This window comes from Homarus americanus, unplaced genomic scaffold (assembly GCF_018991925.1).
Source record: "Homarus americanus isolate GMGI-L3 unplaced genomic scaffold, GMGI_Hamer_2.0 scaffold16477, whole genome shotgun sequence".
Taxonomy (NCBI): Eukaryota; Metazoa; Arthropoda; class Malacostraca; order Decapoda; family Nephropidae; genus Homarus; species Homarus americanus.
Genome location: NW_024712325.1, coordinates 93511 through 237689, shown reverse-complemented (window position 1 = coordinate 237689; position 144179 = coordinate 93511).

Here is a 144179-nt window from a genome sequence, read left to right as displayed (position 1 = left end):
AAACACAATGGGAGAGGGGACGCAGTGGGAAGGAGAGAAGGGGGAAAGGGGTGAATGAGGGAGAGGGGAACAGCTTGAGAGTGGGGAATGGTGAGAGTTAGCTTGGAGAGCAACGGAGGAGTGGTGAAGAGGGAGAGTGTGGGGTGAGTGGGGGAGAGATGGTAGAAGACTAGTGGTATAGTAAGGGAAGTATGTGAGAGAGAGAGAGAGAGAGAGAGAGAGAGAGAGAGAGAGAGAGAGAGAGAGAGAGAGAGAAAACTAACTTTCAAAGTAAATTCTTGATCAAACAGACTCCAACATCCGCTCTCTCCTATTCCTCTATCCTTCCTTCCTACTATCCCCCTACTTCCTTCCGTCCATCCTTCCTACTTCCTTCCCCGATAAGGACGCTACTGGTAACTGGAGTGGACGAGGAGAGGAAAGGATAGGAGAATGAGGGACATAAGGACAAAGAGGAACAGAGAAATACGTGGAGAGAACTTTTGTATAGGGAGAAAGACTGACTGAGAGAACAAGGAGGACTGGAAGGTCTAGAGAGAAGAACAAGAGATAAAGATTGGGAGTAAGAATCAATCAGTCAATCAGTAAATCAATCAGTCAGTCGGTCGGTCGGTCGGTCGGTCGGTCGGTTCGGTCGGGAGAGAGCCAGACTAGGTCGGGTCAACAGAGAGCGGCTCATCAACAATCACCTCCTCCGCCTCTTCCCCAAAATAGGAAATTGAGTTCAATTATCCCAGAGTGTGGACCTAACATAGGTGGAGGAGGGGTGGAAGGGGAAGGATGGAAGGGGGAGGGATGGAGGAGGAGGATGAGAAAGGAGGGAAGGAGGCTGGGAAGGTGCAACGACCAGCAAAGATAGTGTTGTACAGGGAGGGAGGGGAAGGAAGAGAGGAAGGAGGAAAAAGAGTAGAAAGGGGCACGAAGGGTGGGAGGAAAAGGAAGAAGATACATGCATGGAAGAGGAGGAAGAACACAAGACCCAGTAGGAAATAAGGTAAAGGAGGTTTGGTGGTGGTGGTGGTAGTAGTGGTGGTGGCGGTGGCGGTGGTGGTGGTGGTGGTGGTGGTGGTGGTGGTAGCAGTGGTGGTGGTGGTAGAGGTGGGATGTTGGGAATAAAGGCTGAGAATAACGCACATGGTAGTAGCAGACAGTGAGATGAAGAAAGAGAGGTAGAGTGAGATGAAAAAGGGAGAGAGAGAGGGGAGAAGACCTGGGAGAGGGGAGACAAGCCGGGAGACGTGCTCTTTCAATCCTAAATCACCGATGTGACGCTCCGGCCATCCTGACGAGGCGAGAACTGCCAGGGGGAGGGAGGGAGAGGAGGGAGACAAGGGGAAAGGAGAGGGCGAGAAAAAGGAAGAGAGGAGAGGAGAAGAGGACAGAAGATGAGGAGAGGTGGAAGGGGGAGAAGGAGATTAGAGGGAGAAAAGAGAGGGAGGCGAGGAGTGAGGGAGGAGTGGGAGGGGAAGGATTACAAGGTGAGGAGGAGGGAGAGAGAAAAGGTAATAATGGCAACAAAACGAAAAAGGGAAGAAAGGGGGCGAGAAGGACAGGCATTGCTATATGGGGGGGGGAGGGGAGGGAGAGGGGGGAGAGGGAGGGAGGGAGGAGAGAGAGAGAGAGAGAGAGAGAGAGAGAGAGAGAGAGAGAGAGAGAGAGAGAGAGAGAGAGAGAGAGAGAGAGAGAGAGAGAGAGAGAGAGACCATTAAGGAGTACTACCCCCACCCCCACAGAGAAGCCTCACAACCCGCCCCTACCTGGCCACTTCACCCCTCACCTGCCACTGACGGTGAGGCGTGTGGCGGCGGCAGGTCTTCATGGGTAATGGAGTTATAAACTTACCTCAATAGCTCATTCCTCAGGTACAAACACACAAGTCAACTCACCTGAAAGAAAAGAAAATTGGAATTAGTTTAAGTCAATAACATTTGTATCAGAACAGTGAATGACGCACAAGACACAACACAATATGGCAACTCGAATATTAAACACACACAAAAACAAAATCATCTAAAAACTTGCTTCTCCCTCCCTGCCTCCATAACACGACCTCACGAGCAATATAAAGTTCCCCCCGAAAAACGTTTGATACGGCAAAAGCACGACCAGCAGGAATCTTGCAGCGCAGTCCCACTTTGATGTCGTAATCACAGCCCCCCCCTACTTATAATCACAGCCCCCCCTACAGACCCCACTACTCATAATCACCCCCTCAATGTCGCACACTTCAAGCCGCACGCGACCACTTTGGTGCGGCAAGTTACGGCTGATCGACTTTAGCGCCGCAACTCCAGAGGGCCTTTCATCTTCAAACTCAAGAGGCGGATATCTGACGCGCTTATAATCGAACTTGGTCTAAACTTAAGTACTAGTCAATTACGAGCCTGATGTGTGTGGGGTGGGGGAGGGGGGTAGGAAGACGCCCATAGGGAGGAGCTCACCTATGTCGAGGAGGAAGAGGAGGCAAAGATGAAGAGGTTGATGAAGATGATGAGAGAGGAAGCAAAGAAGACGATGAAAAGGAGGAAGTGATTAGGCAGAAATGGTTGGAAGTGACGGTGGAAGATGAGGAGGAAGAAGAGGAGGGGGAGGAGTGAGCCCCCCCCCCCCGACAGCTGCTGTACCTCACACACCAGACAAACCTTCAATCATAAAGCAGCTGCAGCAACACCAAATTTCCTGTACCTTACCTTAATAAAACGCCTCGTACACCTGCTGGCTTAACACACACACACACACACTTCCTAAACAATACTTTCCTACCTGAACTATCCTACACAAAACAGTAAATTTCGCACACCTAATTAGCCCACAACACACCTGAGCACACAACCTCACCTGAACAGAAACTACACCTGATGAGTCCGCCACACACCTGAACAGACACAAATAATAAACCCAGGCACATACTGTACACTGAGGCAGGAGGGGAAAAGCGAAATTCACCTGAGCCAAGACTGCATAATGAAGGCCAGGTAACATGTAGATTCTGGGAAGTGTAATTTCTGTTCCAGGATATACAAGGTTAATCAAGAAAGAGACTCAGGGCGCTAGTGATGACCTGTGCGCCGTCCTGGGAGAAAAATAAGGTATGTAATGTTTTCTTTGTGATTTACAGGATGTAAATATTAAACGGTGTATAATACAATTTAATCTATACAGCTACGGGAGACCAATACCAGGAGGGAGAGTTGTAGCCAGAGACTGAGGAAGGCTGGTGGGCCCGAGAGGTCCTCCTCCGTCAAGAGAATGAGTACAACGGTGGTCGGGACTGGTCGGGATAGGTCGGAAGAGATCCCAAGGGAAGGTGTTCAAGATGGATAGATAACCAACCTAACCAAACCTAACCTAACCATGAAGTAGAAACTCGCCCCACCAAGAATGCCCCCAACATTCCCCCACCGAAGAGCAAAGTATTATAGTCTCAGGATCAAACGTTGGCATCATAAATATTGTTCAGGATCCATCAAACGTTGCATAAAACGCTCAAACGTTGTTCTAGACGATCAAAGGCTCACGGGAAGGTTTTTTGGTTGGGTGGGGGGTGATGGGGGATAGGGCGGTGGTGGAAGGAGAGGGGCGGTGGTAGGGGAAGAGAGAAGCGGTAGTTAGGGGGAGAGGGAAGAGGGGGAGGGGGGGCTTCTTACGGAAACACCACTACGGATATCCCCCCCCCCCTCTCACATCATCCCTTCCAAGTCTGTACACATACTCTCTTGCACACACACATACTTTCCTGTAACACACACACACACACACACACACACACACACACACACACACAAACGAGGCAGACAAATAAACACCCAAATAAATCATCGTGAGAGTGTGAGGTGAAGTTAGACTCACGAGAAGAATAACACACTCAATATTCTCTCCCTCAGCCAAGTGTATTGTCACCCTCCCGCTGAGTCCATCACATAATACCACTATATATTATAAGTATTTTTATGTAGTTTATAACTGCTGCAGGATTATTTTTTTGTATATACACGATCCGCTCCGTTGAACCAGAGTGCCCGAGATATCATCGAGGAAAATAACTATCCTTTGTCTAATCGTCCTGATACCCTGGAGTTCCAGCCTAGGAGACTCTGGTGCTGGTTGGGCAGGAGACCATGGTGGAGACACTAAAAGGGGGAGAAGGGGGGGAGAGGAGATAGGACTGATACGGTATTAAATTTCTCGAGGGGCAAAATGAGAGAAAGATGACGCCGATATATTCGTATTGAGGGGAGGGGAGGAGGGGAGGTGGGGAGGAGGGGAGGGGGAGGGGGGAGGGGGGAGGGGAGGAAGGAGGGGAGGGAGGGGAGGAAGGAGGGAGGGAGGGGAGGAAGGAGGGAGGGAGGAAGGAGGGGAGGGGAGGAAGGAAAGGGAGGGGAGCGTAGGGGAAGGGACACTGGAGAACTAGATGACGCCAACAGTTGGTGAGCGAGTCTTATCCGATAAAAACTACCACCACTACAACCACCCTCAGCAGAAGGTGTACCTGAAGGTGCAGCACGACAATTAACTCCTCATGACCATTTGCTGTTAATGACGCCTAATGACTCACAAACCTTCAAGTGACTTTCATAACGACACCCTCCAAGGCAAACCATTTATATAGTGTTGGTCTCTCTCTCTCTCTCTCTCTCTCTCCCATTATCACTCGGGGCTTTGATCATTCAATATTGACGAACTTTCCCCTCGAGGCCAAGCGCAACGAGAGAGGAGTAAGAGAGACAGAGAGATAAATGGGACCACAAGACAAGAGCAACGAATGAGAGAGAGAGAGAGAGAGAGAGAGAGAGAGAGAGAGACCTAACTCACATGAACTCAGTGATCCAAAAACGTAAAAGAAAATAACAAGAAAAAAAACAAGTTGAGTAAACACACCACCAACTGCCCAGACTTTCAGAACTGAATTTATTTGTTAAAACTTGATAAGAATTCCAGGAAGAATCAGTGACTGACTCGTGGTATAAAAGAGCACAGGACATCAACTCTCTTTCCAGGATCTAACTCGGGGGTGATTTCCGGCGGTAAAATGATTCAGAATTTGGCTTGGCTGACACACACACACACACACGGTAACTTCTAGACATGAATCTCTCCGTGTGTGTGTGTGTGTGAATATTCTTATGGGTGGATGATTCACTCCTTCCTGGTGGGTTATTGAACGACCTGGGAAACTCTAGCGGAGTTATTTTTCCCTCTTCTTCTTCTTCTTCTTCTTCCTCTGTATTGAGCTAAAAAATTCCTCGCTCTGGCGGCATTTTTTTTATTATTCGTAAGTTAACGAACCTCATGATAAAGTCTAGTGAAATTGAGCTTCGTTACAGGGAGATATTGGGGTGTGAGCCCCCCCCCCCCTTCTCTCTGGCTCCCTTCCTCCCTCCTTCTCTGTCTGTCTGTCTGTCTCGGATTTACAGCCACTGAGAAGAATGGTTGAGGTTAAGACAGTTATCTTGCACCAGTGGATTTAGACCACCTCCACCACCCCACCTCCTCCATTCCACCAACACCACCATCTCCTCAACCACCACGACCACCTCGATATTCACCTTCACCCCCCTCCCAAGAGTGATCACTCCTCCATCTATTCCCCAGAGAAAACCCCAACTACCCCCACAGATCTCTTAGACACCATCCCCAGAAACCATCTTACTCATTCTAACTATCCCCGACCTACCATCCCAACAATCCTCCTCCTGCCAATCCCCCCGACTTATCCTCCCCCACCACTCCCCCCAGGAACCATCCCAACTCCCCTCAACAACTCCAGAACCAAACTCTCCTGAAAGCATCCCGACTAACCTGACTCAGCGGAGCGAGAGATTTACAGCAAGTGTTACGGCCACTGACAGTACATTATGCATTACCGACGGTACACTACAGCTTCACCCAGGATGTGTACCGTACGTTTAACCCTCGGCAGAAGGTACGAGAATATGATGGCTCCACCCCAGACTCCAGACACTTCCTTCCCGGACCCCGAGCAATCAAAAGGTTCCTAAGTATATATATTATCCCCTGCTTATGGAGTTACAAGACGACATTATAACAAGTTTACTTGGTTACCGATACAAAGATGGATTCTCAAGGGTTCGTTTTCCTGCTTTGTCTCTCTAATGGGCACGAAGATGGATTCACAAAGGTTATCACGTTAATTTTATCCGCTAACGCAATTAATTGGTTCATTTGGGCCACGATATAAAGAGGAGTTGTAAAAAGATTCGTTCGTTATGTCTTCTCGTTATTATCTGAGGCGCGTAGTGACGTCTTCTAACTGGTAGGACTTTATGCTGTACACACGAAACATAATATTCAAAGCTGTCATCAAATCCTACCGGAGACTCTTACAGTGATCTAGGAAATACGATAGAGACTCACAGCACAACAGTCACAGCAAAAGAGTCTCACAGCACAACAACAGAGAGTCTCACAGCACAACAGTCTCTCACAGCACAACAGAGAGTTTCAATAGCACAACAGAGAGTCTCACAGCACAACAGAGAGTCTCACAGCACAACAGAGTCTCACAGCACAAACAGAGTCTCACAGCACAACAGAGAGCCCTGCACAGCACAACAGAGAGTCTCACAGCTAACAACAGAGTCTCACAGCACAAACAGAGAGCTCCCACAGCACAACAGGCAGAGCTTCTCACACAGCACAACAGAGAGTCTCACAGCAAAAGAGTCTCACAGCACAACAGTCTCTCACAGCACAACAGAGAGTCTCACAGCACAACAGAGAGTCTCACAGTACAACAGAGAGTCTCACAGCACAACAGAGAGTCTCACAGCACAACAGAGAGTCTCACAGCACAACAGAGAGTCTCACAGCACAACAGAGAGTCTCACAGCAACAAGATAAAGGGACCCAGTGCGCTGCTGATACCCTTGAGGCAGCTGTCTCTGTGTCATAGCTTTACACGAGACAGGTAAACGGGTTCCCACATCGTCTGTTACGAGGGAAATTCAACGTACGATCCCTTAAGAGAGAATGTAGGAGGGAGGTAGAGGGAGGAGAGGGAGGGAGGAGAGGGAGAGAGGAGAGGGAGAAAGGGAGAGAAAGGAGAGAGATACAACAGGAGGCGGCGTCATGTAACTCACCCCCACACCCGGAAATAAACCGGAAAAGGCGAATTACGTCCCCAAGAAGAGAGAGTTGTTGGCCATTTTATCCTTCCTGAGCTAGATCGCTCTTCGCCCTCCTCCCTGGAATGTCTCTCTACTCCCTGGATGGTCCCCCTGCCCTATACACCCCACAACGCCCTGTATCGTCTCCCCCTTTCCTCTCCTCCGTGTCACCCTTCCTCCCTCACCTCCCCAGGATCGTAGTTCCCGCGGCGATAAGTTATAAATCCCTACTGAATGTTTCATACATTTGGCTCTTAGATCCCGTGAAAAAACATGTAATCCCTCTTAAGCCTTTCTGGAGTGTGTGTGGGGAGTGGGAGGGGAGGATGGGGAGTGGGGAGTGGGGGGATGGGGAGTGGGAGATGGGGAAAAGTGGGTGGGGTGATGGGGAGTGGGGAGAGGATGGGGAGTAGGAAGACACCATCAGAGGCGAGGTTATATCCCCCCCTTCGCCGTCACCACCTCCTCCAGTAAGACCTCGAGAGAGAGAGAGAGAGAGAGAGAGAGAGAGAGAGAGAGAGAGAGAGAGATGACTTTACATACATGACTATTACCCGTACAACCATAGTGGTGGCCCCTGATCAAGAGGTGAACCAAGGTATCTACTACTCAAATCTCATCTCCCCAGTCCACACACACACACACACACACACACACACACACACACACACACACACACACACATCATCAGAGCCCGCACTGATAGATATAAGAACAGCAACTATCCCATCTATTGTTAAAATAATAAACAACTCCTGATTTATGTACTGCAGCCTCTGTAAATGTATTCAATGCATATTATATCATTATTATGTCTAAATCAAAATGTAGTTTGTATATTTTCAACCACCGGCTGCAACCTATTAATAAAACCGTTTATTATTATTACTATTATTATTATTATTATTATTATTATTATTATCATTATTACACACACTCTTGTCAATAACCCTCGTATGTTTGTTTATACTGTACACAAATGAAGGGCCACGCGACGATACACCAGCTTATTTCACCTAAAGATTAACCCCCTGACGCAAACCTAACCTAATGCTAACTTAACTTATCCTAACCTAACTACACCTAACCAAAACCTATCATAGCTAAACCTAATCTAACCAAAACCTATCCTATCCTAACCTAACCTAACCTAACCCTACCTGTGTATATAATCTATAATGATTATATCTGACCATGAAACTGAACACCTCGATACACCTGTTGACACTGACTAACGACACTTACCTACAGTTGTTAATAGTACAGACACTTACTCACAGCTGTTCAATTGTACATCACACTTGTTGAAATATTACCCTTGACCTGATTACATCTGTTGACTCTGATATACACATGTACACATCAGTTAACTGAGCTGACACGCATATTCACACCGCTTACAGGAGTTAACTATGGCATATATCTCTTGACAATACACACGCTAACGGGCTAAACTACGACCGACACACACACACACACACACACACACACACACACACACAAAATCAATTAAAACCCTGATAAAAGAAAAGGAGGAAGGAAAGAATAGATAAGGACAAGGCTTAAAGAAAGAATGAAGAAGTGAAGAGATAAACAGGAGAGAGTGAACAAGGGCGGAAAATGAAAACAAAGGAGATAATTTGAACAGATAGTAAAGTTGGAATAGAGAGAGAGAGAGAGAGAGGGGATTCGGATGTTTAGCAAAAAGGGAGTGGTAGGGAACGACTGAAGGTGGAAGAGGAGAGAGGAAGAGGGAGAGAGAGAGATATACTCAATTACCCCGGTCAAGAGGGTCTACCAGGCACACCTTGAAGACTATGAGGCGACGGCTTAATTAGATTTACCTAGACCACTGTCCATCTGACTGAGTGACCGTCTGTCATCCCGGGAGAGGGCAGGACGGAGAGGGGAGAGGGGGGAGGAGGTGAGGAGGGCAGGGGATTAGTGGAGGGGAGGAAAGAGGGAAGAAAAAAAGAGGTGAGGGAAGAGGGGAGGGAGGGGAAGAGGGGGGTAGGGAGGGGAAAAAAAGAGGTGGAGGGGAAGAGGGAGGGAAGAGGGGAGGAGGGAGGAAGGGAAGTGGGGGGGGAGGGTAGGGAGGAGAGAGAAGAAAAAGAGGTGGAGGGGAAGAGGGGGGTAGGGAGGGGAAGAGGGGGGTAGGGAGGGGAAGAGGGGGTAGGAGGGGAAGAGGGGGGTAGGAGGGGAAGAAAGGGGTAGGAGGGGAAGAGGGGGGTAGGAGGGGAAGAAAGGGGTAGGAGGGGAAGAGGGGGGGTAGGAGGGGAAGAGGTTCATTTTCTCCCTTCCCACCTTTCCCCCTGAACCACGAGGTCGACCTGGGGATGAAACGGACTTGGGGATTGGCGGATTTTCCTCCTCCTCGACCTGGGGATAAGCGGAGGGGCTCGTTTTCCCTACAACTTCAACAGAAAAGCGTGGTTGATCAGAGAAGGACTCGGGTTTTTCTCCCTGAAACAAAACCGTGAATTTTCCCTGTCCCTTCCATCCAACCCTCCCATCCCACACACTATATCTCCTATTCTTTACTCTCCTTCCTTTCCTTATTTTCGTATTTTGTTTGCAGCTTCTTATTCCAGCTACATTTTTGAGGGAGGGAGGGAGAAGGGAGAGAGGGAAGAAGGGAGGGAAGGAAGGAAGGACGATTCACTTGATATATTATGCTGCCTCCTCCTCCTCTCTTCTTCCCCTTCCTCCTCTCTTCTTCCCCCTCCTCTTCCTCCCAACATTACCCCTCATCAGGTCTCTCGTCTCGGACACTAATAAGGACTAAAGTTTGGCTGGGTAGAGGTCGTGGTGACGCCTATGGCCGAAGATGAGGACGTTTAGAGTACCATAAATATTGTAGAGGAGCAATTTACCCGCGATGAAGGAGCCGATCAGACCTGGCATCTGGGAGGTTCACTTCCCGCGGGAATACTCTTATAAAACTTCTTAAAAATTGGCTGTTGAAGGAAGAAAAAAGGGAGAGTTGAGTTGGAAGGGAGAGACAAAGGGAGGAATGACTGAGAGAACCCCCCCTTACCCCAACGACGGGTTTCAACTTAAGCATCGGCTACGTCTTCTCTTTCCAGTCAGGACCCCAGAGACAATCTTAACCCCCAGACAAGTCCTCCCCCACCACCACCAAATAACAACCTTTTATTGCCCCCAGATATAACCCATAGCTACAGGTCTCAACTACGGTACCGAATAGCCCCTTCCCTTCTCCCCCCAGAGACAAATATGTCCCCCCAGAAACACCTGCAGGGATATCCAGGGACTCCCCCACACCTATACCCTCCCCGACCCGACACACACCCATCTCCAGACATCCACCCCTGCCCCCCACCTACCCACGCCTCCACACCCACCCCTCCCCACACACCCACCCCGTCCCCACCCCCCCCTAAGCAGCTTCTGTCAATCCTCCAGCGACAGCACCAGCCCAGCTTCCCTTCCCAGCAACAAGACAGAGACTCAGACACAGAGAGGCGTTCCACTCCTTGACAGCAGTCCCAGCAGGCCAATAGTGCCCAGCAGGGAGACACCTCCACACACACACACACAGGTAAGTGGATCCAAGGACAAAAAAATAATTCATGAACTCAAATAATCCCTAAACTCTAAAGCAACTGTGATGAAGTGTATGAGAGAGAGAGAGAATATATGCATATTCCAAGACCAGCCAGTCTCCTACAGCGCCGCCGCCGTCGTCACGACCAGCAGGCAGGTATTGGGAAGCCGTCGTGGGGTGTCTACAAGTGCCAGTCAGTGCCAGTGCCGCTGTCTCCAGGACACACTTGATACAGAGGTCAGGTGGGCTCAACGTACCTACTGGCGGGAGGCAGGTGGGTGGGTGTGGGAAGTAGGTGGGTAGGTAGATAGGTGGGGGAGGATAGATTGGTGGGTGGACGGGGGAGCAGGTGGGTGGACGGGGGGGGGGCAGGTAGGTGGAGGGCGCCTGGATGGACAGATAAGGTGTGGGCAGGTGTACGTGGCCAGAATTCTAGGAAGGACAGGTATGTGGTTATAGCAGCTAACAAGTGTCGAGACAGGCGGTGGACGGGTGGGGAGTAAGTGGGTGGGTGAGTGGGTGTTAAAGGGGTGGAGAGTTGTGTAAGTGGGTGGGAGGTTTATATTTGGGTGGGTGGATGAGTGTAACAAACTCACAAAAACAAACTCATAAACAAAATACCTAAGACCAGAGACCCAAAATAACATCGGAAAATCCCCCACAAAAAACCACAATTCTTCTCCCTTAAAAATTAACCCAAAGGAATTCCACACAAAGAATAAGACCATCTGAACGAAGACAGACCCATCAAAGGTAGTGTGTGTGTGTGTGTGTGTGTGTGTGTGTGTGTGTGCGCGTGTGTGTGTAAGAAGGTACGATAGGGTTGGTGATCAGGCCAGCAGCCAACTCGGGGATCTCTCTCTCTCTCTCTCTCTCTCCATCTTTATCACCATCACCACCATATGATCCATCTTCGTCATCTGACTCTAATCCACATCAGGTTGACGACTCCAGCCATCTTATCGTCAGTCTACCGAGCCAACTGAGCGCCTCTAAAACAACTTTATTTTTATATATTAACATAACACTTGGGGCCTTTATTTTGTGCCATTAAGTGCACACACACACACACACTGCCCACGAATCAATACTCAATAAGAGGACCAATCAGTGCCCAGTATACCCTTACACATAACCAATCCTGACAGCGACCGCTCAACCAACCAACCAACCAACCAATCATACGCCTTGTCTAACCAATGACAGGCGTGTGCGGCTCACAAAAGCAGCCACTCACACCCCTCGTTTGGTCAGTCATTACCCAGAGTGTAAAACTTGGCGAGGTGGTCAGTCGTTAGGTGGGTGTTGATGGCCCCGTTAGCTGCCGCCATTACCACAACCTCAGTATTGGCAGCAGGTTGTCCTCTCCCCGCCGCCCCATCAAGGTAAATATAATGACAACAAACAGTGCTGGTCTGCCGCCATTACCACGACCTCAGTATTGGCTGCCTGCCCCCCCCCCCCTCCTCCCCGCTGGTCGCTCAAAATAAACGCCATTAATGTCATCAAGAACTTAAAAACCGCCATTAACGTACAGCGACGGACGGGAAATAAATTACTACCTTAATAATACAGTAAATTACAGGTGTATTCGCATATTAATACAAGTTACACAACTACAGTAAAATTCCTCAAATATAAATAATGACATAATAAAGACAAGTTATTCTTCCCTTTACAACAATAATTTAGTTTTGTAATATAAAGTTTTACAGATGACGTCACACTCGGGTCAGCCTGTTGTTACTACTGAAGAGCCTCCCAGGACCTGTCTCTCTCTATGGGCTCCTGCGGCTGTCTCCTGTAGGACTGACGCAGGACATCTAGAGCGGCCTGTATTACTTGTAAGGTCAACGGCAGGGGGCGGATCCCTCGACAGGTCTAGTCACCAGCGGCGCCTATCACCTGAGGGAGGGGGGGGGAGGGAGGACCCAGGGACTTCATCACCTGAGGGAGAGGATCCAGGGAGTTCATCACCTAAGGGAGAGGAAGGAGAGGACCCAGGGAGTTTATCACCGGGGCAGAAGGGGTGTCCAGGGAGCCTGACGCCCAAATCTCAGTATCGATTTTGGGTTGACAATACTGGTGGTGTGGTATCAGCGGCACAATAGATGGTGGGTGGCACGCCGCCCTCACAGCGACGCCGCCGCCGCCACCAGGCACGACCCCCCCGCCGCTCCTGATGGCAATTCCTTGTAGGATCTGGGAAGGCGAAGGACTGCCTGCTGCCGAGGCTCTCAGGGTGACGAGGGAGGGGAGGGAGATAACGTAGTTCCTCAATGACGAAGATGAAGACGATGATATTAAAAGTTTAACTTGTTAAATTTAGGGAGTAAGTTTTATCATCATCATCATCATCATCATCATCATCATTATTATTATTATTATTATCTTCAACTGTTGACGATGATGATGAGGCGTGGGAAGGGAGAGAGAGGGAGAAAGTGAGGGGGAAGTAAAATGACGGAGAACGAGGGAGGAGGAGAGAAGAAGAGGGGAAAGGGGAGGAAGAGGAGGGTGGTGTAGAAAAAAATAAGAGAAAGGGGGAGGAGAAGCAGGAAAAAGAAGATGGAGAGGGAGGAGAATGAAGAGGAGGGAGAAGAAGAGGAGGGGAGGGAGGAAAGGGGGGAGGAGGAGGAGGAGAAAGAAAGGATAACGATGTCACTCCTCATTGGAATTCGAAGATGTGAAGAGGCAACTGATGTGTCTCATTGGAATCCGAAGATAGGAATGGGCTTTTGATGGTCATGGGAATGGTGGTGGGAATGGTGATGGGAATAACATGAGGGATGAGGGGAGGGGAGAGAGTGATGATGGTGGAGGTATGGTAAGGGGAGGGGAGGGGAGGGGAGGGGTAGTGGTGAAAATGGAAATGATGCAGGGAGGACACACACACACACACACACACACACACACACACACACACTCACTCTGACCCCCCACTGCCTGACATGACCTCTCAAGTGCCAAGATTGTGTGATGACCGTCGGTGCCTCTTGAGACCGTTACCAAAACAATCTATTCTTGCCTCTGTCTTCTGGAGTCCGCCAGTGACCATTTGTCGAGCTTTAAGAAGACGTCGACATTATCTCACGACACTTCGACCGACATTACGAAGACAAAATCAGTAATTCCCTGTAAACAGCGATAAATATATAGAGTTTCTTACATCAATAGTTTAATAGATGATGACGAAGAGACCCCCGTACCAGTGTTCATCAACGTTATCTGGCCGTCAACACCCGGTTCCGGCCTTGTCCCAGCCGCCAGCTTCTACGGTTCAATTTTCGTGACGTCTAGGACTCTCGCCCCTCCTTCTGTGAGGAGGACGCCGTCAAGGTTAGGTTACGTTAGGTTAGGTCGGGTAGGGTTAGGTTAGGTCGGGTAGGGTTAGGTTAGGTCGGGTAGGGTTAGGTTAGGCCGGTAGGGTTAGGTTAGGTCGGGCAGGGTTAGGTTAGGCGGGTAGGGTTAGGTTAGGTCGGAGTAGGGGTTACGTTAGGTCGGGTAGGGTTAGGTTAGGGTCGGGTGGGTTCGTTAGGTCGGATGGGTTAGGTTAGGGTCGGGTAGGGTTAGGTTAGGTCGGGTAGGGTTAGGTTAGGTCGGGTAGGGTTACGTTAGGAAACACTGACAATAAAAGGACAAAAATATATTACACAACAGAATAACGAAAGAGGAAATTAACTGTGAGTGATAATAAAGATAAATAATTATCAGGAAAGGAGGAAGAGGAGGAGGAGGAAATTACTGCATGATGACCAAACAGCGTAGGAGGGAGAGAGGGAGGAGGACGACGGTGGGGGGAGAGAAGGTAGATGATGATAACAGAGGAACGGAAGAGGAAATTATGCATGACGGAAATAACAAGTAAAGGAGGATAATGATGATAGTGGAAATACCGAAAGAAGGAAGAGGAGGAAGGGAATGGGGAGGAAGAGGAGGGGATTGGAAAGGGGAAGAAGAGGAGTCGGACGAGGAGGGAAGGAGGAGGAAGGAAAGATGATGAAAGTGACAGAAGAAGATAGATGATGGGAATAGAGGAAATAAGAGAAAATAAGCTTGTAATATCGACACTCAAGATGGATGAGAGAGAGAGAGAGAGAGAGAGAGAGAGAGAGCCCATCACACCCTCGCCTCACCTCTCCCTTCCAACCCTCCCTTACCCCTTTCCAACCACCCTCACCCCCTCTCTCACTTTCTCTTCCCCAATAACCTAACCTAACCCTTTCCATACCATCCCGTCGTGCATATTAACGAGGTCAGACAGACGCGACGACCTACAAAAAAAAGGCAAAAAAAAAGATTCGACGAGGTATTTCAGGTCAGAGAGAGAGAGAGAGAGAGAGAGAGAGAGAGATAATGAAAGGCAGGAGGTAGGGAATCAAAGGCTGGAGGTCGGGAGTCAAAGGCTGGAGGTCGGGAATCAAAGGCAGGAGGTCGGGAATCAAAGGCTGGAGGCCGGGAATCAAAGGCTGGAGGTCGGTATCTACAGACGAAGGACTCCATTACCCCACAGGTCTCCTCCCTCAGGCCCGAGTCTCACAGTGGCTGACAGGGAAAGCATTTCCTCCCCTGTCCACAGACCTCACCAACCTGTGACGGCGAGCCGAGCATTCTTATCTGTCCCTCCACTTCCTACAGCAGCCCAGGTGAATTACGTTGTGGTTGTTGTTGTTGTTGTGGTGGTGGTGGTGGTGGTGGTGGTTGTGGTTGTGGCGGTGGTGGTGGTGGTGGTTGTGGCGGTGGTGGTTACTGTTGTTGTTGTTGTTGTTGTTGTGGTTTGTTGTAGGAGTTATAGTTGTATTTGCTGCTGTTATGGTTTTCCTGTTATGATAATTGTTGTTGTTCTGTTCACTGCTGTTGTTGGTGTTGTGGTTATGATAACTATTACTGTAATCACTGTAGTTGTTGTTGTATTTGTGGTTATTGTAGCTGTAGTTGTTTTAGTTATTGTTTTTGTTGGTGGTGTAATAACACTCTCCTGTCATCCACCAACCAAAGAACACCCACGGCAACCAAGTTGAACACTCACACCAACCAAGGAACACACACACCAACCAAGGAACACTCACACCAACCAAGGAACACACACCCCCGCCCACCAGCTGGCAGACTCTCCCCCACCCGCCAGCATGAACACACCCATTGAGACCCACACGGCGGTGATTGCCTTAATGATATTGCAATCCTGCCGACTATCTTGACTTTGCAACGCTATTAAATACCTTGATGACGCCGATAATTACCTGCGCGATATTGCAATGCCGTTGATTAACTTGGGGGTAGGGGGGAGGGGGGGATATCGCAATACTCCGGTGCGTCCCGTTTAAGAATCTCAAACCGCCCTAGTGGTTTGATTATGTTGATTCAAGACGATTATTGGCTTGGGTACAGTTCAAGGTGTCTGTCTGTCTGTCTGTCTGTTGGTAATATTGGTCTTTGGTGTTAATAATAAGCTGACGTATTGCAGTGCATAACAATAGTATCACCTGAAGATTAACCCCCAGCTTATTTCACCTAATGATACATCCTAACGTTAGCCTAACCTACCGCTAACCTAACTTAACCTAATCTATTGCTAACGCAACTTAACCTAACTTAACCTAACCTATTGCTTATCTAACCTAACCTACCGTGGTGTTGTTGTGTCACTATCAAGAGCCAGCCCCATTTTTTAAACCTTTCCGTCACCATTAACACTATCTTCTCACATTACACCATCATCATTAGCACCATTCTCATAACCTCTGTCACCATTATTACTTCTTCGTCACCATCAGATAACCGTTCTCTTTAACTAGTCACCATTATCAAAATCATCTCATCAGTGACAATATCAATAACCATCACTTAACCTTTCTTACACTATTATCAGCACTATACATAAATAGACCTGACCTGACCTGACCTGACCCGACCCGACCCTCTTCCTATCCTCCCCACGATAGCTTCCCATTGTCATCTATCCCAATGACCCCAAAAGTCTTCTCCCAGATACATTCCGCCCCGTCCTCATCTTCCCTCACCCCATCCAGCCTGGTTCTCCTCTCCTTCACCCCATCCAGCCCCGTTCTCCTCTCCTTCACCCCATCCAGCCCCGTCCTCGCTCTCCCTCACCCCATCAACTCCATCCTCGTCCTCACTCTCTTCACCCATCCAGCCCCGTCCTCGCTCTCCCTCACCCCATCCAGCTCCATCCTCGTCCTCCTCCTCCCTCACCCCATCCAGCCTGGTTCTCCTCTCCCTTCACCCCCATCCAGCCCCGTCCTCGCACCCCCCACCTCCGTCAGCGGGCATCAGCAGCAGGGAACGTGCCGAGGGAGGGAGGAACCTCGTCTCCTTATCACACACACACACTTCTTCTACAAGTATCAATAGTTGAAGAAATCCAATGTTCCTTATCTCTTTAAGGGTCCAAGCCTCGTCCTCAATCACAGCCCAGCCAGCCTTTATCTTCTGCTGACGTCACTCAAAAACCTGGTGACGTCAGAATTTTATTCTGTGGTGCTGGACCTGCTATATCACTCTGTGCTGGACCTGGGCACCTATACCCTCCCTGCCGCTGGACCTGGTGACACTATACCCTCCCTGGTGCTGGACCTGGTGACACTATACCCTCCCTGGTGCTGGACCTGGTGACACTATACCCTCCCTCCTGCTGGACCTGGTGACACTATACCCTCCCTCCTGCTGGACCTGGTGACACTATACCCTCCCTGCTGTTGGACCTGGTGACATTTAATCAGACTTTAAACCAGAATAAAACTGGTGATTTCACAGCCTAACTTAACCTAATTATCTAGCTAATAATAATATCTTCAGGTATCAATACAACTACCCATAAACTGACCTCTTTCTTCCTTATTCCCATTCAGCACACGTCAATTTTCCCGACACAAAGAGGGAGAGAGGGAGTGAGGGAGGAAAGGAGAGCGAGAGAGGGAGGGAGGAAAGGAGAGAGAGAGAGGGGAGAGGAGGTAGGTAGGGAAGGAGAGAGGTAGGGAGGTAGGTAAGGAAGGAGAGAGGTATATAGGGAGGTAGATAGGGAAGGGAGGGAGAGTGCGGGTAGGGAGGTAGGGAGAGAGGATCGAGCTTCGGTACAAAAACAAAAGGGAACTCGAAGCAAGACCCATTCCAGCCAGCTATTGTTCCTGGTGATAAGTCTTTTGTTTACAAACTGCCCGCCTGACACCCCTGGCCTCTGGAAACCTATCTTCTTTTTTGCCTCTTTTTCCCGGCACCATCTGCTACCGGAGACTGGAAAGAGACCTCTTAGTACCGGGAATCTGGAAGACCTGGTATTGAAGTCCTGTAGGACCTCTTGCTACCGGGAACCTGAAGACCTGGTATTGGAGACCTATAAGACCTCTTGCTACCGGGAACCTGGAGACCTCTTGGTATCGAAGACCTGTAAGACCTTTTACTACCGGGGACCTGGAAACCTGATATTTGAGACCTGAAAGACCTCCTACTAGAAACTTGTAGACCTTCTAGTATCAGAGACCTGGAGGCCCTCTGGTGCTAGGACTCCAACAAGAGACTCAGGAGGAAAGGACTCTGCCTCCTACAAAGAGAAGTGACCTGAAACTCGTATTTACCTGCAGCAGGGACACACATACACGTTGGATGAGGAGGAGGAGGAAGAAGAGGAGGAGGATAAGGAAGAGGAAGAAGAGAAGGAAGAGGAAGAAGAGAAGGAAGAGGAGGAGGAAAATGAAGAGGAGAAGAAGAAAGAAGAAATGGAGGAGAAGGAAGAAGAAAAGGAGAAGAGGAGGGGGAGGAAGAGGAGGAGGAACAGGAAGAGAGTGGTAGGTAGTGTAGAGGAGGGGGAGGAGAAGGAAAGAAGAGGAGAAGAAGGAGGAGGAGAGTGGTAGGTACTGTAGCAGGGGGGAAGATGAAAGCCAGAACCCCAACAGTAGTTAATTGAAACGGAAGAAAGAAAGATGAGAAAGGCAGAGAGAATGGTAACAGAAGAGAGAGAGAGAGAGAGAGAGAGAGAGAGAGATATTCCGGCTTTCAAGTACTATCGTAAACTGGCAATAATAAATCAATAATACAGAAATGAAGAGAAAGTGAGATAAAGAGAGAAAGAAAATAATGAGAAAACTAAAAACAAAAACAAACAAAAAACAAACACCCTATACCAAAAAAAAAACAATAAAAACAAGGTAACCATAAAAAAAATATAAAAAAAAGAATAAAAAATCTCTCCCCAAAGTCAACATTGCCAGGTGGGAGATAAGGAACCTGAGAGACACTTAAGACGCCTCACATTTTTTCCCCCGACAAGAGATTATAAACGTTTATGAACCATGAATATTATTTTCCTGCAGTTTGTCCTACAGTGACTCCCATAAGAATAATAAAATGAAGAAAAAAAAACACATCTCAAAAGAGTCCAAAAGGCGTATCCCCATCTGGCTTGGTACTGTCCCCTATCCTCTTACCTCCTGTCCTCTCTATCCTCTTCCCTTATCTCCCATCACCTCCCCTCCTAGTCTCTTCCCTTAACTCCCCTCTAGCCTCTCCCTTCCCACCCCTGTAGTCTCTCCCCTCACCTCCTACCAGTCCCCTCTACCATATCTCACCAGTTCCCTCTCCCCCTCCCACCAGATTCCTCTTTTCCCCTCTTTCTGTACCCCTCTCCTCTCTCCCTCTGTCATCTCTCACTCTCTCTCTCTCTCTCTCTACCCTTCTCCTCTCTTCTCTATGCAGTGCTCTCTCTCACTGTCCCTCCTCGCTCCTCTCTCTGTCCCTCTCAAACGTCCCCTCTCTCTTTCTACCCTTCCCATCCTTACCCTCTCTTTCTCTTTTTCTGTATAATAACTCACTGACTCATTCACTCACCTCACCACCCCACTCACCCCACTCACTCACTCACGCACCCCACTCACTAATCTTACTCACCCCACTCACCCACTCTTCGTCAGGGTGGTAAAACTTTACTATTTTGAAAGGGGCTTTGAATGTTTCAGTTTTTAATCCCAGATATGCAATGCAAACGCAGATGATCCATACAGCTGCCAGCCACTCTTAATGTATGTATGTATGTATGTATGTATTCATGTATGTATTATTGTATGTATGTATATATGTATGTCCCGATTTGTATTCATGTATTGCGTGATTTTTTCTTTGCAAATCTTTTTTTTTATTCCATCTATTCCAGTTCCAACCACTGTCACTCAACACACACACACACACACACTCTTTCTCTCTCTCTCTTAGACCGTTCTCTCTGTCCCCCCCCACCCCCTTCCGTCCATCACACAACACCGACCACCAATAGAATCGTTTCACCTGCCTTCACCTGTCCAAAGTAAGTGTACACAGGTAGACATGTCCGAGGGAGGGGGTGAGGGGAGGGGGGGGAGGATGTCCGTAATCTTCCACTCCACGACCCCAGATAATCCGGCCACCAAGACAAAAATAAAAGACACTGGCAACATGGTGGCTTGATGATGAGAGAGAGAGAGAGAGAGAGAGAGAGAGAGAGAGAGAGAGAGAGAAAGAGAGAGAGAGAGAGATTGTGTGTGTGATAAATAACAATATGTACAGCACCATCCTATATCAACACTTACAACCATGTACTGTAAATAATGATAATGATGATGATAATAATAACAAAAATATGAGGCGGAGTTGTATGGCCCTCGAGATAAAACCGTGTGAGTATAATACCATCACCACCACAACTACTAGCATCACCACCACAACTACTAGCATCACCACCACAACTACTAGCATCACCACCACAACTACTAGCATCACCACCACAACTACTAGCATCACCACCACAACTACTAGCATCACCACCCCAACTACTAGCATCACCACCACAACTACTACTACCACCACCACCACCACCAACCACAATCAATACCACAACCAACAACCACCACAATCAACCACTAGCAGCAACAACCACCACAATCAACCACAATCACCACCGACACAATAACTTCCAGGAGACAAAAGCGGCTCTTCTTCACACCGCTGCGGGGAATAATAACAACAACAATAATAATAATAATGGTAAAAGAGTTTGATAAAAGTGCAACATAGGAAAACAGGGGTTGGAGAGAGAAAGGAGGGAGAGAAAGAGAGGAGGAGAGGGGGAAGAGGGGAGAGAGGGAGAGGGAGAGGAGGGCGAGGGGTGGGAGGGGGGGACAGAGGGGAGGTAGGGGAGAGTGAGAGGTTAGGGATAAGGAGGTGAAAGTAAAGGAGGGGAGGGTGAAGGATAATTTAGGGAGGAGGGATTATCTGGGGAAGATATAATTAGGGGGGATTATTCTAGGAAGGTTTATCTGGGGGAGGGGGGAGAGTGAGTAGAGAAGAAAAAGGAGGAGTTAGAGAAAGAAGAAGAGGAGGAGGAGAGGAAGAGATAGAGGAAGAAAGCAAGGGAAGAGAAGAAGGACGAAGATGATAAAGAGGCAAGAGAGAAGACCCATCCCCAAACCGGACCCACCCCTTGCTACACCAACCTGCCCCTACACCAACCTGCCCCCCACACCAACCTGCCCTACACCACAACCCACCCCTACACCAACCCCCCACCCCCTGGTTCAACCCACCCCTACACCAACCTGCCCCTACACCAACTCCACCCCTTTACACCAACCCACCCCTACACCAACCTACCCTCTCACACTGACCTGCCCTTACACCAACCTGCCTCACACTAACCTGCCCCTACACCAACCCCACCCCTACACCAACCTGCCCCTACACCAACCTACCCCTTTACACCGACCTGCCTCACACCAACTCCACCTCACACTGACCTGCCTTACACCAACCCACCCTACACTGACCCACCCCTACACCAACCTGCCCCTACACCAACCCGCCCCCTACACCAACCCACCCCTACACCGACCCACCCTACACCAACCCACCCCTACACCGACCCACCCCTACACCAACCCACCCCTACACCAACCTAACACTCACACCAACCCAAACACCTACACCAACCCACCACCTACACCAACTCCACCCCTACACCGACCTGCCCCTACACCAACTCACCCCTGAAAGACCAACCCACCCCTACACCAACCCACCCCAACCCACTTTTTTTACCCAGCATGACACACACTTCAAAACACTAAACAAACAAAGAATTTTTTTTATAAACCTTCCTAAAATTAACGATCTCTTCCTTCACTCTGGGAGACTTGGACAAACAAACAAACAAACAAAACAAACAAACATATAAAAACAAACAAACTAACACATACATACAAACAAACAACTCAAATATAAAACTAAATTGGGGAGAAAATATTAGTAGCAATAAGTTGATGTATGGTGGTGATGTATGGTGGCGGTGTATGGTGGTGATGGTGATGTATGGTGGTGATGTATGGTGGTGGTGGTGATGTATGGTGGTGATGGTGATGTATGGTGGTGATGTATGGTGGTGATGGTGATGTATGGTGGCGGTGTATGGTGGTGATGGTGATGTATGGTGGCGGTGTATGGTGGTGATGGTGATGTATGGTGATGTATGGTGGTGATGGTGATGTATGGTGGTGATGTATGGTGGCGGTGTATGGTGGTGATGGTGATGTATGGTGATGTATGGTGGTGATGGTGATGTATGGTGGCGGTGTATGGTGGTGATGGTGATGTACGGTTCTTCTGAGTAATAGTGAGGATGATGGTGTGTGATAATGAGGATGATACTGTGTGGGTGATGGTGTGATAGGATGATAGTGAGTGATGGTGAGGGTGATGATGAGTGAGGGTGAGTGATAGTGAGGGTGATGGTGAGTGATGGTGAATGGTAGTGAAGTAGAGATTTAGATTTCCCTGGAGGGGGCCATTTATTGGTCACCCCTTTACATCCTGTGCAAGGTGAAGCGCAGAACCGTTTACAGCGCCATCTGGGGTACGTGGCCATAAAGGCTGGCCTATGACATCAAAGGTCATCTTTATAGCCAAGTTTAATACCCACTGTGGCAACCCTTAGGTAATACTACTACTTCCTTCCTTCCTTCTTTCTTTCTTTCCTTCCTTCCTTCCTTCCATTTCCTTTCTCCTTCCCTCCTCCTTCCTTACTTCTTTCTCATTCCCTCTTTCCCTTCATTCCGTCCGTCCTTGCTCCCCTCTTACTCCTATCCTTCTAAGACCTTATTTCTCTTCCCACTTTTTTTTCACCTCCCCCTCCTTCCTCCACATCATCTACCCCCCACCCCGTTCCACAACACACATATAAATTATATATATATTCCACAACGCACAATGGCCTCATTAGTGGCTTAAACATTCACCCTAAACACAATAATGCGTTCAATATAAGCGAAAACATAATTATCCCTCCCCCCTCACTCAACCTAAAAAATGCACCAGTGAATTTTTATTTTATTTTTCATTCGTGTTTTTTCGGGTTTTATTTATTTATATATGTTATCTTTATATAGGTATAAGAGGTATCGTATGTTAATAGTATCACCAATCATCGTTAACCTAACCTAACCTAACCAAACCTAACGTAACCTTAACCACATAACCAAGAACACCCTAATATTGACCAGCGCACAATAACGTCTAAATGAATATACAAACAGACAGACAGACAGTTGCAAGGGGCAATGCACTTTACATTCCCCCTCCGGCAAACCTTGAGAGAGAGAGAGAGAGAGAGAGAAAAGAGGACAAAATAATTAAATCCCGGGTAGGTGACACAGGAGGGACAAGCAGCAGTCGTGGCGGTGAGCACTGCTATTAATATTACGGCCGCCCTCGACGACAACTCCGCCGCCAACAATGGGAGAGGGAGCGGAAAAGGCAAATAATAAGACAATGGGGAAGGATAAAGTGGGGAGAAGACAAGGGGAGAATGGGGGAGACGAAGCGTGAACTAACTATACTGTACTACCACCCGCACCCGCCTCACAGCTTGGAGGGAGGGAGGGAGAGAGAGAGAGAGAGAGAGAGAGAGAGAGAGAGAGAGAGAGAGAGAGAGAGAGAGATATCCAAGCCTTTCCACAGATGGCACTGGTGGGGAGGAAAGGAAGAAGAGGAAAAGAGGACAAGAGGATAACGAAAGGAGAAGAAAAAGAAAGTATTAGGACAAGGAGGAGGAGGAGGAAGAGGAGGAGGAAGACGAAAAAAGAGGCGTGCAGGGGAGGAAGGGAAGAACTTGACCGGCGTGGACACAAAGGGCAACAAAAAATTACTGTCGCCTAATGTTCTTTGTAAAGAAGACGAAATGACCGACTTCCTGGCCTTCTATGGGGGCCAGGTTACGACAGTGCCAGAGCCATCTGTCAATGTGTAAGCCTCGACAGTGCCACGAATCATTTGTCTGTGTGTAGGCTCTAGAGTGCCAGGAACGTACGACGCTCGAGAGTGCCAGGAAGAAAACCAATTGGCCCACGTCTAGGTCCCAGTGCCACGACCCATGAGGCAGCAATTCCAGTGTTATTCTGGGTCATGTGGTCGAGGTTTATGGTTCATCAGAGACCCCCAAGTGCCATAACCTTCTCTCAGGGTCACGGGGAGATGGAGACAGAAAAGAATACCAGACGAGAGACACTAAAAATATGATAAAGACGATGACACAGGTGGAAGGGAATAAAAAAGGAAGGTAAAGGGTTAATAAGGAGAGAAAAGGGTAATAAGGAGAAACGAAGATAGGGCCAGTGGAAAAGGATAACTGCAAAGACGAGAGTAAGGAGAAAGGGATAAACTAGTAACAATAGAAAAGGGAAAAAACAAAGAAGAGGCAAGGGAACGAAAGGGATGAAGTAAAGACGGAGGGGAATGTCCACAGCTTCACTAAAGATCAAAGAGAGAGAGAGAGAGAGAGAGAGAGAGAGAACGTAGGTGGTGGAATTAAGCTACACAAGAGAGCCTTTGAAGCAACTTGTTCTTCTCTCACAACAGACGAATGCGACCTATAAACCTTCACTCTGAGCAAACCTTCAGATGTTAAACCAGTAGGTGGATTACGCATAAGCCGCATAGGTGGGGTGGATAAGGGGGGAAGAAAGGGAGGTGGGGTGGATAAGGGGGAAAGAAAGGGACGTGGAGGGAGGGGGGACATGGGGAGTGGTGGGGGAAAGGTGGGGAGGGAGCATGAAGGGGTGAAGGAAGGAGGTGGGAGAGTGGTGGGGGGAAAGTGGGGAGGGGAAAATGAAGGGGATGGGGAGAGATGGACGAGCCTTGGGTAGGTAAAGATCCGTGGCAGCCATAACCAGAAGCCATGGTGATGTAGTAAACTTCGCTGATGAAGAATCATGAATGGAAATGTCCCTATGAAAGTCAAAGAGACGTGTGAGAGGAGGAGGAGGAGGAGAATAGAGAGAGACAGAGATAAAAGAGAGAGATGAGAGAGGTAATCTTGCATGAATGAGGAACGTCGCAAAAATATGGGAGAGATAATATAAAGGAACACGTAGTATGGAATAGGTGATGATAAAGGGATGGAACATTGGAAGAGAACGAGAAAGAAAAAAGGAATTTGGTCTCTCTCTCTCTCTCTCTCTCTCTCTCTCTCTCACAGTAAAAAAAAAAGACGACGTGAAGACAGAGAGAGAGAGAGACAGAGGTTGACGTCACTTCCTCGCCGTCAGTTTTACAGGTCGAGCACCAGGTATCTCACTAAAGGTTAATTGCTACAATCACAACATCTATCTTATCAACATGCATGAGTCGAGCAGCGTTTTACGGCGCTATCCACTGACATGACTGGAAGCTATTTTAGCAAGAGAGGGACACGTCTTAACCCTTTGAGGACGATAATTTAACCCTTTGATGACGATGATTTAACCCTTTGAGGACGATAATTTAACCCTTTGATGACGATAATTTAACCCTTTGAGGATGATAATTTAACCCTTTGAGGACTATAATTTAACCCTTTGAGGACTATAATTTAACAGTTTGAGGACGATGATTTAACCCTTTGAGGACGATAATTTAACCCTTTGAGGACGATAATTTAACCCTTTGAGGACGATAATTTAACCCTTTGAAGACGACAATTTAACCCTTTGAGGATAATAATTGAACCCTTTAAGGACACTAATTTAATTAAAATTAAAAATCACCACGAACCACTTCATAATTACCCATAAATCACCAAATTTTTTAAATTAAATTAAAACGCACAATAACACGTAACATTATAGAACCACAAACTTAAATAAAAAAAATAATAAACAAAATATTACCCAACTGTTACTTATTCATCAGCTGACAAGGATCAACTCCACAGCACAGAGGGAGATTAGCGTTATTTATTTCCTTACCTGAAAAAAAAGAGAAAAAATGGTATTAGTTTTCATGCAGTGCGCCGACACCTTTATGAGACACCCTGTACAATATATACAGGTGTAATATACTGCCTAAATTAACCCTTTCAATTTAATTTCTATACCACACCTGTCTCTCCCCCTCACCTGTCCCTCCTTTCATTTGCTTCTCCCTTCATCTAACTCTCCTCACATCTGACTCTCCCCTCATTTACCTCCCCTCATCTAACTCTCCCCTCTCACCTGTCACCCGTAATCTTTTCAGTGCCCTCAATTACCACTCTCACCTGTACCTCACCTCCCCTCATATTGCTGTATTATTTACCGAGGCCACAATAGCTTCTCCCTGCAGCTGGTCTTAAAAGTCCCCTCAGTTGACATAACCAGTTTGTGAGCACTGTATATGGTAGTAATTGAGGTGGTGTGATGAGAGAAGGAGAGAGAGAGAGAGTGAAGGAGGGAGAGGATGAGGAGAGGGGGATTGGGGAGAGAGGAAGAGGGATGAGAGAGAGGGGTGTTGGGAAGAGGAGAGGGAGAGAATGGGAGGAATAGAGGAAGAATGGAAATCGAAGAAGAGGGATGGGAAAAGAAGGTAAGAAGGGTGGGGAAAGATGAAAGGGAGAGGATGGGAAGAGGAGTGTGGTAGAGCTGTGGTAGGAGTGAGTGAGAGTGTGTGTGTGTGGCTGTTGTTAGGTGAGGAAATGTGGGTAATTGTGATGGTGAAGGACGTAGAGGGTGAGAGGTGTCAGAGCTGGTGGGAATGTTGGTGGAGGTGTTGGTGATGGAGGGTGTGGGTGTGAGGGTGGGTGGGGGTGTGTTGGTGCTAGTGGGAGGGTGATGGGATAGAGAGTGGGGGAGAAGAATGGTGAAGTGTGGGTGGAGGCGTGGTGCGGTGTTGGTGAGGATAGTGGTGGAGGTGAGGGTGGGAATGGTCTAACGAGAATAAATAACATAAATAACGGGTCCATGGGAGGGAGGGAGGATATACAATGGGGGGGGGGGGTGTCATGGGCGGTGGAGGTGATGATGGCAGGTGTGGGGATGTGTTCTGATTCCCGACACCCCAGAGTCAAGTATGGATCACAAACCAATCAAAAACCAATATATATTCCAATCGAACGTATCATTGGCCCCTTGCCTCCGGGTACTTGAGGTCCCTAGAGAGAGAGAGAGAGAGAGAGAGAGAGAGAGAGAGAGATATCAGGTAAGTCGCACGTTACCAATCCACGCGACCTCAAGGTAGTGGGCGAGTGTGTGGGTGACGGCGGCCGAGTGCGGTGCTTATAACAGCATCTCGTGGGAACCTTTAACGGAGTCTCACACACACACACACACACACACATATTCAGTCATAACCAAGGAGGGAGAGGATACTATGACCTAGGAGGCTCAGTGTGGCTCCTCTTCCACCTCCTCCTCCGGCAGTGTTTTCCTTCGTCCCTTTGTCTGGCGGAACATTAATCAGGTAGACCTTCCTTAGCGCCCCTCAACGACCTTAGTAATGACTCCCTCTCTCTCTCTCTCTCGAACTACCTTAGATACGACCTCTCTCTCTCTCTTTCTCTTACACCATCCTTCATGGAGAGAGAGAGAGATGTAAGTGCTAATAACGATGATCCAATATTAACTATGTAAAAAGAGATGAACGGGAATAGGGGGAACTGACGATAAGAATAAAAAAATAAAATCACACAATAACCAGATAATGGAGGGATAGAATAACGGTGATAAAAACGTGCGAATGAGAGACAGAGAGAGAGGGAGAAGCTTAAAGATGATAATAAACTGATGGCATTTGACAAACACAAAGAATAAGAGAGAGAGAGAGAGAGAGAGAGAGAGAGAGAGAGAGAGCTAGCTTTAATAAGGATAACCCAGTAAGGTTGTATACACAGTTGGCAATAGTGAGCGGCGAGATAATGAAGCCTTAACGCATCAGCTCCCAGCTCTGGCTACACTGACACCTTCAAAACACACCCTCCTCCTCCAGGTTCCGTGGGGAGGGGCGGGGCGGGGCGGGGTCCCGTTTTGGCGCAGGAAGAAACACTGAGATGATAAACTGGAGAAGGAGGAATAGGAGGAGAAGGAGGAGGAGAGGGGAGATGGGAAGAAGGAAGTTGATGATATGTGGAGAAGGAGGGAGGAAGATAAAAAGTAGGAAGAGAAGAATAAAACAAAGACGAAAAAAGGAATAAACAGAGGGAGAGGAGGAGATGGAGGAGATAAAGAAACAAGGAGGGAGGGAGGGAGAGAGAGAGAGATAAACACATTAAGAAGAAGAGGAATGAGACAGAAAGAAGACAAGAGTTATGAAGACAGACTAAGATACATTACAAGTATAACACGGGACTGAGGTAGTCTTTCTCCACACCATTACACTCAGTCACTCAATGGCTCCTCAGTCCCTCAATGGCTCCTCAGTCCCTCAATGGCTTCTCAGTCCCTCAATGGCTCCTCAGTCCCTCAATGGCTCCTCAGTCCCTCAATGGCTCATCAGTCCCTCAATGGCTCCTCAGTCCCCCAATGGCTCCTCAGTCCCTCAATGGCTCCTCAGTCCCCCAATGGCTCATCAGTCCCTCAATGGCTCCTTAGTCACTCATTTTTACCCTAACCGGAAATGTGCGCCGCATCTAACTGCCTCACTTAAGCTACGACACAAAAAGATGAATTCTCAAATAATCTTACGGTAAAATTCTTCACTTACTCAGGAATACATGTGAAGGTAACCAACTCCTTTAAGCTAAGACACCAAATATTTCTCTTCTAAAGGACTTTGATCCACCGTAAACAATCGTCAGCTAAAACAGAAGCTAAAACAGGTCTTGGAAACTGTACTTACGAGTTCATTATCATAGTGTAAGTAGAGTGCGTTCTCTTACCTTCAGCCTCAAGACAAAAAAAAGTGTTTGTTACGAGTGTTTGAGTGTTAAGTGTCTTGATTGATGTTAAGCCTCAGGTGTGTAGGTGTGTTTTCAGGTGTGTAGGTGTGTTCTCAGGTGTGTTCTCAGGTGTGTGGGTGTGTCTAGGTCATTGACGCCGTGGACTTTGAGGAACATCTCCAGACAAAAGATCATGGAGGGTGCAGAGTCTTCCATGACAGGTGAATATTACTCCTGCATCATCACCACCACTACCACCACTACCACTACCACCACCACCACCATTACCAGTATTCATCTCTACAACCACTACCATCACCACAACTACTGTCATCACTACCATTACCTCCACCATCATCACCCCCCCCTCTCCACCACCACTCATCCCTTCCCCTACCACCCCCATCTCCCCCTCCCCAGCTGGTCTACGGGCCCGGGAAACTATGGGTGGGCGTCAACATCATTTAAAACTTAATGAAAATGGATAGGAGTCTTTCATGAGGCGACTCCTGTTAGGCAAACGACCTGTCATGTTCCCCTTCATCATCACTACTCGCCACCACTCGCTGCTCTGTCACTCGCTACTCTTACTCGCCGTCACTTGCCACACTGTCACTTGCCACTGTCACTCGCAGCTACTTGCCACTCGCCACTTTTTCACGGCAATGAGCGAATTTGTTTATTCAGTCACAGGAATAACTAGACTATTATTAGGTACAAATTATCGGTAAGAAAATCTTATTAAAACCATAAGTATAAAACCAAAACCACCGGACTTAGGACCCACCACCATCAAGACGTGAGCTCCGGGGTAGTTTATCTGCGTCAGGAGGAAGTTATCCCAAGGGCGTCATCACCAAGGGAGAGCCACAAAGACGTACATAACCTGAGGTCATCACCACGCCGCATTAACCCTGACCTTACATGAGCTTACACGAAGGAGATGATCCTGGAAGACAGCCTCCCCCCCTACCTACCCCCTCCCCTCCTTTTGGTGTGTGGGGGAATTTACACTTCCCCCCCCGCCCTGTCCGTCAACCCCCGCCCCGTCAACCCCCGCCCTGTCCGTTAACCCCCCGCCCTGTCCGTTAACCTAACCTAACCTCTTACAACCTGAAAGTACGGACTCATGGCCAGACAGATGCACAAACGGAAAGACGGACGAACATAGACACAGACATTCACCCCCTCTCTCTCCTGCTTCAAAGCGAGTGATAAAAAAGTGTAATTATATATTCTAGTCTACCATCAACACTAAGGCGAAGAAAACGGACACCACTCCCCCCCCCCCCTACTGGATCGAGCAACCAATCAGAAAAGTCAACGTGGTGGCAAGTTGCATCCAGCGGTGTGCAACATGACCCCTGATGACCCGTGACTGCTGATGCTGCTGCTGTTGGTGTGGTGATGGGTGGTGGTGGTGATGGGTGGTGGTGGTGATGGGTGGTGGTGATGGGTGGTGGTGATAGGTGGTGGTGATAGGCGGTGGTGAATGCTACTTAGCCCCGGCTCTTACACCGGAGACAAGGAAATATATTTCGTCGACTTGGTAATGTTGGTGGCCATGGCTACCAACAGCAACAGTAACTGAAAAGGTAACAGTAACCACCAACAGTAGCCACCAACAGTAGCCACCAACAGCCTCAACATCATCAGACCTGTTGGTTGGTATTCTTGTGGCGTCCCTCGGGAAGTGTCGTTTGTTCTTGGAGACCAACACCAAATTGGCTATCTTGTGCTGCTACTGCTGCTCATACAACCTTATCCTCCTCCTCTTACTACTACTACTACTACTACTACTACTACTACTTTTTTTTTTTTTTTTTCCGCCTTCCTCTTCCTCCTACCCCTTTTCCTCCCATCCCTACCTCGTCCTCCTTTTCCTCTATCTCCTCCTCATTACAAAGTATTACCTGTCAAGATCTTAACACCATGCACTCCTTCCTTTTCCTCCTCCTACCACCCCTTACTCTCCTCCTCCTACCACCCCTCACTCTCCTCCTCCTACTGCCCCTCACTCCCCTCCTCCCCATTACCAAATACCTGCTCCCACCCTCCCACTACCATACTCCTATTAGTAGCTCCTTACCCCCTTCCCTCCTCCATTGCCCTTACCCCCCCTTCCTCCCCCTTCCCCTCCTCCATTACCCCCCCTTCCCTTACCCCCCCTTCCTCCTGCTGCTACCAATACAACTCGCATGAAACACAAGCCTCTACAATTAACCCGGAGTTAAGTGCTTGTGTTCCGGGTCATGATATACTGGCAGATGGATATTAAATTAAGGGAATATGGACCACACTGACATTAATGGTAAGGGGAGGTTAAGGGGTTTTGGTTTAAGGGGAGTTAAGGGGTTTTGGTTTAAGGGGGAGTTAAGGGGTTTTGGTTTAAGGGGGAGTTAAAGGGTTTTGGTTTAAGTGGTAAGGAGAAGGAGAAATGAAAAGGGGTTAAGGGGCGGATTTAATTGCAAGGGGTTAAGGGGAGAGTTTAAAGGGGGGGTAATGAAGACGAATGTATACAGTAGGTTCATCGTCTCTTTGTCTGCTGCAGGTTTATGTTTACACTGACCTGAGAATTAAGTTGAAAGTTGCGTCACTCACCCAAAGCTGCGTCACTCACCCAAAGCTGCGTCACTCACCCAAAGTAAACAGATGTGTTACTCGTGGATCTTCTCGCCCGCCCTGTGACCTCTCTCTCTCTCTCTCTCTCTCTCTCTCTCTCTCAAACACACACTTACACCGTTAGGAGCAGTGGCCTTACCTTAACAACCTCAATAATTACCAACACACTATGGTATGACCTCTCCTCACCCATACCCACGATCTCCCTATCCCCCCCCCCACTGCCCTAACAGGTCTTCTGAATCCCTTCGTCCACTAAGTACCCCCCCCCCACCCCCTCACAGCCTCAAGCCTCCGGGGTCCAGCTGGAACAAGGCTGAACACGACATAAAGGTGGAAGTGGGTGTGGTGGAGGGGGTGTGGTTGTGTTGGTGTGGTAGTGGTGGTGAGGGGGTGTGGTAGTGTTGGTGGTGCTAGTGTGGTAGTGGTGGTGAGGGGGTGTGGTAGTGTTGGTGGTGCTGTTGTGGTAGTGGTGGTGAGGGGGTGTGGTAGTGTTGGTGGTACTGGTGGTGGTGAGGGGGGTGCGGTGATGATGGTGATAATGAGGAGGAGGAGGAGCCATCTACCTTGCCATGACTGCTGTTAACCTGTAGCCATGTCCCGTTACGGTGATCCAGACACGTCCTCACGTCACCCCCTGATAGGAGAACTCCCTCCCTCCCTCTCCCTTTCTCTACCCCCGTCTTCATCGCCACCACTACTGCTACTACTTCTGCTACCAATACTACTACTACTACTATTACTTCTATTACTACTACTACTTCTACTACTACCACCACTACTACTACTACTATTATTATGATCCCCCGTCACCATTCTTTCTCTACAACCATAAGTGTGGGCAGGCTCCGGGAGAAGAGGCCCCACGAAGCCTGTAAGGAAGCTGTGGGAGACTGAGAACAGGTTGCGTAGGCTGTGGGCTGGCTGTGGGTAGACTGTGGCCAGGTCAGGTAAATCGAGCGGTGGTGGCGGACTGAGGCTTCATCACGTAGCCAATTATAGCCAAAGCGGAGAACTCCTTGATCTTGCCTAATTGCTAAACTGCCATGGCCCTCAGCAAAATGCACTAGTCCTCCTCCCCTCCCCCTCCTCCCTTTTCCATCTCCCGGGAAGACTGGGGAAGGGAGGGGAGTCATGTGAAGGGGACCTGGGATAGAGATCTCTGCTAGGGAGTGATGGGAACTCGTGAAGTTGAGGATTTGTTCAACTTTCAGAAGATCTCTTAAGAACACACTGGCCACTACTTGGGGAGGATCTCGGGATTTCTCTAATGGGGAGTAAACGGAGGGGAGGGGGAGAGAGGAAGGTAAATGGACGGGAAGGGGAGAATGGGAGGTAAATGGAGGGGAAGGGGAGAGAGGGAGGTAAATGGAGGGGAAGGGGAGAGGAGGAGGGAGAGTTAAAGGAAAAAAAACATACTTAAAATATCCCCCCAAAATTACATCAACCTCCCCATCCTCCCTCCATCTACTCTTCCTTTCCACCAACAGCGTCTCCACCAGTCTTTCTCCACCAACTCTTCCCTATACCAGCACCGCCTCCAGCAACCCCTCTCACCTCCCACTCCAAGTGGAGAGTGAGAGGGCCAGGCGCATCATCTGCTCTGGTTGAAGCCCCATCATGGCTCTCCTCGCTTTTACCTGCGTCGCCCTCCCACCCGCAATCTCACCTGAGCAAACTACTTAAACCCGGGAATTACCTGCTTTTTAACCCCCCACCCCCCTCACCCTCGCCCCTGGAAAAGACCCACAAAACTCCTGGCTTCCGCATTACGCCAGATCACACATTCTCTGAAGGGCGTGGAGGACTCGGTGGCGAAGTCCTCACCTACAAGTGTCCCTGAAAGAGATGACTGCACGACGCCATCAGGTGAGATCTCTGTTGCTTGAGGTCATTTTTTTTACACCGACGGACCACAAGATGGATACAAGACAAAGAGACAAAAACCCTCAAACTTTCAGTATTTTGTGAGAATTATACACAATCTGAGGTTACCAACGCGATTCTTCCCTCCTTCTTCTTCCTCTTCCTCCTCTCCTTTTTCTTCTCTTCATTTTCCTCCTCCCCCTTCTACTCATCTCCCTTCTTCTTCTCCTCATCCTCCCCTTCCTACCTCAAAATAAAGAAATAAAACAGAAAAAAAATAAATACGTGTAAAAAAAAATATGTTTTCAAGGGTATAAGACAAGATGGTGATGGTAGGGGAAAGATGCAGGGAGGGAGGTCATGGGGAGTTGTGTGTCTAGATGTGGGTGAGGGAGGGAGGGAGAGATGACAATGCTGGATGAACAAGGGATGAGGGTTAGGTACTGTGAGGAGGAGGAGGAGGAGGAGGAGGAGGAAGAAAAGGAAGAAAAAGAGCAGGAGAAGAAGGAAGAAAAGCAAGAGAAGACAGAGGAGGAGGAGGAGGCAAGCATTAATAAGACCAGTAGCAAGTGAAGGCGTCGTCAGCGTGGAGAGACAGACTGTATAGCGGGTTAACAGTAACTGGTTCAGAGACGGAGTGTTCCCACGGCCCCAGAGTGTACACCAGCAGGGAGCACCATCGGCTATGTGGTGGCCCCTGGCGGTACAGTAGGTGGGCGTGACGGCTATGCGGTGGCCCCTGGCGGTATAGTAGGTGGGCGTGACGGCTATGTGGTGGCCCCTGGCGGTACAGTAGGTGGGCGTGACGGCTATGTGGTGGCCCCCTGGCGGTACAGTAGGTGGGCGTGACGGCTATGTGGTGCCCCCTGGCGGCACAGTAGGTGGGCGTGACGGCTATGTGGTGCCCCCTGGCGGTACAGTAGGTGGGCGTGACGGCTATGTGGTGGCCCTGGCGGTACAGTAGGTGGGCTATGTGGTGGTCCAACCTAATATAACCTAACCACCGATCAAAGCCATCTTGCCTCATGGATTTTTTCCCCTTAAAAATAAAACTCCTTCAGGCGTCATTTTAGGTAGACATATATGGCTACACAATCATCATTAATGTCTCAAACAGTCATCTCAACTCGGTAGGAACACTGAGGGAGGAACACTGAGGGAGGAACACCGAGGGAGGAACACTGAGGTAAGAGTTCCTTCACCAGTTTTATCATCGCACAGTCTGTCTCACCACACCTGTATCACCTTTAGTATCTCCTAATGAGTTCTGAGGCGGAGTTTTATCAGGTGAGAACAATAACTATCGCTCAGATGCTTCAATATTGTCTGCAGGAGGACCAAAATGTGTGTGTGTGTGTGTGTGTGTGTGTGTGTGTGTGTGTGTCCTGTACATCATCCACCACCTCAAACCATCCCCATCACCACTACCACCATCAATCACCACCAATCACTACCACCACTACCACCACCCAAGACGATGCTGGTTCCTATACTCTGGGTCATTGACGAGTGACTGGAATCCGTGTTCAAGAATCCAATCACCTGTAGGAAGCATTTCAATCCTCATTAGCCAATCCTCGTCTCTAGGAATCACCTCACACCTTAAGGAGCTAAAATATGCTTCGAACGCATCTAGTTAAGGCCAGTGAACGCATCTAGTTAAGGTCAGTGAACGCATCTAGTTAAGGTCAGTGAACGCATCTAGTTAAGTGAACGTATCTAGTTAAGGCCAGTGAATGCATCTAGTTAAGGTCGAGTCTCAATGTAATTCTAAAGACATCTTGAGGGGCTGGGTTTAATAATATTCCCATCATTCAGCTCTGAGTCAAACCCTTTCAGCACCTCCCTCAACAACTTTCAGCTTACAGGTCAAGGCAAGAGGCGGTATAATGACTAAAGTCTTTTAATATAGTTCTCTCTACCTCGGATAAAAACCCCAACAGCTTTATACCACATTTTAAAACGTACAATACCACCACTATCACCATTTACTGCCACCATTACCACCACCACCACCAATTACCACCACAAGCCCAACCACCATCACCAAGCGGAAGGGAAGGGGAAAGAGGGGAGGGGATGGAAGGGAAGGAGGAAGAGGGGGAATGGATGGGGGGGCAAAGGAGATGCGAAGAGAAGGGGGGAAGAGGAGAGAGGCGAAGAGGGAAAGAAGGAAGAGGGAAGGGAGAAAGAAGGGGTAAGGAGGGAGAAGAGAAGGGAAAGGAGGAGGAAGGGGGTAATAATGCACTAGGTAGGAGAAAATAGCTGACAGTGAAGCCACCAGGGACGCACAGGAACAAGTGAGAATCGACAGCCCGTGATGACTAAACATTCTCACTCATGGCTCGTCAGTTCTCTTGTGAAGCTTCGGGTAAAGTGTGTGAGGCTCCTTCTCCTACCTGTTCCTCACCTGTAAGTAAGAGCCTCGGTCGCTATCCGCCAAACACACGAATAATGTAAACACCTGAACAAGCTTCCCGCCGACCGAAGACGCAGTAATAAACCATGAGGAAAACCCAAGACAAAGAAAACTGTACAACGGACGGGGACGAGGGAATCTGCAACGGACAAGTACGTACAGTAAAGGGAACAGGGACATATGTGACACTGGGGGGGGGGCAGAGAGAGAGAGAGAGAGAGAGAGAGAGAGAGAGAGAGAGAGAGAGAGAGAGAGGATGGGAAGCAATTAAAACTTGTGGCGACCTGCAGCTTGTTCTTAGGGAATTATAAAGCTAAAACTTGTTCCATTTTTCAACTCCCTATGAGAGAGGTTAAAAATTCCGCCCCTCACCCTCTCACCCCTTGCAAAATCCTAACCTGCCTCTCGCAATTCCCGGATTGTCAGAGTGAATAATTCTCACCTCGTGTTAAGTCCCTTCCTCTTTTTTGGTGTGTGTGTGTGTTGAGGTGGCACTAACTCCTCTTCCTATTCCTGCTGATTCCTATTCCTCCTACTCCGGGTTCCTCCGACTCCTCCTCCTCAGGTCATCACTATCGACCCTCATCCCTCACCTCATTTCGTCCATCCCATCACCAATCCTACTTTACATAACCTTCCATTCAAGTCACACAAGCTCAAGCTCTCTCTCTCTCTAACATATTCATCTACTCTGCTTAAATAATCTACAATTTTAATCAAACTATCCAAGTCTACCATACCCACCCACCTACAGACCTAACCTAACCTAACCTAACCTAACCTGACCCAAAAACATCACCTCAAGACCAATGACGCGTCGACTCTTAATCATCTCCCCTTATCTCACAGCCTTCAGTACGGTGCGTCAGGACTACGTGATGGTTGACGGGGGCCCCGGGTTAACAGTTGATGGTTGGTTGGGTTATGTGAGTGGGCAGTTGGCCAGCTTGTTCCTCGTGTAGGGTCAGGCAAACAAACAAAAAACAAGCACACATTAAATAAATAAAATCCTTGGCACGGTTTGAACGAGGACTCCCCCCCAGAGCTCAGGGGGGACACAGTGACAGTGATCGTCCATTGTTTCCCCGCACCTAACCACCTCACCTGGTGACCCACACAGGTAACCAGACGCCTCAAACAACGACTTGGGGTCCAGACTTGATCTATGGTAAGTTCTCATTCTTCACTGACTTACACCTGGATGTCGCTATTTTCTACCGAGGGTCGACTTTTTTTTTGTCCGTTTACAGCTGTCCTTCCTTCTCTCCATTTTTATTATCATCATCTCCTCCTGCTCCCCATTCTCATTTTTCACCACCACAACCTCTTCTTCCCTTACGTCTTCTACCTCCTCTTCCATCGTCCCCATCTCTTCCTCTTCCATCACCACAATCTCTTCTTCCATCCTTCCCTCCTGTGTCTCCTCTTCTCATACCTAACCTAACCTCTTCCATCTGTTCCTCCTCCTCATCACCCTTCACAACCTCTTCTTCCCTTCCACTTCCTCTTCGTATACCTAACCCCACATCTTTCATCCTCCCCCCCACACACACACTTGCCAACGAGGACCTCACACACTCACACACACTCTCTCTCTCCCCCGACAAAAACACGCCGTAATTTTCGCCATAACAAACCCTCGCGAGTTGGAATTCCATTATATCCGTTCCTTCTGCACCAAATCCAATCAGTTCCTCCGCCGCCGCCGCCACCTCAGCCGCCCAACGTACCCTTCGTCAACATCCACTCTACAACTCTTGGTCTTACGCTAAAGTTTGGTTGTCTTTCTCCTTCTTACGAGACTAGATTTAATAATTTCACTTCCAAATTATCAACATCACTATCAAAGACCCTCCTCCTCCTCCTCCTCCTCCTCATCATCATCATTCAAGCTCTTAACATCACTATCAAAGACCCTCTTACCACCCCCATCCACCCTCAACATCAAGGTCGACCTCAACATCAAAGAGGTACTCAGTCTCATTAACCCAAGGTGAAGGAGGAACACTAGTGGTTACCTGTCGGTGCTACAGGTGATATTAAAAGGATAATTTACCTGGTGTGAGTATTACCTTTCATACTCACCTGTACCACCTTCTTACTGTATATATGAGAGAGAGAGAGAGAGAGAGAGAGAGAGATACAAGAGAGAGAGAGAGAGAGAGAGAGAGAGAGATGAGAGAGAGAGAGATAGAGAGAGAGAGAGAGAGATACGAGAGAGAGAGAGAGAGAGAGAGAGAGAGATACGAGAGAGAGAGAGAGAGAGAGAGAGAGTGAGAGAATATATAGAAAATGAATAAATTACTCACCAGGTAAATAACAACAACAACACAGGGACAGCGAGGGGCCAAGTCGTAAAGGTCGTCGACTTTTAAATCATGGGTAGTTACGTACGGCTTTACTGGTCGTTAAAGTCGTCAATACAGTAGGTCGTTAAGGTCGATGATGGTCGTTACGTTAGGAGGAGTACCAAAAGTCGTACGTCGTAAAAGGTTTTGGGGTCGTTCTTGACTTACACTTTTGGCACAACGTCTTCAGGGTGTAAAATGCCTGTTGTAGAGAGCCCCCTGACCTGCCCCTGGAACCCCCTGACCTATACTTGGAAGCCCCTGACCTATCCCTGAAACCCCCTGACCTATCCCTGGAACCCCCTGATCTATCCCTGGAACCCTCTGACCTATCCCCGGAACCCCCTGACCTATCTCTGGAACCCTTAACCTACCCTGGAAACCCCTGACCTATCCCTGGAACCCCCTGACCTACCTTAGGACGTCCTGACCTATCCTGGAACAACTTGAACCACTCTTGGAATTCTCTGACCTATCCTGGAATGCCCTGACCAATCCTGGAACCTCAAACCCACCCACCCACAAACCTCTTCACGCAAAGGACCTACACCATACTCTCGATTCTTCACGCCATTCCTCCTCCCGCTGGCTAAGACAACTTGGTGTGAAACTAAGGTCTTTGGTCTTAAAAAATAAGATCTAACACTCTTACAACAACAACAACAAGAGCGCAAGAAAGTTCCAGTAAGAGAAGTTAAATTGGATTCATTGTAATCTCTCTCTCTCTCTCTCTCTCTCTCTCTCTCTCTCTCTCTCTCTCTCTCTCTCTCTTTTCCATTCTTCCTTCTCGAATCTTTCCCCCATTCCACCTTTTCTCCACTTTCCTCTTTTCCTTCCTATGAATAATTCTCCTTTTCTTATCCACCATATTCCCTTTACCTACAATTTCCCTCAGTTTTCCCCTCTTTCTCTTATTCCCCCTTCGTAATCTTCCTTTCCCCTTCACCGCATTTTATCTTCGTTTCTTATTCCTCTCCAGTTTTTTCTATCTATATTTCAACCACTTTCTCTCCTATTTTCCTCCTCTTTCTTCTTCTCCTCCTCTTCCTTCTTTATTCTTTCGTCTCCTAATCTATCTACTTCCTCCCCTCTTCCATCTCCTCATACCGTCTCCTAATTGATTATCTCTTCATTTTCTTGTCTCTTGCCTCTTCCCTTCTTTCGTTTTCAATTTGTGAGTTTTCTTTCTCCTTCAATCTCTTCTTCCTCCTCTTCCTCTTCTTATATTTTTCCACCCTTTCCATCATCAAGTTCCTCCTTTTGTCCATCTTTATCGGCCCCCACATCTTCCCCCCTCTCTTAAATCTCCTCCTTCCTAAATCTCCCTTTATTTCTTCCTCCTCCTCCTGACCAAATTCTTCTTCTCTCTCATTTATCTCCTCCCTCCCTCCCTCCCTTCTTCAGCTAACCATATCTCCCTCCTTTCCTTCCCTCTCTCCCTGGCCAAGTATCTCGCCCTTATCACGGTCAGTTGTCTCCCTGGTAACGATTACACCCCAGAGGAAAAGCCTAGATACTCCTCCCTATCTCCCTCACCACGCTTCTCTCTCTCTCTCTCTCTCTCTCTCTCAGCTACAAGACCAAGCCAAAACCTGACTCACCCCGACATTTTAAGCTGGACTCTCTTGGGACTCTTGAGAATTTCACTAGACTCTTTAAGACTCTCGAATACTACTCAACCAAAGACTCCAGGACTCTGCAGAAACACAGACCAGTAAAATAAAACCCGCCGCCACAAGAACCACAAACTTGGCCACTCGTAAACACCACAGCGGTTATATACAACAGTTCACCCCTTTAACTCGTGTTGTTAGGTTAGGTTAGGTTAGGTGATGAGTTTTACTTGACACAAACCTTCACATGTGTAAAGCTAGGAAAAACTCACTCCGTATATACCGACATTTCATTAAGCGGTATATAGTATAAACGGTTACTGTACTTCCTGGGTATACATCACACGGTACCTACAGTATATTGTCTTATAAAAATCTAAATCAATTAATTTTTATAAGTTATACTGTATATTGTATGAGAGGATCTATTTTATACAACCACGCATGTAAAACACTACCTACTGCTGTCATCATGTCAGCCTCACTGCTACAGGTATCAGACACGATACCTGCCGTGATTACAGGTGAGCAGTGTGGTCAGGTATATGTAAAAAAAAAATGTTCAACACAAATCAGATATAAATGGCATTATTTAATTAAAACGTCACGAGATTTCAGAGCTGTGAGTTCACCAAATATTATACCGCTGTCATAAGCTGTATAAATTTATATAGAATACATTATTATATATATTTTTTTAAGACACCCTGTACTATTTTGGGGTGAGTCATTGAGTCTTAGGGTTGTGAGGTGAGGTGAGGTAGATTAGATTTTCTCTCACGCCCGAAGGAGGATGAGATGCTATTGTTGTCTTTACCCTGACTCACACACACAGTATATATGCACACACACATGTCTTTGTCATTGCCAATCTGTGTGTGTGTGTGTGTTCACTACAACAAACCTGAAAAAGTGCCAAATCGACCCCCTCACCTGGGAGACGATTACTCCACACCGTAACGCTTGGAGGAGCACCACACAAGAAGGTGTCAATACTTTCGAGTTAGCCCGACTGCATACCGAGGCAGACAAGCGCCAACGGCGGATAAGACGCTGCCGCCGCCCCTCCCGCACTAGATGTAGCCCTCCACCCGTGCAACATCTGTGATCGACCCTGCCGGTCCCGTATCGGCCTCTCTTAGTCACCTCAGAGCTCACCAACGAAGGTGACATCCTTCATAACTCAATCATTTTATTACAGCTGGATGATCGTCATACTCGATTCCGAGAGACAGCTAAGTAGTGGTAGTGTGCGTGTGTCCTATCCTTTAACCATTCACCCACCAATCATTGTCCTAACTTCCCCCGGGTCAACTTGGGGTCGGTCCGAGGGAGAGACTGATCGAATACCCGGCCACCCGCGTGCACAAAACTTTCATTTATTTCCAAACGAGACAAACAATTTCAATCCCAACTTTCACACACACACACACACGAAGCGGATTTAACCTTTGTAAACACCATTGCTTTTACATTAATGTCCTTTTATGTATTCAAGAGACGATATAATTTCTCTTGGTCATTCGAGTATGATAATAGGATGATAAAGATAAGTGTTAATTATCATAATGGCAATGATAAATAACAGCAGCAATAATAACAATAATAATAATAATAATAATAATAATAATAATAATAACAATAATAATAATAAAATAATAATAATAATAATAATAATAATAATAATAATAATAATAACAATAATAAAGACGCCATCCACGGTAGGAATCAAAACGTAACGATATACAACCATTAAATCAATCACAACAGCACTAACACCTGACGTCCTATCTCACCTTAAGAAAATAGGGTTTGTGGTGGAGACGGTGTAGTGATGGTGGTGACAGTGTGGTGTAGGTGGTGTGGTGGTGTAGATGGTGTGGTGGTGACAGTGTGGTGTGGTGGTGTAGATGGTGTGGTGGTGGAGACGGTGTGTGTGTGTGTATGTGTGTGTGTGTGTGTGTGTGTATTTAAACAGCGGAAGTTGCGTAAATAAAAGCCCCAGGTAATTATCTCACAGGTAATGGCGTATTTCCATAATTATCGTCATTGTGGGGATGGGGCGGGGGTGAGGAGGTGGGGGGGGGTTGGGGCAGGGGGGGTTGGGGCGGGGTGGGGGTTGGGGGGGGGTGGGGTTGGGGCGGGGGGTGGGGTTGGGGTGAGGGGTTGGGGGTGAGGGGTTGGGGCGGGGTGAGGGGGTTGGGGCGGGTGAGGGGCGGGGTGGGGCAGGGGAGGGGTGGGGGGGGTAAGGGGTTGTGGGTGAGGGGGGAATTGGGGCAGGGGAGGGGGTTCTTTGGAGTCTCCTTTACAATAGGCATCTCTAGATCTAAGGTTAGAATTAGTAATAGGGGAGAATATATATTATAAACAGACACACAGCCATTATTTGTTGAGCTCTTCCTGGGCACGTGAGACTTCTCCTCTTCTCCTCCTCCTCCTCCTCTTATTCTTCTGCCGTCTCCTTCTTCCCCTAATCATCATCTTCCTGCTACTACTCTCCCTCCTACTCCTTACACCTTCTCCCACCTCTATATCATCACTACAATACCTCCCCAACTCCCCTCACCCCTCTCTAACCCTCCTATCCATAACCCCTTCTCCCCCTAACCTCCCCCTCCTCCTTGACGACCCTAGAGGCCAGTTCTGGAGGTCACGAGGTCTTGTTAGACACCTCCTCCCCCCCCCCACAACACTTCCAACATGGCGGCCACAATTATCTTCTCAGGGATGTTTATTTTTTAAGACTTTTGTTTGTGTTTTTTGTATTAACAGTAAACATTAAATTAACTGTTTAAGTATTGGCCGTGATAACAACAACATAAATAATTAAAACAATAACTAACAACAACAACAACAATACTACTACTAATAATAATAAAAATAATAGCAACAACAACAAAAATATTTAAAACAATAACAAACAATAATAACAACAACAAAGTGTATTTAAATTCAGTCATTTTTTTTCCCAGGAACGTCACCCATTAAATCAAATGCTAAAAATACAGGTCTAGATAATACTAGTAATAAAATACCTGTATAAACACCAGATGATAAGAAGATATTTTTATTAAGAACAAAAATAAAACTCAAGAGCTAAAAAAACACAAACGGGATCTATTGACCTTTTCCAGTAGAGCTACATAACCTTGTCAGGCTGAACTGTAACGACCACCACCACGACCACGACCACCACTATCACCACCACGGCCACCACCACAACGACCACCACCACGACCACCACCACGACGACCACGACCACCACCACGACGACCACTATCACCACCACGACCACTATCACCACCACTATCACCACCACGACCACTATCACCACCATCACCACCACCACCACCACTATCACCACCACCACCACCTCCACATCACCACCACGAGCCACCATCACCACCACCATCACCACCACCCCACTACCACTCACCATCACCACCACTCATCACCACACCACCACCCACATCACCACCCCACGAGCCTCACCATCACCACCACGACCACCATCACCACCACGACCACCATCACCAGCCTCACGATCCACCATCACCACCACGACCACACCATCACCTCACCACGACCACCACATCACCACCACGGCTCACTCATCACCACCACTGACCACCACCACCACCACGACCACCATCACCACCACGACCACCATCACCACCACGACCACCTCACATCACCACCTCACCACCACTGCATCACCACCACCACCCTCATCACCACCACCACCACTATCACCACCACGAGCCACTCATCACCAATTAATGAGCCACCATCACCACCACGACCACTATCACCACCACGACCACTCATCACCACCACGACCACCATCACCCCACCACCCCACCACTGTCACCACCACCACCACACTACTCCACCACCACCACCACTCATCACCTCACCCCACGAGCCACCATCACCACCACGACCACCATCACCACCACGACCACCATCACCACCACGACCACTATCACCACCACGACCACTATCACCACCACTATCACCACCACGACCACTATCACCACCATCACCACGACCACTATCACCACCACCATTATCACCATTACAGTACTATGATATAACTAACACAAACGTCGTCACATCACGTTAGGAATAATATTAACAAAAATAACAATAACAGTACTAATAACAACCACAATAATAACAATAACAACAACCACAATAACAATAATAACAATAACAACCACAATAACAATAATAACAACAACCACAGTAATAACAATAACAACCACAATAACAACAATAACAACAACCACAATAATAACAATAACAACAACCACAATAACAACAACAACAACAACAATAATAATGATAACAAAAAACAACAATAACTATAACAAAAACAACAACCACCACCACAACAGGTGCTCACACTCTTAAACACACACTTTCATTCTTTTAAATTCTCGGTGTGTTTATTCTCAACTTATTCCTTTCTAAACTTTTACCGACTTTCTTCTCTTCACTTTCACCTTTACTAGTATTTAACTCTCTCTAACCAATCTTAATTCTCCTTCTTTTCTCTTAGTGGTCATTACCATATCATTATCTCTCTCCCCCTCCTTCCCTGTCCCTTTATCACCTTCTTAATCCCCTTTTCTTTCCACTTTCTCAACCCTTCCTTCGTTATCCCTCACTCAATTCCCAATCCTTCACCCTCCCTCTTCCCACCCTCCATTTATCCATCCTCTACCCCTCTCTATCTCCTTCTCCCCCTCTCTATCTCCTTCTCCCCCTCTCCTTCCCCCTCCTCTCTCCCCTTTCCTACCTTAAAAAAGATATTATCCCCCCAACTGTCCCGACCAAAGGCCTTTAGTTTACTCAACCAAAACTTTACACAATTACCATATCGGTTCTTCCCTAATCTTCCGTAAGGAGGGGGAAAAGTGGGAGAGGAGGAGGGGAGGGGGGGGAGGGGAAGGGGGAACCTATTTATTCCTCTGAAGAGTTTAGGATTTAAGTCCCCCTGCCAAGTTCGCTCTCTCCTTTCCTCCTCTCCCTTTCACCCTTCCTCTCCCTGCATATTTTAAACTAATTTAGTATCGGGATTCTTCTATCACACCCCTCTCTCTCTCTCTCCACCATTCTTCTTCTCCTCCTCCTTGTTCCACCTACCCTTATTCTTTATCTTCTTCACATTACCCCTTTTTCTAACCCTGCTCCTCTCCTCCATCAATACACCTCTTCTCCATTACTCCTCCCCACCACCCCTCCTCCTCCTCCTCACTACCACCCCTTCTCCGCCACCCATTTCTCCTACTCATCCGCATCACCCCTCCTTCAACTCCACTTACCCTCCACCTACATCACCTTCTCCACACCCCCTCCTACCCCACAAACTGGCGCATTATGGTAATCAGTCTGCACCTGTATTAATTGACCTGAAATCAGAAGGTAATCAGGATTCCATTACCACTTCCTGCAGAGGCCGGCAGTGTCATCATGTGTCGGGGAGGGGGGGCAGTGTCATGTCGGGGGATGGGGGAGTGTCATCACGTGTCCGGGATGGGGCAGTGTCATGTCCGGGGGAGGCCATCATGTGTCCGGGGGATGGGGGCAGTGTCATGTGTCCGGGGATTCGGTGCCGTCTTGGGTCGTCTAGAGTGCCAGCCTGAGTGCCCCAGTGCCTGGAAGGATCATGGCACACACACACACACGAAGGTATTTAATCATCTCATTCAAGTGGTGCAACATAAAAGAGAAAACAAAATGGCGTCGAAACTACACCGAGACTACTTAAAACTGTACACGCTTGTCATGCCAAGTTGGGGAGGGAGAGGGAGTTTTTTATGGCCGAATCATGAATCATCGTCATGAAGAATCAGGCACCTGTGACTGACTCTTGTTCACCTCGCATGACTGTTCCATATACGGAATTTCAAACTTTCTAAACTCATCATCATCATCATCATCACCGTTCATCATCATCGTGGTCTTCATTGTCATCACCATCATCACCATTACTACCACCACCATCATCATACAGTGACCTCCTTTCTAAATTTCTTTCTCAAGTCTTTGATGATAAACCGACCATCAAGGAAGTGTCGTTTTATTACTCTCTTCCTCTTCCTTGTTCTCCCCTTTCCTTCTTTCTACTTTCTCCTTGTCTTTCCTCCTTCCCTCCCTCTCTTGTTGTCTTGTTTCACTTTCCTCCCTTCCCCCCGGCTCTTTCACTCTTGTAATTGTTTCCTCTTCCTGTTTTATCGTGTATTATTTTTTACATTCTTTCCTTTCCTGTCTGCTTTACTCTCTCTCTCTCTTGCTCTTATTTCGCTATTCTTTTCTACGTCGCCGTCTTCTTCCTCTAAAAGTCAAGGCGTCACCTCCTTCAGTATCCTATTAAAGGTCATTCTCCTACCTTCAGGATATCACGGTACTCCTGCAGTGACCTTCCTCTCTACTACTCCTGCCAGTAAGGATGGCTGGGTTCTCCTAAAGGGGTTCTCTATACATCATCTGGTTGTAGCTTATTATTTCTTTCCACCAGAAGGTCCTCCTGTTGCACCAAGACTGAAGCCACTGGTAAGAAACGGCTCCCTCCTGAAGTAAACTATCCTACGTCCCACAAGCCTCCTTAATCCTCCTCCTGCTCCAGCTAATAAGGATGACTCCCTCCTGAAGATGATCCAGGCAGCGGCAGGGCCACCACCACACTGTATACACTAGGTCCCCTAAATCCTCCGCCTGCTAGTGGCCAACTATTTTTAAGAAAGCCATAATCCTACCTGCCAAGAGTCCCCCCTCCTACCCCTGACTCCTCCCTCCCCTCCTACCCCTCTCCTCACCCCTCCTTCCCCGCTGACCCTACCAGGAACCTCGTAAACTCCTAACCTCCCTCCTGTCACCTGCAGGAGTTTCCTTCACCCAGCAGCAGCCCTCACCTCCTCCTTGACCCCCACACCCCCTCCCCCTCCTCCCAGCGTATAAGTCGTGATCCAGAAGGCATGACGTCACGATCCTTGACCCTTCATCCTTCTCTCATTCCTTCGTTCATTCTCCCTTCCTTCATTCTTCCGTCCCTCCATCCTTCCCGCCTTCATCCTCCTCTCCCTCTTCCTTCCCTCCTTCATTCCTTCATCCTGATTTCGAAATACGTGAAAGAGGAGGTACTATCTACATAACCTTATTTTATTTGTTATCGTCTACCTTCTATTGTTCATGTCTATCACCCTACTCCTCTTCTTCCCCTTCCTCCTCCTCCTCCTCTTCTTCCCCTTCCTCCTCCTCCCCTTCCTCCTCTTCATAATCATCATTTTCGCTGTTATCTTCTGAAAATTTACCATCACCGTTACTATCACCATACCTCCGTCTCCTCCTATACTCACCATCATCCCCTTAATTCTATTTCCACCATCCGCATCAACACTATCATCATCATCATCACCACCACCACTACTACCAACTGCAACTATCGCTATACCATCACCACCATTACCTTCACCCCATTTCCTACCTTACAGTAAGCTCTTAAACCTTCAAATACATTTCCTAATGATGAAATAGGAAAAGCTCGTGCCCTTGGTCCGTAGAAGCGCCAATCACCATATTCCACTCGTTATCATAACCCGTATTTACAACACGTCTAATACCCACCGCAACACGTATTTAACACCCGCCTATGGTAGGTATTTGTACGTGACGGCAGGTGTACGTGCATGGCTGAGAAAGTGTCAATAAGTAGGTGGGAAAAGTGTACATGATGGAAAGTGTACACATGAGTGGGAGTGTGTACACATGAGTGTGTACATGGATGAGAAAGTACAGGATTGGAAATAACAAGTCTGAAGAGTTGAATATTAACTTGAGACTAAGATAGGGGGAGGAGGAGGAGGAGGAGGAGGAGGAGGAGGAGGAGGAGGAGGAGGAGGAGGAGGACCATTTAAGAGAACACTATGGGCACACAGGGGCCATTAAACTTAACACAAGAGCCATGAAAGACCACAACCTCGAGGTGCAGGACCCACTTAAGCTAAACAGCCTTGGAACAACAGGACAGGCACTCGGTAAAGCCAGCTCAGGCACTCGGTAAAGCCAGCTCGAGCACTCAGTAAAGACAGCGCGGGTACTCAGCAAACCTAACACTTTCTCGCTGGTGAAAAATAGGATCCGACGTGCCTGCCTCCTGCCTCCTTCTGCTTCCTAGTGAGTCCTTCAGGAGGCCCGAGGCAGTCACTGAAGCCTCGTCGAAGCTTCCCTAGAGCGCCCCGTGGCCTGAAGAAGCCCCGTCGTGCTCCGTGGCCTGAAGAAGCCCCGTCGTGCTCCGTGGCCTGAAGAAGCCCCGTCGTGCCCCGTGGCCTGAAGAAGCCCCGTCGTGCCCCGTGGCCTGAAGAAGCCCCGTGGGGAGATAAGAGAAGATTGAATGAGGAGGTGAACACGTCCCCCGGGAGTGTCCACACCACCACTACCCTCAGCTGGGAGGAGGGAAGGAAGGAGCACAGACAGGGAGGGAAGAAGGAAGGCAGGATGGAAGGAAGGACAGGAAAAATACATACAGGTAGGAAAGATGGATGGAAAAAGAACAGATGGGGAGGGAGGACAGGAAAAGGACAGACAGGTAGGAATGAAGGACAAGAAAGAGGACAGACAGGTAGACAGGAAGGACAAGAAAAAAGACAGACAAGTAGAAAGGAATGGACGGGAAAAAGAACAAACAGGTAGGAAAGAAGGATAGAAATAAAGGACAGGTTATGAAGGAGGGATATAAAGAATGAAGACTTAACACCCTCTCCTCCTACAAGAGTCTAAATACACGAGACTCACAATAACAAAACCCCTTCATGAGTTTCTGGCTCACAAACTCTGCATTCTGGAGCCCACACGTTAAATTAATTTGAATAGTTTTAGTTGTTGTGAGGAATGGTGGGGTGAAGGGGGGGGGGAGTACGTCATATTATTCTTCCTATCTTCCTTCCTTCCTTCCTTCCTTCCTCCCTCCTAGCAACCTGTTCCTTTAGTTATGTGTGTCTAGTTATCAATATCTTCCTCTTCCTCTTTCTCCCGTTCGTCTTTCGTCTTTTTCCCACTTCCTTCTGCCTCATTATCCTCGATCCTCTCCCTGTCCTCTTCCTCTCCTCCTCCCCATCTTTTCTATCCTCCTAACTTCCATAAAACCCCCACCTCATATTCCTCCCCATCAATCTTCTCCCTCTTCTCATTCTCCCACACTTCATTAATCTCTACACATTCTCCTCATTCTTACGCGTGACCTGATGCCTCACCTCTTCCACATTCTTTCATTCCTCTTTATGTCTCATCACCTCCTCTTCCCTTATTCCTCGACGTTCCTCTTAATCTTCACCACCACTACCACTACCACCATCCCCTATCACCACCACTATCATCACCACTACCACCACAGAGCTGCGCCAGTGACCGAACCAGGAATGTCAAGGAGAGAAACCTACACACACACCCCCTTGATCCTTCCTCCCCCTCCCCCCGCCCGATGACCTTCTCATTCCTCATAATTCTCAACAATTTCTCATAATTCCTAATAATTCCGGATAATTCGTTCATAATTCCCATCATCTGCCTGGAATTCCCTGGAACACTGTAAAGAGTTAATGATGATGCAACTTCTTTTCTTCTCTCAACCCTCCCAGCAAGGCCAGTAGCCCTCGTGTGTGTGTGTGTGTGTGTGTATATGTACCGGATACTGAGGTTCATAACAAAACAAATAAACAAACACACACACATACACCCAATAACAACTACCTCAATAACATAAACCTAACATTAACACACAAACAAACACCTAGCTACGTAATAACTCCTTCCAACACAAACAAACAAACAAAAAAAACACCCAATATCAAACTTTCTCCAATAAAACAAACACACGCAACCAATATCAACTTCCACCAACACAAACAAAGAAACAAAGAAACAAACAGATCAACGTCCAATATCAAACTTTCTCTAAATAATAACAAGCAAGAAGCCGACGACGAACACACACACACACACACACACTTTTTTCAACTTCTTCTTCTTCTTCAGGCTCCTCCTCGACCTCCTCCTCAAGCGACAGGTCATATCCCTCTTCCTCACCGTAATATCTCCTCGACGATAACTCTCAGTGAGGTGTTAATATCTGGAGCAATAAGTCCTTCCCTCCCTCCCTCCCTCCTTCCTTCCCCTGGCCAGCACATGCCTCGTCGATATTTCACCCCCCATGTGCCACCCCAGACCCTGTGCAGGGGAGGGTGAGGGGTAGGGAGGGTAAGGGGGTAGGGAGGGTGAGGGGGAAGGGAGGGTGAGGGGGTAGGGAGGTGAGGGGGTAGAGGGGTGAGGGAGTAGGAGGGTGAGGGGGTAGGAGGGTGAAGGGGGAAGGAAGATGAGGGGGAAAGAGGAGGGTCAGGGGGGGGAAGAGGGTGAAAAGGGAGGTAGAGAAGCGAGGTGGTAGAGCTGGGAAGAAGGTGGAGGTAGAAAGGAGGAGGAAAGAAGGAGGAGGAGGTGGGTGAAGGAGGTTCTTGGCAGGAAATTGACTCCTCCTGCCTGTGGGATAACTATTACTGTCAATAAAGCTTCGAACCAGTCAACTGAATCACCTCAAATATGAACTAGTCATCCGAGACACTTAGCTCTACGAACCATCTGCCTCACACCACCACCTTTACTGTAAATGAACCTCACAACTGAAACGAATCCCTCCGAACAACCACCTACAAACCACTACCATCCCGAATGAACCACCAGCCTGACACACCATAGACGAACCACTACCATCCCGAATGAACCACCAGCCTGACACACCATAGACGAACCACTACCATCCTAAATGAACCACCTGACTGAAACCAATACGAACCCCTCACCTGACAGACTACCGACGAACCACTTACCTCACGACACCACCTCAGTGAACTCCCTTACCTGGAAACACCTCACCTGCACCTCCACTACGTCACCAAATCACTCACCTGTGGGAAAAGAGGAAAAAATATATATTAAAAGGCAACTCAAGGTGATATTAGTTAAAATTATTTACACAAACACCTTTATTAATGAAGCATCAACTCACCTCACCTGTAATTAAAGGTCATTAGAAAAAGGTAATTATTTCCTTAATTTTCCTTAATGTTTTGTTTTGACAATTGAGTTTTAAATTATTACCCGAGCTGAAAGTGGAAATTCTCAAAACGGCGAGAGAAATATAATGTAGTTCTGAAGATTATTCCCACTTTGGCCTGTAGTTCTAAAGAATATTCCCACTTTGGCCTGTAGATCTAAAGATTATTCCCACTTTGGCCTGTAGATCTAAAGATTATTCCCACTTTGGCCTGTACCTCAACAGCAGACACCCACTTTGGTCGAAAATATTTACGTATAAGTCAACATCTTTACCACTGATCTGAGCTTTTGTGAAATTCCCTAATCCAGCCGAGGCCCAAAAACGCGTCAGATTCGCACGAACGCAAACAGTGAATCCGGGTCAATCCAGCACCGAATGTAAGCTAATACCATTTAAGAGCGAGGGATTAACTAGACACGTAGCTTAGTTTGTGTGATAAACGTTTTAAACCAAATCTAACACACCTGTAACCGAACCTAATCAAAGCTTACCTGACTTAACCTGACCTGACCTGACCTGACCCAAATCTCAAGAATAGGGTGTTTGATCTTCAGGTGACGTTCCCCTCTGAATACCTGAATTATTCCAAACACTACCATTTTATTTTTCTTAAATGGGTTGACTTATAAATATTCAGCAGTGAGGAGGAGGAGGAGGAGGAGTTGGAGGGAGAGGTTGGGGAGGAAGATTTGGAGGGAGAGGGATTTGGAGTGAGGGCGTTAGTGGTGATCCTCCCTACCTCGCTGGCTTCTCCCAGTACAAACACCCGTGAAATATATTATGTACTGAACCTCTGAAATTTATGAAATATATCGGAATAATATGTTATTTACTTTAGCAGTCGTGTTGGATTGTAACCTTATTGTAACGGAAGCTAATTTAATCTAACACTAATCTAACTAAGGAAGGAAGGAAGAAGAGTAGAAAAGGAACAAAGAAGAGGAAGAAGAGTAGGAACGGAAGAAAGGAGAGAGGAGGATTAACTTAAGAAGAAAAAGGAAGACGAAAGGATGAGGGAAATGGCAGCGAGGTGATACCCGGGGGTGGAGGGGTAAGAAAAGAAAGGGTGGATGAAAGGGGTAGGAAGACAAGTGAAGGAAGAAGAGGCATAGTAAGTAAGGCCCAGTGTGGAGTAAAGAGAAAGGAGGCTGAAGGGGGGAGAGGAAGGGAGGGAGAGAGGGAAGGGAGGGGAGTAGAGGAAGGGGGGGAGTAGGAGGGGAGGGGGAGTAGAGGAAGGGAGGGGAGAGAGAAAGGAGGGGGGAGTAGAGGAAGGAGGGGAGTAGAGGAAGGAGAGGGGGGAGTAGAGGAAGGGAGGGGGGGAGTAGAGGAAGGGAGGGGAGTAGAGGAAGGGAGGGGGAGTAGAGGAAGGGAGGGGGAGTAGAGGAAGGGAGAAAGAGTGGAGAGAGGGAGAAAGAGTGGAGAGAGGGAGGGTGGCGAGTCCGTCTTTCTACAGCAGCGGTCACTGACATCGCCTGTACCCTCCCTCCCTCCCTCCAGTTCCACCCTGACTCTATACCTTTCTCCCTCTCTCATCCTCTCCCTCTCTCATCCTCTCTCCTCACTCTCCCTCAACCTCTCTTCCTCACTCTCCCTCAACCTCTCTCCCTACACCCCATTTAATTATACAGTAAAACACGCGACTTATTGCTTCTCTCCCCACACAACATTCTTCCTTCTATCATCTTAACACTTACTTCCCCTTTAGAGCTCTATTATATTCCCCTATTACCCTCTACAGTGCTATTTTATTCCCCCTCTAGTGCTATTTTATTTCCATATAGTTGCTATTTTATTTCCATATAGTTGCTATTTTATTTCCCTCATTGTGTTATTTTATTCCCCTTATGGATGCTATATTACTATGCCTTTATGCCCCGATAACGCCATACAATGTCCCTCTATATTACATGTGCCATATTGCAAGGGTCGTTTTCCCTCCCTCTCTCCCTGCCTCACGCTTTTCCTCCCTACCTCCCTTACTGTTCCTCCCTCCTCTCCCTCCCTGCTTCACCCTTCCTCCCTCCCTGCTTCACCCTACCTAGCTACAGCTAATAACATAATATTCCAAGCTCATGTTGCAGAGGTCAAATATAATACTGGATTCCTACGCGTCGCGCCTCTCACGCTGTCAAAATTCACTTTAGCTAAATTGAGTCTAGACCTGTACCCGTAAGTCTACCTGTACCGAGACCATTATCGTGTACGAGTCTAGATTCCGTACTGAGTCTAGATCTACCGAGACTAGACCTGTACTGAGACTAGACCTGTGTACCGAAGCCCGGCACCTGTACCGAGTCTAGACCTGTACCGAGTCTAGACAAGGCCTTTACTGGTAACTGGAGAGACGGGCCGAGACCTCGTTAGACTGGATTTCTCCCGTTATTCCTCTATTCGGGGTTACTGTTACTGTTGCTATTGCTCCGGGCTACTGTTGTGGTGCTGTTGCTACTGTTCCTTGCTACCACTGACGGCCTTCTGTTGTGCTCATGTTCCATGTTTCTCCTACTCTAAGCTATCATGTTACTGCTACTTCTGTTCTATACTGTTGCTGCTACTTTCCCGTACTTCTGGCTACTCTGGGCTATTTATCATACTACTGCTGCCCCGGGCTACCCTCTGCTCTCTCAAGCTCCCGCAAAGTGTAACTTAAATTACACAGTACAACGAGTCATAAATAATGATGGGGGGAGGGGAGAGGGGGGAGGGGAGAGGGGTTGGAGGGGTAGGTGTAGAGGGGAGGAAGGAGTGTGGGGGGGAAGGCAGGGTGGAGAGTGAGGGGGGAGGGCAGGGTGGAGAGTGAGAGGGGGGGAACCCGGAAGAAAGATTACAAGTGGAGGAAATCCCCTATAAGACAACGATACAAGCCCCCCATAAATAGTTAAGGAATCCACCCATAACCACAACCGATAAGGAAGGAAGCGTCCGGTACGAATTCCCATAAAACAGCTTAAGAATCCCCATAAACTCAGAAGATTTCCCCATATTCCATCAGACAGAGAAAGGCACCCCCCATAAATCATGAATAATTGAAGGAAAACCACTTCACACAAACCCCAAGAAACATCCAAGGACACCCACCTTACACAACCCCATGGAACAGCGAAGGACACCCACCCTCCACAACCCCAGGGAACAGCGAAGGACACCCACCTTGCGGAACCCCAATGAAACCGCGAAGGACACCCACCTTGCGGAACCCCAATGAAACAGCGAAGGTGGGAACATACAGTAGCTAGGATCTCACATTTCCAGGGGACATAAGACAAGTTGTGGAGGCCGTCAAGGGAGCTTCACAGTCAGTAGAGCAGCAGCCACCACATGACACACTTATACGGGGAGGTTCCAGCAAAACACACCCCACCGCTCCCACTCACCTCCCCTCCCACTCACCCAGTAAGCTGTACCGTAAACCAACCAACCCGACCAGGCCACCACCAACACCGCAACCACAGCCGACGGGAGAGCCTGCTTGGAACGGTGAAGTTATGAGGGAGGGAGAGGATAGGAAGGAGATAGGGAGAGAGAGAAGAGGATGGAGGGAGGAAGGGAAGGAGACAGTGGATAGGAAGGGGAGAGGGGGATGAGTGAGAGGGGAGAGAATATGGAAAGGTGGGTGGGTGTAAGGGAGGGGACGAAAGTATAGAAGGAGAGAGAAAGGGGTGGGAGGGAAAGAAAAACGGAGAGGATGGAAAAGGATTAAACATGATAGGAGGGCGGAAGGGAGAGAAGAGAAATAAAGGAAGGATGAAGTGGATGCGTGGGACAGGAGGAAAGAGCATAGTAGTGAGAAAGGGGAGGAAAGAATGTAGAGAGAGAGAGAGAGAGAGAGAGAGAGAGAGATGATGACAACGAGGGAGAGAAACAACAAATCAGGAAGGAAGGGATTAAGGGAACGAGGGAGTGAGACAGAAAGCTAATCAGAGAGAGAGGGTGACTAAGAATAGGGACGTAAAGAGCATGGGAGACAGAGAGAGAAGGAGGATGAGAAGGAGAGAGAGGGAAGGAGGGAGGAAAGTAGGAAGGGTGAGAATGAAGGAAGGGAGGAGGAAACTAGAAAGGGTTGGAATGAAGGACAGATGGAGGGAGAATATCAGGAAGGAATGACTGAAGGGAAAGAAGGAAGGAAAAGGGAAGGAAGGAAGGAAGAAGTCACCGGGCTCCACACCTGCAGGTAACACTCGACACCTCAAGGGTAAACAAAGCCTCGCCACTGGACACCTCCGGAGCCAGTCAGCCAACTCGCTCACACACCAACCCACTCACTCACTCACACACCAACTCACTCACTCACTCACTCACTCAACTCACACACCAACTCACTCACTCACTCACACACCAACTCACTCACTCACTCAACTCACACACCAACTCACTCGCTCACTCAGTTCACCCAGTTTTGCGGCTAACGGGTCGAGTCGGCCACAATGCTCAATAAAAGCAAGCGGTCAGGGCAGTGGGACGTGCACAAAAACAACAGCAAAAAGACAGGAGCAGCAGCAACAGGAACAGCAACAGTAGGCAATATGAACGAAATAGTTGAGAACAGCAAATGGTTCGGACCTCCACTAACAGCTGAACAGTTAAGAACAGAATGAACAACAGAATATAACAACAGTTACCAAAAACACTAGAAACAATAGAAGCAACAGAAAACTCCCAGTAACAGTAGCAACAGAAAAACTCTCAGTAACAGTAGCAACAGAAGAACTCTCAGTAACAGTAGCAACAGAAGAACTCTCAGTAACAGTAGCAACAGAAAAACTCTCAGTAACAGTAGCAACAGAAAAACTCTCAGTAACAGTAGCAACAGAAGAATCTCAGTAACAGTAGCAACAGTACTAATAACGGTAGTGGAGCGTGACAGGAGTAAACCTCGGCATCATTAGTATCCACCAGGCTCCCAGAACAAAGCAGTAACGGTACACACCATCACACGGCAACAACAACACGAGTCTCTTGGTACAGCATATGAGGCATCATCACTACCACCATCATCATCACCACCACCATCACCACTCAACCAACTACATCAAAATACATCAGAATCACAAGAAGGTGATAAATCATGACCAGCTGCAGTTGTCGTCACCAATATCACCAAAAACAAGGAGCCACCTGCAGCAGTCATCACCAGGTTCACCAAAAAGGAAAAGAATGGAGCTCTCTCTCTCTCTCTCTCTCTCTCTCTCTCTCTCTCTCTCTCACACACACACGACGGAGGAGGAGCAGATTTTGGTGTGGTTGACCCGAAGGTGTTGACGCCTGGGATGAAGGGACGGGTGTGTGTGTGTGTGTATCGTTGAAGACCCAAGTGACAGCCCCTCCCAAGGGTCTACACCACCTCCCTCACCGAGAAGGAAAGGAGAAGGAGTAAAGGTGAGAGGATGAGGAGAAGGAGTAAAGGTGAGAGGATGAGGAGAAGGAGTAAAGGTGAGAGGATGAGGAGAAGGAGAAGAGAGAGATGAAGAATGAGAAAGAAATTGAAGAAAAAGAAAGAATCGAACAAGAAAATATAAAAATCAGACATAGAACATGAAGACAAAGAAGACAAGCCAGAACCTAAACAAGATGCAGGAGAGAGAGAGAGAGAGAGAGAGAGATTAAAATAGAAAAAAAAGTGAATTTTCTCCTCAATTCAATTATACGACTTTTCAAGCCTAGTGAATGGCCAAGGTCTGAGAGTGAGAATTAAGTCAGAGAAATTCATGATTAGTTCACGTGGGACAGGAGGGAATATGGTGTGGAGGTGGGGAGAGGGAAGAAGGAGGAGGGGAAGGCAGGGGAACAGGGGAGAGGGGCATGCAGGAGGGAGGAAGGGAGGGGGAGGAAGAAGGGAGTGAAGGGAAGGAGGGAGGAAGGGGAAGCAGGAGGAGGGGAGGAAGGGGGAAGCAGGGAAGAAGGGAAGAGCGAGGAGGGAGTCGGGAGGGAGGGATGAAGGAATGAGTTTAGAGGGAGGGAGGGAGGAGTGGGAGGGAGGGAGGGTGTTTTAAGTGGGAGAGAGTAAAACACTTTCTTCAACTTCCCTTTATTCTTCCTTCTCCTCCTTCTCCTCCTTCGCTCGTCTAGTAAACAATTAACAGTTTTTGGTCAATCAATTCCCAAACCTTCAGACTTGTGTCTTTTTGGGGGTTTTATGGAGTCAAAGGCATAACGTGAACAACACACTCGACGACACGAATGGAACGAAACTGGAAAGGAACTAGAGAATTAAATACAGATGATTATTGAGAGAGAGAGAGAGAGAGAGAGAGAGAGAGAGAGAGAGAGAGAGAGAGACTTCACATAGGCTTAAAAAACAAACAAAAAACCTCACATAAGGTATCTTAGTCACAACACAACAATTCTACACTTGCTAAAAAAAATAAATAAACCCTCCCCTAAGAGGTTCGTTCTGTGATCCCCTTGAGAAGAGATATTCCCTTCAGTGATTCGAAAAGATTCGTTCGGATGGCCTGAGAACTTTCGACTCTCTCCTTCCCTCTGGCACCCCATCGTCTTCGTTCAGCGGTGCGAAAGTTTAACTAAGTGATAGGAGAGGATCTGGCCACTGGATCAAGACATTTGTTAAGAGATTCAAGCGGTTCGTTTCCTGAGTCGGGAGTTTTGTTGGTGATCCGAAGACGTTCCGAGCAGCATCCTTAACTTGAGACCCCCGGCTATAGGACCCCTTGTTGTGGTGTGTGATGGTGATGTGGGGTAGGAGGGAGGGAGGAGGATAGAGCAGGCGGCAGGACGACTGCTAGTGTGACTAAATGAGTTACTGTCAACTTGTCGCTGGAGGTACCGTGTTGTCTGTCGTATCATCACCACCACAGACACAGGTAATGACCATCTGATTGGCCACCTCCGCCACTCAATGGGCTGCATAATTCATTCAGTCATTAAGATATAATCACCAAGGTTTCATATCTACTCAGATTATTTAACATACTGGGTTATAATTACCAGGTCATTAACGATCATGTCATTAGGGTCAAGGATGATATTTTGGTGACCTTTTTCCTTCCTCCACCACTTATCTTCCCTCCACCATTAACCTTCCCTCCACCACTAACCTTCCCTCCACCACTAACCTTCCCTCCACCACTAACCTTCCCTCCACCACTAACCTTCCCTCCACCATTAACCTTCCCTCCACCACTAACCTTCCCTCTCTCTCCACTGCCAACCTTCCCTCTCCAACACCACTAACCTTCCTCTCCACTCACTAACCTTCCTCTCCACCACTCAACCTTCCTCCTCCACTAATAACCTTCCTCTCAATACTAACTTTCTCCATATAATTGATTAACCTTCTCTCCACGATTCAACATTCCTCCAATTATTAAAGACATTCCCTCCAATTACTGTCACTAACTGTCTGTCTATCAACCATTCATTCCTTTAACCTAACCTAACTCATCAACACAATTAAGTACTTCAACAATTACCCGTCATTAACGCTTCATCCCTGTATATTTTTTCAGTCAACAAAACAAAACCCAATTAACGAAATCACATTAATGCGTGACGTCATACCTATAACTATTATTTTTTTTTACAGGGGAGTGAAAATTATTTGTAAATCACCTCAATAATTGACTCTATAATTATCAATACCTGTTTACACTAAGTCCCTTAATTAACCTAGAAAGCTGTAGATTATATTGGGTGTATCACCAATTAGGCCTTAATTACTACAGGTAAAATCAACACAATTGTAATGGCCTGTTGACCCCTCTCTCTCTCTCTCTCTCTCTCTCACACACACACACACACACACTAACGGACCCGGATTAAATACTGCAAAACTATCAACACTTATTAATTTCTCTCTTGCGTTTCCGGTTCGAGCGATATCTTCACTACAGCACAGGTAGAGACAACATTACCTGTGGTCGAGTTGTGAGGTGAGTGGTGAGGTAACAGTGGACGGTGGCCCCTCACGACTCACTAGACAGGTATTCGGTGAGGCAATCCCAAACTCTCTCAACGAGGAATGGAGGGAAAAATATATATAACTTCGTACTGAAACTATTTGGAGAAGCACAAACGCTATCTAAAAACTTTCCCAACCCTAAAAATAACAACCATTTTTTGTCCTCTCTTACACACACACACACACAAACACACACACACACACACACACATTGTACTTCAGAAAAAACAAACAAAATCCTGAACATTTTTGTGCCATGATATTTTTTTAATACAAAATCCACCTGATATGTAATTCAGTATAATGTATTTAAATCCGCTTTCCATTACGCTTCGTTATAGAGGAAATCTTGATGAAATGCCTACCTAAGCCTTTTAATATATTCACGGGGATCAGGGAGGGAGGAGGGGTGAGGTGGGGAGGGGTGAGGTGGAGGAGGGTGGTGAGGTGGGAGGGATGGGGTGAGGTGGGAGGGAGGGAGGGGTGGGGGTGGTGAGGTGGGAGGGAGGGAGGGGTGGGGGTGAGGGGAGGGGGAGGAGGGATGGGGGGAGGGAGGAGGAGGGTGGATGGGGGTGAGGAATAGGAGATGGGCTGGACGGGACGAATGGATGATGGAGGAAAGGGAGGGAGGAGGGAGAATAGAGGCATGTGCCAAACCATTCCTATCATTCTCAACAAAAATGCCGACACACACACACAAAGATACACACAGATACACACACACACACACACACACACACACACACACAGAACATAAAGGTCAAATAATAATAAAATGACACACAAACACAGGTCAGGGTCATACAGTAGTGTTTATAGAGTCCAGCTTAAATGTATTTTCGAAAAGACAATTTTAGAAACACTGTGAAGGCCGCTGGTGTAGAGGCGTCTAATGTACTGTCTGAAGATGTGCTGTGATAGTGTTTTAGTGGGTAAGTAGGGAGGTTAGGTTAGGGAGGGAGGGATGGTAGGTAGGCAGGGAGGGTAAGTAGACAAGGGAGAAAAGGGAGTGGTTCTCTTGTTCTATAGGGAGAGAGCGTTGCGTTCTACCTCTGCAGTGTTGATGAATGTGAGACCTGTAGCACCTTGCCCCTAGTTTACCTCTCTCTCTCTCTCTCTCTCCGTTATTTCTGTACTCTCACACTCACATTTTCACTCACTGGATAAACTTCAATGTACAAGAGTTCTCACAGATACAGGAAAAAGAGAGTTCACGCACTCAATGCCACGCAATCGTTTCCCGCGTCTTCACTTTAGACTGACTCATGAGCTTACACAAGTTTAATTCTCTCTAGCCAAAGATTCACTCGATGCACACTGGAGAGAGAGAGAGAGAGGAGGGTAATCAAGCAAGTGTACACCAGCAGGCATTAGCCAGGAGTCATCGACCACGGGAGCCATCGCCGCCTCAGCTGACGCAACCCACTGAGGAGGAGGAGGAGGAGAAAGGAGGAGAGAGGAAGGGAAGAGCATGGGGGAGAGGAAGAGGAGGAGGGATGAATGGAAGAGCTTACGGAAAAGGAGAAGAGGAAAAGCCTGACCGACTCTCCTTTTAACACCCCCCTCCCCCACCCCATAAGCCAGGTGTCGGGGTTCCAAGAATTCGACTCCACACACCTGGTGGCTCAAGGGACCAGTTTACGGGTTTATATCCAATACTTTTGTTTGTTATTTTTAAGCTTTTGTGAGTAAAGAGGATTAATACTTTGTCTATAGGTACAACAATGGGGAGTTTAGGAGTCACTTTATAGGTTTGAACTGATGCATTTGTTTAGTGTTGTATTTTTAGCCCCAAGAACACCATCAATGTAACCTTTATATATCAAGGCTTGAAAGATCCCATGATGACATCTCTTAACCCTTGAACTGATCCCTTCAAGTATCTTCGTCTTATCTGGAGAAAGGTCATGTCATCTCCAGTATAACCCAGGTCACGAGGTCATCATTAAAGCCCTTCAACCAGAAAGATATTGATCACCTATCCATCTCTCTCTCTCTCTCTCTCTCTCTCTCTCTCTCTCCCTTCCCTCTATCTATCACCCACCGTCCTCTCTTCTCCCACACTATCCCTACCTCCCCCCCTATCCCCCTCCCTTACCAACCTTCAACTCCCAAATCGGATTTCAGTCCAATCAATGAGAGTTTAAAGATTTTCTTTATTGGATATTAACGAACTGCGGACGATCACTCCAGAGTCGCCCCCACACACAGCTCCCAGACCATGTATACTGAACTGAGGCCAACTTGCCCCGTCTTTATAAACGATATAGAGTCAATTACTGAAGTCTGGTCACCTCTGTCCCTGAACCACGATCCTCTGTTGTGTGTGAGGTTAGATATTCACGATCATTAACCCTTTACAGACACACTCTCTCTCTTATACAACTAAGGCCTATTCAACACAATACACAAGTTTATGAGAGCCAAACGAGTCACCATCACCACCACCGTCGTCACCATTATCACCATCACCCCCACCGTCATCACCACCCTCATAAGTACAAGGTAAACACCAGACAACGTAATATAATGAGAAGCAAATATAGCGTCGAGTAATGATGAGGAACAGAAGACCTTCAGGAAATCTTAAGACTCCAGCTGGCTTTCAGAGGCTGGAGGAGGACCTTGACCTACTCCTCGAGCGGCTCCCGGGGACACTTGCCGCTGTTCTTCCTCTTAAAATGATTGCTATTTTTTTGTATTTTCTAAATTATTATTAAAGTGAAATGATTAGCGTTATTATCACGATGTTTAATAATAATAATACTAATTTCATCTTAGTTATTATTATTATTATTATTATTATTATTATTATTATTATTATTATTATCATCATCACCTGGTCTAGTTATCTTTGTTATTACCTTAAAAGTATTATCAGTCATCACTATTACTTCAATATTACTATTATGATCCTCGACCAGGCCAGAGTGTATGAGCCAGGAGGACCACCTTAACTACCTGACAACTCTGCTACAGGTAGTTCCTAATTCACTCTCAGTAACTTCCACCACAAGTCTGGCCATCAGTCTCCTGGCCACACCGGAGGACCCTACACCATCCAGTAAACCCCTGTGACTAACTAAGAAGGATCCTGGATATCTTACGGGTGTCCTACAAGAATTCAGACACTTCTTCAATAACTAGATGAGCAAAAATTCATAAAATCCATGAGTCTATTTTTTCTTCATTGAGATCAAGAGAAAGTCTATATCATACCATCTCTCAATTACAGTGTCGAGGTAGTTCAGTGTGTCGCAGCTTAACGAGGTCGTAACCCACCTCCCCATATCTATAGGGAGGCAATTAACGCAAGAGTCTGAGAATCTGGACCTCTCTCTCTCTCTCTCTCTCTCTCTCTCTCTCTCTCTCTCTCTCTCTCTCTCTATGTTCTTACTCTATTAATTTCTACAATGACCTTTCAGCATCATTCACACGTTCTTAGTTTATCACTAACCATAAACTATGACTTATGACCATTAGTGTGTGTGTGTGTGTGTGCGTGTGTGTGTGAGTGTGCTTGGCTTACATCCGTCCACCACCAGGGCTGAAGGCGTCCCACGGAAACCTCCACCAAAAAACCGTATTGGAGGAGCAAGTAACCGAATCAACTTTAGTTTAGTCACCCCAACTTATAAGAGGGGTTAGGTTGCGTTCAGGTTAGGTTGGGTTAAGTTAAGTTAGGTTAGGTTGAGGGTGTTTGAATCCTCACGTGTGTTTTAAGAAGCTGGAGTGCCTAATCTTCATGTGGTCCTGAACAAAACACACACGTCATGGTAACTACCCACTACGGCGGCGGTGGAGTGAAGAATAAAATATCTCCCACCAAAGAAAAGAACTGACAGTCACTCACCTCCTTAAGAGATCAACTGACGCGTCTTTTGTGAGAGCTTCGACATTCTGAGGAACTTCATGTCTCACCCTATCCCGCCAGCCCCCGTCACTCACTCACCCTAGCTCGTACTCCCGTCATTGTCACCCTAGCCAGCCCACCCCTGTCACCCTCGTCTCACCCAAGCCTCACTCCACCACTCAGAAAGCGTCGATCAAGACCCAGTCATTAGTGCGCCTCGGTGTATTACGAGTGACAGCCTGCAGGAGGTAGTGCCGAAGGGGAGGGAGGGAGAGAGAGAGAGAGAGAGAGAGAGAGAGAGGTAAGTAGGAAGGTACAGAAGGTAGGTAGGTGGCGCAGCAGGGGTAGGGGGGTTGGCAGGTGCAGGCAGCAGCAGGGCAGGGGGGCTGGCAGGTAGGCAGGTGGCGCAGCAGGGCAGGGGGCTGGCATACAGGGTAGGGGGGTTGGCAGGTTACCCCCACAACGTCAAGTTCATTGTCAAGGGTAAAAGGCCGTAAACCTGCTGGCGCTAGTTCCCTGTACCTCCCACGTCCTCCCTACTACTACTACTACTACTACTACTACTACTACTACTACTACTACTACTACTGGTCGTCATCACAGCAGAAGTCGTTTCAGGGTCACGACCACCGACTCGTAATTACATAACGGATTCAGCGTTATATCATGATAGCTAAATTACATAATAATTCCGGACTGCATAACAGATTAGAGATCAGGTTATGGATTATGCGTATTAGCCACCAGATTATTATAGATAATACGGATACAAATCTCTTTCAAGGAACACACACACAGACACACACACACACGATAAACATCCACACTGTTAATGACTGTTGTTCTACTTTCTTCTGTTCTTGTACTAAATAAAGTAATAATAATAACAACAACAACAACAACAACAATAATAATAATAATAATAATAAACTCAACACAAGTGGGGAGTCGACTGTAGATTATGTTACATGATGACACATTTTACAAGATCTTCATCATCGTGTGTTGTGTTCTGAGCTCACAACACAGAGGAGAATGTCATATATTCCTCACCAGACGACAAGAAGCACCCCTAGTCGTCCTGGAGTATGTCTTAAGCTCTACACATTACCACAACTTTCGCAACAAACTCCCGGACCAACATGATGGAGTGTGGTATATTATGGTGTCCGCATTCTCCACTCACTCACTCACTCCGCTAGTCTGTCTGTCTGTCTGTCTGTCTGGAGGCGTTTTCTGCGGAAATTTCCTCAATATATAAGAGTTTTTCCATCTCATATGCACCAAGAGCTAGAGTATCTATATAACACAAGGTGATGGACGACTCTACCAACTAAGGTGGCGTAGCACTGTTCCCCCCGCCTCTCCTTCCTCCTCCACCGACCATCACTTTTTTAAAATGCTTTTTGTTCTAAAACTGCTTCGCCGGCGTCTTAAAAAGTGTAGCTAACAATGCGGCATGAAGTAGGTATTGAAGTAATATCTCAGGGGAAGGGTGGAAGAGGAAGGGGAGAGAGAGGAGGAAAGGAGAGGGAGAGGAAAGGGGGAGGGGTAGAGAAGGAAGATAGGATAGGTTGTGTGGTTGAGTTGAGTGGTTGAAATAAAGTGACGGGAGACTAAGGGGGGAGAGAGAGAGAGAGAGAGAGAGAGAGAGAGAGAGAGAGAGAGAGAGAGAGAGAGAAAGAGAGAGAGAGAGAGAGAGATTACAACCAACTCCCAGAAGATCTAAGAAGTCATTAAGAAAAACAAATGAATGACGCTCTCAACATTACAACAAACACAAAAAATCTAAACCAAGGGAACAACAACAACAACAATAATAATAATAATAATAAATAAATACCTTGTAAATACTGAAAACAAAATCGCAGCGGCCGCCATAACACACATCACCCCAAACACCCCGCATGAACCGGCAAAATATTCCCATTAACACCAAATAATACCCACAATATACGTACATAAACACCGGCCGAGTAATTATCCCCACGGACCCGGCTAAATATTTATACTTATGGTAAACAGAAATATATATCCGGGCTGACCGAGAAAACTGGCCTCGATAACTCTTAAATATATAGGTCAGTAGTGCTCGTTGACCTGAATTAATCTTATATAACGAACGAGTAAGGAAGGTATCAACGTATCATTATCAGAAGCTTAATTACAACGTTATATATCAGTTTTAATATAATAAATGTCAGTGTAACTTTTTTTCCTCCGCCGAAGCCGAAAACGTGACTTACCAAACCTCTTTCCCTCCCTCACCTCACGTCCCCTCCCCGCCCCGCCCCGCCCCTACCCTCCCCCGTCTCCTCCAACATGTTAAATAAGAATAGCGTCGGCATAAATGCTTCTTCCTTCCCCAAACTCATTAGAATACATCTTCACCATATGAGAATCTCATTAACCGTGGCGTCTTTAATTAACAAACTCAATTACACATTTTCCACAGGGCCAATTCTGTGGACGTCAATTCAAATGAAATGTCACGCCTCCCACCAGCCCCGGAGTCGAAATTTCCACCGTCGGAGCTGAAGGTTTCCGCTCTAATAACTCATTCACCCATTCATATTTTACAAACACTAATCGACTTATAAATTCCTTTAAATTCGCCGAATTTTCTTGCTAATCCAAACAAAATCTCGGTAATTACGTAATATTTTTACGGAGGGAATTTTATTTAAAAGACTGTCATCACGCACGAAGGGTTGTAAATATTAGCCAACATGGCCGCCGCCGGGAACAAAATAAACACTATTGCCTCTGACTCAATCTGCGGCGGTAATGAGCATCGCGGTGACCCGGAACAGGGTGATCTGTTCGTCGTCTGTTATGACAACCACCCACACTCCCTGGCGTTTAATTAGCCCTCGTTAATCCCAGGTGACGGGCGGCCCTGATCACCCTAGTTCATTATCGACCACCGTAATCACTCATTTATGGTCGTTCTTGCTGTAACTACCATGATGAAGGGGGAGGATGTCGTTATACTGCCTCCAACCCATACAAGGGACCCACCACACACCCCGAGGCTCGTACTGTATATTAAAACCTTTCAGAGAGAATCTTTCTTCTCCCAGGACGACACGAACCAACCAGACCTAATTAAGACTAAACAAAGTTAACTTGGGTACTTTAGGTTTGATTTCCTGAAGGTAAGTTTAGATTGGTCAGGCTGGCTGGATGGTCTAGTGTCGCCTGGGGGAAAAAAAGCGGTCGGGTACGTGGTACTTCTCCAACATCACCACCACTACCATGTTCTTCACCACCACTACCATGTTCTTCACCACCACTACCACACTGTCCACCATCCTCCACCACTACCCTGTCCACCACCACCGTCAATTACAAGTCACGAGGCAAGATTGACGGCAATTGGACATCGCTGGAATAATTCATCAAGCTTGTCGGAATCCTAATTTCTGTGCCTGGGAGTAATTAGTCGGGATTACCACCAATCTGATTTCAATATTCGAGTGGAATTTAATAACGTCTCTCTCTCTCTCTCTCTCTCTCTCTCTCTCTCTCTAAAATATAGATTTAATAAAAGTGATCCACACACGTCGGGAGAGCTGGTCGAACAGGGTCACCAAACACACCGACCTCCTTCCACTGTACTAATACTTATTGATGTCATATTTTTTCTTTGTACCACCACCACACACCATGATAGAGCACTACCACAGAACATGATACAGGAACCACCACAGCATGATACAGCACCACACAGCATGAGACAGGAACCAGTACAGCACCACAGCAGCGGACAATAACTCGCTAGAGAGAACAGGATAAGGAGGCAAAAGTCTGGGAATTATGGAGGATATAAAGTGTTCCTCGGAGGCCTATAAAAACGACCCCCCTCCCTTTCCTCTCTCTCTCCCTCCCTACCCAGCCCCTCTCTCCCTCCCTACCCAGCCCCTCTCTCCCTCCCTACCCAGCCCCTCTCTCCCTTACCCAGCTCTTCCCTTCTTCTCACCTAGCCCCTCCCTCCCTCCTCAGCCTCTAGACAATGGATAAAAACAGAGCTATACGGCATCTCTACCGAGGGAGGTGGGGGGGGCGGGAGGAGGCGAGGAGGAACGTAGAGAAGTGAGAGGGAAGTGAGGAAAGGAAGACTGGGGAGGAAAGACGGATGAGGGGAAACACGGGAAGGGGAATAGGGGAGGGAAGAAGGGAAGAGGCAAGGAGGAAAGAACAAGGGGAGTGAGAAGAGTTGTAGAAGGAGGTAAGAAAAAGGGTGGAGGGGGGAGGGGGTGGGGGAGGAAAGGGGTGGAGGAGGAAAGGGGACGGAGGGCCGAGACGAACCATCACTACAAATCTTCACGAGGACACTCAAGAGACCAGCCACCTAGATTTAAAAAAACAAACACTTACGAACTTAACGACTTTTAACCGCCGCCGGTAACGGAAAATGACCAAATAAAATGTATCACAACAACAACAGATAGAACGACGAAAAATAAAGAGGGAAATATCCTAAACAAATAAATAAACAAGAGGAAACAAAGAGGGAAATTATCTTGAGGAACAAATACGAAAGAAGAAAAAAACAAAAACAGTTCGAAGTAAACGACACGAACGACTTTTATCTCCACGACGACAACAATTGGGTGTGCATACCTGAGCAGCTCTATCAGGGACCCTTCCTTCCCCGGGCTTCAGTTACAGGGTCAAATGGGCCCTAGTCCTAATGGGCCCCTCTAGTCTAATGGGCCCCTGACCATTTAGAGTGAAGTTCCTTAGAGGTGGACCCCAATCTTAATAGTTGGGGATCTATTAGGACCGGGGTCTATGAGGATCTCTCTCTCTCTCTCTCTCTCTCTCTCTCTCTCACCGTATTCATTGTAATGCTTGTATTTCAGTGTTATAAAGAAGAGACATTGAACATTTAACACCCTGTATCTCCGGGTTATAACGAGGTTAGGTTACGTTAAGGTTAGAATAGGTTAAGTTAAGGTTAGGTTACGTTAAGGTTAGGTTAGGTTAGGTTAGGTACACCGTCTGGCTGGACACTGACTCCCTCTCACTAAAAGGTCTCGCCCGTGGGACACCTTCTCTTACTTAATTATTTAAACACCAGGCAGGTAAACGGCGTAGTATATTCTCCCTCCCTTCCTTGTCTAATTTCTCACAGACCATCGCCTGTGTGTGTGTGTTACAATCTGTCATTCTAACCAGGTTCTACAAATTGGTGATAATCATTCACTTAGGCCATGTTTGCATCGTCATTCTATACCCAATCACCTTCCTTTATCTGGTATGAATGATGTTTTGAATCCTGCGTCATTCTATAGATCTCCTCCGTCATTCTCTCCCTCACCACTTCTGTGTCATTCTATCTCTATACAACTTAGTCCACCATCCTTCATTCTACCCATCTTTCATCACATTCTACGTCATTCTAACGCATCTAATCCTTCTCTGACGTCCACTAATCTCTATTTCTGCGTCATTCTACCCACCCTCTCCCCTGCGTCATTCACCACCATTCCTACCTTACTAAACATTACTCATCATTAACCATTTCAGAGTCAAGTAACGTCATGGTCAGGTCATTCACGGTCATTTCACGTCTCTGGCCACAATTTCAGGTCAAGTAATTCACCGCCGCGTCCGAGCCATGCAACAGTATCATTCCGTCATTCACTAACAGCATCATTCACCTCTTACGACCCTTACCATGCAATTTCAAGGAGAATTTTACACAACACATCACCACATTCACTCGGTTCACGACCACCACGACCACCTCATTCACGACCCCCCTCCCTCTGCCTTACGAGACAATTTCTATGTAAATTCACGACCGTTTTGCTAAAATTACACCACAGCGTTTGGGCGAATATCCATATTTTTCACAAATTCTTAAACAACTTAACAAAGATTTATGACGTTTTTTATTCTCACTTAATGACCGGTGATTTTTTTTGTTTTTAATTATTATTTTTTTTAATTCATGACAAGTTTTATACATGTCTAATTAAATATAAAATTCTTGTCAGTATTTCGCACTCATGACCATATTTCAGTTCAGTTTTAATGAGGATTTTAACCCCCATTAGACGCAAACTCATGAAGGATTTCAACTAATTTCATTTCAAATTTATTTAGTACAGATTCATGACGAGATTCAATTCAACTCATGACTGGTTTATTCACTTTAATTTTCACTATTGACGCAAGCTCATGAGAACTACCATGACGCAAAACCCTCAACAACCAATTGAGAATAACCATGACGCAACTCCACAACCACTGAGAACTACCATGACGCAACTCAACAACCAGCTGAGAACTACCATGACGCAACTCAACAACCAGCTGCGAACTACCATGACGCAACTCAACAACCAGCTGAGAACTACCATGACGCAACAACTAACTGTACGCAAAATTTCCATGAGAATCCCAGTCTCAATTTTCCCATAGATTAGTACGAGTCATGAATCAATTATGTCTCTTTTGAAATATCCTTTGTATTCTTGTTGTCTGCCCTATAAACCAATATGTAACGGCCCTTTTGGTATTGCTGTTAGACACTTTGCAATATGTCTCCATGTATGAATATAACCACAATGTACCACACGTATTATCCTACTCCTCTTCATCACTATCCTCATCACCATCAACCACAATTACAACCATCACTTCAATATCACTATACTTTTCCCTCAAAATCTACCACAATCACAACTACCACTATCACCAGTTAACTCTACAACCATCACCACTACCACTACCACCACAGTTACCTCTACAACCACCACAGTCACCATCCCATTCATCACCATCTGCACTACTACCACCACTACCACCACCGCGCTACCAAAGCTCACTGGCTGAAGCACTAATGAGTCGGAATGAGGTGCTGCCTGGGTTATTTAGGTAGGAAGTGAGGGCTGGCTTCCGGCATCTCCACCCACCCGCCCACACACCCACCCATTCATCCATCCACCCAACCACTCATTCATCCATCCACCAAAAACAGGTATATGCCGTATCCATTCATCCACCAGGACAAACCAGCCATCCATCTTCACTAGCATATCTATACCTATCATCCTCTCTCACCCACCTACACCCATTACCACTCTTCCTACCACCTACACCTCTTACCCACCCTCTTCCACCCACCACCCCTCACCCACCCCACCCAGGACAGTGATACAACCAAAATAACACACAAATTTAACTCCCTCACAACTAGGGTTTCCGGTGTTCAGTGTGTGGTGTACCCCGCCCTCACACCTGGGCTCTATCACAGGTAAATGACGACGTATTATGACCTCGTTCAATGACGGCACTGTATACATCACCTACTGTTGTGACTCGCTCAATGACGTGTGTGTGTGTGAAGCAGCTACTGTCTTTCTCTCTCTCTCTTTCTTTCTTTCCTTATCTAACTCCCTCTCACTTCCCTCCCTCTCCTTCCGTCTCTCTTCTTCCTCCGCCTCTTCACCGTCCGGGGCCGTGCTAGTGGTGTACAACTCCTTCATAAACAACAAAGATACATCTACCGTCGCGTCCTGGTCATATCCTCCTCCTAACACACTTATTTATGCCTCGTAATAAATTTTCATAAACATAAGCGCTGGGCCAACTTGCACCGGGGTGGGGGGGGGAAGAAACATTGGGGAGAGACAGTAAGAGGAGAGAGACAGTAAGAGGAGAGAGACAGTAAGAGGAGAGAGACCGTAACATGCAGGGAAGAGATGTGTGTGTTGCAACCTTTCCTGCACCTAACTGTATTCTTTGTCATCAAGCAACATTCTCCTTGCAATTTCTCCTGCAACTTTAGGTCACCGAGGAAACGACGAGTGCAGTTAGTGGCCACAAATTGATGGAATATAAACATGCTCTGGGTAAGTGACTTTTCTCAAGGGACTCTGTAACAACAAACATCAAGGGCCTTCTGTAAACATCCATTATTTACATGTCAGCGACCAACCACTCCTCAACTATCCTAGAGTGGCCTTGAGACTCGTTCAGGAGGGTTATATTCAATGGGATCAAGACCCACACAACGATGACAACACCTTAGTAGTTCTCTCTCGCCTGACGCTTCGACTACACCCCGTTATGGTTCATGGTCAGTCATTGTTCTTGTGTTCACATGTGATTATTGTTATTCTTTATGTACATTAAAAAATGTTTGTCCTTGTGTATGTCGTCACGAACTAAAGTCAGTCCCTTTGTATACACCTACGAGACCCCGAACTGCTGCAACGAGACCCCGAACTGCTGCAACGAGACCCCGAACTGCTGCAACGAGACCCCGAACTGCTCCGCTACCCATAGATGGCGCTGTAATATCCCATGTAAATTCGGGATACAGTTTCGAACGGGACTGTACTAGTCATGACAGTTTCCATTAAGCCATCCATAAGCATCCCCATGGCAACCAGCACGAGGACAATCTTTCACAACACACACACACACACTTCCCCCCTTCATCCTCCCCAACGAGCTAATTTCCCTACATTCTGACCAGGAGAAGAGAAAGAGGAGGAGCCCCCTTCCCAACCGTGCGGCTTCCTGAGACCAACCCCCCTTACTCCTCCTCCCCCTACTGCTCCTCCTCCTCCCCTCCATGGCTGAAGGCAGATGAGGAAGGAGCAGGCATCCTTCCCGTCACCGCCGAAGATTTATCTCAATATTAGTTTTTCTTCACAAGTTTAATGAATATGGCGGCCATTTGGGGGAGGGAAGGAGACAAATTCCTCAGCCTGTAAAATTACCTACGGGTGAGAGGGAATAGAATACTACCCCAGATGTTGGTGTCTAGAGCTTGAGAGAGAGAGAGACTGAGCACAAATTCTCTCTCTCTCCTAGACAGCAACATGAGTGTAGGTCTCCTCCTCTCTTCCTCTCTCCTCCTCCTCCTCCTCCCTCTCTTCATCCTTCTCCCCTCCTCCTCCCGATCTACACACACACACACACACACACACACACACACACACGGGGATAATAACCATGTAAGTACCAAGGCAGTAAGTGGCCAGAAGAGACGCCGCGCCATAACAGCGACCCTAAGACCTTGTGCCATAACTGTATATTATAAAACCGGTGCCTCGGTGCCTGGGGGGCAGGCACGCGCACTGTCTAAATTATTGGGACACGCCAGGGAAGGGAAGTTACTAGGGGCATGTTAAAGCGGCATTACAGGGGATTGGCGAAAGGAGGAGGAATTACAGAGTGTGTGTGTGTGTGTCCACCCATCCATCCTAACCTAACCTATGTCTCATTCCCCACCAACCCGTCACCACACACCACGAAGGTCACCTGCCACCCAAAACACCTGAAGGAAGATAACAATCCCCAGGTAAACAGACCAAAATAACTACGAAAAATAACACCTGTGACTTAAAAATAACACTAATTACAGGTAAAAAGAAAACACTTGTGAACTAAACAAAATAACAGGTTCAATTTCAAGTTCACTCATGGCGGACCCTCAGCAAACATGACTACAGAGCCGTGGGTCAGGTGTGAAAAAGAGAAATGGTAATTATTATCTGACCTCTTGGACGAACGCCCCGGGCCCTTGGTGTTCAGTGACCGAGACCAACACACCCCTTGGTCTTCCCTAGGTCGAGGTCACACACAAACACACTCTTGTCGTCGGGGTGGGTGGGGTGGGTGGGTGGGTGGTGGGTGGGTGGGTGGGTGGTGGGTGGGTAGGTGGGTGGGTAAAATTTGTCGATGGGTAACTGGAAATCGTGAGCACAGAAAATTGGTCTTTCCCCTAGGTCACGGAGGAGGAGGGAGGGGGAGATCTTCCTAGGTCACGGAGGAGGAGGGAGGGAGATCTTCCTAGGTCACGGAGGAGGAGGAGGGGAGGGAGATCTTCCTAGGTCACGGAGGAGGTGGTCATCTGGGAGAGGGTGTTCCTTGCTCATGAACATCAAAGTTACCATAAAATGAGGTTTTTCCTGAGACGTGGAGGTGAGGGGGAGGGGGGATGGGAGAAGAGGGAGGTGGATGGAGAAGAGGGAGGGGAAGGAGAAGAGGGAGGGAAGGAGAAGAAGAGAGAGAGGAGAAAAAGGGAGGGGAAGGAGGAAGGAGGTAGGCGAAGGGGAGAGGAAATGGAGAGAAGGAAAAGGAAAGGAGGAGGAGAGGACGGAAGAAAAGAGAAGGAGGGGGGATGAGAGATGAGGAGGAACGAGGAGAAGGGGAAATGTGGGATGAGGGAGAAAGGGGAGATGGGGGTGTTAGGAGAGGGAGGGAGGGGAGTGAAGGGGACTTAAGCCACCACATAGGTTTCTTTCTAGATAAATGGAGAGGAAGGTCAAGGCCACACATAAGACGACAGTAGCACCCCCCCAGACTACAGTTAAGGTGCTGTATCCCCTGGGCTGGGCTGGGCTGGGCTGGGCTGGGCTGGGCTGGGCTAGGGGCCCCCCACAGTCAAAATAGTTCCAGCCACACACTGTTATTTACACTCTGCGTTCCAGAGTGATTTATTGACTTTTTTGGCGGGGCGGGGGAGACCTCGGCTGATTCATCCCCGCCTCGCATAAATTGTGTGGATCTCCTCCCCTTTGTTGGGTCGAGATGAGGCTTTATAACCCCTCCCAAGACCTCCAAGATCCTCTCAGCTGGTTTGGGTCAGAAGTCGTCGGATCTCTATGATAAAAAAAAAAAAAATTATCTCTGGCATCACACAGCCGCCACGAAATACAGTTCCAGCATCGCATCAGGCTCCAAGATCACTCTGAATGTGTGGCTGACGCAGATCAAGCATGGCAGCAGCGCCCCAAACCTTCTCTGATCTTATTTCAAGTCTATGAATTGAAAATTTATTGCAGTGAGCAGATCTAAGGCCGTCGACTCTGGAGGTTCTCACAATTCTGTACAGGAAATAGCTTTTACCACAACTTACACTCGATAAAACTTTTATTTCAGAAGTTATTGTGTTAAGTTTGTTTTAGTTTTTCTCTCTGGTCGTCTCGTATATAAGAGTTAATTCTTAAAACATAACGAACTAACTTCACTATTGATCTTTTACTACGTCTTGTAACTAAATCATCCTTCTCACTTTTTTCTTCCATCACAACCATCTTCCTTCCTTGCCACCTTTCTCTACACCTGTCCATCAGTATCTTCCCTCACTACGACATGTACGCTCTTACCTCCCTAAATCTTCCCGGGTTTAGCTCCCTCACTGTCCCTCCATCTCCCTTCGGCCAAGGCCTCCACGACCTCTTGCCATGATTTTTTACGTAAATAAGGTCAAGAAGAAGCGAGTTGCCTAAATCTGCAAGACAGCGGACGTGGCCGGCATCCCAGAAGGGGTCGCTGGTCCTCCCCGTCCAAACTGTCCCCCTGATGCGCTGACTCAACCTTACCTCACGCCAAGTCTTCCACCATCCGTTCACTACATACTGAAGCGTCACTTAGCCTTCTGGAGGATCACCACACCTCATCCTCCCTACCTACTCCCTCACACTCCTCCACACCTCATCTCCAGCAGCACCCACAGCACCTCACCAGCCCGTGCCATCAATCGGCGGCCGGAGGATAAAAAAAATATCCGTGTATGACATAGTGGCGAGGGAGGCGGGCTGGTGCAGGAGCGGCCTCCGCGCCTCACGGGGAGACCATCTCGCTCATGATACATCGACGTATATATTCCCGAGTTAGTGAGGCGGAAGGCAGTAAATATAGGAGGAAGGAGGAACACCCGGACGATCACCCTACCGGAGGAGGCGGCGGTGGAGCGGTAGATGGGTAGGTTGATAAAGTGAGTCCTGTGGTTGTTACATGATCAACACTCCTCCTGGGTAAGAAATATCGCGTGCTGTATAGAAAAATAAAGTCCAGCAAGAATCCTAGACTAATCCAGGACGTCCTTGTAAAACGACGAGTGAAAAACGAGGCCATCAAGCAGACCTCAACCTGACGCCAAGACTACACTGAAGAGAGACATTCCCCCATACATATACAGTGCCAGTCAAATCTCCCTCTCTCACGATATCTTTTACCTTCCCAGAGAATTTGTCCTACTCACACCTCCCATTCGCCCCTTCCCGTCCAACCATTTATCAAACTGGCACTCTACCCTGACCTGTTAGACCCAGAAGGCAAAAATCACGAACCTCTCTTGATTTACGGCCAACGAGTTTCTCCACCTCTGGGTTATAGCTCCCGGCTCTCTACACTAACACTACATCCCTCAATATGGTCCCTACTTCTGTATGTTTTCCCGTCCAACTAGGGAGAATTTACCTCAGTTTACCCCCTAAGTTTGCCGGGAATGTTGCTGGCGGGGAGACAAAAATCCTGCAATATAGCGCCGCCATCACGACCACGACAAAAACACGGGGTCCTGCCTGCCTGCGTCAAGCTGTGTTGACAAATGGTGCAGGACGCTTGGGGGGGGGGAGAGAGGGGGTGGAGTCTCATCACTATGTTCCCTCTCATCCCCTCCTTTTATCACCTTTTCCCTCCTCTCCTCGCGCACCCCAACTCTCCCCTTCCCTCCCCTCTTTTTTTTCTAATCTCCCCTCTTCCCATCTTCCCTCCTCTTCCCTACCAAAGTCCCTTTCCATATACGACAACCTTCCTCCTCCCTCCTTTCCCTTCCATCCCTTACACGGTATTTAATTTATCCTTCCCATCTCCCTAATTCCCACCCCATCCCCCATACACCCCAGCTCCTCCCCCTCCCCATACACCCCTGAAAAACAACAACCACCACCTCGAGACCCTCATAAAAACGAAGTGACTCTCACACTATAGTCATCCATATCCCATCTCCCAATACTGTCATAGATTAAGGTCAATTTTAACCTCCCTCTCCCCACTCCCCCCCTCTCCCCACTCCCTCCCTCTCCCCACTCCTCCCTCTCCCCCTCCCCCTCCTCCTCCAAACCAATAATCCATAAATAAGGATGACGTAGGAGAGAGGCGAGTCAGTGGAGGAACAACTCTAGAAATTCTCTCATTAAAGGAGGAATGGTTCACGGTACATTACTTCTGGGGGGATCCGCCGCTATAACTCACCTCTGCAAGTATTTCAACGAGTTCTGCCTTAGTTGAGGTCACTCCTGCTGGTGGTGGTGGTGGGGCTGTTGGTGTTGCTGTTGGGTCACATCTGATGGTGGTAGTGCTGAAATCAATGGTGTTAATGATAGTGGTGGTGTTGAAGTCACCATCACCACCGTCCACATCACTACCATCTCCAACATTCACTTTACCAGCATCACCACAACCACCACCATAACCACTACCACACAAGGTCCTCACTGACGGCGGAAGCTGGCCCTTGACACTCAATCACCACAGCCGCCACGCTAATTGTTCACCAGGGCTCTGTGCCACCCCGCCGCCCCTACCACCATGAGAGTGCCACCCCGCCGCCCCTACCACCATGAGAGCCACCTGCCGCCCCTACCACCATGAGTGCCACCCTGCCGCCCCTACCACCATGAGAGTGCCACCGCTGCCCCTACTCACCATGAGAGTGCCACCCCTGCCGCCCCTACCACCATGAGAGTGCCACCCCGCCGTCCCTACCACCATGAGAGTGCCACCGCCGCCCCTGCGCCCACCACATGAGAGTGCCACCCCGCCGCCCCATCACCAAGGGAGGCACCTGCCGCCCCTATCACCATGAGAGTGCCACCCCGCCGCCCCTACCACCATGAGAGTGCCACCCCTGCCGCCCCTACCACAGAGAGTGCCACCGCCGCCCCTACCACCATGAGGAGAGTGCCACCCCGCCGCCCCTACCACCATGAGAGTGCGCCACCCCGCCGCCCCTACCACCATGAGAGTGCCACCTGCCGCCCCTACCACCATGAGAGCACCTGCCCACCACCATGAGAGAGTGCCACCCCGCCGCCCCTACCACCATGAGAGTGTTACCCGCCACCCTACCACCATGAGAGTGCCACCCCGCCGCCCCTACCACCATGAGTGCCACCCCGCCGCCCCTATCACCATGAGAGTGACACCCCACCCCCCTATCACCATGACTATGCCACCCGACCATAATTACTGCCACCCACTATCACTACACCACAACCACCATCATTACCACCACCATTAACATCACCACCACCACATCACCACCACTTTTCAACTGAATCTCTCCATTATTTCTGGTGACCTCTGAGGTGGTTTGTCCCAACAACTTCCTCTAACAAATTTTAAAAGGCATCAATTCTTGCTTCGCCTCTTTTAATACTTTGATCACGTACTCAATATTCACTCGGGAGAAGAGTTAAGTAAACACAAGAGCATTAGGCCAGGTGTGGGGACGTCAGGACAGGTGTGGGGACGTCAGGACAGGTGTGGGGACGTCAGGACAGGTGTGAGGGACGTCAGGACAGGTGTGAGGGACGTCAGGACAGGTGTGAGGGCGTCAAGACAGGTGTGAGGGACGTCAGGACAGGTGTGAGGGCGTCAGACAGGTGTGCTGCACAGGTGGGGATGCCTGTGCGGGACGTCAGGACAGGTGTGAGGGACGTCAGGACAAGACAGGTGTGAGGGCTACTGCTACTATTACTTCTACTACTATTGCTACCACCACTGCACACCCTCAACTCCTCTTACTCCCTCCTACGCGTGGAGTTACTACATGTAAAATATACGTTTACGAGGCGGTCTCCTGAATCACCAACTTAAATACTTAAAAGCACTTAAGTATATCCTGCAGGGGGCCATAACCTCGGGAGGAAATGAGTGTCATCCTTCTGGTGCTTTTACCGAGGCACTTTACCACCCAGGGCCTCTCGGAAGTCCCTCTTAAGGCCCTCCTCCTCCAGCAGCATGATGGAGGGCGAGTCTTAATGGTCCTCCTCGGCCTCTCACACACACCTTCCGGGCCGCCTCCTCATCTCTCCCTCCCTCCCTCCCTCCATAACCTGCTACCCCTCCCCCATCCCTTTCTCCCTCTCCTCCACCTCTTACCCTGCCTATCCTCACTTTACCCCACCTATCCTTTGTTCTGTGGCCCAACCTACCATCACTATCCTTCTACCCAAGCACCCCTTGACAACTCCTCATCCAGACACCCCTTCTCTACCCCTCACCCACCCCCACCCACCCCCCTCACCTCAGCCTAGGGTGGTGGGTCACGCGTCAGTGGTGGCATGTGAGGTAACGCCCCGCTGGTCTCCATACGTGCAACTCACACACCTGTCTGCTCTGGTGGGTCCTGTTCACCTGCCACACACACACACACACACACACACACACACAGGGTCGCGGGGTTGTAATCAGCGTACCACAACTATCCACAAAAATAACATTAAGTTCCCCCTCTGGCCTAATGAGGTGAAACGCAGTGGAAACACAAGACCAGGAGTATACCCAAGGCTTCAACTTGAACGAGGCTTCACTTCAAACAGAATTCACTCCAAAAGTTTCATTCTAGAGGGTTCACTTCAATGAGGTTTTGGACCAGACAGGCTTCACTGTAGTTAGGCTTCATTATAGTCAAGCTTCACTATAGTCAGGCTTCACTTCAACGAGGCTTCATCATCACAGTTGGAGGTTATAATGGCCATACCCAAGGCCTCCCAAAGACAAGGAGAAAGATTTTTATGACTATTATAATTTTACCTGAGGAATTTAAATGATTTATCTAAATAATAATAATATTAAAAACAACAACAACAATACTAATACTGCTGCTACTAATACAACTACTACTAATAATAATAACTCGTACACAGCTAAAGTCGTTCACTAACAACTAAATGATCACTTCCACACCACAAAACTCTCTCACACTTTAACAATTTCGACCTCCAACAGTCACACCGGAGTCACACACATCATTCATTCCCAACTCACTACCAGCGTCAACAGCGGGTCTCTACACAGTTATAGACATGATAAACAAGGTCTCTCAAGGGTCTAACATAAACAATGAATCCCTGGGTTCGAATCCTCTGAATGAATCTCCGGGTTAGAATCCTCTGAATGAATCTCCGGGTTCGAATCCTCTCATCAAATCCTATAATGATCACTGAATTATACCGTCAGCCTTCAACAACACAAGCATCAGATCTCACAGCCAAGGTCTCTGGGTTGTAATCCATTATAAACTCATGGGTTTAGTGTGTGTGTGTGTGTGTGTGTGTGTGTGTGTGTGTCCCCGCTCTATACACAGGAACAACCAGAGCGTTTCGTAGCAATTACCGGGCGGTTTTACATGCCTGTATGATGATGGCCTTTGATTCCGTAAATAACACCGGACTGAATCACACCGCGTGATCCTAAATAAGAAACTTCCTGCAGCGAGCATCAAGGACACACACACAACTACCTGCCTGTCTGCCTATAAAGTCATGTGGAGTACTTGACTGTGTTGTTGAACCCCAAACATATTATTGAACCTTTAAGGAATGAGTGAGTGAGTGAGTTCAAGCAACATTCTAACCCCCAAAGAGATTATAGTACAGTTCTCCCTTCCTTTCCCTTCAACTATTAAAAAAAATGTAGACCAGCTAACAAAATGGTCATCTGGTTCTACATCATCTTCCTCCCAACACTAAAAATAACTCTTATTAAAACCAGTCACGCCCTTCCACCCCTTCCCCGTCCTCCCACATGACGAGGTTGAAGGCGAACTTGCAGATGAGGAGGAGTTTAGCTAGGGGGTAGGTGCTGACGCCTGACCAATTCAACCAAGTTCCTACCAAGACAAGGAACACCCACCCCATCCCAACCCCACCCCGACCCGACCCCAATCCGACAAGACCCAACAGTACCCGGGTATTTAATCGAGTTAAATATGGCATCCTTACATAAAATACCCTCAGAGTGCCCCCCTAAGGTCTCATTCTCTGTGCCATACGCTGCAATACAGGGCTACACGTCATTACCGGGGCGATGTTATATATGCTCGTAACCCGGCCACTTGGGTACCATCACCACCACCACAATATTCACAAGGCATATCTCTTCTTTATGTCTCCCGTCAGTATTACCCACCGACCAACCGTAAATGTCGAGCAAGACCTGAAGAATGAACAGAGACGGAGAGGTGCTGAGACGGAGAGGCGCTGAGAGGGAGAGGCGCTGAGAGGGAGAGGTGCTGAGAGGGAGAGGCGCTGAGAGGGAGAGGAGCTGAGAGATAGTGTGCCCGACAGCTTCCCTTACCCCAGCTATACCTATACCGTCTCTTCATGCTAGTTCACTCCCCCACCTCTAGCCAGTAAAGAACATCCTCGCCAGAAGTTTAGGTCTGAAATACCTCGCTAATCTTAAGCAGTCATCTCCTCTACATATGGTGTGGCTGTGGTTGGTTCTCACTGTACCTGGAAGCTGTGACGGCAGTACAGGTGGAACGCCCTCAATCGACAACTGGTGACACTATGAACAAACTGGGGCGTGATGATGAGAGAGATGATGTTGAGGGGGTAACGGAGCGCCTCCAACCCCTCGTGGATCATCTACAACACCGAGGCTCCACAAAAGTCAAGTTAAGCCTCACCCCGGACGTTCCTGTATGACGAGGAGAGGTTGAGCCATCACGGTGCGTCGACGGTACCAGGCACTCCAAGGTCCACCCTCCAGGACCCACACCTCACCGTCAGGCACCCTCCAGGACCCACCCTCACCGCCAGGACCCACCCTCACCGTCAGGCACCCTCCAGGACCCACCCTCACCGCCAGGCACCCTCCAGGACCCACACCTCACCGCCAGGCACCCTCCAGGACCCATCCTCACCGCCAGGCACCCTCCAGGACCCACCCTCACAGCCAGGCACAGTACAGTCTATACACGACACTAACCAGGCATCCCTATACGTGTGTCCTTCCCAGAGTATTATTATCATTTCGTTTTATGAGTCATCCACCGGACCATTAGACATGACAGGTAGGTGTGTGTGCGTTGACCCTAACATAGCACTGACACACACCACCTGGTTGACCCATCCACAGGGAGTCGTGTCTAGGAGATGAAACATATGGCTCACCGAAAACAATATAGCCGAGAGATACGGGGCATGATGGTGGTGGTGGTAGTGGTGGTGGTGGTGGTGGTAGTAGTGGTGGTAGTGGTAGTAGTGGTAGTAGTAATGGTAGCGGTGAACGCACGCTGCTAAACGCTTCCTACTTATAGTCCTGTTTATGGCACTGTCCCTAGGTTATGACGGGACAGGGAGGGAGGGAGAGATAGGGAGGGAAGGGTAGGTAGTGAGGAGACGAAGAGGGAAGGGTGGGGAGAGAGAGAGAGAGGGGTAGAGGGTGAGGATAGGTATGGAAGAAAGGTGAGGGGAGGGAAGGGAATGGAGAGGTGAGGAGAGGGTGGGGGGAGGTGGAGGTGAAGTGAGGTGGGGAGGAAGGTGAGGACAGTAGCAGTGAGGGAGATTCATCATGACAGTCGAGTGCCAGCCTCATCCTCACCCCTCACAGTGCCGACCCGCATCTCCCTCACACATCTACCATCATTCACTTTATTCTCAATCCACACTATTCACACACAAGCTCTCCCCCTGTGTGTGTGTGTGTGTGTGTGTGTGTGGTGTGTGTGTGTGTGTAAAACACATCTCCATAAGATAATTAAGAGGAAGTGTAACAGAGTATGATTGTAAAGCATTGTGTTTGCTTAAACGGAGAGAGAGAGAGAGAGAGACCTGAAGGATGAGAGCAGTTGATGGAGTGGTGTGGAGGCAGGAGAGGCAGGGAGTGAGTACTGGTGTAGTGGGAGATAAAGGGGAAGGAGTGTGTGTGAAAGGGAGGTAGGTGGTGAGGTGTGAGTGGAGGCAGGGGTGGGGAGGCTGGTGTGGTGGGTGGACTTATATGGTCTAGTGTTGAAGGTAGTGCAGTGAGCTCTGGGCAGGTAGGTGGAAGGTGTGGTGGAGTTGTGTTGGGTGGGCGGGTGGGTGGGTGCAGGAATCAGCCAGGTGACCTACAATGAAAGTGCTGGCAGGTTCCTCAAAGCAGCCGCAGCAACCACACCTCCACCACCACCACACTCTTCCACCATCCTCCACCATCTCCCCCACAATCTAACAACCCCGTATCACCAGTTCGTTGTCGTGGTACCAACATATCACGTTTGTGTTGACGTCCTCCTTCACCCCTCCTTCAGTAAACACGCGCAGCCCTTACAGGGTGAGGGGGATTTGCCAGCCTACCGGACTTCCTCCCGACGGCCGCCTCCTCTACTGTATTCACGACTCTTCCTTTAATCGCTAGTGTGTGTGTGTGTGTGTGTGTTTCCGGTTATGAGTCCTTTCAAATTTCAACCCAATTTTCCCATGGCAACAACACGGACGGCGTGGCAGGCAGGCAGGGGTCCGTGACGACACGTACGAGTGGCCGTCACGGTCCATAGGACAGACCAGAGTGACAGCCCCGACAGTGACGCAGGCGAAGCTCACACCATCACAACACCCAGACCAGAAACAACAGGTAAGATACAGGTATACATCTACCTCATTACAGGTACGGTCAGCTAATTAATCCATCAACAGTACAGGTAAAAGTAAAACATCGTAAATGATTACAGTATACACACACACACACACACACACACACGTCAATACAAGCTCTGTGGTACACCTCTCTTTCATCACCTCAGTATTAAAAACAAGTTACGTTTCTTCACTATAACAAACCAAGAAAACAAACCTAAGAAAAACACAGGTTATATTTACACTACGTGATACAGAGAGACAAACTTTCATCACTACTGAACTATAAATAAATATTTTTTTTAACCACAAGAAAGAATAAATAAGTTTCTTCATCACAAAAATTAAAGGGAAATAAATGTCCTCTCCAGGGCAAAAAAAAAATCTTATCTGTACTAAAACAAATAATTTCTTCAATATAAAATAAACTAACAAGAAATAAAATAAATTAAAAACACAAATAATAATTTCTTCTCGGTAAAATTTCATTCAGAAAACACAAATTAACTCACCAGGAAACTAAATATAGAAACAAACTTAAAGAAAAACACGTGACGGTAACACTCATAAATAAAATCCCTTTAAAACAGACAAATAAAACAGAAAACAAACACATTACAAAAACACATTACACAACTTTCAATTCCCCCCCCCCTCCTTAAAAAATTACCCCAGGCACCAGAAGTAAAAAAAACCTATTGTAATCTTCAAGAGAGAAAGATAACTGCTGTGGTTCGGTCAGGATTCACATTACACGCGACCTTCAGTATTCACAATGTCACAAAAACCTACGACTGTACAGGTAAAAAAAACGGGAAGACATCAACTGAGGTGTGAGGTGAAGGTAGTGTGTTACCTGAGGCAGGGTGGGGTGAGGCTTGGTGGGGTGAGGCGGGGTGGACGGGGCGGTGGGTGAAAGGGTGGGTGAGGCGGGTGGGGTGAGGCGGGGGGGGTGGGGTGAGGGGTGGGGCGGGGTGGGGTGAGGCGGGGCGGGGTGGGGTGAGGCGGCGGGCGGGTGGGGGTGAGGCGGGGTAGTGAGGCGGTGTGAGGTGGGCGGGGCAAAGCGGGGCGGGGAATAACAATATATGCTATCAGGATTTGAGTTGAATATTGTTGAATGGTTTTATGAATAATTTACCCAGCAATGACGGTGTTGCATCATGAGAGGGGAACGCGCGCACACATTACTTCCTTTGTGTACAACTGACTGTCTGTTCCACCACAAGCTCCTCTTATGGTGGCTGACTATTGTGCATCAAGGACACTGGGTACTTTTTTCATGGGCCAAAAATTATTGTATTACTTTTTTATTTTTTTAGATAAACTGTAGAGCCAAATATTGCAGCCGGGGCGTAAGACGAGACCTACACTGCCCTCACACACGAGACCTACACTGCCCTCACACAGTCTTCAGTGTATCTTTACCATCACTTAACGTAAAGTGTATCGTAAATAATAAAGGTGACGTCCAAATGATATTTAATAGTAATTGTATTAATTTTCTCATCACATCGTCGATATATTGATTCCATGACGCCGCCCGCCGTTGGCTCCGGCACCTCTATTGTTCCTCCCCGACCAGCAGTCAGGTCCAGAAGACGCCACTAAGACGCTGCCCACAACGCCTGTCACGACCTTTTTCTCGCCAACGAGGCCTTTTCGTGCGAGAAAGTGGGACGTACAGGTCGTGGTGTTGTGATACTGGATATAACCTCTGAGGAACCTTCTGATGGTGGTGTTGAGCGTCAGGGGTGCAAGATGAGGCAGTAAAGCTTTATTCATTAAGACTCAGGTCAAGTACTGGACTGAATAACGATCAACCTCCTGCCTTGGGTGTTGTGCCTCAGGTCCAGACACAGTGAAGACCTTCAGTATCAGGACCTAATATCTCGGTCCTGATATCGAGAATGCTATGTTTTCTTAATTTGTGTAAAAGAATAATTCTGAACTCGAAGCACCTGGACACTAGTACCCTCCAAAATAAAACAAAAACATCGGCCAATTTATCACCAAGCGAGTCACGAGTGTTAAAATATTTCCCAGTAGTAATCAGCGGGGAGGAGCAGCCTGTTGCACCCCGGGGAGCCTCCAGAGCGCCGGCTGGAATTCCCCTTGGGAGCCTGGCCAACAGTGAGGCTCGGGGGCTGGAGGACGTGATCAGCCTGGGTGTCTCGAGGGCCACTATAATGAGCTGAACTCTGCGTTACATGGGCGGTCCTCCGGGTGGCTCAGTAGTTACGATATTATGAATCAGTATTACTTGAGCGCCTCGGTAGTTACCAGGAAGGCGGCGGCAAGTTCAGGGAGGAAGAAGGAAAAGAACAACAAGCGCCAGAACAGTAAACAAATATTAAGTAAACAACAAAGGTGGAGTAACACTTGAGGATAATGTTGCCACAAGGTAAACTCACAACACCTGAGTCTTATAAAAATAAACAACACGTCTCAACGACAAACTTTCCTATTGTCAATAACAGGAGAAGACTACGTGAAGGACAGCCAAGGCTGCCACACCTTCACTAACACCATAAACAATATTGAGGTGCCGCCAAAATAAGTCAGTGAGAACAAAATTATTATAATTAATCAATGCGTCGAGTTACCGGGGATGAACGTTCTCAAAAGACAAATTTAACCACAGGCGACTATCCCGGACCCAAGCAGCGACATCAAACTACCACAAACAAACCCTGGTCCTGCCTACTGACCCTGCCTGCCTGCCTGCTTGCCTACTGACCCTGCCTGCCTGCCTGCCCGCCCGCCTACTGACCCTGCCTGCCCGCCCGCCTACTGACCCTGCCTGCCGGCCCGCCTACTGACCGCGTTGCGACACACCTTCACCACACGTATCCGTCCCATAAATGGCAATCGTCGAAGATCGCTGACGACCAATCAGACGACAGGCTGCGTCAGAGCCAAGGGTCAGTCATGGCCGGATATTGAAATACAATACTCACAACCGCTGGCCTCCGGGTATTAGCATCCTGAATAGTTTACGACCAATTGTAAAGAGAAATTCGTATCCATGAATATTTGATCACCACCACCACCACCACCACCACCACCAACCACCACCACTACCAACCACCACCACTCACCACCACTCAAAGAACCCTCCCTATAAAGTCATTCTTATTCATGTTGTATCGTTACACTGAAATAATAAAATGCAAATGAAAGTAACGTCACAGATTTAATTTAACTACAATTAATTAGTCAGCGTTATCTAATTCTTATCGCAAATACAGGGAATAAAAATAATAATAATAATAATAATAATAATAATAATAATAATAATAATAATAATAATAATAATAATAATAATAATAATAATAATAATAATAATAATAATAATAATGCGTAATATTAATAAAAACTACAACCACCCACCACCCCCAGACAGGTCCCCCGGAGCTCCACAACACCAACACCTTAACACCTCTTAAAAGACTGAAGCCTTGGCCCTCACTAATGCTGATCCCAGGAGCCAAAATAATGACCAAAATGACACATCTTACCTCCCTCCCTCCCTCCATCTCTTACCTCCCTCACCTACCTCCCTCCCCCTCTCCTCCACCTACCCCCTCCACTCGTTCCTCACCCACCTCCTCTTCCTCCCCTCTCCCTCACCTCCTCACTCTACCTCCCTCACCTACCTCCCTCCCCCTCTCCCTCACCTGTTCCCTCACCACCTTCTCTCCCTAACCTCCAATCTAATCTGGACGTAACACACACAACAACAGGTAACTAACAACAACATCCATCATAACTACTTAATAAAATCCCAATCGTAAATTAACTTTTTTTGACTTAAATATATAAACAAAATCCCCCTTTAATCACTACGAGAGACGACTGAGACAAGCACTTGGCAGACTCGGAAATAATTCATATTGAGGAACACACACAGAGAAAAACAAACATCTTACTTTGATCTGTTTGTCTGTACATCTCTCCTCGTGTGTGTGTGTGTGTGTGTGTGTGTCACGGGGGTACAGGAACCTCTACTTGGGGGGGGGGGGTGCAGGACGAATTGTAGAAAGTGAGAAAAGAATTACACACACACACACACATGGTTAAGTCAAGGTTAGTCTTACACTCTGTCGTATGAGTGAGTGTTTAACTAAATAAATATACTGTAAGCCGTTAGCGTCTCCTTCAACCTTTATCAACTTGTATGTTTTTTGTGTGAATATCTATCTATCTATCTATGTCTGTCTGTCTATTTATCTACCCCACACACACACACACACACACACAACTAGCGTGCGTGTTAACTTCTCAGCTATGCAAAGCGAGTCATGCGTCAATAGCCAGTCGTACTTTCTAATGTAAGCTTCGTGCATTTTATGCGTCACGAAGTTATGGGGTCGTCAGGTGGTCCGTACCTTGTGACCTATGCGTCCTTGGCCGTACGTATATATAAACGCATGCTTTGATGTTGGCGTATCCAGAAATGCGTATCTTTGGCCGTACTTAATAAATTCACACGTTTTTTGAGTTGCAACCGTAATGACATATGCGTCCTTGTGTGTGTGTGTGTGTGTGTGTGTGTGTGTGTGTACATTTTAAACGCATGCTTAAGAAACAGATTTGTTGCGTATCGTGACTTGTGCGTCCTCGGGCAGTGCATCCTTATGTGCTCCTCCGCATGGGCCAACAAAAACAACATCCCAACCCCCACGTGCTCCCCACTCCCCCACCAGGCGCGTTAATCTCCCCACACGTGCTCCCCACCAGGCGTATTAATCTCCCCACTCCCCCACCAGGCACGTTAATCTCCCCACACGTGCTCCCCACCAGGCGTGTTAATCTCCCCACACGTGTTTCAGGGTGATAACTTTGCCTGATCTGCTCCCCTGACACGCACAGTAATGAAGAATAACCTTTTACTGTTTAACATAATTTACCTTACATAACGTTATCATTCTCTCTTCTCTTCCTCCTCCTCCTCTTTTCCTCCTCTTCTTTCTTCTCCTCTTCCTTCTCCTACCCCACTCTTCTCGTTCTAGTATTCCTCCTCTCCCCCTCGTCGTCTTTCCCGTTACCACCACCTCCTCCTCTCCTTCTCCCCTCTCATCCTCTTCCCCGTTTCCTCGCCCTTGACCTTGGCTGGCTTATAGACCAGCAACCGTCTGTCTTCAAGGCTTCTCTGTCTATTACCGTCTACAGGGTCACTTTACTCGCGTCTTGGTCGTCCTTCCCGTCAACTTTGTTAATGTTCTGTCTTAAGGTCCTGTCTACTTGTCTAAATGTCCTTTTACAGTTCATTGTCTGTCTATGTGGATACGTGCCTTTTCTGGGTGCTTAACTACCCTGTCTAGATGGTTAATAACCCGGTACAGATGGTCTAACTATCTCGTTTGACTGATTAATAAAACACTTGAAAAATAAATATTAGAATCAAATGTGTGTGTGAGAGAGAGAGAGAGAGAGAGAGAGAGAGAGAGACTAGTTTAACAAGAATCGTGTGTAAGGTGACCTAGGATATGTCGTCCCCCACCCACGCCACCCACACCACCCACTCCTCCCCCCACCCACACTACCCACTTCCTCTGTTCCTTAAAATATAAATAAAATCCCCAAAACTCAGGTAATATTATAGTAAGAAAATCTATATAAATATTTCTCTAATAATCGGAGAAAAAATCCCTAATCCCCAGATATCCCTGAAGGCCGAGACAAAATCCCCTACCACAATATCGAAAGAAAATCCCTAGACTCTTAAAAACCTCCCAATTTCCTATGTAAATCCCCCCAGTCTCAAGTTATTTCCCCCGCCATCTTGTTCCCGAAGTTGAAAAAAAAAATGAACAGTTATTATGGTAAATTATCTTCCTTCTACGTTGGAAATATTTCTCAGGTTAACAGGAAATAATCTCCAAGTCACGTCACCACTTCTACGGAAATACTGTTGTTGTTGATGTTTTGTTTTTTATTTCAACGACAACCAAATTCTATTCAATTCTATTTTTAGCATTGGTAATTAATCCTCCACCTCCCCCGCCCACTAGTTCACCCTCCAACACCCACCGCCAAGTCACCCTCCAACACCACCAAGTCACTCTCCAACATGGTGAGCCTCCAGCATCCTCTATCTATCTTCAAGAGAATGCAATTTTGAAGACCGTTTGAAGGAGGAGGAAAACTTCACTAGTAAACAACAGTAAGAACAATACAACAAGAGCTATAACAACAAGAGCAGTCGTCACTTTAAAGTTCCTTGTTACGCTAAGAGAGACTGTCATTCGTTTTCCGAGTTGGTCTTTCTGTCTCTTGCTTTTGGGATCACGAGTCTTCTGTTTATGTAAGTCCGTTTGTCTCTCTTATATGAACCCAGATCGTCTTTTCTTTTGTGAACTGCAGCCGTCTCTCTCATCATTCGGGAACTTATTGTTTTGTCACCCAGATCCTCTTTTGTTTCACGGAATACTTGATTTTAGTTTCATCAACACGGGAGTCTTTTGTTTTGCGGATCTCGATCGTCTTTCGTCATGATGAATACAGCTCGTCTTTTTTGTTTGTATTTGTTTCGCGAAATCATTGTTCTATTAACCCAAACGAGTTCAGTTTCATGGAATCTGGAAATTTATACTGGTTTCATTTACACTTCCGTCTTTGGTGTATGAACTGCGATCGTCTTTTGTCTTTCCGTTCGCAAGTTTATCGTCCCATTAACCCGACCGTCTTTTATGTCATGGTATCACAGACTTTATAGTTCAATTAACACGCTTGTCTTTTGTTTCATAATATCATACACTTTATACTTCCATTAACACGCTCGTCTTCTGTTTTATAAATCACGAAGTTCATTTACATATTACCAAATGTAATCCTATCAACACGATCGTCTTTTGTTTCTTAATATCACCGACTTTATAGCCCCATCAACACCCCACTAGTCTGTTGTATTCTGAATCACGAAGCGATTGCAAAACCATCCCAACAGTCCTCTCGTGCCGTGATCACCCAGAGAGGGGAACAAACACACATACTGGTGTAGGAGTACGAGTGGTGAAGCTTGGGTCAAAGGGCAAGGCCAGTGTGGTAGAGGAGAGGCACTGGACAACGCTAACACTGGCAGAACAGGGAGTGTATTTGGCCAAGATTCTTTTCACACTTTCTCTCTTCTATACTCTCTCTCTCTGTTTGTTTCTTTCTTTCTGTTACTGTATATTTGAGTCTTTCTTTCAATGTGTGTGTGTGTGTGTGTGTGTGTGTGTGTGTGTGTGGGTGGGTGGTGAGAGTAGTTTATGAGGGAGACACAAGGATGAAAGAGTAATGAATTATGAGAGCGTGAGGGAGAGGGCAGATGAGGTCAATGAGACAAGGAAGAAAGATGATGGAAGAGGAGAAGGCATGGAAAAAATAGATGAAGGAGGGTTGAAGGAAGAAGAAAAGGAGTGAAAGGAGAGGGAGATAGATATGGATGAAAGAAGAGAAAAATGAGGGCGAGGATGAAAAAGGTTGTTTAATGAAGGAACTGGAGGGAGGGAGGAGTAGGGGAAGGAAGGAAGGAAGGAAGGAAGGAAGGAAGGAAGGAAGGAAGGAAGGAAGGAAGGAAGGAGGGAGTGAGGGAGAGAGGGTTATCCATCTACGTCAACAAACTCCACTTGCTTTTGTCACAATCGCCGACCTGAACGCTTGCCAAAAACTCATATAAACTAATATTTTTGGGGAACTGGACAAACATTTGAATTGTTGCTTTTGACGTGACCCATTTCCCGTGTCCTTATAAATTGTTCCCGAAAAATAGAGGAAATATTTCGATTTGGCAGACGAATGAACTTTCTCTCACACACACACACACACACCACAATAGCGTCGGGGCATCACACACAGGGCCGCCGCGTTACAGCCCCGGGGTACGACTGTCAATAATTGTTGTTGTTGTGAGAACATGATGGTCGTACCAGCAGCCGACGCCGCCTTCAACACGACACCTAAGGCCCAGGATGGTGTGGAGGACGAGAGGGTTGTTTGGAGGACGAGAGAGTGGTGTGGAGGACGTTGTTGGAGAGTGAGGTAGGGGGGAGACTACAGATAGTGTGTGGTGTAGTAGGAGTGTGTAGGAGGGGCTAAGGATCATGGTTGGAGTGTTGATAGTGATCCTCCAAGATGATGGTGGTCCTTGAGGGTGGTGGTGATCCAGGTCGCTCTTATCCAGGACTCACAGGTCACGTGTTGGAGGGGGCCGGCCCTCTGCCCGCCAGCCCTCCTCCTAACCCAACCCGCTCACCTTGACTCCTGCCCGCCCTCCGACCTGCCCAGGCATACCCCTCCCCCCACCCCCATACCTGACCAAGAGGCCAAACCTGTACAAAAAGGGGGAGGGGGGGAAGACCTGACTAGGACGGATCTGAACAAGGAAAGACCTGACCTGGGAAAGATCCACTCAACAGGGAGAGACCTGACTTGGGGGGGAGGACAAGACCGTGGAGGGTGATAACATGCCCAGCCAGTTAAACAGTCCAACAGGAAAATTAATGACAATAACACCAACAGCATTACTCACAGGAGTCAAAATTACACACACAAACACAAACAACCACACACAAACACAAACAACCACACACACACACAAGCAATCACACACACACACACACACACACACAACAATAACCACAACAAATAATAACTTTAACCTAACAACCAATTAACATTATCCTCCCCCTAATGGCCCAGCAAGGTCTCTATGAGGGATGTGTCGTGTTAATTATACTGAAACATAACTCATTACTGTATAATTAAGGAAGATGCATATAATTCAGTGAGTGTGTGTGTGTGTGTGTGTGTGTGTGTGTGTGTGTGTTATTTATCTATCAATCTACCTGTCAACCTAACAATCTATCAATCCACTAAGGTATCTACATGGTCTCAGGTACACACACACACCATTGTTCTCATCACCAAGACTCACCTGTGGGAACGCTTTACACCTGATGCATAATTAATAACGCTTAATACTGACGCCAATAATAATTCTGCCACTACACAACAGGTATTCCAAGAGGGATTTATACCTGGCCATTAATCTCGGTAATCCCAGGTGATTATTCTCAGGTGTAATCCTTCAATAATCTCAAGTTAACAATAGTGATTCTCCTAGACACGTTGACGAATATTATGAAAGCAAATGGATATGAATTTACCATAAAAGAGTATTAAATAGATCTACTGTATAATAATAATAATAATAATAATAATAATAATAATAATAATAATAATAGCAAAAACAACAATAACAATAACAATACCGAACACCAATCAGCGAGAGGGACGCAGAAAACAACCAATTGAGTAATTAAACCTCCGGCCGGCCAGAAAATTAAATTAGTTACCCATCAGACTTCCATACGATTATTAATTTTATTACTGTGTAAAAAAAATCCTAATTATCAGAATCAATTATGTTGTTGGACGCAGACATGATAAATAAGTGTAATGGTTTCCTGTACCATGACGCAGTGCTTGATACAGTCACAACAACAACAACTATTACCAACAAGTATCAAAACAACAACAATTCCATCAACAACAACAATTACCTACAGAACCACAACAATTATCAACAACTACTACAACAACAACTATTACCAACAAGTATCAAAACAACAAATTCCATCAACAACAACAATTACCTACCGAACCACAACAATTATCAATAACTACCACAACAACAACTATTACCAACAAGTATCAAAACAACAACAATTCCATCAACAACAACAATTACCTACAGAACCACAACAATTATCAACAACTACTACAACAACAACTACTACAACAATAGGCATGTAAAGTAAAATAATAATAAGCCAAAAGCAAAACTAAATAAAAATAGAAAAAGTAAAAATAAAAAAAAATAAAAATTAACAATAGGAAAAAAAAGCAAAAGTCCAAATTCCTATCCAAATCGTAGAGAGAGTGAGTGAGTACTACGAGGTGAGTACGAGCAGTGGAGGAGGAAGATGGTCCTTGATGACGTCTATTGTACTCTCTGAGACGACACACACACACACACACACACTGTTTGGAAGTGACATGATATTAAAATTAATAAGCCTTGCTGTTGATAGTAATAATAATGATGATAAATATATATACACGGACAGACAATGGACCATGTCAACAGCTCTCTCTCTCTCTCTCTCTCTCTCTCGGCGTACAATACAGTGCAAAATTATCTCTCGGGACCAAACAACCAAAATTATCCCACTCAGGACCACACAGAACCACATTATCCCACTCAGGACCACACAGAACCACATTATCCCACTCAGGGACCAAACAGAACCACATTATCCCACTCAAGGAGCAAACAGAACCAAATTATCCCACTCAGGACCACACAGAACCACATTATCCCACTCAGGACCACACAGAACCAAATTTATCCCACTCGGGGTCAAACAAGACCGTCTGACCCCCAACTCGTCCCGACACTCCGACAGAAAACACAAACAGACAGGGGGAAGGCGCGAGGTAGAGACGGCTACAGGTGGGTGTGGCTCACCTGGGCACCTGGCCAAGTGAATACCTCGCTCCTCCAGGATATGTTAGAGAGAGAGAGAGAGAGAGAGAGATAGGTGTGTGTGTGTGAGACTCCTCCTCGTCTACCCTCTCCATCACGATAGAAACATCTCCCCTGCATCTCCCCTCCCTCCCTCTACACCATGGTAACCTTCGCTGGAGGGAAGCAAACATCCTTCATGATTAATCTCATCACGATGGACTTCACTCAGATATTACAGATTCACATTAACGGCCCCGCGAGGAGTTGAGTAAACATAGCAGGAATCGGACCTACCTTCTCTGGACACAAAGTTAACCCCTGGTGCCTAATTATTTAAGGTTTGTAAGGTAAAAAAAACAAAGTCTGTAATTGCTAAAAAAAATAGAAATAGCAACTACCTGATGATTTCTGAACTAAAGCACAATTAATAGTTCTAAATAATAGCATTAAAACTCACAGCAAGACTCAATTAGGACAATACCAGCACAGAGAAACGTTCCAGTGACACTCAACGTCAAGTTTGTTATTATGTGTTTGAGTATAGACCAACTTAGGTAAGGTTCAGGCTTACGTCAACAGTAATGAGGTTTATAATCACCCTAAGAACCCGGACGTTGATTCACACACACACACACACACACACACACACACACACACACAGGTGGACGGCGGTGCGTTGATTCCTACATAAAGGTCACCCGGACAGCACTGAATTCAACCAATGATCAGGAGGGAAGCGTTGTGTGTGTGTACAGCAACAGACATTGACCGACTCCAGTACCTTCCTAGTGAAGATATATTGTACTGACGTCAATGAAACACACCTGTGCCTACCTACCTGTCTCTCACTACCTGCATTCCACTCAAGACATTTTTTTTTTGCTCTAGTACCTTCCTTCAGGAGTGGTGTGCCCTTCCCTCCCTACCGACAACTCTCCCATCCTCCCTACCTACACCTTTCCCACCACCAGCCCTCCTTACCACTTTCCTTACCTATCTTCCCTTACCTCCCATCTTTCCAGTCTATTTAGTTATCTCCCTCCTCCCCACCCTTTCTATGTCCCTTCTACCCTCCTCCCCACCCTCTCTACACCCCTCCTCCCACCCCATTGAGTGCCTCACAAAACACACATGCATGACACAATACGCTTCCTGCTCTTCCCCTATAACACAATTATGAGTCATTTCTCCTCCTGTCCGTCCAACATCACTTCTGATTGTTTTCCACACGGATTTAATTATCTTCTTAAGTGACGTTCCTTTTAGCACTTAAGACTTAACACCCTCAAAAGTTTACTTCACCTGAAGATTAACCACCCTAACGCTAACCTAATTTAACTTAACTTCATTGAATCCCACCTAACCTAACCTCACCTAATCCCAACTTAAGACATTCCAAACTGTTAAGCCAGCTATCTTAGTCACAGCTGATTGGACAAGGGAGGAGCGAACCAGTGCCTCTTAGGGCGGAAGGCGACTACTGTACTCCACTAAGCCACTTCACATATCAACTCTTTATAATAACGTAACAAACATAACATTAATATTTCATCTGTTTAATTTAATTCTCCTATTCAATATACCTGATGATCGGCTTGAGACACAAAGAGCCGAATCCGTAGAGTTGATTTTCATACCAACTGAGCCGGATTCCGTAATCGTAAAGCCGGGTTTCTTGTTAGTAGAGCCATTTTCATACCTAGAGAGCCGGATTCCATACCGTCAGCCGTAAAGCCGGACTCTGTGCCAGCCGTAATCAGTGTGAGCCAGGCACTTGTTTGCCGCTCGTCAACACGCTCAGCACAAGCTCCTGGGATTTGTCAAAGGCTGGGGTGAGGGGGCAGATGGGGTAGCGGGGGACAGGGGAGAAGTGGGGGGACCGTGGCGGAGTGGGGGACATGGGAGGAGGGGTTGGAAGGGGAGGCCATGAGATCTGACAGCTGGTGGGGAGGGGAAACCCGGGGAGGAAGGAGATGCCTGGAGACCCAACAGTTGTTGGGAGATGATGGGGGGTGATCATCTAGTAAATGGGAGGTGGGGAGGAATGTGGATTAGACGGAAGGGGGAAGAAAGGATGGGGACTCACAGGGACTTAAGGAGTAAAGTTATGCCTCCCCAACCACACCTATCCCCTCCTCACCACAACTTTATCCCATTCCCTTATTCCTTCCTCTTCTTCCCACAACCCTGAATTCCTTCACATGCTCCTGTTATGTTCCACCCATTGATACAACACACACTTCCTTTCCACACCAGTCCCTTTCCACATTCACACACTCCCCAGTTCCCTCCCACTCTCTCACACACTCCCCCAGTTCCCTCCCACTCTCTCACACACTCCCCCAGTTCCCTCCCACTCGGCAACAGGCCTGGCCCGTGTACCAGTCATTTACTACCAACAACACAGCATCAGGGCCTTGCAATGGAGTGCCAATTGAGCGAAGGTGGAAGAGGAGATGGAGGAAGAGTCGTGAGTTGGTGGCGGTAACGCTTATAAACATTGCACCGCCAAGCATCGGCCAGACCACAATAATATCAAGGCGCGCTCTCTCTCTCTCTCTCTCACAAAACGCTTCGTCTGGCGCACATACCAGCTGCATTAAGGAATATATCGGGCGTCGTCTGAGAGGTATTATCCCCATCAGCGGCAGGGAAACAACCTCGCCTCCCAGGAAACTGTTGCAGGTTTCCTCGAGTACCTTTGACTGGTTGACTGGGCTGTTTGACTGGCACACAGACACTACAACACATTAGTAGAGTGGCTGCAGCACCTCAGTGACGTTCGCCGGCATTACTGTAGCGATAAACACAATTACTGAAGCTCCGACGAACACCGCCGCGGAATATTCTCTCTCAGGAGGAACACATTCTTGTTGCTCGCCCACTTGAGTCCGCTGCGATACGAGTTAGTTTCTGAGAACTCGTGCACAGACGTTCATACCGTCCAAGAGCCAGAGATATGAGGTGATAAGTCCAGTTAATTAACGAAAGAAGCGACTCTTCCTAAGTCCCTTTCGAGTTCCCGCCTGCCTTCCAACCTTCCAATCACACTTTTTCAGCCAGTTTCTTTCCTTCTTTTTTCATTCCTTTCATCTCCTCCTTTTCTTACACTCCAACTTAATTCACCTAACCTGCAGCCACGACACAGATCCGCCTCACGGGATGTTCTCCTCTGTGCCGCCGCGGGTTGGGGTCGAGGATGGGATGGTTGTGTAAGGCGGCAGCGAAGAGTTACGGCAGCCAATGGAGTGTGTCCGTCTCCCGCCCGCCTCCAAACTTTCCCCGCCGCTGAGAACTGAGTAAGAACTTGAGGAGCCGCCTCTTGTCTCCCCTCAACGTGTTCCTCAGTTTGGGTTAAGACTTAAGTTGTCCTTGTCCAACATCAAGACCCCTGATTATTCTTTTAACCTTTAATGCCAGTTTAACAAAAAATGAATAGTAATGGTTAGGTTTTTATACTCATGAAAATGTTATATTTACCTGTATTATCTTATTACAGGTGAGACAATTGTGTTCTTATATTATGATGAATTAATATCAACAATTAAATACACTATTCGTTTCTCTTGATGTATTTTAGTTCACATAAAGATTAACTACTCTACTCTAACCTCCCTCCCTCCCACCCTCCCCACAGATAGCATAAGGGTGATTAATCTTCAGGTGACACGAGAGTAACATCACCATTCACATCATTTATAAACGAGACACACAGCCACCACACGAATCATTGAATCCTTTATACAACACACAAAAGAATCAGAGTGTTTATATTTAGGTTTGAGGAGAGACAAGCCTGATGACCTTCACTCTAGGATCTGTGTGAAAGCTGAACCACTGCCTCTCTTATTTAACAATTATATAACAATTTCTGGACATTAAAACTAAATAACTTTACCGGAGTGTGAACTAAAGGTTAAGTTAAGTGTTGAGAATAGAGGTGTTCCTTGTAAGGCAATGTTTACTTAATAGTTTGGTTTAATGATTCGTTTATAGTGTTCAGTTCATGGTTAAGACACGAGAGAGAGAGAGAGAGAGAGAGAGAGAGAGAGAGAGAGAGAGAGAGAGAGAGAGAGAATTTTTTCTTGTCTCACCCTAAGACAAAACTGAATCTCTGGGAAATATCTACCGCCTTTTCACTAATGACGATGACGATGATGATGATAATGACGATGAAGGAAGGAATGAATATAATGATGACTCTTTACGTCGAGACAATCAATGATGACAAGACGACGATGCACAACCATATTTGATGACGAGGAAAACGACAATACACACGTCTCCAGGAGTGAACAACGGAACAGCCTCGTAAGGTGCCAACGAACGGTAGTGGTGAGGTGGTGGTGACACGGTAGTGGGTGTTGGTGGTGATAGTGGTGGTGATCGTGAGGTGGTGGTGATGGTGAGGTGGTGGTGACACGGTAGTGGGTGTGTTGGGGTGATAGTGAGGTGATGGTGAGGTGGTGGTGACACGGTAGTGGGTGTTGGTGGTGATCAGCCGCTCAACACGTGATCCCTCTCACTCACAACACAAGAATGAGGGAGAAGAATGAGGGAGAAAGACAACAATAGAAATAATAAAAAAGACAAAAAATGATTGTGTGTGAGAGTGAGAGAGAGAGAGAAATGGGTAAAGGAGGACGAAGAACAAAGTGGAGGAGGAGGAGAAGAAGTAATGGATGGAGAAAGTGACAAGAAATATTAGTAGTAGTAGGAGGAGGAGGGAGGAGGAGGAAGAGGAGGAGGAGGAGGAGGAGGAGGAGGAGGTGACAGCCAGTATGAGGTCATTGAACACAGGTGAAAGGCAACACAAGGTTAGGTTATGTTGATACCACCTGCCCCTCTCTTACTAGCGTTCCCCCTCACCTCCATCCTCCTCCTTCTACCTTCTCTACCACATCCTTCACTTCATCCTCCTTATCCACTCCCTTTTCTTCGTTCCTTACATCCTCCTCCTGTTCCATCACCTTACCCACGTCCTTCTCTTCTTCTTGTTTATTTCCATCCTTCTCCTCCTCCTCCGTCCCAACATCCCAATAAGGACAGTGGAAGGCGACTGGCTGTTGATTCCTACTGGTGATGTAGGTAGGTGATAGTGGAGGCTCCTGCTGGTGTGTGTGTGGAGTGACATTTTCCAAGGCGTGTCTCCGGTCACCAGAGACTCTCTCTCTCTCTCTCTCTCTCTCTCTCTCTCTCTCTCTCTCTCTCTCTCTCTGAGTTTCACTTCTCCTTGATCTCAATTCTCTCTCTCCCGCATTCTGTCTACTTATCTATCTGTGTCTATAATTCTTCAATATTTAAAAATCCATTTCCCTAACCATCCAACGACCAATTCTCATCACGGTCCAGCGTACAACACATTCATCACCGCTAAATACAACAACAAAAATAATAAAAGTTCACAAACACACAAACTATATATATATTGTTTTTTCCCATTCCTTCCTTTCTATCTTTTTCTTTATTTATCTTCCTTCATTTCTTTCTTTTTTCCTCCCCTTCTATTCCTCCTCCTTAATCTCTCTTCCTATTCCTCTTATCTAGAGTTACCTGCCGTCCCCTTCACATACTAACGCCTTACACGGTAACTCGATCACTTTACTCCATCAAGGTCCTCCTCGGGCGAGTCAAGGCGGACCTCCCCCCCCCCTCCTCCCTCCCGGACGTGTCTACCTCATAAATCATCAACAAACACAGGTATGTCGTAGCAGCACCGGGTTACTCACACAATGGCAGGATCTCGGGTGTTTGCGCCTCTGAAGGATGAACGTCGATCCTCCTCCCACAACCCTCTTCCTCCTACCCTCTTCCTCCTACCACCCCTCTTCCTCCTACCAACTCTTCCTCCCACTCTCCCTCCCTTCGCCTCTACGTCTCACCAAGTCCCTCACCCACTCCAGCCACGTCCCTATCAGTCAGTAAATTCAGTACACACACACACACACACACACACACACACACACAGTCACCCCAAAACATTTCTTCTCCGTCCTCTTTTTTTCAACATAATCTTGCCCTCCTGCACCTACACTCTGCCCCTCCTCTCCCCACGAAGTTAAGCAGCGCCCCGCCACACCCCACAACAGTTGAGCACCTCCTCACACCCCGTCCCAGCTCACCACCTTACTCAGGCACAACACGTCCCTCCCCTCCAGCTCCACCCCACCCCAGCAGCACCTCCTCCCCACCCCATCTCAGCACCTCCCCAACACCTCCTAGGCGTGAAACATAGGCGCCGTTTGCACACTCCATCTTAAATATTCCCCAAAGTGCCATGTTGGGACGGCTGTGTGTTCACTGTAGCCCGTGACTGTCTTCACACACACACACACACACACACACACACACACACACACCACATCACTTAATAGTGTTTTCCTAACAGCTCAAATGTCTTATCTAAATATAATAAGCCTCTTTAATGATCCTCAACACACACACACACACACACTCGACGTCACCCGTAATTAAAACACTAATATTCAACCCTTTTTGTTGTTGTTGTCTAATAAAACAAAAAACAAATACGTTTATGAAATATTAACTAACTGCCTAAACAAACAAATTCCAATACAGCTCAACTAATTACAAACTCTGGTATATATGTGGACAGCAAACTCACTCCAACTCACTCACTCACACTCACACACTAACTCACACTTACACTCACTCACACACACTCGAGTTCCATTACAAACTTTGTACTACAACGCCTCTTAATTCTCTGGTAGTTTTCAGCTCAACGCTCCTCCTTACTTTTCCTCTCTTACTTCTTCCTCTTTACTCCTCCTCCGTCCTCCTCCTTTCCCTTGCTCCTCCTCTCATCCTTCTTCCCCCTTTATTACTCCTCCTCCTCTTTCTCCTTACTCCTCTTCCTTCTTTCTCCTCCTCCCTATCTCTTCTACCTCCTCCTCACTACTACTCCTTACTCCTGAATAAGTCATGTTCCGACAAGCTCAAAACTAACTACATGTGGTACTAGCAGTGGGCAAGAGACACGTGGTACTAGCAGTGGGCAAGAGACACGTGGTACTTAGCAGTGAGCAAGAGACACGTGGTACTTAGCAGTGGGCAAGAGACACGTGGTACTAGCAGTGGGCAAGAGACACGTGGTACTAGCAGTGGGCAAGAGATACGTGGTACTAGCAGTGGGCAAGAGATATTTACTAGGCGAGGCGATGAAAATTATGCCCCTAAAAAAGTTATTCGAGTAAAAAGTTTATTCATAAAATTTATTTTCACAGAGTACAAACCTACCTTAATTAGTAAGCCAGTTACTATAACAGCAAGCCAGGTAGGTAGCCAGCCAGGTAGGTCGCCAGCCAGGTAGCCAAAATACATAGTACACCAGCGAAGGCATCAGGCAGGTGTCAAACTAATTAACAACACCTGAGACTACATCCACCTCTTCCTCTCCTTACACAACTCACCTGCAAAAAGAAAGAAAATAAATTAAATAAAAAATAAAAAAATAGATCACAAAAAAACCCACAAAATTCAATCCAGACAACAACAAAAAACACAGACATACATTCACCAGTATCGTATCAAAGTTTTTAGTGCTGCAACAGACGGCCGGCGGAATAAACTTGAAAAGTGTGACACTTGTGGGACGAGATACAGCCCTGTGAATTTCCAGACCCGGGCACTGAATATCTGTGTTTATTTGTCCTGTGAGGCAACCCAAACCTAGCCTTACACGTTCATGGTGTGTGTGTATGTGTGTGTGTGTATGTGCTATGTGCTATGTGTGTGTGTGTATGTGCTATGTGTGTGTGTGTGTGTACTGTATGCTTGTGTACTGTAAGTGTGTGTACTGCATGTGGTGTAAGAACTCATCATCTCTCGCTATAAGAGGCACCAAACAGAGGCACCATTGTGTTGGCCTCCTCAGAGAGTGAAGCCAAACCAGGGAAATGGAAATCGAGGGGAAGGGAATGGGGACCCAGAGAGCCGTGGCGGTGAACGCGACTCCCGACCAATATTGGCCCGTCACTGCCGCCTAAATTCCCTATTTATTGTCTTATCGGCGACAATACACCGCTAGCGGAATTTCATTTATGCGGTAAATGTGGCAGGCTGCGTCGGTAGTGGTGGCTGTGACGGTAGTGTGGTGTGGACTGGGCGGTACACACATGTACACACAAAATATACATACATACATACACACACACACACACCCTACACACACACCTAGACATCCATATATACATCCCCACACCACAGCACACACACCTCAAAACTCCACAAGAACACCTCCACACACACACACACACGTTTATCTTTTGACATTTAGATGTTTAAAACCTCGAGTAGCTCTACCAGTCATGTGCCTCACGACCTCCCCAGCCCAACGGGTCCTGCTGCTGGTCGACCTCGTTGTTCCCTTTGTTCATTCTAGACGCAGCACAAGTTAACCCGTTCTCCCTTATCTCCCGCAACTGTGTGTCCTTCCTTCCCTCTCCTCCCGCCATACTGCCCCTAAGAACAGCGACACCACCATCACCCCCACCAACACCACCATCACCCCCACCAACACCACCATTACCCCCACCAACACCACCATCACCCCCACCACCACCCCCAAGCAGCCAGGTCTATTCCCCTCCAGTAGAAGAGACCCTATCAGCCGTGGGGGTTTGGTCCAGTTAGTTAGTCTCTTGGAGGAACACCAGTTATTGATCTAAGGGCCTCGCTCCTCTCCTCACATGTAATATCATTGTTTTAACTGTTAGTATTATTTTCATCAGGTTAATCGTTAGGTTAGGTTAGATTAGGGTAAGCTGGGTTGGGTTGGGCTAGTGTTAGGTTAATGTTAAGTTAGTGTTAGGTTGGGTTTGGCTAGTGTTAGATTAGGGTTAGGTTAGCGTTAGGTTGGGCTACGTCAGATTAGATTAAGGGGTTAATCCTCATGTTAATCCACGCAATTTCCAGTGACTACAACCTACAATAATCTCTCTAATCCACCTGGTATTATCACTAACTACTAACGCACTTGCAGGAGAGAACACACTCAACGTTTACCTTCAGCGAGAGATTATTATTATTATTTCCAAACGCCTAACGCAATAACCACGTAATGGTTTAAGTGTTTACAAACTCCCATCCCGAGTCTGTAATGGTCGCTCAAGTGACTCAGAGAGAACTTGTTAACCAACCCATTGCTTGAGTCTGTTTGGAGGCTCCGGAGGTGTAGGGGGGGCTGTGTTGAGGCTCCAGAGGTGTTGGGGAGGGGTCTGTGTTGAGGCTCAGGGGGCTTCCATACTTCGGGGTAAAATGAACGCATTCTTATCTACCAAACAACGAAGGGGAGCTTAAACTACCCTCCCAACGCTCAACGAACACCGGGGGGTTACAGGAGCCCTCAAATCTCACAGAGCTCAATGGGTTCCAATGATCCTTTAAAAGATTTAAGGAGGAGCATCCAGAGTCCTAGGGAGCCCAAGTAACCACAATATCTATAGGATGATCAAGATCCTACCTACCTTTAAGAGTCCCTGGAGATCCTAATCTACAAATAGGACTCTGGACATCCCCCTCCCCCCCGGTCAGGAAAACCAAGACACAGAAAGAGAAGAGAGAGAGAAAGAGAATAGCATCGTTCTGTTATTGCCGACAAAGGAAGATCTCGCCGGCCATTATCGTCCCCCAACGGCTCTGGTACACCGCTCGCCCTTATCTTAATCCCTCTCATTTAAACCCTGCAGGAGACTCTTGGCCGCAGGAGCTTCAAGTATATAAATCGTTCGTGGTGCTCTTGGCTTGGCTCTACGTGACACCATTTCTCTTCACTGACTGACTCTATTGATTCATCTCGAGGTGTAATGAATCCCAACGTTAAATGTGGCCAACAGACGCCAACTTAGATATTAATCCTTCGCCTCACTGAACACACGACCTGGTGAGAGAGAGAGAGAGAGAGAGAACAACGCCTTCTAATTGGTGATAGAGACGGTGGCTCATGGTATAGACTGGCCACGGCGTAGATGCATATAATCATCACCTCAACCTCCTCCTCCTCCTCCTCCTGGGTGAACGACCTTCGAGCTACAACAACCACCAACAACAAAATCCGTCCCTCTGCCCTCCCCACCTACCCTACCCTAACCACCACCTACCCCTACCCTAACCACCACCTATCCCACCACTTATTCTACCCTACCCTAGCCACTAGTCCTCCCCCCACCTATCCTAACCCTCCTAACCGTACCCAAACCTGTGACTATACCCCCATGCTGTGTAAAACTAACCCTTATTGACGCTGCCACTTCAAATTACCCTGACCCCCAGAACTACTACCACTTACGCCCACTACGCCCCCCCCCCTCCCTCTTCCAGTAGTAACAGCTCCAGGAATAGCCACAACTAACGTCGCGTTTTGTCACCAACCAACTTTAGAACTTGAACTCTAGAGGCACTGCGGCTTGTCACTCTCCAGCACACGCACACACACACACACACACACACACACCCCTTTCCTCACCCCCAACCCCCCATTGTAAAGGAGGACCTAGTGGGGGTGGGGAGGGGGAGATGTTTGATGGGGGCTCCACAATCATGATAATATTTGGTTACATCATCCCACATTGTCCCTGGCTCCAGTCCTCCACCTCCGCCTCCCTCCTCCCATCCAGCTGCATCGTATGACGGGTAGATCAAGGGTTGTGTGTGTGTGTGTGTGTGTGTGTGTGCCCGCGCGCGTACACACGGGGTTAAAATAAGGACATACAAATACAGTAAGAGGACTGAAGCATGTGTGTGTCAACAAGAGCCTTGACCTGGCATTTACGCCATGGAAAATAAGCATAAACAGAATATTTTCATAAGAGTAAGTGAGGGTGGTTATGTGTGTGTGTGTGTGTGTGTGTATGTTTGCGTATGTATGTGCGTGCGTACATGTGTGTGTATGTGCGTGTGTACATGTGTATCTGTGCGTGTGTGTGCATATGTGCGTGCTGGAGTGTGTATGCACGTGCGCATTTATGTATATACGTCCGTGTGTGTGTATGTGTGGGCGGCAACAGATTAATGTGAGTGTCTTGGATGAGTGTGGGAGGAACAAGACACCAAGTGCTTATGGACGACACGCGAGTTAACGTGCCTGTGTGTGTGTGTGTGAGTGTGTGAGTGTGTGTGAGTGTGTGTGTGTGTGTGAGTGTGTGTGTGTGGTGTGTGTGTGTGTGTGTGTGTGAGTGTGCTCAAAATGTAGGAAAAGGACTGGGACATTATACCATCTGGAGGGGGAGGAAGGGGGGGCAGGAGGGAGGAGGAGGAGGAGGAGGGAGGAGGAGGAGGGAGGAGGAGTAAACAAGGTCTTTCTCCTCTAATAAATAAAATAAAGATAAAAATAAAAAAATAAATAAATTAACATAAAATTTAAAAAAGAAAATAAATAAAAAACAATGAACAAAATACAATGGGAACAAAATAAAGGAAATAAAAGATAAAAAATATCCCGGAAACCCAGGAAGATAAGGTCTAATTAACATGACATTTTAATCTACTGACGAGGGATACAATGACGAGACGACCTGACCTGACCTGACCCCTCACCTTACTATATACAACGAAACAAACGAACAAATTAAACAGAAAGAAAGAGACAGATTAAGAATGAGACAGACAGAAAAAGACAGACAGACAGACAGACACACTAACACACTTCCCGACCATGGCCCCAGGAAGACCACAGGACCTTGGCACCATATGGGCTTTAATACCTAATACGGTCTGCTCCCCATCTCCCCACCAGTGGTCTGCTCCCCATCTCCCCACCAGTGGTCTGCTCCCCATCTCCCCACCAGTGGTCTGCTCCCCATCTCCCCACCAGTGGTCTGCTCCCCATCTCCCCACCAGTGGAAGCAAAGACTATCACAGCCTGGAGAACATCGCTCACCCTTCACCTACAATAAGACTAACCTAACCTAAGCCTAACCTGAGCCTAACCTCACCTGTATCGTAAATTGGCCAAATAATTGTACAAACGCACACACAGATATACACACATGTATATACAGACACACACACATACAAACACACCTTAAACCACCACCCACCATAACCTTCCACCCACCATAACCCTCCACCCACCTTAACCCTCCACCCACCTTAACCCACCATCCACCATAACCCTCCACCCACCATAACCCACCATCCACCATAACCCACCAGACCCTTCGGTATAGATGGAGTTATGAAAATGCAATGTACTTCGGATCGATTCTGTCCATCATAATCCCACACAACTACCACTCAACCTAGGCAGTGAGTCCATATCTCTCTCTCTCTCTCTCTCTCTCTCAAACGCCAAACATTAAAAATAAATAAAAAAACACACAACAATAATAATTAAATCAATATACCAAGGAGGGAGAGGAACCAGACGCCACCATAACAATGACAATTACTTTAACTCGTTCACAATACTGATGAGTCTCCTGATGAGTTGGGTAATGCTGTTAACTTCTGTACCAGGAGGTGGATACAGGACCTCAGGTTAGGGGAAAGGAGGGGTGGGGGAGAGGGGTGTAGGGGAGAGGAAGGGTGGTGGGGGACGGTTGGTGGGGGGACGGTTGGTGGGGGGAGAGAGGAGAAGGGGTGTAAGGGAGAGGAAGGGTGTAGGGGAGGAGAAATCATATTTTTAACCTAACCTAACCTAACCTAACCCACACCCACACACACACACACACACATACATACTTTACCCTGTCTTTCCTCAACGCTGTTCTCCTGTTAACCACAATGCTGATATAATTCTAGCGTCCTTCATCACACCACCACAATGCTTCATCAGGGTACAGTGCTCTCCATTATTCACCACACGTCTCATACCTCCTCTTCCTCCTTCATCCCCCCATCTACCCCTCCTCCTCGTCTTCCACCACCCACCTCCTTCTCTTCCTCCTCGTCTTCCACCACCCACCTCCTTCTCCTCCTCGTCCTCCACCACCCACCTCCTCCTCTTCCTCCTAATGTGGTTTTCCAGAATTCATGTGACGTCGTCGGGATCTTGTCAAAGCGGACGGACCCTCAACATGACATCATAACAAGAGTTCATTGTAATCAGTACACCTGTCGGGATCAAGTTACCTGGTGAGGAGAGACGCCCGATTCCATGATACGATTAAACGTTTGGGTGAAGCATTTTTTTGGTTTCATTTTGTTGAGATAAGTGATATGAATGCCTATGGTCCACCTATGAGTGCCTATGGTCCACTTACTTCTAGCACCAGCTGTTTCCAAACCATTTACTCCATGTCATTACTAGAGCCATCTGTTGCCATAAACCACGACCATCTGCCCCGGCACGCTGCCTCCCGTTACCAGCTGCCACGTGCGCCGCCACCACCACCACCACCTGGTCTCTGAGTGTGTGGGGTGGTAGTGAGAGGCAGTGACCAGGTGTAGTGGTGGCGGCGGGGGTGACTCACTCTGACTCATCTTCAGCGACTCACTCCTGTAGCGTGACCAATGACTGGCTCATAACAACGATACCTAAATTGACCCCTCGCCTGGTGCCGCTCAACCCCCACTGTACCACAACCCCCACTGTACCACAACCCCCACTGTACCACAACCCCCACTGTACCACGACCATAACCTCTCACTGTTGTCCCGTTATCATGCTCTTCCCTTCCGGTGTTGAGTGTTTACCGTAGAGACTCAACCTGTATACTGTAACACACACACACACACACACACACACAAACACAACTCCTTTTTAACCTTGTCTCTATAATAATGTGTATAAAGCGAGTACAGAACTTACTATTCACGCTGAGAGAGAGAGAAAGAGAGAGAGAGAGAGAGAGAGAGAGAGAGAGAGAGAGAGAGAGAGAGAAAGAGAGAGAGAGAGAGAGAGAGAGAAAGATAGAGAGAGAAAGAGAGAGAGAGAGAGAGAGAAAAAGAGAGATAAGAGGGGGAGAGGAGCGGCTGGTCACACAATATTTACCCAGCCAGTGTTGCCATGGTGTCATGTGGGTAACATTCCCAACCTGAATTAATTAACTTACCTCCACAGGTAACCTGACCCTAAAAGTAACAACGGTATAAAGAAGAAAAAATACCTCTCGTACCCATTTAACCCCATGAGACCAATGTGGATCACCTGATGATTAGAACCCCTGCGGCTGAAATACCTTAACACTAATTGGGGGTTCAGGTTAGGTTAGGATAGGTTAGGTTAGGTTAGGTTAGTGAGGTTGTTTTGTCTTCTTTGTTCCCTCTCGCCCCTTCCCCCCTCCAGCCCCCCCTCTTCCCCTACCTTCCCTCAGCCAGCCCCCCCCTCCTCACCTCCCCACTCCTCTAGTGTTATGCTGCCTCACGTTCACAATATTTACACCGAATTATTCACCCCATGTATCGTCAACAGCTCTCTCTCTCTCTCTCTCTCTCTCCAGCCAGGTGAAAAATAAAAATAAAATCGATACGAAAGTTAAAAAAAGTTTACGACATCGGACAGTTATCGTAGCTGATGGTTAGAGTTAGGTTAGAGTTAGGTTAGAGTTAGGTTAGGGGTACGGAGCTATCGTCCAATTCGTAAGTAAAGACAATATTTCCTGGTCATTTTGGGGGTAATATCTGGCATCATTTATTTGAGGGTCAAGGAGGGAGAGGTAAGGAGAGAGAGAGTTAGGAATTTTGACACCTGTGCTAATTTATTACCACCTGGGGAAAGAGACGGCCTTCTATCTCCCCCTTCCTCCCTCCCTTCCTTCCTTCCTTCCTTCCTTCCCATGCGAGGAAGCTGGTCAATCCACAACACACACAAATGGAAACAGATGCTCCAGCTTATGTCCAAGTGTCCGAGGTGGTGTGTGTGTGTGTGTGTGTGAGAGAGAGAGAGAGAGAGAGAGAGAGAGAGAGAGAGAGAGAGAGAGGGAAGAGAAGATAAGAAGGAAGAAAAAAACACACTCTCTCTCCCTCCCTCACCACTTTCACTCACTGCCATACAGGAAGAAAAAGTACAGCAATCAAAGGTGAAAGCAGAACAGGTGGTCAACACATCGTCACCAACCGCGGGGTGTGTGTGGTGGGGGGAGACTCCTGGCACCATCACCCCCTCCCCTTACCTCCCCCTCTATCTCCCCCCAGACGTGTAGGGAACAGTTCAGAGAGAGAGAGAGAGAGAGAGAGAGAGAGAGATACACAACCACACCACCTGCTAATTACACAAGAGTACACAGGATACACAAAGCCCATGGTGACGTTAGCTACACCACAACACCTTCTGACGACACACAGTAAAGAGGAGACATAACCACTACACCTGGCTAGTTAACACAAATTGAACCAAAACACCTTGAAGCACCAGTCAACACACACTACCAGACGACACAACCTGTACCACACCACCACAACACCAGGCATGATACACTACACAAGCAAGAATTCCCCCACACACACACACACTTACTATCAATAACAAGAAACATGACCTGAAGAACTGAACAGCTCAACACTCAAGACATCATTTATACGGGTCGACATTTTTTCCTTCCTTCCGTCACCCTTCGTCAGTAGTAATGGCTCATCTCCTGACGGTCGGCAAGTGTGGCTCAGTCATTGGGATTGGAGCCTAATCCTATGTAGTCCCATATAGTGTCCCCAAATCAAAGGCTCCCCCCCCCAAAAAAAAACCAATCCTCATAGTCTCAAGTTTAATGGTTAGGTTAGATTAGGTTACGTTAGGTTAGGTTAGGTTAGGTGCCCTACTCTCCAGGTGATCTGACATTTAAACTTTACAGGTATTTAATTCAACTCGTCAACAGGAGCGGATGACTGAGGGGGTATTCCAAGCCCAGGTGAGTACAAGACGTAAACAAACAGACTGAGTTATCTCCAAAGGCTACAATGAACGGCTGTGGAGTGATACCAGTAACGTAAACACGATAACCTGTCTTACGTTAGTGAGACAGAAGGGACGGGTGGGACAGACGGGACGGGTGGGACAGACGGGAAGGGTGGGACAGAAGAGACGGGCGGGACAGAAGGGAAGGGTGGTGGTGGTGGTCGTGGTGTGTTGGGAGGTGAGCGTGATATAAATAAATGACCTTTTGAAGATGGCGCATGTTGTGGTCCATCTCCTGTGTTGTGCCTCCTCTCCCCTAGCAACTACTGAGTCTTGTCACTATTACCACTATCACTCATTCATCACCACCATTGTCACCATCAGACCATCACCACCACTACTGTCACTACTCATCAACTCCATCACCATTAAATTCACTAGCAACACCATCACCACTATCACATTTCTCTCTCACCACCACTCACCACCCTCCCTCGCTACCCCTCACCACCCTCTCTCACCACCACTCACCACCCTCCCTCGCCACCACTCACCACCCTCCCTCGCTACCCCTCACCACCCTCGCTCACCACGACTCACCACCCTCCCTCACCACCACTCCTGCACCCTCCCTCACCGCCCTCACCACCCTCTGAAACACTTCCTTCCATCAGCTTGCTCCACCTTGAAGACCAAGTGACTGTCACAACACATAAATGAAAGAACAAGGTGACAAATCACTTGGTGAGTGGCAGAGAGTGGGTGGCCTGAGGTGGGTGCTCAGGGGTGAGTGACAGAATGGGTGGAGGTAGTAGCACAGAGGGGGTGAATTGGGTAGGGGGTGGGTGGCACAACAGTGGGTGGCTGAGGTGAGTGACGGGATGGTGGGTGGCACAGGGGAGTGAGACAGAGGTGGGTGGCACAGGGGTTTAGTGGCACAGGGGGTGAGGCAAAGTACAGTGTGTAGTAACGACGCAGTGACCTTAATTGGGTAACACCTCCTCGCCCACTTTGGTTAATGACAAGACCTCCACTTCTTTTACTTAGTGTCATGGTCAGAACACTATGTAAGGAGTGAAATTTCAGGCAGTACCGGGGCCTACACAGTGTTGGGCCCCGTCCTAATAGACCCCAACCTAACACACAGTATAACCATTAAGGTCTGACGAGAAGCAGGTGGTGTGTGTGTGTGTGTGTGTGTACCCTGAACTAACTCCCTTCATCTCAGCTCACTCCTCTCTCTCTCTCTCTCTCTCTCCTCGTTTCCACCCTTTAACCACCACCAGGTCTCCCCTCCCCTCAACATCTTGTTATCCAACAGCTACCCCCCCCCAAACCACCGACATCCCCTTCCAATTATCGTTGACCATCATAACCTGTCCCTTCACCATAGTCCTTACCATCCCTGACCCCCTGACCATCCCTGACCATCCCATCTATTCGCTTCACCTCTGTTACTACTTCTACTTTAATTATAACTATTACTTCAACTACTACTATTGCTATTACCATTACTACTATTCCGTCTACAACTGCTATTACCCTCACACCTACTACTACCACTCCTCCTACTACTACTAATTAGCACTAGTCTATGCCACTAGCCACTGTACCACTACTACCTCCAACCCACCATACTATCCGCTCCTCTCTCCCATCCAGAACCATATGCACCCCAACCCACACCCAGAAACTGTGGGTCATATCCTAACTCCCCTCTCCACCTCCCCTACACTAATCTATCAGGTGACCACCCCGATCTCTCCCTTCCCCGCCCTTACACCTGACACCACCACCACCTATACCCTCGCCTCCTCCTACAACTACAGCAACTCCCCAGATATCAAAGTGCCCCCTCCCCCCACACACACAATCAGAATTTCCTTAAATATGGATTTTTCCCGAGAAAATAACATTTCATGGTAAATATGATAACTATCCGTCACTTCCACTATACCCCCCCCCCCACCACTAAAGAATGTGTGTGTGTGTGTGTGTGTGTGTGTGGACGCGTGGGGCCACTCAGCGACAACACAGTCAGCTGGACGGTCCGGGCGAAAATAAACAACAAATCCTGACGCTGACGCTCGGGTAAACACGGGTGGAGTTGCAATGGGCCCCAGTCCTATTAGACTCTTAGTCCTAATAGGCCCTAAACCATACTAACTCTCAATTACCGTATCATCTAACTATTTTAAATAATCCAAACCAATTATATAATGTACAGTAGTTAGTATATGTTCTTAAGCTCCCCAACTACTGCTCCAGTGAAGTCAGGCGCAAAGATACCGATACTATCACAGTTTACCCCGTGGGTGAGGGGTGAGGATGAGGAAGTGAGGGGTGAGGTGAGGAGTAAGGGGGTGGGTGAGGAGGGGGTGAGGGAGTGATGGAGTGAGAGGGGGAGGGGGAGAAATTAAGTCAGGTAGAAAAATAACAACGTAGTAAAATAAAAACCTTCGATAATAGAAGACAAGAAGGGAAAGAGAACGTAAAAAAATGGGAAATTGAACGAGACTGAACTATCATTACCAAAGTTTAAATCTGACGCCGCTTAACAGAATGATGACAAACTTCTGAGTCACTCGATAGAACTTTCCTTGGATCAGCGTCTGTGTGTGTGTGAGGTACCTCCACCTTACCATTAAGCAGAGATGTCAGGTCACACTCTTTACCTCTCCCTTCTTTCTCTCTCTTTTATCCACCTTCCCTTCCCCATTTACTTATTTTCCCTGTCTTTCTCTCTTCCAACTCCCTCCGTCACTTCCAAACTCGCTTCCCTCTTCCTTAATCTTCCTTTTACCCTCCATCATCCCTCCCTCCCTCTATGTTTTTGTCCCTAATCCCTAACTTCCCTCCCTCCTTAAAACCTCTCACACCTGTCTCCTTCCCACAAATCCCTACTTCCTTCTCCTCTCCTGTCATAAATACACCCCTTCTCTCTCCCTCTTCACAACACCCCCCTTCCTTCCCCCACCATACCCCAACCCTCACCTACCTCCCCATCACACCCTTTCTCTTCCTCCCCATCGCCACACCCCTCTCCTTCCTCCCCACCTCACCCCCCCCACTCTATCCCCACTACTCCGTGACCACTCCTCCACCTTCATCCCTATCCTCCCCTCTTCACGATCGCCATTCTCCCCCACATATGAGGCAGTAAACGCGACTATTACGCTTGTAGGCCAGATATATGCACCTCAACACCCATTAATCTCCCCCCATTACACCCCAACGACTCGCTCACTCTCCCCACCTACTCCCACCCGGTGATTTATTCCACACAGGATTTACCAACTGTGCAGGGATTTTTATAAGGGTAAAATATCGCTAGGATTTTTATGAAAGATTAATATTTTTTTTTATCAGCGGTCCGGGATGTATTGATGGTATTCTATCGCTTAATCGCTGGGATTTAATTTTCTTTTAACACTGGGATTTTTAACGATATGAAATAATATGGTTTATTTTCTTATCAGAGGGATTTTTCGACGGGATTAAAGTAACTAACTCTCTTATAAACACTACACTGGGATTATTAACGGCATTAAATCGCCATCTTTTAACACAACGGCGATAGATTTTTTCCCTGATATTAAATCCCAAACAGAAAAAACCCAAAACATCTCCCAATTTTCACTGGCATTAAATTCCCTCCATTGTAAACAAACATCTCGAGGATTTAATTCCATTCAGATTTTTTAAAACTATTAAATCACAAAAAAAAACTAATTAATATTTTGACAATGACATAAAAACCACTTAATTTTCCATCATATAAAATAACAAAAACCACCACCAACAACAATAACACCATCGCGGTATTTATGACAGCAATACAAAACCTCACAAACAGGTATTTTATTCACCAACAACAACTACTAACTGTACAAACCGGGTATTCCATGAGTCGTAAAATAAACGCCTCTTTTATTGTCAACAGATAATAACGCGCGCCAATAATTAACTATGGCCTCCATGATCCAATACACAGCGCCACTATTAACCAAAAGAGAGGTGGACCCATTAAAATATTTCACACACAGTTCTATAAAAAATACATAATTATAATTGCCTGAGTCAGGAATTACATCACTAAAGGTATGGAGTTTGTCTGTTTTAATACGTCTAACCTAACCCAACCCATCATAACTTAACCTATCCTGACCTAACCTAACCCATCCTAACCTAATGCAGCCTAACCTAAGCTATCCTGACAAATCCAATCCTATCCTAACCCAACCCCCACCATCCTCCCCCCTCCCCCGTGATATCCTGACAGCTGGATTATACAGCCCACAACAGAGGCACTAACGACTAAATTGGCCTGTCAACCGTGACTCTAACATCCGATCATCATAACCACCCGATACTACCGGCCTGTAACATCACCCATTACCTTGACGGGGGTGACAACTACAGCTCTTGACGGGGGTGACAACTACAGCTCTTGAAGGGGGGTGACAACTACAGCTCTTGGAGGGGGTGACAACTACAGCTCTTGAAGGGGGTGACAACTACAGCTCTTGGAGGGGGTGACAGCTCTTGGAGGGGTGACAACTACAGCTCTTGGAGGGGGTGACAACTACAGCTCTTGGAGGGGGTGACAACTACAGCTCTTGAAGGGGGTGACAACTCCTGCGAAAGTTTCCCTAACCACCACTAATGGCAACCATATGGCAGTCAAGAGGCCAGCTTCAGTCTTCACTACCTGGCCACACTCACTCTCCCTCCTAACTACACTCACTTTCCTCACCTAAGCTAAGATCACCCTCTCCATCCACCACCACCCTCAACACCCCACACCACCACCCTCAACACCCCACACCACCACCTTCAACACCCCACACCACCACCTTCAACACCCCACACCACCACCTTCAACACCCCACACCACCACCCTCAACACCTCCACACACTCGAACCAGTCATGATAGATCCTTCCTTCCCAAATTAGTGTAGGTGAATTAAAAACATAATTGACATCATAACCTGTCTAATTGGGTTTCATCATTACCTTTTATATCAGGTAGAAAAAAGAGGCCTATCCATCTATCTCCATCCAATTAGTCGCAGCCTGGATAGATGATAGGAGACAGCTTATTGGAACAGGTGTGATGGATGGATGGATAGTTTAATATACGCCGAGAGAGAGAGAGAGAGAGAGAGAGAGAGAGAGAGCCCATCACCTGTCCATCTTCGTCTCCCGAAACCACTAAAAAAAGATAACATACATCAGTGTCTGTCAGTCTGTCTCTTCACATTTATCTGTTGACCTGACCTGACCTGACCCTCCCATTGGTGATTAAACAGCCTCCTCCCCCACCACTACCTCCAACACACTCCCCCAACACCACTACCTCCACCACTACCACCAACACACTACCTCCACCATTACCACCAACCTACTCCTCCACCACTCCTTTACCCTCCCCCCCCCAACTAGATTAGCTCCTCCTTGGGCCACATTACCTGGCCTTCTACCTCACCTGTGACCACCATGCACACACCTTAACCAATTAGTGATTACCTGACCTCCCCTACCCATCGCTCTCTATATATACTGATCCGTGGTGGTGAGAGTGAGTGCGTGAGAGTGAGAGTGTGTGTGTGTGTGTGTGTGTGTGTGTGTGTGTGTGTAATCACTAAAATCCAATTACATCAAACACAAAATTACAATCAAATTATTCCTTTGTCTGGTGGAGAACATAGGGAGCCAGGGAGGGAGAGAGCCAGGGAGGGAGCCAGGGAGGGAGAGAGCCAGGGAGGGAGAGAGCCAGGGAGGGAGCCAGGCAGGAAGAGAGCCAGGGAGCCAGCTCACTTACAGAACCTGTTCACTACACAATGTAACACACCAGGTAAATTAACACTTGATTAGCATTGTCTTACCTGCCTCTCCTCCTCCTCTGTCCTCCACCTACCAGCCTTTGATCTCTCTCTCTCTCTCTCTCTCTCTCTCTCTCTCTCCTCCCTCACCACGCTCTCCAATCAACCGCCTCCAACACTTCTTGACAAATTACTTTACATAAGAAAAAAATATATAAAACGAGATAAATTAATTAAAAAGGTAATTTATCTCCCTTACCTGAGCTAAAGTGATCAGGTAGGAGAGAGAGAGAGAGAGAGAGAGAGAGAGAGAGAGAGAGAGAGAGAGAGAGAGAGAGAGAGAGAGAGAGAGAGAGAGACGTGAAAAAGTGAAAGAAAGAAAAAAGAGAGAGAGAGAGAGTTCCCCAGGCATTATACTTCCTCTTCTCATTATTCCAGGAATCTCTCAAGTCAATATCTACAGACTGGACCAAATTATAACTTATAAACGACTCCTGTTATATACGGTACAGGGTGGTACAAAAAGAATACCCAGGTTTCTAAAGGTTATATATCAAAGGCTATGTTTGGTTTTTTTTGGTCACCCTGTAGAGTTATGTTTATTTTATGACCAAGATTCTCTCTCTCTCTCTTTCTCTCTCTCTCTCTCTCTCTCTCTCTCACACACACACACACACACGCGGCCAACAAGACTCCTCCTCCAAGCTGACCACATCGTAACACACCACGACAAGTGTACCTACGTCGAGAGGGAAGGGTGAGAGGGAAGGGTGAGAGAGAGGGGTGAGAGGTAGGAGAAAAGGGGTAGAGGTGAGGAGAGAGTAGACAGGAGGGAAACGGGTGGTAGGAAGGGGAGAGGGAAGGAAGATTGAGAAATGGTGAGAGGGAAAGAAGAGGGGTAGGTGACAGAAGGATAGAAGATGAAGGGGGAAGGATGGGAGAAAGGGAGCCAGGTGAAATAAAGGGTGTAGGTTATCTCAGGTTAGTTAACAAAATAATGTAATTACCTTGAGACTAAATAGATCATTATGAAATATTCCCTAATCAAACCTTTCACCTACACGTTAATTACACCAATAAACACCTCTCAGTATTAAGTCACCTCATACAGGTAAACCAATATACCTAATAACACAGGTAAACTCTTAATTACCTTACCCAGGTTAATTAATGACCACCTGTATTGCTCAGCTGGGAAGGTTCACCCCCCCCCCCTACTGATAAAACTACGAACACACATCAACATCAAACTAATGTACGTCTTTCTCTCACGTACTGTACTTTCTCCGGGGTGGGGCCATCACGGACGTCTTCTCTAGCTGGAGGGAGGTTACTGATGCCCCCCCACACAGGTGCACACACAGATATAGTCACACACACACACACACACACACACACGCGCGCACACACAGAACAATCTCGTTTCATTTACAAAGCAAAACACTGTAGTTGACTATCTCCGGATTACACCCACTCCTCCTCCTCCTCGTTCCCCCAGGTGAAAGCCGTGTGTTGCCGGCTGTGTGAGATTAATAACAGAAACAGTGGTGTGTGTGTGTGTGTGTCATGAGGGTGTACTTGTGAACTTGTATTGTTTGGAAAATGTTGTGTGGGAGGGAGGGAGGGAGACCTTTGTTTAATTCTTTGGTATTGGGAGCTGAAGTGGTATCTGCTCAGGGCCTCAGGGGATGTTTCTTGGTTTGGTGGACCCTGACAGCTCTTGTGTGTGTGTGTGTCATGCTGGTTATCGTTTTGTATACTCTCTCTCTCTCACTCTCTCTCTCTCTTAGACGCACTCTTTACACCCAGACAACTTGAAGACTCGCGCGAACATCTCCCAAGGGGCGGGAAGACAACACGGTGCTGCTTGCTGGAAGGGGCTGGGGAACTGTTGGGCGTTAGTGGGGACTGTTGGAGACTAGATGGAGGTTGGAGAAAAGTGATGGAGGGAACTGATGGAGACTGGAGGGAAATTGTGGAGGCTGGTAGGGGACTGAGAGGGCCTGGTGTAGGATGGAGGGGACTGCTGAAGGATGGAGGGGACTGGATGGAGAATGAAGGGGAATGGGAGCAATGGAGGCTGGAATGACCGTATGAATCCCCCAACCTTCATAGAATACGACTTTTGAAATACCTGTTAATATAACAGTTCTACTCCAGGTAAACAAACAAACGGACAGACAGACAGGTGTGCTTCAAGCTATAACCGAGTGTAAACACGAGAGGCGGCAGCTACTTCACGGCGCCGCCTCAAGCAGTGACTAACTAACCGTTCCCAGAGACAACAGAAGCAGGCAGGTCTTGTTGCAATCACGGTAGTTCATGCAGAAATAACCCAGCCAGACTCTTGAAATCATGACAGTATCGATTCCTCCAGCAATTGCAAACCGTTTACAGTATTAAGAAAGACATCTTGCAATCACGGCAGTAACTCCGGCAATAATGAATGACTGGTGACCATCATCATCACTATGGTATATAAATATCACCACCAAATTATAAAAGATTATGACTAGTGGACGGCAGAGGCACCTGTGTTGATGAGCGGCGTTAGAACAGGTGTCTCCCTCCCTGGGGTCACTTCTCCACCTGTTATGACACCTGTGTTGTCATATGTGTGTGTGTGTGTGTGTGTGTTACCATAAAGTTAAGTACCTCTCTCAGGAGATGTTCATGGGTCTCAAAGTCCCTCCGTGCGCCAGTGTAACACCCAACATACCAGCCACCAGTCCAACACTCATTCCCAAACACGTCGAGATTGTTATAATTATAATTTTCGTCATTTATCATAATCATCGTTTTCTTCCACATATTAATAATAATTCAATGTTGATCACATCTTCACTACTGCAGAAGGTAGACAAAGCCCCAGTTAGTGGTAACCTTCAGGGCCTCTAGACGTCTTATTCCACCATAAACGCCGGGGCAACAGGGCGGTGTGTAGCCTAACGGGACCACCTGAACTGACAAGCGTACAGACTAAGAGGGAGGGAGGGAGGGACTTGTACCTAGGTGAGTTGCCCAGTCCAGGAAGTCGTGTGTCGTAGGAGGTTAAGTGACAGACGGGTCCTGTGTTGGCGGATAGTAGTGAGGGAGGTAGAAGGAGAGGAGGAGGGGGGGGCTATTTGGAAGTGTGTTAGAGGGAAGGAGAAGGGTCGTTTGGCAGAAGGTGGAGTTGGGTAAAGGTGGGTTAGGAGGTGGGTAAAGGTGGGTCAGGAGGTAAGCCGTGAGGTGAGTCAGGGTAGGACGTTACGAGAGACATCCTACCCCCAACCCCCCCCAAAAAAAAAATAATAATAAAATAAAATTAATAATAATAATCAAGCCATCTGACCAATCATGACGTAGTTACCTGGACACCCAACACCTGCACACTCTGACACCCCAGAATGAGTCACACGACACGACATTTGAGGAGGATTATATTATGTAAACGACTCCTATAATACAGACGAAATAATGATTGGTTAGGAGGGAGGGTGTGAGGGAGAGAGGGAGGGAGGGGAGAGAGGAGGGAGGGGGAGAGAGAGAGAGAGTGAGAGCCGGTGTACAGAAAGGAGGGCAAGGCTGAGAGAGAGAGAGAGAGAGAGAGAGAGAAACCCAATCTACCGGCTTTTGTCGCCATCTTTGCTGTCAGTCTCAGATCAATCTCTGTTCCTTCTTGGCTTCTTTTGAGACAATAAAAATGAGGAGCGACAAAAGATTGACACACACACACAGAGCCGGCACAACACCAGCAGAAGTCGCTGTAGGAGGGAGCTAAACGTTGAAGGAGGGTAGTGATGGTGTTTGAGGTGTTTGGAAGGAAGGAGCTCCATGTGTGTGTGTGTGTGTGTCTCGGCCCCGCTACGGCCACGGTCATTCACCTGTAGGAGCGGCTGGGGGGTGGTGAGTAGGATGGGGGGAGGGGGAGGTAGTAGAAGTGGTGGATGATGGGAGTAGGGGGAGGGGGGGAAGGGGCGGGGTTCTCACTGACAGTCCTCCCCCTGCCCTCCTCCTCTTTCTCACACACCACGGAGACTTGAACGCCTCTTCAGAGTCACTGTCAGAGAGAGAGAGAGAGAGAGAGAGACCAGGTTACATATCCACAGTCACCGGTTATACATAAGAGGCGCCTCGGTCCTTCCTCAGTCACTCTGGTCGCTGGAAGCTCTGGAAGACCGCACGAAACCTGGCAACCTAACCAACCAATCCCACCAAGAGCTTTCCAACACCCTATCACCATCACCCAACCCCACTCTACGGAACACACCTATCACTATACTCTCTCTCCCTCTCTGAAAATTGATCGACAGAAGGAAGCCCAAACACAAACACAAACACTACACGTCAGATCGGCAACACGGGGCAACTGGGCGGGGACCGGTGCTGGAGTCTTACACAAGCCGGCTAACACCACACACAAGACCTGCCAACCACCCCGTGACACTGTTGCTGCCACACACACACACGATAAATAACAATCAGAAGGAAGAATCAGAGATGCAATGATTTTTCTTTTTGAAATTACTGCACATGGTTTAAAAATGTTCAATGGGGGAAAATCTCGTAGTGAAACTCTTGAAAAAAAATCAAGGGTCTGAATTTTGGAAGGTTCGTACGCGTAAAATCTTTTGACCTGAATGAGAAGGAAAAGAAATTTAGTTACGGTAGAGTCTCTGTGCAATTTAGCTGACATTTTACCTTCCTTTGTGACGTAGCTTCTCAACTAGGGAAAAATATAACCTAAGAGTCTTCGAGAATAAAATTTTTTGCGTCTTCACTTATGGGAAATTTTCACTTGTTAATCTCTAAGCATCTTTGTATCGTGGTGTAAGCGAGGCATTTAGAGACACGTTCTCACTTCTCCAGCTAAGAGAAGAAAAATAAACCAAGAATATCTTCCCCAAATTCCAGGCTGAGGACCTGAACCTTGGCGACAGGAGACACGGTGAGGAGAGGCCTGACGTAACACACAGCTCCCTCCCTCCCCCTCCAGCGTCCCAGAGCTACAGAAGGTGGTCCAAAATGAAGCCCTAAGATTCGTCACAGGTAAAAGATACCCCTTCACCAGAACCACAGCCGAGATACATAGAGACCTGAGAATAAAACCCATCAACCAGCAGCTGCACACCCTGGCCAGCAGAATCTGGCAAAAGATAGAACGATCAAAGCAAGAACTCCTTCAAAGACTCCCAACAGATAACGACAACAACCATACATGGTTCCCAAAAAGTTACCAAATCTCATAAGGTCCATTACCACCCCCGATCTACACGGCCAGGCAATAGACAACCTCCCCAGACCAGCATCCGCCAGTAGGGTCGGCGGAATATGAAATAAGGCCCTCAAAACACCCATATATGGGACAGGGTAGGCTGTCTAATGCCCGTATCAACAGACAATAACTAACCCATGACACAACCCTGACACACCATATAAGCTTAGTTAGGCGGTCGGCGCACCCTCTCTTACCTCCTCCTAAATTTCTTCAATTTCCGAACTATAACTTCCTTCCCCCACCTCTAATCTTCTTTCACCTCTCCTTTCTCCAGAAAAAAGGAACTTCCTACCTCCCACCTCGCCATAAATCCTACCTCCCACCACCTCATCATCTCTCCATATCTATCACTTTGGAGGAGGAGGACCGCCCCTACCGACCTACTCCACCTACCTATCACCAGCCCCTCACTCCTACAGCATACACCTCCAGCCACCCGACCATATAGTCTACCTGACCCTAATAATACCTGACTCGGCATGATACCTGACCTCAGACATTACCTGCCGTGACCCCAGAAAGACACTACATTAACACAGGTAAACTTCCCAAGACCAGACCAGGTCGATCACCATCACTAAATATCACTTGATCACAAAAGTCACCCCATTCGTTATTCAACTAGCTAACTGACCTCAAACAGCTCCCCGAGAGAGAGCAGCTGGCCACCTATCTCAGAGATAATAACTAACCCCCCCCTCACCATTATCTCCCCACATGGAAATTAAGTAAAGACATGATATAATCCTAACGATGACAAGACAAACCAAACGAAAATAGAGGTTAACTAAGACCATCTCAGCGTTGACTATAAAAAATAAAGAACTGGGAATACGAAAAAAATAATCACCTTTCCCAAATATAGGCCCATAACCTAATTAAAAATAGGCCTATGTGTTATAACCTTAGATGCTTATATATGTAAAACCTCAGATATTATATATAAGTCCTCATAAATCTTAAGTGTAGAAACATTGAAAACAACCAATTATGAGTTAAATGTTGCAAAGAATAGGTCAACAGTGCAACTAATTGCTAAATGTTTACGTCATCACCCCCCACTCTCTCAGCCTCCCCCCACCTACCCCCCGTCTCCCCCACCTACCCCTCTCTCTCAGCCTCCCCCTCCCCCCCCTACCAAAATGATCATCAGCGGGTCCAGACTAGCCTCAGAGGTCATCAACTAGTGTACATTTTTCGAGTAAATATTTGTAATAATTCAATGTAAATTCTCATTAGTTCTTCGGTCGAGATGTTTTTTTTTTAATAATCTTTCCAAGTAACATTAAATATTTCTAAATAATTTACATATTACAGTTTAGGGTTGAGTGTGTGTCATGCGTTGGTTAAACTGTACAGGACTGTATTTCACTGTTATACTGAACTGCACGCCATAACCGTAACTACCTACCTCACCTGTCTGTCTGCACACACCTGTGAACTCACTAATGATGGGAGGAGCCTGACCCGAATACTGTACTGTACCTGTCATGCACAAGTCATGTTACCGTGAGTCTGTCTATTTGCGTTCTGATTACAGTAGTTCAGCTTATTTGCGTTCTGATTACAGCTGCAGTACAATGGTTCAAGTTACCTACATTCTGATTAACTACAACATCAATGAATCACGGTGTATGTTTGTAATCTAAACACAGCCTTACAACCAAAGATGAGGTCACCTGTGTGTGTGTACGCTAAATATCCCAATAAATACCTGGGCTAACTATCTCCCGCCGACGCTCCCAGGTACAAAATCAACAGTACTAATTGTAGGGCAAAACCTCACCCAGTAGCTAACTTAACCGCTGGGACCTCACCATCACCACACACAAGGACCTCACCATCACCACACACAAGGACCTCACCATCACCACACAAGGACCTCACCATCACCACACACAAGGACCTCACCATCACCACACACAAGGACCTCACCACACACAAGGACCATCACACACCTCACCACACACAAGGACCTCACCATCACACACAAGGACACACACAAGGATCACCACACACATCACCACACACAAGGACCTCACCATCACACACACAAGGACCTCACCATCACACACACACAAGGACCATCACCACACACAGGACATCACCACACACACAAGGACCTCACCATCACCACACACAAGGACCTCACCATCACCACACACAAGGACCTCACCACACACAAGGACCTCACCATCACCACACACAAGGACCTCACCATCAAGGACACACAAGGACCTCACCATCACCACACACAAGGACCTCACCATCACCACACACTAGACAAGCTCAGGGTTTAATACGACAAAGCAACACAGGCACGTAACATTCCCCAGGAGACAGAGGCAAACCAAGAGGTGATGATACACTGGCTCACTATGTTGTTGTTGGTGGTAGTGTTGCGGTTGTTTGTGTTGGTGTTGCTGCGGTTGTTTGTGTTGGTGTTGCTGCTGTTGCTGTTGTTTTTGTTGGTGTTGCACGAATCAGTTATTGATTATCGTCAAACATTTATTCAGAAATATCAATACAAGATCAGGTGTTCAAGTAAAAGGTATTATGATTTAATTAACAACATCGTCATAACACAGGTGAGAGGCGAGGTTATACAGGTAAGTTTCTTCAATATATATATAATGCAGTTTAAAGTATAAAAGCCAGTAGTTTCTCTTTGTTAACCTTGATGATAACTCGACATACTCAGCGTCCCATGAGGTGATTTTCCCCAGTTTGAAATACCTTAATAATAATAAAAACAATAACACTAATAACAACAAAAATAACAGGAAAAATAATAAATAGTAACAATTGTACACAACTAGAATGGTCACAGGAACTCAGGACGATACTACAAGACAAGACCGAAACATAAGACCAGATAATGAAGACCTAACAGTATATCCCGACACCTAGACCACACGACCGCACACACACTGATTAGAAAGTGTGGTCTCCAGGTGTATGCTAGGGGGGGGGGGCTGGGAGGGGGTTAAGGGGAAGGGGGGGGATAATATGCAATATCCGCTCCAGCCACCGCCAAATATCCGGACTATCTGCCACAATCCTGTTCTATCCGAGTACTGGCATCCTACCTAACCTCTCCCCCCTTTCTCCTCCTTACCAAACATGGAGTCCTTTCCTCCCCCACCCCCCCTCTTCACGGCCACGTGGTAACGGTCCTACTCCCTCCCTCCTTCACCCCCCCCCTCACGCCTTCATTGTATTATGCTCTTACAACCTTCCACAACCTTACATCGAATAGATTTCACAACACTTCCTGCCAACTCAATATCCTTCACCACCACCGCTACTTTCACCACCAGGTAATAGCTATACAACTCTCCACAACTTTTGTATACTCTCTTCACAACTTGTACAACCATTAATAACCTTTATATAACCCCTCACGGTATCTCAATAGTCCTATACCCACTTCACATCAGCATCTACCACCACCACAACTACCTACATAAACACAACCACCATCACCACAACAACCAAACATTATAAATTTTTACCATTGTCATTTACAACATTCTGCAGTCAGTTACTTGCCCTTCAGAGAGCAAGACAGTGTTAACCTCTCCTACACAGCTCCTCTGCCAACCACCAAGAGCCGCTCACCACCACAAGATTCATGCCGCCTCATAACAGCGTCTTAATCCCGTATATCCTTCTACTAATCCCATCTGGCCTCCTGGAACACTTGTAGTCGTCCGTTAAATCCCCTCTCCACACACACCATCACCCCCCAAAAAACACTCTTACTACTTCCCCAATCACCCCACAACTCACCCCCACACACCGTCACCCCGAACTCCTCTACCTCAGATGCCCCCTGAAGAATCAATCAGTCATACAGACATCTTTCGTAACTTCACAATGCCTCCCCCCCCTATCTCCTATTGTGAGGGCGGGGAGGAGAAGGAAAGGGGTGTCAGGAGGTCTCGACCTGGACCAGGGAGGTAATAGCGACCTCCAGTATCCCGTTACATGAGCTGGTGCTGTCACGACGAACCCAGACACACACACACACACACACACACACACACACACACACATATATAGGCCACGCACTACTTAACAGGGAGGTGTGAAGTGGTTATTACTGCTAATGAATCTGCTGGTGATAAACTGCTAAACTAGGGGGGGTGGGGTGAGGGGTGGAGGTGGGGGAGATGATCATGAGAACAAGCAGACACACACGAGGGGGCTGCGGAACAATACAATATCTCTACATTATCATCTTTTAATTTCACTCAAAAAAAGAAAGTTATCTTATTTAAGATAATTAAAATACGGGATTCGATTTGCCAGATGAAAAAAATCTACGAATTTCTCAATAACGTGTTACAGTATTCTTATGTATCTTAGCATTCAACTTGCCAAGGGACTAAAAACTTCCGTATCTTTAAGTCAAATCACAAACTGTCAACAATAATAAGTATTATTTCTCTCTTCACGAGGAATCACTCGCTAATACTATCCTCAAATCTCTTACCGAAAGTATTGAACAGTGTAACAAAATCAGTATAAATTAAGGCAGCCTACAGGATAAGTCTCCATTAGAGCACTGGATTCGTAGCTGTTACCAGATTCTAGTTATCCATCCAGAAGCAACCATCCGCCACCTCTCCCTTGTCACCTATTAGTAACACAATAACAGAACAATAAACAAAAGCAGTCGCCTCTCTGTTAGAGCAGTCATCTCATCAACAGTTCACATCTCTCTTTATCATAACACCGAACTTGGTAACTGTATCCACCTTGTTTACTCATCCAGCAGCAGCCGCCACCTGTCCCTTATCACCACCTATTAGCTGCCACCAAGTCTGTGGGATGTTGTGTGACAGCCCCAGTCTAACAACACCCAGGGGACCTCTGTGTCCCCACCCGCACCTCCTACTGAGCCTTCGTCGCCTCGTAAATCTATCCTTATGCCGCCTCGTCGCTCCCGCAGCTTAAGCTGTCCGAGTAGAGTGCTCGGAAGTTAGCTGTAATGTGGCCACTTCGCACACCGAGCGGGGCCAGGCTGGCTGTTTGGCAGTGCTGGATTTCCTGTTTAATCTAATTTCCTACTGTTGGATCATCCCTACCTGTTACCTTAGCGAGTCGCCCACCCTGTACTGGTGCATCAAGGGGCACGGACACCTCAATCAGGACAGAGCAACACATACACACAACAGGTATCACCCAACACTTCAACTACCGAACAGTGAAGCGCACCTGTAATAATCCCACATAATGTAAACCAAACAATGAACAATATAACAAACAATAAATAAATCTGAGGTAGAGATATTGAGCATACACACTCCTGCAGATAAGGAGCTCGTCCAGGCCCGGCATGTGTGGTAAGGCTGTGTCGGGTTACCACAGCGACCACCTCACTCCCCCACCACAATACAGCGACCACCTCAGGTGTGTGTGTGTGTGTGTGTCTACAGTGACCGCCGCAACACTTGGGAGGTTTCATTGATCCCCGAATTCGGAAGTTCACCTTAAGCTACCACCACCTCCATGAACTACCACAACCAGTAACCACCACGAACTACCAGTAACCACCCCACTAATTACCACCACACGAACTACTACAACAACATACCAAAGTAACCCACCCAGACGAGACCTCAAGCACCCCCTTCCCCCTCCCACGCCAGGTAACTGTGTTTTGTCTAGGATTCTCACATGCTAATTAAGGCACTAACCCCGAGACAATAAATAACTCTTAAGTAGCTCATATTTCCTCCAGTTAGACTAAAAAGTTAAATTTTACCCAACAAGGACTAAACTTTAGACTATAATGAGCTAATTACTGGAGTATTTAGGCAGAAAACTAAAATCTTGATAAAAACAAAAAAAATTAATAATGGAGATAAAATTGTACACATACGATACATTTCTCACATAAAACAAAAACTCCCCAACAGCTCAATATATATATTTTACACACGAGTTTAACTTATACAAAAAACACAAAAGGTGGAGACGAGTCGGGCCAGTGTGTGTGTGTTCAGTCGACGCTTTAGTTCAATTAATTGTTGACCGTCTCGACTCATCCACCAAAAATCCCTAACCGGTTCAGGGGGAAAAAAGTGATACGCCAATAATTCCTAACGGGTTCAGGGGGGGGGGGTAAATTATACGCCAGGGGGGAAAATATATACTGTAAATATATCTCTTTCCTGTGGATCTAAAATAGCATTGAGAGAAGAAACAACATTGTTAAGCCTTATTGTTGGGTCACAGTCACGAACCTGGTGTGTGATGCTTACCGACACGATCATCAGGTGGTGATGGTCACGTTCTGTCGACTATCACCAACACCAGCCGGATACGGGACTAACACCAACACCAGCCGGATACGGGACTAACACCAACACCAGCCGGATACGGGACTAACACCAACACCAGCTGGCTACGTCACCACCACCAGCTGGTTTCATCACGATCTGGCTATGACACGTACCAACACAAGCCACAGACACGACAAAAGAGAACCAATCCAAACATCAAACAGGCGACGTAAACAAAACGTGACGTCATCCCAAAACAAGCTGACCGTGGGATAAACAGGTGTACTGGAGGGGGGGGGGGCCATATCACACCCCCTCCCTCCTCCATGTGTCGTGCTATCCCCTCCTCCTCTATCTCTTCTTCTTCTTGTCTCTACGTTCTTTACCTCGCTTTTTATCTGTTCTGAAACATTATTTTTTTAGTCTCCACTTCACCGCAACTTTCCTCATCATTATCTCTCTTCTCTACCTCCATCTCCTCCCCACCATCATTCTCAACCCAAAACATAACCAACCACATCACACTCACCCAAACGCAAAACATTCCCTGCTTCCATCACCCAAACACAGTCACTCCTTACCCCCTCAGTGACCCGTGCAGTCAAAACACACCGAGGCCAATGCAACACACACACACACGAACCTAACCTAACCTAACCTAACCTAACCTTGATAGCTAAGACGAGGGAACTATCACCACAGAGGTCGTCAAATACCTCCACAGCCCAGGTCAGGTCGTGGGTTTGGAAACACCTTTGTCATTGACCTATAGTTAATGAGCAATCAATGGATCACCTGGAGATAATTACCCCACCCAGCTTATTTTACCTGGTGATTATTTAACACCCTAACTCTTCCTGGGGTCGAGGTAGGGGGACTTTAGGTTAGTTAGGTTGGTTAATATAAAAATGAAAAAAAAAAGCTAGGATGGTTAATTTTCATGTGTTCACCGAGTTTCTCCTTCTGCCTTCGACACAAGACCACTCTCTCATTGTCTGTTCTCTATGATGGGGATGATTATGACACATGTTGACGTCTATCCATTGTGTAGTAAACTAAATTACAGAGTTTAAAATAAAAAGTATGTATTCGCTTGTATTCAGGTCAAGGATACCACAGTATAATGTCACTTCCCTTTACAAAATTACGGTACATCTCGTTCATACGTCTCAGGAGAGTAAAACAGAATTGTTGTCCTCCTAAACAGCTAAAAAAAGAAATGATTAAAAAGCTAAAAGAACAAACTAAATATATAAAATGTGAAGAACCGACCTAAATAAATACGTCTTAACCACTACTACGGTCAGACAAGGCAGTACCCCTTATACCACTCTTACCTAAGCATAAGGATTGGGGCATTGTCCTTGAAGTACCAAACCTAACCTAACCATACAATTAAAAGTTTGAAGCCGATTCCTCAGGATCGGACCCAATAGGACTCGGGTTTTATACAGGACTATAGAACCCATCCCAGTTGCAGCCTCGATCACATCTCTTAATAGGCCACAAGTTGTTGCCGTAACCAAACAAAATATTCCGATTGCACTAATATGAGACTCACGGCCTAACACTCACCCAAGGAGATAAATTACCAAGTTATTAAGGGACGATCAATTAACTCCCTCAATATACGACGACCCTTTACTCCCTCAATATACGACGACCCTTTACTCCCTCAATATACGACCACACACACACGGTACACTAACGAGCTAAAAGTAAAATAACGTGAACTATACAACACAACTTGATCTCCAGAATATAACACGTAATTAAAATAGGACATGGAATTAATAACATCAAAGTGGAGCTGCAATAATGTAATAACTCAAAGGTAATCCTCTCATAAACAGCTTAATCCCTTAAAACCATCATCACCAGAACCTCCTTTTAATAACGATGTAATCCACGCTGTAAGCAAAGGTACCTCATAAACTTACTAATATCCTAACAACCACAACGCCACAACAACCACAACGCCACCACATCCACAACACGACCACGAATCAAGAGACCCCACGGAAAGGATAAGGTAACCCTCGAAGCCTTTAGGTCCTCTCGCGTGATGAATTAAATCCTTCCCGCCCTCTCCTCCCGCAAACTTCTCGACACACTGGCTACAATGGAAAAAAAATGAAAATCCTTTACCCTCTGTTGGTGCCTAACAAGATCCGTGAGTATGGGAGGCTGAGGCTGGGAGACAGACGGCGAGTTTGTGAACGTAATCTGGGTGTCTCTTCACAAAGACGTGTTCCCCAATGCTAAATCCATCCCGGGGTGAAGACTATTCGCTTGACACTAATCATCTGTGGCTTTTCCCTCCCGTCAGGTTTTAGCCGGCGAGGGAGGGGGGAGGAGGGAAGGGAGGGGGGAGGAGGGAAGGAAGGGGGGAGAAGAGAAGGGAAGGGGGGAGAGGTATCAAGAGGTGTGTTGATTACGGAATAGGACATTGCAGGTGAGGGAAATGGTGGTAGCAAGGGAGAGAAGGACATCACATTAAGGACATCATAGGTAACGAGGGTAGGATTCGTCCAAGAGAGAGAGAGAGAGCACTAGGTATTCTCTCACCAATTCCCCTCACGTAGGTACTCAAGGATCGAGTCTCACCCAACAAGGTTATCTACTGTTATCAACGAGCAACAACACGAGTAGACAGATCCTTCACTCAGAATGTTGTGCTGTGGCCTCACCCCGTCGGTGTAACACCCTACTGCAGATTAAATGTTCCCTCCTCCGTGTATACCCCGACGGCGTGGATCCCCGTAACAGATTAATGTCCTCTCCTGCAGGCCAGACGCTCCCTATAAGAAGCTTGGGTACGGCGCAGTAAATTATATAGGACACAGTATACTGAGGCAGCCGCCATCACCAACAGGAGCCTGAAGTAAGACATTATATAAGAGACGCTGTTAGTAAGTTATATATAGGATGTACTAAAGAAACTCAATCAGTATAATGAAGCTTAAATAAACAGTTGAACGTAACATCAAAACAACAACCTCCATTTTTTTTCACACAACCACTCAACTCGACACACCGAGTCTAAAGAATTTATTCATAAATATGATTATAAGAACAGGTGAGCGACAGGTATAGTAATTAACATATGGTGACAATATAATTAAAACTGGTGCCTTATTCTTGGTACTAGAGACTAGCTTTGTAATGATTCAGTTTAATACAGCAAAATACTGTACAGGACGAAATGGAACTACAGAATATTGACTACATACTGGTGTCTGTGTGTGTGTGTGTCGGGTCGAGTATTGCCTTCACTGTGGATGTGTGAATGAGTCTTGTTACTGTGATGGTTACGACAGCACAGGAGGGGCGGGCGGGGGCGTCGTCATGGCAACAACTCACAACACCACCACCGCCAAAGGGGAGGGGAGGGGGGGGGGAGTAGTGGCAGACCATCACGCTTAACTGAACCCAGATCATTAAATATTCATATTATTTTTAGCTGCGTTTAATCAGACTAACTTGTGCTCTTCCCGGCCTGATAGATAGATGTTTTTATCGCACGATTGATTTTTTTGAAGAGCGGCTTAGATAACAAGTCTTTGTAACCATTATTTTATCTCTAACTGCAATTTCGACGTCAATCAGGCCCCGTCAGTATACCGAAACTTACACAGGCCGGATAGATAACTTCTCACATTCTCAGGAGAGGGAAAAATTACAGTACACTCAACCCTTGACCTGATTCCTGGCACCAACGTTACTGTGGCTCTTAGAAACATTTAAAGTTGCCTCCCAGCCATCCTACACCCAGGGAGCTTAAACCAGAGGAACGTTCACTTGTCTTTTATTATACAGTACAAGAGGCAGGGGGATCGGTGGTAGAAGCGGTACCGTTCTTGCCTCGCCAGCGAGATGTCCCGGGCCGGTGGAAGTTGTTTGGACTTACTTCCTAGCCCCCACTAGTCCCTGTTCACCTAGCAGTAAAGTAGGTACCTGGTGTAAGTCGAAAGTTGCGAATTCGTATTCAGGGACAAGTTGTTGGAGCTTCCAATAACTTGAGGACATAAACCACTGACTCTTCAGGCTTCTACGCCCTTGACTCATGAGACATAAAGGCAAGCATGAACTTAGCATGCTTCCCTGTTGGGCGCTATAAACGCTTCTGCGCTTCACCTTACACAATGATGTAGGGGAGTGCCCAATAAAAAAAAAAAAGTACAAGAGGCAGCAACACTATACCGTATGTCCATATCTACTCGAAGGTCTGTCTATATCACATCTTATTCCTAAGCACACAAGGTAGTTTACTCATGTACAAACAAGAAAAGACAAAACACTAATAAATTAAAGGTAACAAGACACTGAGGTCAAGAAGACTAACGCCAACCTTCACAATTTACAACGAAAATCCATTACAGACTCGTAGTAAAAGCTGCTCCAAGTACACAGACAAACAGGAAAATGAAGAAACTTTCATTTCGTTTATCGGCAACTTTTCCCACAAAACTGCGAAAATCCATTAAGTTCTCGTGAGCTGAGAATGGCGTGCGTGACAGACAGCCAGACGTTCAAACTTTTCGGCAGCTATGGTAAAACCCAGCTACACTCTCCCTCCACCTCATTACTGGTGATAAATCAATAAACGACAAAGTAAGAGACGAACAAAAGGCACACAAGACCTAACCTTCAACCCGAAATAAGAAAACAAGTGTCTTGGTGACATTTCTTGCCCTCACACCACAGCCCGAGTCTTAGATCAACGTCCCCCTTAAAACTGTGTCTAAATGTGACGACGGAAACAATGGTCTAGAGCGACTGAATGTTGCGTGTAAGAACGAAGGCCACATTATTATTACCATTATATTAACCGACCAACCAAAATGTCTTTCATACTCAACAAAATCTTCCCTCGGTATATATAACCTAACCAAACCTAACCTAACCAAACCTAACCTAACCAAACCTAAACTGAACCTTATTTCGTATTCAACATTTAAGATATGCACAAGTCTGAAGGTTTACCACACGAACACAACTAACCCCTGAGAGTCCAGCAACTTTCACTATACTGACCAGTCACAAGTGAAACCATCCAACACACTGACAACTTGTAACCAATACTTAATACACACACAGACTTAACGACCGAGTCTCAACGTTAAAGAAACCCTAAGTTGATGAGTTGTTGTTGTTGTTGTTGTTTTGGTGTTTCAATTGCTTGTGTGGGTTACCGAGGGTAGTTAACTCAGCCAGACTTAAACACCGATTATAAATCTCTTTTAGTTTCTCACAAAAAGTAAACATACAATAGAATAAATGTCATTGAAATCTATATACCCAAAGGTACCTGAAATGTAAGGTACCAGGTGTCAGGTACCAGGAGTGTAAGGTACTCGGAGTGGCTGAGTCAGACTATTGAGGGATGATGCAGTATTTGAAGTCATAATTTTTTGCTATCGTCTAAATTTTCAAAGCTCGTCACTGATCTCTCTCTCTCTCTCTATCAGTTTCTCAAAATGCGACACTCCCTCTCGCACGCTTTCTATCATGCGGGAACCATTGCCATAGACACAGGAGCCGCTCTTCACTACTTAAATCTACAATAACCAACAGAGAATAGTTATAATGACACCACTTTATCAACAGGAAATTACCGTACTTTGGGTAATGTCTGAACTGTCGAAATTGACAGGAAGTAGTTCCCCCGGACGCAAGTACCTACAATTAAATATCAACAAAACAAAGACTATGACCTCAAGCAAGCGCTTCCTGTATGTTGTATGAACAAAGTCATTATTCTTGGTTACCGCGTGAATATCTATCAAGCATTACGACACTCGGGGAAAACCTCAACACAACTGATTGATACTAGGAAAAAAATAATAATACTTGTCGTCAACTGAGGTGGGGAAAGGTAGGTCGTCTTGGCATTATATTCTTACACAATCTGGGTATATTACCACCCGGGTCACACTGACAGGAGGAGAAAGAACAGAGGTGCCTGAATGATCTCAAGTTAGTGTTCTGTTTATAATCTATTGAAGTCTGGTGCGGAAATTAGACACTGGAAGATGCCTAATGACCTTAACTGATGCATAAAACACAACACTAATAATCCTCACGTAGAAATGAGCGTAAATAAACAAATGAACAACGCACTTTCTCTCCACCCGCCCGTCATGAGGTATTCAGCGATACGTTTAGGGAACATTATCATCAACCATTAAATGTGTTTCTGACCCAATTCCACAACACGGGTTCATGTAAAGGTTAGGAAAATGTTGGGCAAGGGTCTTTCAGGTTATCTTATACTCTTATTGGAACTATCGGAAGAGCGCGTACACACACATGATGAAAAACACCAATATTGTACTGTATTTAAATCGGGTGTAATACCGGATTCCTGATGGAGGTTCATGGTATTGGAGCGGAAATTCTAAATTGCACTGGGAAGTGGTTAACGAACTGGAAACAAGAGTCGGCATTAATGACGCAAAATATATCTGGGGGAACGTAACTAGCGGCGAGGCGTACACCAGGGCTCGGTACTTGAGCCGCTACTATTTATTACATACATTAACGACTTAAGGTATAGACGTATACAGCAATACTGGCAAATTTTCTGACGACACAAAAATAGGTCGTATAATTAAACCTAATGAGGACTCCGAGAATTAACAGGAAGACCTAAACAAACATTTAATATGGAATAACAAGGAATTTAATGGTGAAAAATGACAAGTTCTAGGGCGAGGTAATAGAAACAGGGAAACAACGCAATATACCGACATCTGACAGACAAGGTGCAGAGGTAATGTGAAGTACAAGCCTAAAACAAAGTCAAGCACCAACATTAACTTTAACTCGCCGGGAAACTTCAACTATAGGTAGAACAGAGAAGAGCTGGGTGTACAGGGCTGCGTAGGTTGGGCCAATTGACCGCCGTAGTTTCCTTCAAGTGAAAAAATTTAAAAATGTCTTATAAATCTTAACATTTACAAATATGACGTAGTTTTCGTCGTTAGTTAATAAGAAAGACGTTCTGCGCATGTGAAGAGGTTATTTTAAGCAGTGGTGGACAGTGTAGGCGGCAAGGAGGGACTTTGACGGACCCAAGCGTACCAACTGACACACCTAATCGCCCCTAGTCACCTCACACTTTAACGCACCCTGATTCACAAAGAAATTAGACTAATAATTTGTGACAATTTATACTTTCACTTCTGTCGTCGTGACGAAAAATACCGTTCATTAAAAAAATTAAATCTACTTGTTGATCGCCGCCCCATGAAGCAGCAGGGAGGTGGGCAGTCAATGACCGGCTGAGCGTCCCCCACACAACGTGAAGACACACCTTCCTTCCCCCAGTAGCAACAAACACTCCTCCCCCTCTTGTATCAGATACATCCACAGCTGACTTTCCTCCGTTACTAAACAGAAAAGAATGACTTATTACGAGAATGGAAAGTTTCGAGGTATGCGGCCCAATTAAGGCTTCGTTACGGCGAATTGAAGGCTTTTCCTACGAGTGTAAATTACCCTTTCCTCCCTTAGCTAGTTTCAGTGCATGTGTGTGTGTGTGCCGGAATGGTGACAAAACTTTGAATAGCCAGTACACCATTCAACCACAATATGGTGTCGTGGTGCACCCTGATATAAAATATGACGACTTTAAACAAACCCTGACTTGTGCGGGAGCGTGGGTCTACACATCAACAATAAAAAGCCTTAAAAACCCTAACAAAAGGAGCCAGCCTGAATGCAACTCAAAACCGCTCTCATTAAACACACAGACGCTACCATTAATACACTACAATGAGTAAATCAAATACTCCTGTATATAACATAGGCCCCCTTGTTCCCAGAGCAGTGTGGGAGCCGCTACGGACGGCCCTCCCTTCACACACCAGGTCCTCGGCAGCCCACAATGCATTTCCTGGGTGTTCAAAACCAGTGATTGATTACCGTGGCCGCCCCAGCTTCCTGCGATATATAGCCATCACCACACATCTGTTACAATGACCATACGTCACCTGAGTGTAAATACTCTCAAGTGAAAAAATATCCTGTACTTCTGATCGTAAAGGTAATGAAAATAATACCTGATAAAAATAATAAGAGGGTACAGTAATGCTACACTAAATATTTATTGCCTAAGCTTAATACAACATGTTTTTGAGCTTAAGAATCAGGTAATACTCCGGGTAGATTGAACGATTAATAAGCAGTTATGGCAAAGATTGCATAGTGAACCTGCAAAATAAATCCTGAACAATACAACCCCCCTACACTCGACACGCTGCCCGTAATGTAGACACCCTAAAGCCAACCTGTTTCCTGCCTAAACAGTAACCGGCAACTTCAGGCATTCCTACACTTACGAAAGAGAGCACCACACACCTTACTACTACTCCACACACCTTACTATTACTGCTCCACACACCTTACCGCTACTGCTCCACACACCTTACTACTACTGCTTCACACACCTTACTACTGCTGCTCCACACACCTTACTACTGCTGCTCCACACACCTTACTACTGCTGCTCCACACACCTTACTACTGCTGCTCCACACACCTTACTATTACTGCTCCACACACCTTACTACTACTACTGCAGGATAGGACTCAGGGCAACGGATTCAAGTTGGATAAGTTTAGGTTTAGGAGGGAGATAGGAAGAAACTGGTTCACAAATAGGGTGGTGGACGAGTGGAACAAGCTTAGCAACTTTGTAGTAAGTGCGGGAACTCTGGAAAGTTTCAAAAGGAGGCTAGATAGATTCATGGATGATAGAGTGGTAGTGACTCTCGACAGGAGCTGCTATGCACAGCCAACTGGCCTATATTGTGGACTCTTATTTCTTATGTTCTATGCTCCACACACCCATTACCACGTTGCTCCACACACCCTTGCTACTACAGCTTCACACACCCACACAATTGCTGCTCACACCTTACTACTGCTGCTCCACACACCTTACTACTGCTGCTCCACACACCTTACCACGTTGCTCCACACCTTAATACTGCTGCTCCACACACCCACACTGCTGCTCCACACCTTACTACTGCTGCTCCACACCTTACAACTGCTGTCTATTAACACCTTACAACTGCTGCTCCACACACCTACAACTGCTGCTCTACACACCTTTACTACTGCTGCTCCATTAATACCCATTACTGCTGCTCCAATAATAACCTTACTACTGCTGTCTAACACACCTTACTACTGCTGCTCCACACACCCATTCACTGCTGCCCACACATTCCACACTGCTGCTCCACACACCTACAACTGCTGCTCCACACACCTTGTCATCACTGCTGCCCACACACCTTATTACTGCTGCTCCACACACCTTACTACTGCTGCTCCACACACCTTATTACTGCTGCTCCACACACCTTACTACTGCTGCTCCACACACCTTACTACTGCTGCTCCACACACCTTACTACTGCTGCTCCACACACCTTACTACTGCTGCTCCACACACCTTATTACTGCTGCTCCACACACCTTACTACTGCTGCTCCACACACCTTACTACTGCTGCTCCACACACCTTACTACTGCTGCTCCACACACCTTACTACTGCTGCTCCACACACCTTATTACTGCTGCTCCACACACCTTACTACTGCTGCTCCACATTATATATCACCGACACAGAGGAAACATTATATTCATCACGACACCCGATTATATCACAACACATAACAAACACAACAATTGCGACACACACACACACGCACGTCTTTGTGAGATGATTACTACACACTGAAGCACTGAAGGTAAACACATTGGTAACAGTTTTAAAAGGCAGTGAAACTAATGACAACAGTCTGCATGGCAATATCATCGTTGGGATTAATAAAGAAGGAAATAAGAAAACAGCGGGGAGGAGAGTGGTTGAGGCGCCTCGTGGGGTGCAGGAAGCGGTGTGCACCTGGAGGTAACCCAGGCAGGTACGGCAGCCAAGAGGTGCGACCTACAAGGAAAAAAACTTAAGTGAGGTTCACCTACCTGTTGTGCTGAACATTCCTCTGTCGTCATCCCTGATTATTTGTCCCAAGACCTGGCAGAAAGGTACGCTCACACATAGTAAAATTATAGAACGCCACGATGTATAACACATTTTCATTTAATGTTCCACAGAAAATCACCAGCACATCTTCCCCACGCAGAGGTTGGGTCACGACTGCCTGAGCCTGAATAAGTTAACTGGAAGCCCAGTGATGTGAGCCGCTCGCGCATGCGCAGTGGCTGGTGGAGCGTCCCGGACACTCAGCGAGCGTAACTCTGGAAGTTTGTTTTCAGGGAGTAAAAGTTTACACTTGTTCGATGTTATTGTGTTTTATATCTAATTTCGTTTTGAAATTATCTATTAGATCGACGAAAAGAGTAAAAAAACAAAATAAAACGGGATATTACGCAGTCCAGAATATAAAGCCGGCGACGGGGCAGGCAGGAGACTGGTACGGTCCGGTACGACGCTGGCTGCTGGCTGGAACCTAAGTGCAGAACCTCACACTTCCACTGGGCTTCACTCCGTCTCGTTCTCCTTCGTCCAAGTGACACTCTTGCGTCGCAAGTTTGTTATAACCAAGGAAAACCCCAGCATCTTCGTAAAACACATGGCAGTCGCATTGAAATCTCTTACAGCGACGAGCGAAGTGAGAACACAATTCCCCCGCGTCGTCTTTGAGATACAAGCGTCGTGTCCATTTTATAACTCCCAAATAACCACCATGAAAAGTTAAGCCATCATGCCATCGTGATGACGAGAAGGTCGTTTTTTCTTCTCATATACCTTGAAGCTCATGTTATCATGCAAGTCTCAAGGCAAAGCAGAAGAGGACTTGTGACCACCGAGCAAAAGCTTCACTCACATGTACTCTGTAGGTTGCTGGTGCGTGTCCCGGGTAGATACTGTACCCAGTTTCTAGGAAATTCGGTGGAGTTATATAAGTACGAGTGGGAAGTGATAGAGAGACAGCAATGGAGCACCTCACACACACACACACACACACACACACCACACACACACACACCAATTATTCTTTAAAAAACCTTTCATGAGATTCAAAATTTTCTCTCTGGGTGAAGATATGAAAGAGGGGATTTAACCAACTCTCACATATATTAAATTTCTCCACCAAATGAAAATGTGAGAAACCATCTAACTCAATTTACGACGCCATTAATGAGAGTTTCTAAAGGTTCATACGTCAAACACCCTCACCCCCTCCTCCCCACCCCCCTTACTTGGAGGTGTGAGAATGTTATCTAACTGGGTTATTAAACTACGACAAATTGCAACCCAAAAGTCGATATTGCACTGAGACTGTTCAATAGATAGATAGAGTCTCTCAGCAATAGATAGATAGAGTCTCTCAGCAATAGATAGGGTCTCAGCAATGGAGTGATGGATAGATTGTCTCTCAGCGATGGAGGGAAAATATCAGTGTACGACTCACTGTGAATCGACCTGAATCAGAGCGGTAGAGAAGTGACCCGCCGAATGATCGCCTCCCTTGGGCGGTAACCCCCAGCCACTCACCTGGGGAGACGTAGGAAGGGGGAGGGGAGTAGAGAAGAGGGGGTGAAAAGGCGTAGTGAGGGAAGAAAGGGAGTGAGGAGGCGTAGAGAGAGGGTGTAAGGAGGTGTGGACAGAGGAAGGGGAGGAGGAGGAAGAGGATGTATGGAGGGAGGAGGACCCACAAAAGAAGGAAGAGAGACAGATGTATGGAAGAGGAAGGGGAGGAGAAGGGGCGAGAGAAGAGGGCAGGAGGTCCGACGAGAGATGAGGAGATAAAACAATAACATAAATAAAAGACAGAAGGAGAGAAGTAGAGTGAAATGAAGGAAGAGGAGAGGGAAGGAGGTATGGCTTAAGGAGGTGTGTGTCGTGAGCCTCATGGTGACCTCTGACAGATGTTGATGAGATAACCTTGTAAGAGAGAGAGAAGATGTTCAGGAGGAAAATAATGTAGTGTTTATGTCATAGTTATAGTGAGAGAGAGAAACAAGGTTAGGTTAGGTTGGGTCGGGATTAGGTTAGGTTAGGTTAGGTTGGGTCGGGATTAGGTTAGGTTAGGTTAGGTTAGGTTAGGTTAGGTTGGGTCGGGATTAGGATGTTTAATAACCAGGTGAAATAAGCAGACGTGCCTAATCATCAAGGGATCCGAAATATCCACCTGATGGCTTTGCTTACTTCGTCAATATCCGGCCAGACAAACACCACCATTCATACTTGTTCTTATCATTAACATACGTGAACAGTTATCATTGTGAATCATCAGGAGAAAATAAACCAAGACACGTAAAGTACAAACACGTGACACAACAGCCTCCGAGAGAAGGGCGAGACACAACATAAGAACCTAAGTTGAACTGAGACGAGAAAACACGCAGACGCACACGGGCAAATATATTACATAGTGAGGGCAAGCGTACACACCGAGGCATGTGCACACTTACCGCTCGAAGTTAAAAGAGAAGACAGAGAGAGAGAGGTGTACGAGGCGACAGGAATGCCATCAACAGAAGTCAAATGAGAGACTTAATGGTGGGACAAAGACTACGGCCCGGGCAAGAGGCAGCTAACTCACACCTTGTGGCTGGCACACTAATGAAGGCTAGGGGAAGTGCATGAAGAGGAAAAGAAGTAATCACGGAGAGGATGAGGAGGAGAGTAATGATGAGAAGAGACAAGAGAGGCAGAAGAGATTGGAAAAAAAAGGAGAATTTGGCGGTGATAAAGGAAGGGAGGAGGATTAAGAGATGAAGGAGAAGAGGGGGAATGAAAGGAGATAGGGAAGGAGTTGGGGAAAAGGGAATTGAAGGAGGAGAATAATGAGAAAGCGATGAGAATCAAGATATGTAGAAGAGGAGTTAAAGGAGAAGTAGGGAAGTAGGTAAAGGAGGAGGATGAGGAGGACTAAGAAGAGGAGGAGGAGGAGGACCACTCTTGCATAAACCCGAATACCAAAGATCACCTGCGTCGTGGGGACGTACTCAGGGACCATGACCAGACCTGTGTTGGGAGGAGGCGTGAGTTGGCCCCAGCACACCATGCAACCCCCACCCCTCCTTCCTCCTATCTCCTCCACCTCCTCCTATCTCTCCCCTCCCTACCTCCCCTTCTCCCCAACACCCACCTCCTTTCTCTCCCCAACAACCTCCTTTCTATCTCCCCACCTCCCGCTTCCCTCCCACCACCTTTCACCCCCCTGACCTCTGCCTTGTGTGGGGTGAATGCAAAAGTAAGAGTAGACATTGGCCTAATATGCTTACAGGTACATGCACAGCAGATGTCTGGGGCGAGAACGGGGGAGAGTATATTTGCCCAAAAGACACCTCGGGGGAGAGAAATGTTTGGTAAGCGTGATCAGAGAGATGACGGTCGGAGAAACAGTGTATTAAAAGGTACAGATTATTATTTGTTTCTTGTAACTCACGGCAACGATATTAAACTGCACCTTAGATATGGACCACTGAAATAATAAAAACATGGACCAATGACATACTTGACATACGGACCACTGAAATACTTGAAATATGGACCACTGAAATAATCGGACCACTGAAATAATCGGACCACTGAAATAATTAAGACATGGACCACTGAAAGAAATGCCTATATCACCACCTAAAATCCCCAGGAAGATTTCAGTACAGTCAATGAATCAGCTTCCTTCACACTAACGCAACGACATTTAACCTGTACTATACTTGTGGCTTCAGGTAATGTACAGGAAAGAGGATTCGATCACGTGTTCCGAGGTTTACTGTTGACGCCTTAGTCCACTGAACCATTTGGATGCTAAGACGTCACCTTATCTCTCCCTCCCCCGTGTCACATCACCTATCCCCGTGTCACATCACCTATCCCCGTGTCACATCATCTCCCCGTGTCATCATCTCCCCGTGTCAGATCATCTCCCTCCGTGTCAGATCATCTCCCCGTGTCACATCATCTCCCCGTGTCATCATCTCCGTGTCACATCACATCTTCCCCCGTGTCACATCATCTCCCCTGTCACATCATCTCCCCGTGTCACATCATCTCCTCCGTGTCACATCATCTCCCCGTGTCACATCATCTCCCGGTGTCACATCATCTCCGTGTCACATCATCTCCCGTGTCACATCATCTCCCGTGTCACATCATCTCCGTGTCACATCATCTCCCGTGTCATCATCTCCCCGTGTCACATCATCTCCCCGTGTCACATCATCTCCCCCCGTGTCACATCATCTCTCTCTGCCTCATCTCCTCGTCATGCGTCTCTTGTATGCAGATGCTGGTAAGAGTTTTTGAGCTGACTCGAGGGTTTGTGTGCCATTGTAGAGTGAGGAGGAGGAGGAGGCAGGAAGAGGAGGGAGGAGAGGCAGGAAGAGGAGGAGGAGGTGGAAGGAAGAGGAGGAAGAGGGTGGAGGGGAGTTGAGGAATAAGATGAAGGAAGGAGGAAGAGGAGGAGAAAAAAGAGATGAGGATGGAAAGAATTAAGGAAAGAGAGTTGAGGAATAAGAGTAGGGTGGGAAGAGGAGAGGAGGAAGAAGAAGAGGGAGTTAGAGGAGGAGGGAAGGATGAGGAGAAAGGAGGAGTAGGATGGAGAGGAAGAAGGAGGAGGAGGGAGGAGAGAAGAGGAGGGAAGAAGGATGACACGAGAAGGAGAAGGAGGAGAGAGAAAAAGAAGAGCAACAAGAAGAAATAATAAAGCACTCCTTGTACCTGAGAGAGAGAGAGAGAGAGAGAGAGAGAGAGAGAGGGTGATGATAAGGGGCTAAAATGGTATGACAAGAGAGGAAGGAAGAGAGACAGATAGACAGAAGTGGATGATGACAGGAGCAGGAAGAGGAGACAAAGGGGAGGTTGATAACGCTAGACAGGGGATGATGGAAGGAAGAAGGAAGGGTAGAAGGGGAGGTAGAAGATACAGAGAAAAAGGAAGGAGGGGAGAAAGAAGATAAAGGGAAAAGGGAAATAGAAGATAAAGGGAGGAGGGGAGGGAGAAGGTGGTAAGGAGATGAGGAGGGAGAAAAGTAGGGAAGTGGAGGAAAAAATCTCAATTATTCACTCAAGAGAAAAAAACAAATTTACTATATAAAAATAAAATCCACTTCGGACCAAAACCCACAACAAACACAAAAAAATAAAAAAAATACCTATAAGAAAAAATGAAAAAAAACTTTGGAAGAAAAACAGAAAATATCCCCAAAACTTCGAATTTCTGGAATAAATCTATAGAATACTTTATAACCTAGCCTAACCTAACCTAGCCTAACCTAACCTAGCCTAACCTAACCTAGCCTACTAACCTAGCCTAACCTGCTAACTAACTAGCCTAACCTAACTTTACCCTTCAAAAAAATGCATGGAGGGAGGAGAGAGACGTGGGCACCCTTGGACGTGAGTTATGAGGGGAGAGGGGGAGGTGGGGGAAGGGAAGAGGGGGTAGGGAGGTGGTGTGGTGGGGAGATGTGTGGAAAGGTAGAAGGAAGGGGCGGTATTGTGAGAAAGGGTGGGGTGATGGGGTGGGGTGGCAATATGAGAAGGGGGTGTGGGAGGTGGAGAGGGGTTGGGGGGAGGTGTTTAGCCCGTCAAAACACGAGGGTAGGACAAGAACTCACCGACCAACACTCAACAGTTAAAACACTAACCTAACCTAACCTAACCTAACACTAACCTAACCTAACACTAACGTAACCTTACCAGTGAGTCGTTCACCGTCAAAGCATAGCAAGGAGTGGAGTGGTCAGGGTGAAAGGAGGGAGGAGGGAGGAGGAGGGAGGAGGGAGGAGGGAGGAGGGAGGGAGAAGGGGGAGAGGAGGAGGGAGGGAGAAGGGGGGAGGGAGGGAGGGAGGAGGGAGGGGGGAGGAGGGAGGGAGGGGGGGAGGAGGAGGGGGGAGAAGAGGGGAGAGGGAGGGAGGGAGGGGGAGGAGGAGGGAATGGGAGAGGAGGTTATGCAAGGGTTGGGGCAGGGAGCAAGAAGGTCAGGGAGGTAAGGAGAATTGTTGGCTAATGCATAGCTTGGTGGTGGGGCAGAAGGTGAGAAGGTTTGGGCATGGGAGTAAAGTGGGGAAAGAGGAAGAAGGAAGGAGGAGGAAAAAGAAGAAGTGGAAGAGGGAACAAAAACAAGAAGAACAAGAAATATAGGAGGAGGTGGTTACAACGTGATCTTGTAGCAGAGAAGAAATCAAAACAACAACTACAGCTACACACGTCATAACCTTTCAACACTCCTTAACAACTCTCACCCCCCCAGCAGACAGCCACACTCTTACCCCCCAGCAGACAAACACTCACAACCCCCTCCAGCAGACAGCCACCAGCACTCTACCCCCTCCAGCAGACAACCACAGCAACCTCTCACCCCCCAGCAGACAGACAGCAACACTCTCACCCCCAGCAGACAGCCACAGCAGCACTCTTCCTCCCCAGCAGACAACCACAGCAACACCCGCAGAGCACACCCAGCAGAGAGATTCTCCGTGACACTTTGACCTAAGATTCTGAACATTAAGCAACCCGGCATATTTCACCTGTGTTTAAATACCCTAACGCTTACGATAATTATTCCTAACCTAACCTAACCACCTAACCTAACACAATCTAACTTAACCTAATTCAATATAATCTAACCTAACGTCATCTAACGCTAACCTAACCTAATATAACGCTAACTTAACCTAACACAACCTAACTTAACCTAATCTAACAAACATATTACAACCTAACCTGGTACCGGATTCACCACCACCACCAACAACATACCACCAACCCCCCATCACCCCCATCACCCCATCATCCTCTACCCCCCATCACCCCCAGCTGATAGCCACCATAAACATTTCGTAAAACACTCGGCAGCCATGACACAGGAGGGAGGGGGGGGGGGGATTCAGGTAACATGGGGTCACAGCTAGTGCAAAATGTCATCCTAGGTAACACAACACGCGGTAAATCAATTAACAGGTAATGGTGTAATACGAGAGAGAGAGAGAGAGAGAGAGAGAGAGAGAGAGAGGTGAAAGTGAGGAGGAAGGAGTCAAACGAGGGAAGGAAGAGGTCACGTGTCAGTGGGTTGAGGTAGAAGAAATATGACGAATGACGATAAAAACATGAGAAAGGATGAGAGAGGAAGGAGAGAGAGAGAGATGATGATGGTGATGATGATGACCCGAGCCAGACCATTAATACGTCACTTAATTCATCTAATTATCTGTTATTTATTTTCAACAAAACTCATTTACTTTCGACTGAGTCATTTCCACAAAGTCATTTAATTCTCTCTGACTTTTTTAAGGGATGAAAAAGTCTATATGAGTCATTTTAATTCGAGAGTCGTTTAATTTTGAGTCATTTAAGTCATTTTAACTCCACTAAGGTTTAAGGTGATTTAATCTGGTCATTTATATTCCTCAATAACGTGACAATCATCTCATTAAGGTGTTCATGAGCCAGGTTACAGGTATTTAATGTTATTTTGTGATTTAAATAACATGTAGGGCAGGTGTGTGGGACAGGTGTGTAGAGGTGTGCGAGGCAGGTGTATAGGGCCTCTGGCAACACCTGGTATAGTACAGGTATGCGAGGCAGGTGTGTAGGGCCTCTGGGAACACCTGATAAAAGACAGGTGTGCAAGGTAAGTGTGTAAAACAGGTGTGTAAAACTTGTTGGGTAAACTTTCCTTCGTGTTACAGCTGCGGTCTGTGGCTCCTTCTCCACTGGGAAACTCACAGCTGCCGCACTCACTTTTCACTTTCTGCTGTGTGTGTGTGTGCGTGTGTGTGTGTGTGTGTGTGTGTGTGTGTTATGTACAGCCATATGTACGTGTCTTGTGTCTGTCGTAGAGATAGGTAAACAAATATACAATAACAGACTTAATTATACAAAAAAGAAAATTCACAGACCAACAACTACAATAAACAAACACAAACACACTGACAAACACAAACACACTGACAAACACAAACAAACACACTGACAAACACACTGACAAACACAAACACACTGACAAACAAACACACTGACAAACAAACAGACCACAATATGGAGAAACGTGGCAAAAGGACTTTCTCTTGAAGCAAGCAGGTGATCGTAATACACACACACACACACACACACACACACACACACACACACACACACACACACACACTTTATCAAGGTAACAAACACACAAACATCATAGCAAGCAACAAGAATAAATAGAACGCAAACACAAACACAGTAACGATACATCTATAGATAGAAGAGCAAATACACAAGCAGACAAGCAAAGAAGTAAACATGCAGACGAACAAACAAGTGAAAGAATAGACAAGCAAACAAGCAAACAAGCAGACAAGCAAACAAGCAGACAAGCAAACAAGCAGACAAGCAAACAAGTATACAAGCAGACAAGTACACATGCAAACAAGCAGACAGGTAAACAAGTAAACAAGCAGACAAGCACACAAGCAGACAAGCACACAAGTTAACAAGCAGGCAAGTTAACAAGCAGACACGCAGACAAGCAGACACGCAGACAA